At 39.2% G+C, this 144,179-nt stretch overlaps 5 protein-coding genes across 14 annotated transcripts; 2 read left to right on the forward strand and 3 right to left on the reverse strand.

Annotated features, from left to right (window-relative positions):
* Positions 1-1,256: 1,256 nt before the first annotated feature.
* NAGA (alpha-N-acetylgalactosaminidase) lies at positions 1,257-14,835 on the reverse strand. Of its 2 annotated transcripts, none has more exons than XM_081957403.1 (9): positions 14,749-14,835; positions 8,480-8,652; positions 7,153-7,327; positions 5,916-6,093; positions 5,616-5,710; positions 4,542-4,703; positions 3,153-3,350; positions 2,587-2,730; positions 1,257-2,127 (listed from the first exon to the last, which is right to left on the reverse strand). In XM_081957403.1, exons 1-9 carry the CDS (start codon positions 14,791-14,793, stop codon positions 1,945-1,947), a joined length of 1,353 nt encoding a protein of 450 aa, XP_081813529.1. In that variant the 5' UTR covers positions 14,794-14,835; the 3' UTR covers positions 1,257-1,944. The 2 variants fall into 2 exon arrangements, with proteins under 2 accessions (XP_081813529.1, XP_081813530.1); XM_081957404.1 differs by lacking the exon at positions 14,749-14,835 and adding an exon at positions 11,819-12,247.
* Positions 14,836-14,952: 117 nt separating this feature from the next.
* PHETA2 (PH domain containing endocytic trafficking adaptor 2) lies at positions 14,953-19,119 on the forward strand. Of its 4 annotated transcripts, none has more exons than XM_081957414.1 (3): positions 14,953-15,081; positions 16,246-16,564; positions 17,491-19,119. In XM_081957414.1, exon 3 carries the CDS (start codon positions 17,506-17,508, stop codon positions 18,313-18,315), a length of 810 nt encoding a protein of 269 aa, XP_081813540.1. In that variant the 5' UTR covers positions 14,953-15,081; positions 16,246-16,564; positions 17,491-17,505; the 3' UTR covers positions 18,316-19,119. The 4 variants fall into 4 exon arrangements, with proteins under 4 accessions (XP_081813540.1, XP_081813541.1, XP_081813539.1 ...); XM_081957415.1 differs by having other exon boundaries at positions 17,495-19,119; XM_081957413.1 differs by lacking the exon at positions 16,246-16,564.
* A 3,755-nt stretch (positions 19,120-22,874) lies between these two features.
* Positions 22,875-26,092, forward strand: SMDT1 (single-pass membrane protein with aspartate rich tail 1). 3 transcript variants are annotated; one of them, XM_081958261.1, is made up of 4 exons: positions 22,875-23,203; positions 24,638-24,778; positions 25,248-25,265; positions 25,787-26,092. In XM_081958261.1, the coding sequence occupies exons 1-2, from the start codon at positions 23,060-23,062 to the stop codon at positions 24,773-24,775; spliced, it is 282 nt and encodes a 93-aa protein (XP_081814387.1). In that variant the 5' UTR covers positions 22,875-23,059; the 3' UTR covers positions 24,776-24,778; positions 25,248-25,265; positions 25,787-26,092. The 3 variants fall into 3 exon arrangements, 2 of the variants coding, with proteins under 2 accessions (XP_081814387.1, XP_081814386.1); XR_014175775.1 differs by having other exon boundaries at positions 22,883-23,203; positions 25,186-25,265; XM_081958260.1 differs by lacking the exon at positions 25,248-25,265 and having other exon boundaries at positions 22,899-23,203.
* An 896-nt stretch (positions 26,093-26,988) lies between these two features.
* NDUFA6 (NADH:ubiquinone oxidoreductase subunit A6) lies at positions 26,989-31,976 on the reverse strand. Its single transcript, XM_081958259.1, has 3 exons — positions 31,801-31,976; positions 30,403-30,518; positions 26,989-27,200 (listed from the first exon to the last, which is right to left on the reverse strand). Exons 1-3 carry the CDS (start codon positions 31,940-31,942, stop codon positions 27,069-27,071), a joined length of 390 nt encoding a protein of 129 aa, XP_081814385.1. The 5' UTR covers positions 31,943-31,976; the 3' UTR covers positions 26,989-27,068.
* A 9,871-nt stretch (positions 31,977-41,847) lies between these two features.
* On the reverse strand, positions 41,848-104,216 carry TCF20 (transcription factor 20). 4 transcript variants are annotated; one of them, XM_081957306.1, is made up of 6 exons: positions 104,074-104,216; positions 78,467-84,094; positions 64,295-64,388; positions 61,588-61,637; positions 52,101-52,228; positions 41,848-43,149 (listed from the first exon to the last, which is right to left on the reverse strand). In XM_081957306.1, exons 2-5 carry the CDS (start codon positions 84,056-84,058, stop codon positions 52,145-52,147), a joined length of 5,820 nt encoding a protein of 1,939 aa, XP_081813432.1. In that variant the 5' UTR covers positions 84,059-84,094; positions 104,074-104,216; the 3' UTR covers positions 41,848-43,149; positions 52,101-52,144. The 4 variants fall into 4 exon arrangements, with proteins under 4 accessions (XP_081813432.1, XP_081813431.1, XP_081813433.1 ...); XM_081957305.1 differs by lacking the exon at positions 104,074-104,216 and adding an exon at positions 92,316-92,571; XM_081957307.1 differs by lacking the exons at positions 52,101-52,228; positions 104,074-104,216 and adding an exon at positions 92,316-92,571.
* Between the last annotated feature and the right edge of the window lie 39,963 nt (positions 104,217-144,179).

Raw genomic sequence — 144,179 nt, forward strand, 5'->3', positions numbered from 1 at the left:
CAAGGCTTCGTCTTCCTGAACACCGTCTCTGTGGGACGGTTTAGGTCCAAATGGACCGTCCAGTGGCAAAAGTGTCAACGGCGGTCTCGGAGTGTCAAGACCGTACATTGTAACATCGCGACGTTGGCTCCTCCTTCTTCCAAGATACAGAAGAAAAAAAAAGGGTAATGATGATGGATTTAAAAAGAGAAATTTTTTCAGAAGCACAATTGACAACCAAAGACAAGCTAATTTTAATAACAGCTGGAAGGCAACAAGATTACCTGAGAGATCCTTCAAGCAACAAAGTGCAGAGAGAAGTCTATAAAAACCATATAAATAAAAAGAAGACTGACACCACAATTGGCAAGAGAGATAAGACTGCTTTGTTACTGGAAAGATACAGGTTGACAAAGTTGATAATAAATAATTAGTTAATTTTGGTGATCAATAAGTAGGAATTTAGTAATTCTTAGATTGTTTTAGATTGTTATTAAATGTTTGTCAACAAATAATTATCTATAATAACAATAATGAAATGATAATGGATACAGCTTAATGATGTATACATGTACTGGCAAAATAGTAAAAGAAATTTGGATATAAATTGCAAATTGCGATCTGGGAAAAAGATCTATAAATTTTATTAACAAACTTTTATTTAGATGTTGTCATAAAGGTATAATTTTTTTTGGGTTTGACGAGAGGAGATGGGATATAAATAATAAATGATTTTTAGCCAATTATAATAACAACAAGGAAATGTCAATGGACATTGTTTAATAATATATACATGCTCTGGTATACAAACTCTAAACAACGAGTTGAGGGGGAAAAAAGTGGGGGAAAGGTTTAGAAATTTTATTAATTGACTTTTACTTAGAATATGTCATAAAGATGTAATGTTATTGGAGGATTTTTGAAACAGCTAATGAATGCCATTATGTGGTTGTGTCTTTAAGTATGAATGATTTGAGGTAAAAGCACGTTCAAATAATTGTAGTCAAATGAGAATTGTGGTACATTGGTAGATACACAAAGATTTTTTATTTAAAGTGTATAATTTAATATGAACTATAAGTAATGACTGTGGAAGAAATGCACGAAAGTTATCTGTGACCAATCGATACGCTTTCTACAAGATGTAATGAAGGATGATTCTTTTTTTGTGTTTTTGTTTAATTAAAATTTAAAAAAATTCAAAAAAAAGGTACAGTATGTGACTAGGAAAAAAGTACAAGAAAAAATAAATCACAGAATTAGCAGACACTTTGGAATTGTATTCATTTTTAATCAAATCATTTCTGAAACAATAATCTTTATTCAAAACCTGATTTAAAAATATAAACATCTGAGCATATGGCGAAAAAACCGTCCCTAAAGAGTTATTTATAACAAAAGAATAAAAATTACAAAAAACCTGGAAAATTAAGTAAGCCAGCCAGAGAAGCTACTATAAAAAAAATGCTAGAACCCTAACAAAAAGGACTTTTGCAATTATTTCAATTACTGACATAATTTATACCATTACAAGCAAACACCTATAGTGCAATAGTTTGAAATTCTGTACATTAAAGGACAATTCCAGTTCAATTTTGGAATCCTAGAATTTATATAATTCAGTGACCTATAGGAATTTCCTTATACAAAACATAAAGTTTTTTTCTTATGCTTATACTTATAAATGGGCAATCGGCTTCTGGATGGTTATCTCAATGCATGTGACCACCATTAGTAATCTAATTTGTATATTCTTATTTATGTCTACTTAGAAGTATTAGATTGCATACTAGTGAACTAATAGCATCTCCGTTGTGTGCAGAGGTAGATCTCAATTTGTATATTGTGTAAAACTGCCATCCTACACAAACCATCCCCCCCCCCTCTATTGAGGTACCATATGCATACCAATAGGGAATGGTGAATCCTTAACAGCTTTCCAAGAAGTTATTCAACTACTGACTATCACAGATTAAAGGGACTGAATTTCTTTGCTTTAATCTGCTGCTTTATGAAGTTGAAAGGCTGCTCCGGGTTCATTGTTGGGTATAGATACCACATGACTACTCCAGAAGGATTAATCACCACTGTGAAGTTGGTAGCAATCTTCAGGTCACTGATTATTTCACTGGTGTAGACATCCTGTGCCTAGCAAAAACAAAAGCAAGTAAATGGATAAATGATCATATGTGCATCTACTATGGAACTACTCTCATATTCTAGTAGCTGTTCCATAGCAATGTTTTATCCCAATGAAAAATACTAAAACTTAAATTGCTGTACAACGTGAATTCTAAAGTCTTAAAATAGTAAATAATCCTGTTACTCCTCCATCACAAATGAATGGTAGTGTTGGGGGAGGGGTGGAGTTTTGGCTTTATGATTTGTTTTGCTATGTTTAGTTTTATCACTCCAGGAAATAACCTGATTATTAAAGGCTTTTTTTAAAACCAAGGTACGGCCATATTAAATTCAATAACATGGGGGGAAATATATATAAGCAGCACTGTGTAGTGTTTGAGATTGTCAGCTTATCATCCCCCCTCCCATAAAAATTTTTCAGCAATGGAGAGGAAGACCACGTACAGGTGGTGTTTTTTTACTTACTTCGTAGACAGCATTCGCTGTAAAATTGAGCTGTGCAAGGGAAGTTGTATAGCGATATGGCATATCTGTCCTCCGACTAAAGAAAACCAGAGCACTGGCTGCGTGGGAAAGGGGCCGCAGAAATACTTCAATTTGAGATTTCTCCTATAAAATCAGATTGAAAAGCACGTTCTTCTAAAGGAAATCTTTCCCAGGACATAAACAGGAAATGGTGATGTCGTCATATAGGAAAAGACAATTCTTCAACTGCAATCATACTCAATCTAAACCAATTCATAGTGCTGTAATTTGGGCCAAAAAACATCACGGAGAACACCATACACACACAGGCTTCCTACCCTTCTTCCTTCCAGATAAATTAAGAAAACAAGAGTGACAATGGATCTGAAGTATGCCAGATTGCTGAACGATAATATCAGCTCCTTAGAAGAGAGGAGCATGAACAATAATAAATATCCTTGGCTAATCTAGTGATCTTCCCAAATAAGAGGAGCAAAAAGAAGGAATATACACTCTTGAGTTCCAGGGATTCACGTAGGGAGCTCCAGACGCTTGGTCTTCATTACCTGAAGGATTCTACGCCCTTGAATTCCCAGGGGATCTTGGTTAATTGTAATCATCAATTTGTTTTGTAGAATCTCCTTGGCACTTTCAGAAATGACACGGAGGTCTGTGGACATGAAAAGAGGAGCAGCCATAATTGTCCATAAGGCCATCTGGGATTTGGACTCTTCAAGGCTCAGACCAAAGTTTCCAATGATTAGCTGCAGGGCAAAGAAGAGGTTAACCCAGAGGTGGGTAATAAAGTCAAGAATGAAAGCAAAAGAAAACGAACTGCCTATGGACTGATTCCAAGATAACTCTTGTTGAATAAAGGTAACTTTTTATTTATTATTAGTATTATTTTTTATTAATTTATTTACCCATATGCTAAATAAATAACTAGGTAGGTTCCTAATTCCTCTATTTTCTTCCCCAATTTTCTTCTACAAGAAAGCTTAGGAAATAATATCAAGGCTGAGTGAATTGCAATATCCCACTGGACAAACAGACATAACTACAGGTAGTCCTTGATTTACAACAGTTCATTTAGTGACCGTTCAAAGTTATAACGTCACTGAAAAAAGTGAGTTATGACCATTTTTCACACTTACAACCATTGTGGTGTCTCCATGGTCACACAATCAAAATTCAAATGCTTGGGAACTAACTCCTATTTATGACAGTTGCAGTGTCCTGGGGTCATATGATCACTTTTTGAGACCTTCTGACAAGCAAAGTCAATGAGAAAGACTGTTACTAACTTAACAACTGCAATGATTCACTTAACAACTGTGGCAAGAAAGGTTGTAAAACAGAGCAAAATTCACTTAACAAACATCTCATTTAGCAACAGAAATTTTGGCTCAATAGTGGTCATAAGTCGAAGATTACCTATATTAAGTCCGGCATCCTAGGGATGACAGTTTTCTAATATAAACATTAAATGAAAAAATATTAAATTAATGAGGGTAGCAGGGGATAACGAAGCTTTAAAAACTAAAAAAAATCCATACATAAGCAAAACAAGCTATATTTTCAAAGGACCGCAGGGTATCTGAATCAATATGATATATAGCTACTTATGCTTTCAATGTAACATGTTTTTGCAAAAATTAGCCATATATGCCCATTTGTATGCATTACTTTACTAATAGAATTCAGGTTTTCTGTGATATTTCTAGTGTAGGTTATACTCACTGAGATTAAAATAATGGGTATGTGCAGCAAATTTAAGAATATAACACAAATGGCTTGTCTGCTTAAATTACCTGCAAGAGTTGAAAGCAAGGTGAAAGAACATATAAATTCCTGCCAGCAGTCAACTTCATTAGCTTTTTTCTAGCTTTAGCATTCCAAAGACAGCCTCTCTCATCCACTTAGCTTTCATATTATCCTCTTCAGCTCAACATTACCATGTCAGGGTCATTCCAATGGCCAGGGCCAGCTGCTGGCTGAAGTACATCCTGATTCGTTGAGAACCAATCCACAATGGAGAGGACACTTTCCCAAGAGTCTTGTATGTCACCAAAGTTTCTCCAGAGGTTGCATATATTTGCTAAAAGGGTATAGTTAACCTAAAACAAAACAAATGCATGAAACAGAATAATTAGTCAGCTTGGCATGATTTAATCTTGGAAATGAGCATCAATTTACATCATTTTGGCTACTCTGGATGTATTTAATATATGGGGGAAACACTGTATATATTGGAAAGAAGAAAACCCAAGTTAAACAATTAGTTTTAATTACTTTGCTATCCAACTAAAACAGGAGTGTCAAACTCAAGGCCCATGGGCCAGATCGGACAAACAATATGGTGAGATCTGGCCCGCGGGGCCATCCTGGTCTACCCAATGTGAAGAGGAAAGAGCTGGCCAGCATGGCTTTAGCCTGGTCTGCCCAATATGAAGAGGAAACATGCCAGCAGTTTAGGGAATGGCATCAAGCTGGCCATGCCCACCCGATAGGCCATGTCCACCCAGTCGCCCACACCTAGCGGGCCCCCGAGGTTAACCACAGCCCTGATGCAGCCCTCAATAAAATTGAGTTTTGACACCCTGAACTAAAGCAACAGAGCTGTGTCACCATAGCAAAGAAAAGTAGATAGAACTGCTCAAAGGATGTCTTAAGAGAATAACTATCACTCATAATTACAGTATCACTGTATCATTAATGATTAACAAAATATGTAACATCCAATAGCACTACATTATTATGTAGTACTACATGTAGTAATAAGCTTGTTAATAAATAATTACTGCTTCAGCCAATTAAAACATTGTGCCAACAGATCTAGGTGGATTGATGCTAAACCTCAATACAAGATTAAAGAAGTGCGTCTCTTGTAAATTAAATGAGTGCTTTTACGGATCCCAGGTCAGACCAAATTGTTAAAATGTGATGCAAAACCTTTATTTAAAATTCTGAAGAAGTTCAAGGGACAGAAGCTTTAAGATCAGCCCCATCCTTCCTGAAATACAACTCACTGCAGGTGGGAGTCCCCCTCGATAGGCTGGCCAACTGCAGGAATAGGCAATGGGATGACCTGTTGCATTCAGGGCCTTGGACATTCTAGGATAACCTTTAGAAAACAAGAACAATTATCCGTTTGAGTTAAAGTCAGAATTTATTTATACCAAATTATGTTAGCTGGTTAATGCTTAATATAATTAATATCTCAAGTCTATATTTGACATCTTAAACAAAGCCAATTAAAATATTTTAGCAACTGTTGGTGCACTGACAAAAGAAGCAGACTAGAGGCATGCTAAAGCTATGAACTTTACCTTGGGCCTGTTCATCTGATGATGAGTAGCAACCATCTAGTTTCAGCATGTCCACTCCCCATTGTGCAAACGTTAAAGCATCTTGTTCAGTACAATTTAATGTAGTGCCCGGGTAACCTGCACAAGTATGGGTGCCTAGATCGCCATAAATGCCAAGTTTCAGACCCCGTGAATGAACCTGCCAAAATATGTCATGACTTGTGAGATCAAGACAGAAGAACCATGAAAATTCTAATCTATACAGTGAAGGAAACAGTAGAAATATTGTTATTGTTGATATTGGTGAGCGTCTTTTTTTAAATAACTTCCTCAAAGGTTCAGCTTCTCCTCTTTCTCATCATTTGCAGATTATCTCAACAATTGTGGTTTAAATTGAAATTGGTTACTGGAAGAGTAGTTACCTAATGAGTAAGATGTTAAAACTATGAATAACTAGTTATCCAAACAAACTCCCCAAGGATGAACTCTTCTTTTGCGGCATGTAAATTTGTAAAAGTTTCCACCAATGGAAAGATACAAACGTGAACTAGATAGAACATTGATACAGCAATATTTATTGTGTGACAGCATTTTCCCCATTTTATAAGGATACAAACATTTCTGCTGACTGATTGGCCAGTTCAAATTACGCTTCTACTAGTCATTGCATAAGATGATAGACAGAAAAAATTTAAAAGGTATGTTTCATTATTGCTTCTTACTCAACGGCCAACCCTTCCTTTTCCAATCTAATCCTTTTCAGATATGTTGGCTTTAAATCCTCTCATCCTTATTCAGCACAGCCATTCACTATGCTGGAAATGTGTTAGGAGTACTGAAGGTCCGAATATCTGAAGGGTACCAAGTTGGATGACACAATAGAAAACTGATGAGCTTTCCAAAAATATCCATTGCCAAGGACTATGTTTGAAAACATAGAGTTTGAATTGGCAGAATAATCTGGTGGTTTAGATGCAGAGTTTCTTGCCCAGCAACATGGCCCTCTGGATGTTCCTCACTAGATAACTTTGAGCAAAAGTTATCAGCTCAACTTACTGTACAAGTCCAGGTCTATGGCTGTAAATTGGCCAGGCCTGAAAAACCTTCTACAGCAATTAAGAATCAAGCCCTTGATCTTTTGGAGAATTCACAACGTTCCCCTGGAATTTCTCTGGAATGTTGTCTAAGCGTTTGATTTTTTTAAAAAATCACAGCTGGATCACTTGATCTCACTCTCACCTTAGAAATATTCACTTACATAATCTGCCAAGGCTTTGATCCCTCTGGGAAACCTCTCGGGATCCGGAATCAGATGTCCCATCATATTCCGCTTCTTTGCCATCCAGCAATCATCAATATTGACGTACTCATAGCCCAGCTCCCTCCAACCATCCATTGCCAGACGGTCCGCCATTTCCATGAAGAGAGTCTCACTGTCCCACAAATGGAAAAGCAGTTTATAAGGAAACAAGAACAACAAGCCAAGTGGACAATGAGGAATAACCGTTGGGAACTATCAGCCATAAAAATTACTATTCGGACAATGTTTGGCTTCACACTCCACTGACATAGTCTGCCACAGTCATGCAGTAGTTTACTCTCCACAATAGATAAAAAAAGGTTATTTCTCTGTCAGATCCCCACTACCACTCTTTCATGCTTAATATTTCGCTGCAATAATCTGGAAGTAAAATTAAAATAGAGATTCCTACAGTATTATGTTTTCATCAATGCTCTTCCTTATGGACAGGATCCTCCTGTTTTCTTAAAAATGTGCCTCATTCAACCAATGTCACTATGAGAATAAACTAAAAGCTTTTAGGCTGGTCTCTTTTATTGGTCCTTGTCAAACAACTACGTGTTTGTATTCTGTGGTACAAGGTAATTAATTAGTGATTTCCTTATATGTTTTAATTTTCATTAATATTTTTATATAGCAAAATGATTTAGCACTCTTTTCCCAACTGCACAATGAGAAAATTAGCATATTTATTGGAGTAAAAGACACACTGGAGTATAAGACGCACCAAGATTTTGAAGAGGAAAATTAAAACAAAGTTTTTGCACTTTGCAAACCTCCCAAAAACGGCCCATTTTTGGCAAAAAACAGGCCCATTTATTGTCAAAAAATGACATGAATAGCCTTTAGGAGGCTTGTAGAGTGCTCCTGGGGTTTGGGGGGGGGGGGACAAGCAAAAAATGGCCCATCTTTTGCTCATTTCTGCCCTCCCCAGCCCCCAGGAGCACTCTGGAAGCCTCCTAAAGGCTATGCATGGCCATTTTCGTGAAGGGGCGAGGTTTTGTGAGGCCAAAAATGCTGTATTCAGTAAGACACATCCAGATTTTCAGCCTCTTTTTTGATGGGAAAAAGGTGCGTCTTACACCCCGAAAAATAAGGTAAAATACAGTTTGGCAACAAAATTCAGAGAAGCATGAGGACTTTTAGGGGAGGTACATGCCTCCCTGGAGCTTCAGATGTTCTACATTTCATGCCATCCCTCATCTTGAATCCCAGGATTTGAAACCAAGGAACATATCTGGAAAAAGATTGGATTTTGAACCGTTTCCAAGGTTCTTCCACTCACCTGATACAATTATGGGGATCTGCCTTGCAATCAATATTACAACGAAAGCGCTCCCAAGCAAGCCACCCCATTGGGGGCGTTCTCATAAGTCCATTCTCCAAAGCCAGGGAGAAGGCATGGAGTAGAAGAAGGAAGACAACACATTTCATGACCGTGGATGTGAGGGATGACCACTGCAAAAGAGATGGGCAGACTGGGGCAAAAACATAATGAAATATCACTTTCTACTGTTTCCATTCTGCTCCAATGGCTTCTTCACCTACAGGTGAAACTCGAAAAATTAGAATATTGTGCAAAAGTTTATTTATTTCAGTAATGCAACTTAAAGGGTGAAACTAATATATGAGATAGACTCATTACATGCAAAGCAAGATAGTTCAAGCCGTGATATCTCATAATTGTGATGATTATGGCGTATAGAGCACTTCATGCTTCCTTCCGCAGACAAGCTTTATGGGGATGCTGACTTCATTTTCCAGCTGCCCACCCTGCCAAAAGCACCAAAACCTGGTTCAATGACTGTGGGATTACTGTGCTTGATTGGCCAGCAAACTCGCCTGACCTGAACCCCATAGAGAATCTATGGGGCATTGCCAAGAGAAAGATGAGAGACATGAGACCGAACAATGCAGAAGAGCTGGAGGCCGCTATTGAAGCATCCTGGTCTTCCATAACCCCTCAGCAGTGCCACAGGCTGATAGCTTCCATGCCATGCTGCATTGAGGCAGTAATTGCTCAAAAGGGGCCCAAACCAAGTACTGAGTACATATGCACACTTATACTTTTCAGAGGTCCGATATTGTTCTATGTACAATCCTTGTTTTATTGATTGCATGTAATATTCTAATTTTCTGAGATTGTGAATTTGGGGTTTTCATGAGCTATATGCCATAATCATCACAATTATAACAAATCACGGCTTGAACTATCTTGCTTTGCATGTAATGAGTCTTATCTCATACATTAGTTTCACCTTTTAAGTTGCATTACTGACATAAATGAACTTTTGCACAATATTCTAATTTTTCGAGTTTCACCTGTATATCTAATGAGGTTAAATATTTATAAGCTTTCAGCTCCACCTGCACCCTTTTTTCTTTCTTTCACAATATACAGCAGTGAAATGTTGAAATCTTCAATTACATAGTTACCTTTTTTGCCTTGAACCTGGAATCTATTGTTATCATCTTCCGAACAACGGAACCAGTGGTGGGATTCAAATAATTTAACAACTGGTTCTCTGCCCTAATGAATTCTTCCAACAACCAGTTCCCCAAATTGCTCAGAAAGTTAACAACCAATTCTCCCGAAGTGGTGCGAACTGGCTGAATCCCACCACTGAACGGAATACCTTACACAATCAAAACATTCATCTCACCAAACTAACATTTTATAAGTTGTCATTAAGTCCTTGCTCTTTTTTCTTTCCTTTGAGTGAATTTTGATTTTGGTAACTGCCTGGACTAGTGCCTGCAATTTTCTTGCAGGCAAGATTTTTGGAAATATGTTGCCATTGCCATTCTAGGGTCTTTTCTAAGAGACAATAACTGGCCCAAAGTCATCCAATTGGTTTCATGCCTAAGGTAGGATTAGAACTTAGAACCTCTGGTTTCTAGCCTGGCGCTTTAACCACTACACCAAATTGACTCTCTCTTGCATATTATTTTAAATTTTATCACTGATTTTAAGAGCACTGTCGGTATACATTTAGTTGTTAAAGAAATTTATATAGCTGCTTCTCCAAAATAAGTCTGGGCAGCAAACCAAATGCAAACACAATATAATAAAACAACCTTTTCAAACAATAAACTACAGCCCTGGTAAAAGCTCACATCCATCTACCAACCACCCTATGCCAGCTCTGCCTCAATTTACTTTGTAAAACAGTGCTTCAACCGGTACTGTTCCATACTATAATGCCATTAGTTGCCATCAGTGGAAAGCTCCATTCTTTGGAGATCTTATCTATAATCCACGTGGTCTTTTATCACTCTTATTTGGGACTTAAGTATCTGAGAATGACCCACCTAATTTGCAGGAGGAATTCAGCAAACTTGTATGACAACAATTGAAAATGAAACTGACTCTGGATTCCACTTACCCTTCCCTGTTTCACACCACACCACAACACCCACACAGACATACACAAGTTCCCAGTGTTGCATTCTGGGACTCATGCTGCTGTTAGAGCAGGATCCTGAAGCACACACAATGATGGAAGCAAAATTACAGACACAGCATTCCTAACTAGCATCTATGATACTACACTTTCATAAAGAAGATGCTGAATCCACAGGCTCACTAAATTAAGTGCTCTACATCTCTGTGGACTTCATGAAATGACACAGCCCAGCACTTTCAAGTAAGGAAAGTTGGCTTGTGGCAGCGTAATTAGCCTATAGCAATTCCCAGGTTCACTATCTGACATCTGCTATGAAAGAATCTCAGACACCACAGCCAGAGGAAGTCTTTTGCAAGGCCTCCGGAGAGGTTCTTTCAATCATGTGATACCATTTTCACTAAGATAAACCTTATGCGCTCAGCGTTAAGTAGCTTCATATGAATAATTGAAACCTTTCTGGGATGTGCAGATAAGATGCATTACACACAATGTTCTTGTTTTGGATGAAACAGACTTACAGCACCTGGCCCAGCTGGACCTGGTTAGTATCTGAATGGGAAACCATTAGGATGGGCTAACCCAAGGGTGAAATTCAGCAGGTTCTGGAGAACCTGTAGCGGAAATTTTGAGTAGTTCGGAGAACCGGCAAATACACTTCTGACTGGCCCCAGAGTGGGATGGGAATGGAGATTTTGTAGTATCCTTCCCCTGCCACGCCCACAGAACCAGTAGTAAAAAAAATTGAATTTCACCACTGGGCTAACCTGAAAGTTTAAAAAATCATGAAGGAAGGCAATAGATTTTTTATTTTTGCAAACTGTTGTCAAATCTATCGCTGTGGCCACGAATTCCCCAGGAAACCATCCTCCCTTCTTCCCACCACCCTTCCTTCTTCCCGTGGCTGCTGCAAGCCACCTTCCGCGTTTACAAGAAGCCTTCTTCCGGATGCATCAAGACAGTGGGGGAAATGTGTACATTCGGTATTTATCATTTAATGAAAATGTATTTCATTGATGGCACAAACGGCCTAAGTGAATTCAAATCTATAACTGTAATCGTAATCAGTAGGCACTCCGGAACAATGATTCGGTTTTTTCTGTTCGTTTTCATATAATGCAATTTCTGATCAGACAAAAGAGAGAGAAAAAGACTATTCTCCATCCCGACCGTTCACGTATATCAGCCATCCAAACTTCAAGACACATCGGGACACTTACGCTATCAGACAACCAGCGCTGCATCAGCCGCAACCGAAAGCCTGCAAGTCGCTCGCTTCCCTGGCACAAGGGCAGCTAATCACGTGCTCGCTTCCGGCCTTCCACCGATCAGCTGATCCCTTGTATCGCTCCCTAGTTGCAGCCGATAAGTTGCTGATCTCAGCGCCCCGTCAACTCCACCACCGCCCTCGCTTTTGTCCCGAGGAAAAGAGGAAGCAGCAGGCGCTCCCTGCTGTGGCCCATATATGCGAGCGTCGCTTGAGCTCAGCCCTTTTCACTCGGTGCTGGCGGAAAGTAACTGAAGTTCATGCACCATTTCTCCAAGAGAGGGGTTTGTTTGTTTTTTGGATCGCCCATGGTTCAGAGTAGCGCCGTCCCGTTCACGTCCCTTAGCAGAGATACATCCCCTGTTTATTATTCTAACGCAGAGCCTCTTCAAACTTGGCAACTTTAAGACTTGCGGACTTCAACTCCCAGAATAGCTGGCTGGAGAATTCTGGGAGTTGAAGTCCGCAAGTCTTTAAAGTTGCCAAGTTTGGGGACCCCTGTTCCAATGGATAAAAAGAGAGACGTTAGGAGAGTGCCTTCCCTCAAAAGTTGTAGGTGGAATAATTTGCTTGGATGTCTCCTCACAATACAGGGCATTCTTCTGGTGGCACATTTATGAGGTGAAGTGGTCCAAGGTTTTTACACAACAAACTAGTAAAAGTGGTTTCAGGTTGATTTTATGCCTATGCCTGAGGAATTCACATAGCATGAAACCAGAAATGCAAGGGTGAATATCCAGTGGAGACAAGTTAGCTACAGAACGCAGGGAAGCCTCTCTTCAGATCTCTTTTGTCCCTTTACTGCATTGTTTTAAACTCACCCATCCTCTCCCCACCCCCTTTCTAATAAATATCAGCAATGACAGGTGAGAATATAGAATGAAAAGATGAACTATGTCTGTATAATTAGGCTGGCCTTACCACTGACTACTAGGCACCCTGAAATTTGTGTTTCAGGCAAGTGCAGGTTTCCTACCACCACCAATTGTCTCTTCACTCTCAAATTGCTCCCAAGTGATATTCCAGTTCCAAAAATGCTGGCTTTTTTTTTAACAGCATGGCAAAATCAACAGTGGTGGGAAAAGCTCCAGCTTAAATAAAGCGACTGATAGCTTAAATGGTCTTTCCTGTGTGTCCATGGGTGGTTGGTGCTCTGTGATAGAATAGAATAGAATAGAATAGAATAGAATAGAATTCTTTATTGGCCAAGTGTGATTGGGCACACAAGGAATTTGTCTTTGGTGCATATGCTCTCAGTGTACAAAAAAAGACAAGATATAATTCAACTGCAGACTGTTTGAGCAGCAAGCAGACAGTAGGCAGAGCCTCGAGAGATCCAAAATATGTCTTAAATCAGGACAGAATATGTCACACAGCTTATGTTGTATCCATGTTACTGTGAAAGTCCGAAATCTGGTGAATGTCGACATTCACCGGTGAATGTCGACATTCACATAGTCGCTTGGTGTATGTTCGAAATATTTGCTAAATACCCTTATCCTCTCGACACCCTTACCCTAATACCCTTATCCTCTCGACACCCTTACCCTAATACCCTTATCCTCTCAACACCTCGGCTCCTCGCTTCCTTTTAAGCATCTTCTATTTGCGGACTTTTAAAAAAAAAACCTGCGATCCTGCGCGGTTAGAACGAGTTGTTTCCAGGACCGCGAATTGAAAAGCAAAAGTAAAGCATTACGCTGACTCGTTATATATATGTCACCGTGAAAGACCGAAATTGGTATGTGTCGACATTCACCGGTGAATGTCGACATTCACCAACATTCACCGGTGAATGTCGACATTCACCAATTTCGGTCTTTCACGGTGACATCCACAAACTAGTCTGCACCCATCAGTGGAAAGAAATCCTGTGTTAAGGCACTGCCACTTCTCTGTGGAATATGGGGGTAGTGGGGAGCTAGGAGGTATCTCATCTTGTGTTGCATCAATTCTTGGGCCAGTACAGGTTGTCTTCTCCGTTTCTACTGAGTTAATTTCAGAGATTGGAAAGGGAGGTAGAGAAGAAACAAAAAGAGCAGCGCCTAATTTCAGTCCACTTTTTTTTCCGTCTTCCTTTTCAAATCCTCCTGCAGCAACTGTACTTCTCCCTTCTGAACTGGTACGCAATACCTTTCGTTTATTAACTGCAATTCTCGGGCTCAGAAAGTCGCCTTCATTAACAGCTTAGAAAAGGCTGTAAAAAGCACCATGAAGCGGTATATAAATCTAAGTGCTATTGATATTTTAAACATGTACTCTCCAGGGCCAGCGTTCTTCAACGACGCCCAGCTAAAGCAATCCGCCCAGCTAAAGCAATCCGCCTCCTTAGCAATTGCTTGCGGATCCTGTTTGTTTCCCGACTTCCGGCTGGTTCGGATGTACTCGTGGCCTCGTGATGCCCCCTCGTGGCCGAAAATAAAACGAATGCGCTTAAAAGAACGCTTGGGTTCTGCTCGGGTAATACGCTAGTACACCAGTAACCACCACGGAGAGTTACCCCGCTCGCCTCTTTCAGGTGATGCGTTGTGGTAGACAAGGAGTTACACTGGGGGCGGGGGGGGGGAGGTTGGGCGAGGACTGGGGAAGACGAAATTCAAATGCCAGTCAGTGACCAATCTTCGCAGGTGACTTGAAACCGCCTCCCCACCGATCTCCTCCGTATTGTCGGAAAAACAAAGGGGGGAGAGGGAGGGACTATATATCATTGACCATGTGTTTTTGGAGGAAAAGTGGGAGCGCATAGAAAAATCAAAATATCACTTATGTCTCAAATACAGGTTCTCCAAATAAAAGCAACATTCCTCGGGCTGCGAAGAGAACACTTCGGCTGACTTGGAGATTTCCCCACCCAAGTTAGGTTAAATGGAAGACGATATTAACCGCCCAGGACAGAGAAACGATGGAGCAGCCTTTACTTGTTGACATACGGCCTGCTGCTTTCCTACTTGGCTTTCAGGACCCCACGAGAAAGGGGGGGGGTCTAAAAAGAGGGAAACCTCCCCTCGGGAAGCGATTGGAAAATCTGGATTGCGAAAGAAAACTCTGCCCGGATAGTGGCAAGATTTGCTTCTGCTCTGATGATCCTTTTGCCCGAGGATCAGGGCACCGAAACAGGGGAGTCCAGCGGAAGGAGGAGGACACGCGACTGCTTAAGAAAAGCAGGGAGCGGATAAAGCCGAAGCTAACGTCGTTCTCGGTAGTTGTGTGAACAAGGTACGATTATGGATAAGCGTCGCTTCAGCTTTTTAGGATAGGCCTGACCCCGAATTTAAAAAGGATTCCGATTCCGTTAGTGCGGAGAGCCCTCCACACTCCACTTCCACACATTCCTGGACTAACCAGCCTGCCTTTTCCTCTGTGTCACTAAAAACTTGTGAAAAGGATTTTCTATTTGAGAGAAAAAAGTAATTCCGAGGATAACTTTTAGTCTCGGAATATTCCGGGTCTGTATGAGATGAGGAAGTGCACTCCGTGACTGCTTGGAGAAACCATCTATTTGGCCTTCCTAAAGCACTTACTATCTAAAATGCAGGCTCCACTTATCTGGACAGTCAGCCCAAGTTGGAGAGGGCTGTTCTAGAGCCAGCCAGGGGTTGGCTTCGTCTTCCTACCTTTTACCTGGAGATGCCAGGAATTAAACTTGCAGCCTTCTTGCTTACAACGCTGTGACACTTATACTTGGAGCTTGTGCCATATATAAAAAAACTGCAACAACCTCTTCTGTATCCTCAGAACGGGGACTTCATCTGATTCACAGTTCATAGCTCAGGCTGCCTTAAGGGATCCTTAGTGTTTTCACTTTTTCCTGGCACAGATAGGTAGAACCCCACATACTTCACCAGTTGTTCCTTTGTGGTGTGGTCGGGAGCCAGATCAGCCTGGCACTTACTGGCCACTTTAGACTGGTGCTGGCATACCTCTCCTGGCTATTACTTTTTGTGGGTTTTGTGTTCCATAGTCATTCTGATTTGGGCAATAGGTGAGTCCAATTTTTTCAAACTGCTTTCTGTTAAATATTAGATATAAAATAGTGATCAAGCCCAATACTGTTATACAAAGCAACCAAAAGGGGCTGCTGCTGGATCCAAATATCTAAGGGTAAAGACAGGTCTTGGTAGCCTAAGAAGAGCAGAGTTGGGGCCTGCCATATATTGAGAGGGGGAGCATAGGGGGAACCACCAAAAAGGGCATCTTCCCTGCTTTCTACAAGATGGTAAAGTTTGAAAGAGGAGTATGAGGAGTAACGTGTATTTGGAGTATGTCTTCAGGGCCAAGCAAATGTTTGTGGGAGCAAGCGGCCCCACATTTAACCTGGTATTATGCCATGTAGGACTTTAAAAGTGATAACCCAGTGTTCCCCAATCTTTTTGGCACCAGGGACCAATTTCATGCAAGAGAACTTTTCCATGAACCTGGAAGAGAGATCATTTGCCTGCTGCTCACCTCCAGCTGCAGTCTGGTTCCTAACAGGTCATGGACTAGTACCAGGGGTTGGGGACCCCCATAATAACCAGTACCTTGAATCCCACCTAGAAGAAGCCTATTGGGTGCCTGTGCAGTTCATGAAGTAGCAATTTTAAATGGGGGCAACAAGCTGTGCCCCAATGCCTGCTGCTGCATTCTCAACTAAGCTTCTAGATGTTCTTCAAAGCACCCCATGTAAAATGTGTTACAGTCTCATCATGAGGTTATTAAGGTATGAATGACCATGAAAAGGTCCTCACAGTCCAGGAATAGACACAACTCATATTTTCAGAATCTGTTAGTCCAGAAAAACCCTGAGATGTAATCTAGTCTGAATGTGGCAATGCCAACCCATCCCAGGACCAAAGATGGAAACACTCCAACTTTTGGAGCTGGGGGATTCAAAACTCTTAATGAAAATCCATGGTCATTTACACTGCAGGGTAGCAATTTGTTTGCAAATAAATGTAGTCTATAACCAACTTACAAAGATCAAGAATTGTTCATGTTATTAAACAATGAAGCAATGAGAGAATCTCTTTTTATTGTTTTAGCATCAGAGGTTATATGGTCTAGCTTCATAGAGTTTGTTACTTTATAAATATCCACAATATCCTTAGAAAGGAAGGTTAAACAGCAGGTGGGAGCATCCACTGGAAAGAGGGTGTCAAAAGTGATGTGCATGGTGACATGATTGAAACCCTGCCTCTTTTTAATAGATCATGTTTGGAGTACACATAAAAAGAGCCATGCCTTTGCCTGCACAGTTGTGATGGCCATCTCCATATAATCACCCTAAATGGCAATCAGTATTTTATAGCAATGTATGTATGTATGTATGTATGTATGTATGTATGTATGCATGCATGCATGCATGTATATATGTATATCTTAAAGCAGTAAATAACTTGTGTGGACCCCACTAGAGTCTTAAAGAGGCGATACATGTATTGCTGAATCATCCTCATTGCATCAGATTACAGTTTACAACTTACAACCTTACATCAGCTGGCAGCTATTAAATCCTCATTACCTGACAAGTATTTCATAGCAGTAGTGCATATGTGTATACATAGTTCTATATTCAGTTTTATCTAGATTATAATAATATGCATCATGTGATAATTCAGTACATTTCTTCTCATTCTGTTTTGGAAGGCAGATATTACTACAATGAAACTCAATGAACGTAGTGTGGTACATTATGCCACATGTGACTCTCCAGCCGATCATACTGGTTTTCTGTGCAAGCGAATGGAGCGCCATCACCACAACCATCAAGTCCCCTCTTACCAGCGCCGCTGGTTCATTCTCAAGGGCAACTTGCTGTTCTACTTTGAAGAGCGGGAGAGCAGGGACCCTTTGGGTCTCATTGTGTTAGAGGGCTGCACGGTGGAACTATGCGAAGCTGCTGAGGAATTTGCTTTTGCCATCCGCTTTGACAGCAGTGGTGGCAAATCTTACGTGTTGGTTGCCGACTGCCAAGTTGCCATGGAGGCTTGGGTGAAGGCACTGTCACGGGCCAGCTTTGACTATATGAGGCTAGTAGTCAAGGAACTAGAGAAACAGCTGGAAGAGGCTCAGAGGAGCTTAGCTGCTAGCCATAAATCACCAAAGAAACTCTCTTCTGGCCGCAAAAGGCATTTATCAAATCCCATGATGATATCCCTTCAAGAGCATCCTGTCATCTTGGAGAATGGTTACTCTACATGGGACAATAGTTGCACTCTTGCAGAAATGGCATGTTCTGATCTCAGTGGAGGATTTCTGAAGCCCCCACCTTTACCCCCTCGTCGAAAACTGACAGGCAGTGCTGCAGGTGGAACATTTTTGGCTGGGTCTGCCTCTGCCACACAGGAAAGTCCAGTATCTCCAGAGACTGCCTGCTTCTCAAAGTTGCATAATTGGTACGGTCAGGAAATTGCACAGGTGAGAAGAGAGTGGATGGAAAGAAAGAAGACAGTAGAAATAGGAACACACTGAAGAAAATACATTTTGCAGGAGTGAGAGAAATGGACATTAAGGTAGGTTTCTGCAGGCCTCTTGACCCACTTATAGAATCATGACTGGAAAGGACCTTCGGGGGGGGGGTGTCTTATAGCCCAACACCCTGCCCAAGGCAGGAGTCCTTACTTTACTTGCAGGTTTTACTCCTAGTTTATAAAATCTAAGGAACACCATTATTGCATCTTCCAGACTGGATGATTAATTAAAATCTGCTTTCTATTATTTATTGCTACTACACGTTATTGCCAGGAATTTTAAAACACCATATTTGTAATTATGCACCATTCAGAATTCAAGAAGACATTTCTAAGAAATTGCTGTAGCAGCTCAAAAGAGAGTTCCAGACCTTTATTTCAGAAAGTCGACTTGATGCAAGAGTAGAATCCACGTGTCATTTCTTCCTTTTTGCTCCATGTAATACTACTAATTGTATTTCATCTGTATATTGTAGCTATTTTGACAGATGCTGGAACAGTATAGTAGTGTAGAAAAAATAGATCATACAATTTACACATTATATTTTAATTATAGGCATTTCATATACTTTAGATTTTCATGCAGATGAGGACAAAGCTGTGAAAAGTTGCTTCCCTAAGAGCATCTCAAGAATTTATAGTCAATGTTCAGGAACTTCCATCTCGTGAAGTCAAATGCAACACTGGGTATGCCTTCAGCTGACCTTACCTGTGTTTTTTTAATCTTTTGGAACTGAATCTTCATATACAGACATTGAATTTAAACAGTTTGTTGGCACTGAAAAAAATTGACATATAGCAGTGATAGCGAACCTATGGCACATGTGCCACAGGTGGCACACGGAGCCATTTGTCAGGGCACGCGAGGGCTGCCCTGTCAGCTGGCCAGCGCGCATGTGCGTGCTGGCCAGCTGAGTTCACCTTTTTAAAAGCCATTTTTCACCGTCCCCAGGCTCCAGAGGCTTTATAGGAGCCTGGGGAGGGCGAAAAAAGCCTCCAACGCCCCCCCCCCGTAGGCCCTCCAGAGGCTTCAGGAACCGTCCAGAGGCTTCCCTGAAGCTTTCGGAACGCTTAAAACAACCCTCCGAATAAACAGGAAGTGACTTCGGAGGGTTGTTTTAAGCGTTCCGAAGGCTTCAGGGACCGTCCGGAGGCTTCGCTGATGCCTTCGGAGCGCTTAAAACGACCCTCCGAGCAAACCGGAAGTGACTTCCGGTTTGCTCGGAGGGTCGTTTTAAGCACTACAAAGGCTTCAGGGAAGCCTCCGGACGTCCCTGAAGCCTCCGGAGGGCCTCTGAGGGGTCGGGGGAGGCTCTTTTCGCCCTCCCCAGGCTCCTATAAAGCCTCTGGAGCCTGGGGAGGGCGAAAAAAGCATGTAAAAATGGGGGGGGGTCACACGTTGTGCGCGCATGCGCACTGGGGGGGTCGCGCATTGCATTATGGGTGCGGCATGCCCGCACACGACCCCCCTGCGCTCCCCCCACTTGTGGCACGCGAGCCAAAAAAGGTTCGTCATCGCTGACATATAGTATGACTGTTTTTCACACCAACCCCATTGCAGTATCCCCATGGCTACATTATCAAAATTCAGACACTTGGCAACTGACTCATATTTATGATGGTTCCAGGATCCTGGGGTCACATGTTCACCTTTTGTGATAAGCAAAGTCAATAGGGAAGCAAGATTCGCTTAACAAATACATTACTAACGTAACAACTGCAATGATTCACTTAACTGTGGCAAGCAAGGTTGTAGAATAGGGCAAAACTCATTTAAGAATTGTCTTGCTTAACAACAGAAATTTTGGGGTCAATTGTGGTCATAAGTCAAGGACTACGTATACTAACACAAAAGGCAGAAAAAGCACAAGTAAGATTACCCAAGCAACAATAACAGCAGCTGCTCTCAAATTGTTAATGTAATGTATGATCATTTAATCATCCTCAGTATCACTTTTATACAATAGTTTCCTAAGACTGGACTAAAGCTGTATTTGTTGCTTTTGATACCTTGTTTTAGTTCTATCCATAATATTGCTACAGATGAATGGCAAAAATTCATCCAAAGCAATCTTAAATAATTTCATGTGAATAGGAGTTTAATTTCGTGTTCAGCATTCATAATCTACAGTATCTATTATTCTACTGCTTTCTGATTGTGGGGCCCCACTCACAATTTAATGGCCTACATTTATGACCTTGAACATAACTGAACATAATTGAATTAAAACAATTATTTATTACCTTGCAGATTAATACAGCATTAGTAATAGCCCGCAGTTATATACTTACCAGTAGTTTATTGGTCATTTGCAATAATCTAATTAAGATTATTATTTCAGAAAGAAAAAGAATTAACTTGACAGCTCAGTAAGATAAAACTAAATTGCTATGACACATGCTAGTAAAATTAAGTTTGGGGAATTGTATGAATTATGTTGTGATTGACCTATACCTGGTTCCATATTTTTCCGCCAGTAGTTTTGATCACAACCAATAACACTATTATTAGTAGTTTTAAAAAATCATGCTAAATTGTATGATAAAGCTAATAACCTCCTATAACATTCCGGTAATGTTATATTACATATACATTGTATGTTATTTTAAATAAAATGTGTTTTATAAATTGCATTTTACCTAAATAGTACAATATTATTTCATAATTATTCGTGGCTCAAACAATGATTATTTTTTAAAGCAGTGTACACTTACTTTATACTTTCCATAAGGGAGTCTACCTTAAACCAAAGAAAATTATGTTACATTGGAAACAAATCTACGAATTGCACAGATTTTCATGAATCATGTATTACTTTATTTACACAAAAATATGAAATAATAAATGTGTTGGTTTTTAAAGTATTGAGAAAATAGTTTTTACTTTAGAGTAGGCTTATCAAAATTATAAACTTGTAAAAGAATAAAGAGACCAACAGTCTGTGGCCCATAAGAAAAAGAGAGGTCACCAATGCCTCTCTGCTATTGTTCCCAAGCAACTGGCATTTAGAAATAGCATATAGATGGCAATCCCTGACAATTTATCTTTGCAAAGTCTTATCTTGGAAGGCCATCACATTTTGTAGTGATTCCCAAAATTGCAGTTTTATTCTTTATTGATATATATTTTTGGTGAAGTTATCAGTTTGTTTTTATCTTGTTGCTTGGAATGGGAGGGTGCTTCTGCATGCTGTTTGTGTTGCTCTTATCAGTTCAGCTTCTGTACATCCCTATGCCATTATCTAAACTTGATGATTGAATTGACTTTTCTCCAGCTCAGCTACAGTATAAGAAGAATTGCTTTAATGGATTTTTTTTATAGTAGGGATGCTGGAGCTCTTGAGAAGGAACTCTCCACTGAGAAGTCAATTCAGTCATCAAGTTTAGAGAAGGAACTTCTGCTTGCCTTTTTTCTAAATACTCCCTCCACCACCACCACCCCTATCACTGGGAGGTTCAGGAGCTATCTAACAGCTAGAATTTCACAAATTCTTTATGCAGAGAAAAAGGGCCTTGCTGGCTTCAACCTCCCATCACAGTGGGAGTACAGCAGAAGTCTCCAACCTCCAGTCCATGGACTGGCACCAGTCCATGGCATACCAGGAACTGGGCTGCGCAAACAAGTGAAGGCCCATCTGTGGGATGCAGACAGTGCGCGAAACCACGACCCCTCCAGTGCACAGAAAAACCTCTCTCCGTGGAACCAGTCCCTGGGACCCAAAAGGTTGGGGGCCGCTGTAGTATGGAACATGAAGCACATGAAGTGAGCTTTGGTTGAATGTCCAATCATGGAACCATCTATTTATTGGACAAATACAGAATGCTTGCAGCAAAGTTGGCAGCAAGGTAGGCTTTGAAATTTTCAAAGGGGATTTGGGGGGACAAAACAGGGTGAAAGTGCATCTTGAAGAATTAGAAGGGTTGGCTGACTTTAAAGTGGAAAGTGGGTCTTTTCTTTGTACTAAGGGGGTTAATTTGGACTGGATCTGGCCAGAGGTTGCAAAGAAAATACCTGGAGTCAGAACTTTGCTGAGGTCTCTGTTCTTACCCCACCTCCATCTACCTTCCCTTCACTATTATCAGAAATCCAGAAGCCACACACTTGTTTTTTTCTATCCTGTTTAAAGTTTATAAAGGATGGCCTTGGAAGGCAGAGGTAAGATCATTTACAAAGGCAACAATCAGATAAAGATGACTTGAATGCAGACCAGAAGTCTTCAAACTTGGCAACTTTAAGACTTGTGGACTTCAACTCCCAGAATTCTCCAGCCAGCATAGCTGGCTGGAGAATTCTGAGAGTAGAAGTCCATAAGTCTTAAAGTTGCCAAGTTTGGGGACCCCTGATTCAGACCAAGACCTTGGCCATTCTGCCCCCATCCCCAGCCCAATTCACGTGAAGATACTGAGAAATAAGCCTGGAAAACCCAGGTTACAAGACTCCAACAAACCACAAGAGGCAAGCAGAGATACAAAGAAGACACAACTCCGTTACTCAACTATTACATTCTATTTTTATTGGCAACTTTCAATGCCGCTCCAGAAGGATGTAAAAATCGCATTTAAACGGAAACACACACACACACACAAAAGATCTAATTCAAACTTTTCAGACACCCGCGGTTTAAAGATTCTCCCCTTCCGCCTATTGATATCTCGCGAGGTTTGCAAAAGCACGGCCCACTCTTTGGCGAGTTCCGGTTATCGAGAAAGCGTCCGACTCCTAGGGGAGGAGCTGCCTAGAGGAGATGGCTTCGCGGTTGTGGTCAACGGCTGGCTCTTGGGCAAGGTCGCGACCCGTCGAGAACCAGAAGGCGCCCTTAGCAACGGTTTTATCCTCCCGAAATATGACCGTCACTCGGACTGGCGCCATCTTGCCTAAGCCCGTCAAAGTGAGTTGAGCGTGAAAAGATAGTGGTGGCTCCTAAAGGAAGAAACGGGTAGGAAACCAAACCGAGCAATCGCTTAGCAAGGATGCGGTAAATTGGCAGGCTGTCTCAGCCAATCGCGTGTAGCTTATTTTGGAAGGGCGGGTTTTGTTGGTGTTCGACCGTTGCCTAGCGATAAAACAATCGTTCTGGGCAGACGCGGAAATAACAGGGCGAGGACGCTTTTTGTTAATCCGGCGGGGCAATTATGCAGCAGGCCGGCTTATCTTTAGGGATGCCATTATCCCGTTGCAAGGGGTCTCCTATTCGGTCATCCCCGAAAACCACGCCGCGTTTTTTTTAGAAACTCGGCGGCAGCTCCGCCTGACAAGCGGTTGGGATTCCAGGAGAACCGATAGAGAAGGGACACAAAATCCCCGCGTCAGTTGAGAACCAAAGAGCTGCTAGTCGGCCCCAAAGACTGGGATGTGGACGTTGAGTTCATCCAAACGCGGATACCGTTGTGCTCTATGATCTCTGTGGTTGTAATTTGAAACAAGCAGGTTTCCTTTGTAGATTATTGTGGTATGTACACCGAGATCTTGGCAAGGTTGGCACCCTGACATCAGCCTGCCAATAAAAGTGCCTATAGTCAAGGCTATGGTTTCCCCAGTTGCAGTGTATGGCTGTGAAAGTTGGACCATAAGAAAGGCTGAGCGCCATAGAATTGAGGCCTTCGAACTATGGTGCTGGAGAAGATTTTAGACTGCAGGGCGCGGTCAGTCCTAGAGGAGATCAACCCTGACTGCTCTTTAGAAGGCCAGATGCTGAAGATGAAACTCAACTACTTTGGCCAACTAATGAGAAGGAAGGAGTCACTGGAGAAGAGCTTAAAGCTGGAGAAGATCGAGGGCAAAAGAAGGGGAAGACAGAGAATGAGGTGGTTGGATGGAGTCACCGAAGCAGTAGGCGTGAGCTTAAATGGACTCCAGGAGATGGTAGAGGACAGGAAAGCTTGGAAGAACGTTGTCCATGGGGTTGCAATGGGTAGGATACAACTTTGCAACTAACAATAACAACATCACTGAAAGCTTATGCAATGGAGACAAATTCCGTGTGGCTAATCACACTTGGCCAATAAAGAATTCTATTCTGTTCATGCCCAGCATAGGAAACATCCTGAAGATATATTTTATTAACGATCTTTATTATTCTAAGGGTGCTAAGTACTTATTCAGTCAGATGCTTCATTATTTCTTTATTTGAAGGTAATTTTTTTAAATCCTCCTGAAAATAAGTACAGTAAGATCATCGTTAAATTTACTGAGGCAGCTGTGTGATTCTTTTTGTTCTTTCCACCAGTTTTAGTTTTACTCTGCCAGCTATAAATGTGTTCATGTGTTCATTTGTATATGTGCCAAGAAATATTAACCAGCTTTTCATTATTAATCCCTGTAGATGCCATTTGGACTTGTTCGTGTGTTTGCCATTGTAATTCCCTTTCTCTACGTTGGGACACAAATCAGCAAAAGTTTTGCAGCCTTGCTTGAAGAACATGATATCTTTGTACCAGAGGATGATGATGATGATGACTAACAGGTAGAGTTATAGCTGCCCAGCCCTTTTCAGTGTTAACAGCCGCACGTAGCCTACGACTGCCATGCTGGGAGGTTTGAGGAAATGATTAAATGAATAGTTGGTCTAGGACAAAAAAAACCCTGGTAGCTCCAAGTAAAAATTAAATTTGAATGAATTGAAAGAACTGAACAAAATCTATTTTTGTTCTTCCCTCATGTATTTTTGACCACATAATTTGCATACTTAGGATGAAGATTATTGTTTATGGTTACACAATTGAGAATTAAAAATCCCTTGCTGCCAACTTCAAACAACTTTATAATTAATTGTGCCTTCATAATCTAAAGAAAACTTGCAGATTTAAACGGGGGACAGAAACCCATTCACTTGTATCTTTTCCATATCTTAACATCTTTTCATTATCATAGCATGAATGGTCCCTGTTCTTCTGATGCCTTCCTTTATTTTTCCTGTTACCTTCTACATCCAGTTCTGCAGTAAAGCTAAAGTAAGCAAATGCAAGTTATGCTTTACCTATTTTTAATTATATATGTCAGTAGTATTCTACATATAATTATAACACAATGGGGATTGATATTCCAAGACTGTAGGTACTTGATACTCTATTCTGTAATAGTCTAGTAGAAGTATGTTATGTTAAATACTTGCCAAAGACAAATTAAATTTGATTTAATAGCACATGTGATCATGCAACAGTATTGTGTTTGTGATGTGCATATTGATATGCATGTGAATCTTTTTCCATTTGAGCTGATGCATTGCTTTGTTTCCTGATCAGGAAACAGGTGTACACTATTTCTTTTCAGGCTGAAGTAGCACTCCAAAAATTAAATAATAGCAGGACAATAATTACTCCCTCATGCCATTTTAGAACAAGCTGCATATTTTTAAAGTGTTATCAAATTGTGCTCAAGTCTCTTATCCTAAGCTTTATTAGTTCTGGATAGTGCAGAACTCGTACTCTGCAAAATAGTTCCAGAGTGTGAAATATTTCCTGTTTTTTTACAGGTCTACAATGTGGCAGTAAGAGGAACAAAGCTATAATAAAATGTTCTGATATCAATGTTTAATCTCCGCTCCTCTCAGATGGCTAATGAACATTTTGGGAACAGCTGGATTTCCCATTGTACCACGGATTGTTCTGTGCATGTATAAACAAGAATGTTTAAATCCTATATCTATTTAAGAATACATAGATATGTCTTGATTCAACAATTGTTGCATGCTTAGAGTGTACCTTATTTCTGAATACACTGGATCCCTAATTAATACAAAGAATTCTTCTGGATAGTAAATTAAGAATTAAGAGATCAAGGCTCGTGTGTTTCTTTTATATACTAAGCTGCCGTCTTCATCCTTTTGGGAATGTATATTTTACTGAATAGAGATGTCCTTCTGAATGAACATAATTTGGACTGTGCTATCTATCTTTGATACTATATGAAATAGAATGTCAGCTTTCTTTCTGAAAGGAATAAAATCACAAGCCTATAGGAAAGTACATAAAGCAACTTCTCAATATGATTTGATTCAATTGAATCAGCTATATAATATTTAACAGTTGCCAGTGTAAATACACATTTTTATAGAACTTTGAGAAAGTTTTAATTATAATTTTGGTGAAAGCAAACAGTTTAGACATCTATTGTATAAGATTTTTCTTGTTACCTAGCTTTTTATTTGTATTCCATGCAGCTGAAATATATTAGAGAATTTATAGGATTAGGATGTATAATGGAAGTATTACATAGATTGCTAAATTTCTTAAAATTGTAATAAGTAACCTCCATCTCTGCTGCCAACATTTAAGGAGTTTGAGATTTTTATTCTAGAATTTGGGGATATTGCTACCATTTTGAAACAATAGACACATGAAAACTGTAGTTTATCCCCTAAAATAAATATTTAAAAATTCATTAGACTACCAAGAATGCAATACTTTGAATTGCATTTGGTTCCTTTTCTCCCAAATAAAATCTTTTCTCCATATATATATATATATATACAACATAATCTCATCATATATTAAAGTGAAATTTAGTAGTACTTTTTAGATTGCAGTGTTATATATTATTTAAGACATTATTTGCAGTGGAAGTGCTACAGCATACTTAACTATGGTGAAGTAGATTTTGCAAAATGAATTCAGGATGAAATATTAGCATCAAATACTCAGAATAAATATAAATAATGCATGCCTCCTTGAATACTTTCTTGTTGAAGAGTGTTAACATGCAGGCATTTATTTGGAACAGAAAACAGAGTCATTATTCTCTATTGATGATTTAGTTCAAGGATCGTGGCCTATGTAGAACTTGGATAGGAAATCCGTGGGTTGCGGTGTTTCTGTCTCATGAAAATATCTCATTACATGGGTCTTTTGTTTCCACACATTGATTGTTTCTTGGAATTCCATTTTTCCCTATACCAAGAATAAGAGAACAGTTATTACTTAAATTACCAATATGCCAAGTGATAATTCCTGTCAAATCAGTTTTAAGAACAAAATTATCAAAAATTGGTGATAGCTGATTTTTTAAAAAACAACAGCAGGTTTATATTCAGGAGAAGATCAGAATGGGTAAGTAATCCATGGCCCATCTAATTTCAAAGCCCTCTTTAAGAAATAAGACATGTGCTGTAGAATCTGAAATGGAGAAGGTATGAAGATGCATTTTTGCCTCTGGCAAAACCTCTTTCCTTCTTCAATGCTACCACCCTGTAGTGCCTGTTGTAAATCTTGGGGGGAAAGCTGTCCTTTTTTTCATAGAAAAAAAGACAGTCCATGCCTTCTGCCTTGCAAGAGACCCCTTAACTTAGTGTGAGTCTTAGTATTCTGTAGGTAGGCTCTGCACATGGTATCACCTAAAAGTTTCTGGATTCTATCTATGATCCCCTTATGAAGGATGCTTGGAGGGAGAAGGGATATATCTTACAAAAACTTGGAAGAAAATGTTTGGTAGAAACCTCACAGGTCACATCAAAAATGGAGAGAGAGAGGCAAAAGCCCAGAGCCAAATATACAATCAAGGACTCGGACCAAGGAAATAAGACAAAGTGGGAAGCAGGACATCAAGAGGAGATGCAGAGTTTTGCAGAACTACAAAGGAGATTGCAATAGATTCGCTAATAAAAATGTTTCTATACTAAATGTAGAATATGGGAAATAAAACTGGGAGAACAAGGGATCTGACCTTGACTAATAGGCAGTCATAGACAACATCAAAACATGGCAAAGTGTTGCTTATAAGTGGCCCACAGCAAGTTATTCAAGGGGAATTGATGCAGTAGAAATAGTAGGGATGTTGTACTGTCCCAAATATATACAGAAAATTCAGGAATACATGTGGAAATATTGTTAAAAACATTTGGATAAGAGTAGAAGGAAAGAATAAATGATACTGTTGTAGAGCCACCTGGTTAAAAGATAGAGGGCTTTTAAATTTAGATGACCCCTCTTTCAAAGAGTCATGCAATACAGGTAGTTCTCACTTAACAACCATTCATTCTCAACTATGTAGTTATGACAGCACTGGATGAATACCCCCCGTCCTCAACATTACATCCATTACATCTTCCATGCTCCATGATCCAATTTTGGGCACTTGGCAGCCCACTCACATTTACAACTAGAGGGTTGCTTCAACTCCTCCCACCTGCCTATATCCCCCCCAGTATTGCCTTTTTGGCTGCCCTGCCCCGTCGTCCTATGCTCTGCCCTATATTCCTGATGTCCTGTGTTCCACAACTATTGCCCATAGCTGATCTTTGCTTTCTTCCTTCCACTGCTGGAATAACTCTTTCACTTAGCAACATAAATTTTGGGCTCAACTGTGGGTGTAAAGTTGAACACTACTTGTAATAGATACATCTATTAAAGACTATAGTCTTTAAAACTCGGGTAACAAATTTAAGCTTTCACATTTAGCACTTGGGGGGGGGGGGAGCCAGGTGTTCAGCTAAGGGAGTTTGCATGGGGAAAGATGTTCCATGAGGCAGGGTAGCCATAAAAAAAAACATGCTTCCCATATCCCACAAGATGACAAAATTTAAGGGAAGGGATTAGGAGCGTGCCCATCCTATCTGATTGGTACAATGGGTAGATGTTATAGGGGAATGCAATCCCACTGATAACCTGGCCCTCTGCGATATAGATTTCAGCTATGAATGAGGGATTTCAATGATCCTGATATGCAATGGGACTCTAACTGCCAAGTCAGAACTCCAATAAATTCTTTTCATCTCTCTTGACAACTTCATTTGTCAGAAGGTGGAAGAAAGTACAAAGGGAGGTGGGAGAAACATCCTGGACCCAATCCTTGCTAACAAGGAGAAATTGTTGAAGAAATAAAAGTGATTGGCACAGTGAAGAAAAGTGATCATATTATCCAGAAGGAGACTGAATGCTGCCTGTCAGAAGATTGGATTTTTTAAATAAATTTTGAAGGAAAATAGCTTGGACTCAATGGCAACAAATCTTTATAAAGTATTTAGGAAAGCTGGTAAATTCAATGAAACCGTACACTGAAAGTGGAATTATAAAAATCCCTACAAGGAGAAATGAGATAAATCTAAACAGGTCACCACTGATGTGAGTCGAGTTTATAAAATGCTGAAGATAAAAAGGAACACATAAGAAATGGGAGGAGAAAATACAAAGGTGAATAGAAGGTAATCAAAGGCACCATCAAGAAAACTCTTAACTCACAGGTAGCAAACTCGATCGCATCACGTGACCTATTGTGACATTTTTGCCTTGTGGAGCTGGGGTGGGCATGGTCAGTGCATGATGGATCCCCCCTGTGGGCCGCCAGTTTGACACCCACGCTCTAACTTAACAAAAACTAAAGCTTCTGATAGATTACAGAAAATGTTTCTATAGGTATATTAGAAATAAAAGGAAGCTGATGAGAATGTGCGCCCATTGTGAAGAGCAAATTATGAATTGTTAATGAGTGAAGAAATCTGTCTTCTCTCATAAAGGAAGGGTAGGCATAGCTGATCATAATTATAATGGCGGGGAAGGAGGGAGCATATACAAAAAGACTTAAAAGAAAAAATTTGGCTAATTTAATTGAATGGCTCCAAGATATATTACATCCAGAATACTGAAGAAAATAATGGAGGAGATGGCAGAACCTTTTCTTTCAATACTTTCAATACTCAATACTTTTTGAGAACTTCTGATGAGGTTCTAAAAGATTGGAGGAGAGCAGATGTCATCCCTATCTCTAAAAGGGGAAAGACCTAGGAAACTTCAACACTCGCATCTTGACATCTACAGTGGCTAGCTGGTCTGTGACAAGCAACATGTTTCTAAGCACTTGTATAGACAAGCTACAATTAATAGAAGCCAGCATGGGACTGTAATAAATCAATTGTGCTAGAATCTTAACTGCCTCTTTGAAACAGTTACTTGCTTAGTAGAACATATTACCAAATATGTTTAGCATTCAAGGAAGAAAACTCAGATAAAAAGAACTGATACAAATAAGTATTTAATGTATGTTACAATTTCCCACTCTCTTTTCACACAGAATTGACAAAAAGATGAGATAATTATCATCATAACTTCCCTAATACTACATCTGCTATGAATTTAGAATAAATGTTATTTGTCCTACCTTAATAACAAGCAAATCAATGACTTTGGGGTCTGTGACATGGGCATTTTTCATGAAGAGCTCTCGCACCTTGTCACGCCCCTGTTTCACTGTGATCTCCAGTTGGTATGTATGCACTAGACCAGAAGCAAAATAATGATCATGAGTGAAAAATAATCCCATGTACATCAGTTGTCAACATTATCACCACCTCTGATGAAATTAACTTACAGGCTGTTTTACTGAAGATTATGGGACATACAGTATGTGAAAAAAATAATTAGTAGAAAATTCTTTTAAGCTGCAGGAAAATCAGAAACCACTATAAAATACAAGATTATTCTGATCTTACCATGTATCACTAGATTTTCAAGCTATTAGTGCACAAGTGATTTTCCACAGACAAAATTAAATACTATACTAGATAACACCTTGTGGTAATACAGTCTACAGGTATTTAAAAAACACATTTTTGTTATATGTATATAGAGTTACTTTCATTTACCAAGCAGAAGCAAAATTTATGTATTATTTGAGGTAAAGTAATACAATACAAAATCTTAAACTACGAGGCAGTTTTTTATAATTGGGATTCTCAAGTAAATTATGTAGAGGATCGGTTTGATCAAAACTTGGAATTACAATTTACAAGCATACATTTGAAACCCTTGTGGCCTTCTAAATCCAAGTTAAATTTTTAAAGTTTTTCTTTCCACTCTGTGGCTATTTATGAAACTATAACACCAAGTATTTCACATGTGTTTTTTCTGCAAACAAATGTCCTGTACTATATCCTAGCATGCAGTTAATATTTACACGTTTATTTCTGGATCATGATATAGTTTCACTGAGTTTCAGGCTACATTCAGAATACACTGAATATTCAACAATGACAATGAATATAAAGATGAATGAATAAGGATGAATTCTAGCAATCAAAGAAGATGGGGCAAGATAATAGAAAAACAAGATATTAATCAATAGCAGAGTTTGAATTATACTTATGTCATGAATCCTTCTCTCAAATGCATACAATCATATATGCATATATATCATTAATTAATCTTGGCTGAATAATTATCTATCAGGGATGGTGTTGTGTAGTGAATGCTGCAGAATGGAAGGGGTTGTACTAGATGACCTCTTAGGTCCTTCCAACTTTATGAACCTAATCCCAAGTTACTATCTCTCCTACTTATTTATACGTCTAGTCATCAAGGCGATTTAAAGTGCCCATTCCATTTAAGGAATTTCCGTGAAAATGTGAAAGTATCTCTTTGTGATATTCAGATCGGAGAAGTCGTGAAGGAAATATAAAGACAACTCCGGTCTGCGAGGCTTCTTTTCAAACCAAGTTAAACGTTTCCTGTCCCTACGACCTTGACGGCAGAGATCGCGAGCGTAATCACGGCCCCTCACCAGTATTTGGGATTTCGCGGTACCAAGTTCTATATAATTCCCTCACGTGCCGTTTGGCTTCAGCCAAATCCCGACTGAAGATTGGTTTTACTACGGCTCCGACAGCGGTGCCCGCCACCTTCCCAGCCCCGGCAGCCGCCATGTTTCCTATTGAGCTAAACAAACCCCGCCCCCATCCTTTCCTCCGGCGAGTAGGAGAGCGGCTAATATTTTCATTGGCTAAATATTATGACATTCACCTAAAGATGACTGACGATTGGCTAGTTTTATGTCTGGAAGAGTCGGCTATCCACTTACGGATGCTGACCAACAGCGTTGAGGGAATTTAAACTGAACGTTGCCTTAGTAAACTCAGACATGGCTCTGCTACCGCCCATACCGGAAGTTCAGTGTCCCGATGCAGGAGTCCCCAAACGTGGCAACTTTAAGACTTGGGGACTTCAACTCCCAGAACTCTCCAGCCAGCACACCTATGTTGGCTGGAGAATTCTGGGAGTTGAAGTCCACAAGTCTTAAAGTTGCCGTGTTTGAAGACCTCTGCGATGTGGGAATATCAACACAGTTGACATGCGCCAGACTGATTTTACGATTCGAGGGGAGGAGGGGGGAGTAGAGATTTATGTGTGGTGGAAGCGCTGTGACATTAACATTGAAACATTTCTTTAAAATTTGCTTTTTGACCCAAGCAAACACAAAGCACACAAAAAGACAAAACTACTAGGACTGTGACCACTATGAAAACGAGTTAGATGTGTCTGGTCCATATGGTTGAATTTTCAGGCACCTTGTATCAGCCTGGTGAGGTAAACCAGACTGCCAGAGTTTATATTAGAATCTTGCAAATCTTTCTTCCCCATTCCCTTTACAGCTCAAGGAACCAGGAGGGCCTCTTCTTAGGAACCCTTTGCCTGCCCTTAATCCGGCTGTGGGTTAAGTTGCCTTTTATCAGACTTTTCCTTGGCTGCCACTCTTTACCATGTCTCCCAAGGTCATTCACACATCTAGTCACATCTTTGTCTATCTTTGTGTCTTTGCTAGACACAAGGATAGACAGTTTTCTGGCAATTTTCCACTTTTTTGTATGGTGGCAAAAACTCATTGAATAAGCCAAAGCAATTGGAAAGATACAACTTGTTTCTTCATTAGGCTAGTACTGTAAATTACAGTGATTAATAATTTCGGGTCCCGGGTAGAACAGACAGAAAACATGACCAGTAGAACTAATTTTACTTTATTGTAGGGCTAGATTACCATTACCTTCATGTTAGATACTTGTTTCAACTACAGTGGTTTCCACCAAGGTCCTCTGTTCCGGCGGGAACAGAGGTTTAATCCTATTGGTCGAAGGGTCTGACAGCTCCCTATAAAAGGGCTGCTGTCAGACTCAACCTTCGCTGGATTGTTCTCACTTGTTGTACTTAATAAAGAGCTGTTGTTACAGTTAAGCCTGTGTGTGCCTATCCATTACCTGATCTAACATTTCATGTGTATAAATCTCCTGGCATCTCCTTTACAGACTGAAAAACTAGCTGGGGAAGGTTCTTCTGAGTCTTTTTGTCAGCCCACTATGCAGTTGCAGGCTATGCCTTGTTTGCCAATCTGATCTTTCTCTAGGCAATTTAGCTTTACCCCATCTCTCAAGGTCTTTCTCATAGATCTTCCAGCCAGCAAGGGTTAAGAGCAAAAAGACTCTCAGCGCAGTTCTTATGCAGATGTACAAAGAATTGGAGAGGAATATGAGGAAGAGAAACTGTAATGATATTATCTATGTCCTTGGGGTTACAGCGGGATATGCTTCTCTGCTTAGACTTAAAATAGAAATAGAAATGGCTAGACACTGTTCTGCAAGAACTGAGGAGGCGAACTCCAAAATACATGGAAATTTGGTGGCCAACTGTTTCAGATGAATTCTGCAAGACATTGATAGGTTTTCTGTTTACGTTGAATAAATCAGCTCATTAATCATGCTCATGACAAAGAATTCCATCCAAAATGAATTGGGCCACCAATAGATGTTTTGTTTATGTCCTTTTAGATAATTTTAGTGTAGGCTATCTATCTAGTTTTATGTTTGATCTCTTTTTGTGTTTTTTTTTGCTTTGTACACCACCCAGAGTCCATTGGAATTGGGCAGCTATAGTAAATATGCATGAATAAAATAAAATACTTCCTTTGTTTGCTTTGTGTGACAATTGTTTGAAACTGTTACTATAATATTGTTTTTCATATTCTTAACTTTCCTGAAGATTATCCAAAATTGTAGGATTACAGAATTTTGAGAAGCAGTATGGAAAGATACATAATTAGACAATCCTATATTACTATTAAAACAAAATAACTTCCTTTTATCAAATGTGCAATACTAAAAATTGCACCTTAATAAGGATCAGCCTGAGAACTGCAGAAAAAGATGAACACATGAATGAAACCATAAAAATATAACACACAGTTTCCTAGATTCCAATGAGATAGTATGTCAAGCAAGCACCTTTCCTGCCTTTCTCAGCAGGAATACACAAAAAGGAGAAGCATGGAGAACAACTTCATAGTTGTTCATAGTTTCTTAAAGAGAAAAATCATTACCATTTTTTGAACTGAAGATTCTTACTTATGATAAGCCATATTCTAATCAAATGGATAGGATGAATCAAAATGAGCATGGTTAGAAGGCTATAATGGCTGGTCAAGAATTGGAAGACCTTGAAAACTCTATTAGATCAATGATCTAATCTATCTAACCAGAAATGGTTGGTCAGATATCTGCAGGCAATGTAAAATAAGATATACAAGCTTCATACTTCATGCAATATATATTAGGGTAGTAGGCAATTGCAAGGGAGGGAGGGAAATGGGGGGAGTGATGAAATGTAAATATGATGCAAGATTCCCCAAGCATATGATGTTGCAATGTAAATGTAAAAGGGTGACCCTTTCATTGGTGACATCATCATACATTATTATTTTGGTACCATGATCGTAGTAAGGAAAGACATGTTAGTGCTCTTCACTGCTTTGGAAATGTAATTTAGAAAGTGTGTATCAGTCAATAAATATTTAACACATATTTAATAAAAGTTTAATTTTATTAAATGTAGTTATTAAAATTAGTTTAATTTTAATAAATTTGGTTATTAAAAAATAAAGGAGCAAGAAAGATTTACAAACATTGTGAGATGAGATAAAATATTTTCAGATAACAAGGATTCAGCTATACATATTAGAAAACCTTACTTCAACTTTAAAACTTTAAATCAATATTAAAATTATTATATAATAAAGATAGTATCGAGTAGATGAATTTCAAATTATAAACCAAGAAAAGATATTGCATTAATTTCCATATTAACTGAAAATTTTTGCTTTAATTAATCATTATAATTAACTTACGTTTTAAAACTTTATATGAAGAGAACCCCAAACTTCAGATGCAGTACATTATCAATTTGTAGTCCGGAAAGGGTTTGTTTAATGAATTAAATTCTATATCTGATGTATTTTTCAAGTTTGAAGTTAAATTTGACTTTGGAACAGGTTCCCACAACATGCCATTATTTTATAGACAAGATTATATATGACATGAAATGAGAAACACAGAGCATCCTAGCATCCGTTAGCATATTGTAATGGTATGTGGGGAAAATCTTGGGAGACTAGACAAAGAGATGTTGCAAAGGGAACAGTGGGATATTTTAAAAAAAAAAAAGGGGGGGGGGGCTGAATCACTCTTGCAAGTCTTAAGAGTATAATTTCCTATCCCCACGTCCCATTTACAGCCCAATAAATTATCATCATTGATTGCACTATGTTTTCCACTGCTTCTACTAATAAGTGGGTCCCTGTGGATGTGTTTTTAAATTTTGATTATCTCTGAGAACTTATGCAAAAGTATTACATTATCACCCGAATAGGCTGCAGTTTCCATGTGTGGTTATGAAGCACACACAGTTAGTACTTAGTATTTACTATATATTAGTCAGGCAACTTAATAGGCAGCTAAATCCATCATTCGATGCCCACTCCACCCCACTTACCTTTTGTTAGGGAGAAAGAAACTGGTGGAGGTTTTCCAGTGTTTGGTGAGATGGAAAACAAACTCCTCCACTTAGCCTCTTTAAATAAGGACAATACCATCTACTAATATTTTATTGTGACAGAATATAGATCAATAATGGAGACCACACATTTTTTTTGCCTGTTCAAAGGTTGCCAGAATTTAATCTAAATGGAACCTATATATGGCTCGTATGCCATTTAGTATGTCTGTCATTATGCCATTGGGGGATATTGTCTTTTAACAACACTTATTTACCATATCCATGGATTTGCTAATACAAGATGATTTTAAAAAGCTAGTTTACAGTGACATTCCACAGAGTATCTCTGAGAAATCCATTGCCCATATGAGTCTGTTCTTTGCGGTATAGCCACATCCCAGAATTTGAAGTACTAATGTAACTTCATTTCCTAGTACTAATTTTTTTAAATAAACATCTTCTTAGGTATGTTGAATGTTGACATGTCTATTGTACAGAATTTCATTATGCATTTCCATCTTTGTTTGTTGTCTATGGAGCTTCTCAGTCATCCAGGTCATGGTTGTCTCCAAGGTGCTTTTTCAAGAGGCAAATGGATTTTCGGGTTTTTCTTTGAAGATGTTTCACTTCTCAGCCAAGAAGCTTCTTCAGCTTCAGAGTTAAAGAAGCTTTTTGGATGAGAAGTGAAGGTTATTCTTAGCTGTGCCTTCTCGACAAATTCTACTGTTGGTTGTGGCATTTAGTTAGTTTTATTCTGGTTTTATTATTTGGCAATCTTTTTCACATTCATCCAGTTTATATTGTTCTACAGGCACTTCCTGGCCTGACTGCTGTTGCTTTTATAACTGAGCTCTTCCACCTCCTTGTACCAATAATATAATTTGATTTCTGTATCTCCATCTGGTAGGATGTGTATATGTATCATTTTTTTTATTGTTTGAAGACTATGTTAACAATGCAGAAATCAATGGACTAGCAGATATTGATGAACAATTTCCTGCTGCAGTCCTGTTTTTTGGCCATATAGTCTAATTATGTTCTTCTCCTTATGATTCCCAACTTTAATATTCTATCCTCCAAACCCAGTCAACACTTCTTGCTTGCATGTTCCGTCAATTTAATTGATCCTAAAATTAATCAACTTTCTCTACTTCTGCATCAACAATTGAAACTGTAACTTGAATAATCATAATGGTCACTCATGAAATCTAATCAGTTAGACACTGGCTCCATATAGCAACACCCCCCACCCCTTGCTTTGTAACTCTGAAAGCAATGCCATTCCTCCTGTTTTCCATTGTCTTGAATAATAGTGTCAAATTCCCATCCATTTAAAGTTTTGGAAGAACTACTTAGCCCTTTCCTTTGATATATATTAAATTAATAATAGATGGAATAAGATAGGACAGGGTAGTACTCAGGAGACGGGGAGAGCAGGCCCCGTCAATAAAGCAATCTTATTGAAAACAAGTTTTCATTGAACATGGCATCAGCAAAAGTCTTTTAATTTAAAACATTGTGCTATTTTCTAAGTACGAATAATGGAAGCTATACTTATTCTGCTCTCTGTTCACTACCAAAACCACAAAGGCACTTTTTGAGCAAAATATTTTCTGAGAAAACACAGGACCATAGTCTCGATGATTATCCAGCAAGAACATTTCTGCAAGAGAATTTGCATTTCCTAATCAAACCGTTTACAAGAAACAACAAATCTTGATTACCTCCAGAATTCTTACCTAGAAAGCTGGAAATCTTTAGTTTTCAATGGGAAAAGGGTGTGTGATTATCAAATGTTGGTGTGTTCTTATGAAAGAGACACTCTAGCCTGAAGGCTTACTTCTCTTCAAAAGGAGCACAAAATAAGGCTTTTCTTCTTTTCTTTGGGATTTTTTTTGGGGGGAGCCCTGTTCATGTAGTTATAGAAAAAAATCTAGATACATTTTCATTCTAAATTAGCTTTATATATATATGGGAATTTGCCTACTCTTGAGCTTTACTGTGTGTGTTTTACCCCCCTTCCTGTTTTTAATTCTAATTTTAAAAGTGACTTCAATGCACTTTTTGGATGGAAAGTTTGCAGGACTTCCTTGAGCTGGTCTTTACATCCCATTTCATAAACATTAAGTAACACTGGCATGTTTCAACAGGTGGCAGTAGTTAGCTGATCTTATCTCAGAAGCTGGTCCAAGTCAGACCTGGTATTAGAACATGGATGAAGGACTGTCTGGGAATCCCAGGACTTTAAACTAGTTTTTTCAACTGGGAAGTTGAAAACAACATTGTGGAAGAAAGCCAGAAGGAATAACACTGCCAAGAAAACTGCATTTATGCAGTCATTATTCTACCTTTCACTGATTATAATCATAAAGTGTTTCCTCTAATCTTTTTATCTTTACATGTGTTAATCAATTAATAAGCACAAGATTATCTATTTCAAGTCCAGCAACCTTTTATTGACAGTGACTACTAATAAATGTGTCATTAGAACAGCAACTGGCTATCTAGTTCAAAACATCCTATTTCTAATATTTAATATTTAAATATACTTTCCTTTTACCCTTCCCTGCTTTTATTCTGTACAAGCACAAGCTTTTCTATAGCAGCTTGATTGTGGCAACAGTGTCTGTATAATGGAAGTTGACATATAAAATGAAATATAATTCAATATAAAATAAGAACAGCAGGGGAATAATGGTTGAACAATGGTTGAACAATTTATCTTGATTTCCATTTGGTCCTGTTATTTTGGCACTAACCTCAGCGATCTCTTAATGCAAGGCAGGACTAACTCTGAAGGTAGACCTCATGACAATGTCACAGGTAACTTTGAACAATAAACAAACAATAGCTAAGAAATGATAAGATAATAAATAAAAGGCAAATGGGAAAAAAATGATATAGCTTGCAGCAACATAACGGATAGTGTCTCTCCTTGTTGATAATATTCCATGAGCATAGGTAGTTTTCAACTTACAATTTTTTGTAATTTACATTTATTTAGTGACTATTCAAAATTACAATGAAAAAAGTGATTTTTGACCATTTTTCACATTTATGATTTTTGCAGCATCCCCATGGTTACATGATCAAAATTCAGACATTTGATAATTGGCATGTATTTATGGTTGCGGTATCCCAAGGTCATGTAATCACCTTTTGCAACCTTCTGATAAGCAAAGTCAATGGGGAAGTAAAATTCACTTAACAACTGTGTTACTATGTTAAAACTGCAGCAATTCACTTAATAACTGTTGCACAAAATGGGGTGAAACTCACTTAACAACTGTCTCACTTAGCAACAGAAATGTTCAGCTCTATTGTGGTTATAAGGACTACCTATATCTGTTAACGGTTTTATGTCAACTTGGAAGGAGATCTTCAGATTGAGTCCTGCAGGGCTTTTTTTCCTGTGTTGCACACCTTTTCAATAATTTTATTACATTTAGAAATCATATCAACAGAAGATCAAGAACAATAGAATAAAAGGGGACAGCAACTCTCTAGAGTCTGGCACTACAGAACTATTTTACCACCCTTTGAAAGCAAAGTAAGCAGGCAATCCTTCTTCCTTACAAAGTTCCATAATTGGAGTATTATTACTGAAAAGAATATGCTTATCAAACCGTTTTAGTACTACGCGTATAATAGAACTGCTGCTCTTTATAGTAATTTAATGTGAAAAAGGCACTTTCAGATTTCTTAATTTCAAATTGTTCAGGGTTTGTCAGATTTGATTTGTGCTCAGAAACAAATAGGAAGCTAGTAAAATTGTTTTCAATTCCAGGGCAATGTATCTCCAAAGTGTATGGACGCTACTGTATTTTGAATTACCTTTGATTTTCAAACATCTTTCAAGGCAACAACCCACATTTGTCTTATTGAAGATTAGGGAGAAGGTTCATTCACAGTAATATTATCCATGTGCTTATCACGGTCTATCTGATATGTACTAGGTGCAATATTTTAAGAGTATTAAACACAGCCTATCCAGAGATAGGCAACCAGAATAAGTGATCTGGAAGCCATGTTGAATGCTGTATATATTTTCTGCTTGGAGAAGAGTAAGCAGATAAGCTATTCAAACAGACAAGTAAGAAAAATCAAAGATGAAGCTTTTGCTGTTGGTTCAGAGGGCAGTGCATTGATGAGGTTGATTTCATCAGATGATACAATGCATTAACATTAATTGATATAGTCAATGAATGCCAGTTCCCTGTCCAGTTTACAATCTAAATATTGAAGTGGTGTCTTGAAGATACACTCTTGAATATTTTTCTTCCAAACTTTGAAACGTCAGAATGAGTACTTAACTGATAGCTAATTCAACAATGTTTCTTCCAAATTTGTGCATTCCGTCCCAAAATCAGCACAGCTCTTGATCTAATTGTTCAGATTCTAAACAAACTAAAATTTTTTGGGACTGCTCCACTTTAAATATGCTTTGCCTAAACCTTTTGGCACCAAACCTACCAACATGATTGGGAAGTGTTACTAAATATAATATTTATATATAAATATAATAAATATATAAATAGGCTTTGGTATTTGAGACCAACATATGGGATACAAATAGGAATAAAATCCTTTTTTGCTGAATTGTCAATTTTACTTCAAACATTTTAAAATACAAATGTTTCTTAAATCAATTTTTAAGAAAAATACATTAATTTTTTTTCTTCTGCAAGGAGACAAAATGTTTGAATTTTTATATTTTGGAGTCAAAACTGTTACATATTAAGCTTTATGAACTTGCTACTTGTTGCAAAACATGTTATTCTTTCAAAGTCTCCAGAGGGTTTATGAAATTTTGTTTTTTGTGAATATATTGTATTTGAAACTGGTTCAAAATCTACTCATTTGCAGTGACTCCACTAGGATCCTAATGCAATGTATCCAAAATTGCTTGTTGACTTAATTAGTGGCTCTTGTCTTTTCACTGAGTCGTCTTCTTATTGCCTTTAGTGGAACTTTGGCAAAATGCAATTACTTGCAACTAAAAGATAGAATGACCGGTATGTCAAGGAAGTAAAGGAATAACATGGTTAAAGTTTATAACATAGTGCATGGATAAAAGTAGAGGAAAGAAACCCATTTCTTGGCTCCTGAAAACCTCAGGTAAATAACTCTACGGTTATCTTAAGTTTCTTTCGTTCTATCTTTTTGAAAACTGTAAATGTTAATTACAGTTAAAAATATGAACATTATTAAATACATGCTTGGAGAAACCTGTATTAACTATATCTAATGTTCATTAAATGAACCAAAATTTAATTCAGTTTTAGTTTGGTTCCATACACTGCTTTATTTAGTAGTGCCACTGAAAAGCCAAGTGTGATGCTTGACCTACTTTCTGTAGAAGAAAACAAATAACAGAATCTGGGGCATCAAATAGCTTTTAAAAACAAGAAAAAAGTTAAATTATGAATTTCAGGCAGAGATTACAGCATATGCAGAGGGTTAATACTTTTCTCTCCAGCTGTAGTTGCCTCTTGGAATCATGCACCCTTGGAACACTGACAATAGCTATCAGTGGACACTTTTTTAAAAAGTTGTATATAGGACACATTTATATTTTGCAGTCTCCCAGTACTCGAGGCAATATCCTTAGCTTCCCCTCACTAATCCTGTGAGGTAGATTAGACAGAGAGATAAAGACAGCCCTAAATCATCTAATGAGCTTCATGACCGAACAGGGATTAGAACACTCATCTGCCCAATCTTAGTCCAACACTCTTAACCATTATGACACATTGGTTTGCACTTTAGTTGGGACTAAGAAAAGGACACTTGAAAATCAGACAGGAATGTGTTCCCCAGCTGTATTTTAAATAAAAGAAATCAGAAGTTTATTGGCATCAATGTAGAGTCTGCTTTCAATCCGTCCCCAAAGAAATATGGGGACTCATTTTAAATCTGAGAAGTAAAACTAGTAATTCAAATTATAAACAGCAACTGTGGAAAAATGGCTTGTTCACAAAGAAGTGAAATACATTAAATTTCACAGATAAAATTAGATTAAAATGAAGTTTATTAGGTTTTTTGTGGGTTTTTCCTTTTAGTTTTTTTAATATATATATATATATATATATATAAAACTGTTTGTGAAACAGCTATTTTATTCCCATGGCAGAGTGATCCGTGAAAGATGCACTAACCCCTTCTTAAGGCCTTAACAAGAGAAAAAAGTTTTGTTTTCTAAAACTCAAATGTTTAAAATTACACAATGTACAAACGAAGAAAAAAATAACCATGTGGTGTAGGCTGCTAAATTGACATTCCCCCTTCCTCCTTTTGGGTAACAAAAGAAGAGAAGGGCTAACTGAATTTTCCTGGACAGCTTAACACACACTGATTATATCAACATTCAAACATCTTTTGAATGCCCCTTTCTAGTAGGCAAGCCTCATATAGACTGCCTTCAAAAAAGGCAGCAATTCCTTGGAATGATTTGGGAATATTTGTCAGCGGCCAACAATGGCCCCAATCTCCCACCTTTTGGTACAAAGTTATGTATATAAGGTTAAAGTATCTGAATATGAAGCAAGTAGAAGACACTCTTTATTTCACAAACCACATGACATAGTAGTCTTCTGCTTCTTCTCAGGCTTCTTTGCTTAATAAAAATAAATAGTGTTTTTCTTTTTCTTTTTTTTTTAAGAAAAAAATGCTATTCACACATACACAAATACAAGCACCCAGCAACCATTCATCCCCACTCTCATCCCTGCAGACAATTTTGCCAGCAACAAAAAACTTGTATTCTTTAAAACCTGGATCTTCTATTGTGGAAAATGGAGCAGAGAAACAAGTTTGATTAAGAAAGCTCATTAACTCCGACACTCCTTCGGAAAGAAAAAGTGATTACATTGTAAAGGCCTTTTCTGATTTCTAGTTAATACACGTTTATGAGCAAGTTCATACCTATGTGGGTCCTAAAAATGGAATTTAATGCATAAAAAGGGATAGCGCACCTTTCATTTAAAACAAGTCTATCAAGACTAAAAATAGATTTTTAATATATATATATATATTTATCTATATATATATTTTATCCCTCCCTCTTTAATTCTCCCACTTTCTCTTCTCTTCTTTTCCCTCCCCTACCCATAGTCACTATGAAGAGTGTGTCCATGAAAATAGCTGGTTCAGATTCCTAGATCATATTCTGTGATGTTGTCAATCAAACATGATGAAAGAATTGATGGAGGAAGTGCTGGCATTGGTAGGCTTGTCAAAAGAGAGACATGACTGCACAGTGGGAAACAAACGATCTAATCTTGAATGTCCATCGCTTTTATCTCAACAGCCTAACCTGTGAGAGAGAAAAAAACAGTATTACTAACATTTACAGGTATTATATATCCCATTAATTACAGTATTTCTTCCTTTAGTTTAAATATGTTTGCATTTCGGAAGATTGCAAGTAGCTCACAAATAACATATTTTTCTTTTAAAAAATCACCTATTAGGATGCGTATATGTGTAACCCTTTTATTAAGTATAATTTCAGAAAACATGGGTGAAAAATACCATAGTTTGTTAAAATATGTGTCAATAGCTGCAAAAATAAGTTTGGCATAAGAGAAAAAAGAAATTCTGGGTACAATACAAAACTCAAAGAGTAAAATGGCAAAATGGTCAGTGTATAATCTTAATAAAAAGTATAACAATTCAAGCAGGAATGGGTCTCTTAAATACTGTACTTCTCATAGAAAGACAAATTCAGATATTTGGAATTGGGTTTTAGGAAAAGAGTCATGAGACCAATTAAAAGTAAAAGAGTCCTTGACTTACAACCAGAATTGGGACCAGAATTCCATTGCTAAGCAAAGTGGTTGTTAAATGAGTTGTGCCTCATTTACAACTGAACAGGTGTCATAATTGTTAAACAAGTCACTGCAACTATTAAATAAATCATGAAGTCTTTAAGCAAATCCAGTTTCCCCCACTGACTTTGTTGGAAGTTATCTTGGAAGGTAATAAATAGTGATTTCATGACTCCAGGACATTGCAACCATCAGAAATACATACCAGTTGGAAAAAGTAGCCAGATTTTGATCATATGACCTTGGAGATGCTATGACAGTGTGAGAACTGGTTGTAAGTCACTTTTATCAGTGCTGTTGTAACTTTGAATCGTCACTAAACAAACGGTTGTAAGTCAAGGACTACTGGTAGCTTTTAAACAAACAATAGCAGAAATATTCAATTATTCAATGTATAAAGTACAAATATTTAAGTTGGGATGAGTGGTTAGGGAAATAAATGAAAAAGGGGGGGGGGATACATCATTATATTTTTCCACAATAGTTTTTTTAACTCAAGTTTTATTATTGGGTTTTCTCTTTCTTTTCCACATTGTTTCCTTCTATATTTATTCTTGGTTTTTTTTAAAAAAATGTTGTAAAATATAATATTGAATTAAAAACTAATAGCCCTAATATGTTACCATATAGGGAAAAGAACCTTCAAACATCCACAAGTGTTTTTCTGAAGAGCCAAGCATTAGGGAAGGGAGTTATCTCCTTTCATCCTTCTGCCTCTCATAAGGAGTTAGCAAAAAATTAAAACTCAACTGAATTAGCATAATCATTCAGTTACTGGATCCTGTGTTGATTCATTATGCATACTTCCTAGTTTGTAGGAGGCAGGTTAACATAATATTTTTGATGATTTGAGAGTTGGATTTGGCAAAGACTATGAAAGAAATGTGGATAAATTATTAGAGAAAGGGTCTCCAGTCCCCTAATCATCTTTGTTGCTCTTCTCTGCACTCTTTCTAGAGTCTCCACATCTTTTCTACATCAGGGTGACCAAAACTGAATGTAGTATTCCAAGTGTGGCCTTACCAAGGCATTATAAAGTGATATTAACACTTCACGTGATCTTGATTCTATCCCTCTGTTTATGTAGCCTAGAACTGTGTTGGCTTTTTTGGCAGCTGCTGCACACTGCTGGCTCATATTTAAATGGTTGTCCACTAGGACTCCAAGATCTCTTTCACAGTTACTACTATTGAGCAAGGTACCACCTATACTATACCTGTGCATTTCATTTTTCTAAATGTAGAACCCTACTCTTTCACCATTGAATTTCATTTTATTAGATAGTGCCCAATATTCAAGTTTGTCCAGATCCTTCTGTATCTTAAGCCTGTCTTCTGGAGTGTTGGCTATTCCTGCCAGCTTGGTGTCATCTGCAAATTTGATGAGTTCCCCATTTATTCCCTCATCCATATCATTGATGAAGATGTTGAAGAGTACTGGGCCTAGAACAGAGCCTTAGGGTACTCCACTGAATACTTCCTTCCATGACGATGCAGTTCCATTGAGGACTACACGTTGAGTGCAGTTGGTGAGCCAGTTATGAATCCATCTGGTGGTGATACTGTCCAACCCACATTCTTCTACTTTATCTAGCAGTAGGTTATTGTCTACCTTATCAAATGCCTTACTGATGACCAAGTAAACTATATCGACGGCATTCCTCTGGTCCACTAATTTTGTCATTTGTCAAAGAATGCAATAAGATTAGTCTGGCATGATGTTTTTGACAAACCCATGTTGGCTTTTGGCTATTACATTGTTTACTTCTAGGTGCTCACTAATTCGTTGCTTGATTATCTTTTCCAGAATCTTTCCTGGTATTGAGGTCATGCTGCTAGGTCTATAGTTTCCTGGATCTATTTTTTTTTCCTTTTTTGAAGATGGGAACCACATCAGCTCTTTTCCAGTCCTCTGGCAGTTCCCCGGTGCTGCAGGATCTCTGAAAGATATAGTTCAGTGGTTCTGAGATCTCGTCTGCCAGTTCCTTCAGAACCCTGTGGTGTAATCCGTCCGGTCCTGGTGGTTTGTACTCGTCTAGGATAGACAGGGGCTTACTTACTTTTCCTGCATATATTTGTTTTGCAATTCAATAATCATTCCTTCTCTCTGACCAAATCAATTCATCATACTTCTTTTATGCTTATTTATTCAGTACTTATTCTTGACTCTCTTTCTCAGTAATGTCCAGACCTTTTACATATCAAAAACTTACTCCCAGAACAAATATATTTCTCCAGTTGAAAAAGCTGATTATTGAAGCCAAGCAGAGTTTAATAATTTCAAACAAAGTAAAAGAAGAAAATGACTGGCATTCATAATTAGTTATTGATTTTTCTCTTTTTTTCTGATATAATTCAGAATATAAAAACAGAAGTATAATAACCAATTAAAGTACAAGAGACGTGAAATACACAACATTTTTCCTGTTCTCTTTTTCCATTCTTGAATTTAGTTCAGAGCTGTATCCCCATTGACGTTTCATTTTCATTTTATTCCATCAGGATTCCACTCCTAGAAGTTCTTAAGTACTGCTTTTATAAGACACACACACACAGCTAAATAGGTATGTACTAAATCAAATACAAATAATTACAGGGAATCCTCACTTCAATGACCATTTGTTCAGCAAACATTTGAAATTATGGCAGTGCTAAACAAATAGTAAAATTGGTTTTGCAAGTTCTAGCTACTGCAGCACCTCCTCAGTCACCTACCTATCTCCCTCTCCATTTCTGCCCACTTGGCCACCCTGCATTCTGACAAATACCATTCCTCACCCACCCACCCCCCGGGTCCCTTGCTGCCATTTTCTTCCTCCTGTTGCTAATCTGGGATTCCGGCATTGGGCAAGAATGTAGTCTTAGGATGCATGTCGCAAGCATAACAGACTGGCAGAGGGGCTTACCAGGCCCAGTTGGGGAGGAAGCGGCAAAATGGGATGGTGAGGGAAGGTACTCTCGACCACCAGATGAGTCAGGAGAGGTGGCACCAGCTCCCAGCAAAGGTGAAGGCTGTTCGGGAGGGCAGAAGAACTGAAGGAAGTGGAGTGATGAGGACGTGGCACACTGTAGTTGTGTTGGAAGTGTTTCTGGAGTCTTGGCCTGTGGTCTTCAGCGGTGAACCCAGCACTAACAGAACTGACCTACAGGCCATCTGTTCACTCTTGGCCGATCCTTCTTGCAAAGCCTCATGAAGGACCAGCATTTCCAATGTGAGGGGGCATCAGAAATAAGCAACAGAGTACAAGGCGGCCAAACTAGGGGGAGGAGGAGATATGCAGGTGGAGGGGGATTTGAAGTGCTAGTGAGAGTTCATAAGTGAGAGTTCCTTGCCTAACAATGATCCTGGACTAATGACCATAACTGAGACTACTGGAACTGTAGTATAGTCAGGTGTTATTTTTGCCTACTGACTGTTTCACTTAGTGATGGAAATTCTAGTCCCAATAACTATAGGACTACCAAGGACTAGCCGTAGTTATATCTGTAGCCTTCTCTTTATATGTACAAATTCCAGTTTCTCAAGTGTGTTTGCTGTTTATGGTTATTTCATTTTAACTTTTTGAGTTACCATTTATTATTGATCTCACAATATGATTCACTTGTTTAGTTCTACTGCCTTGAATGTAAAGTACTACTCCAATTGATCTATATAAATACTAAATGCCTCCATCTATTGAAAACTGACCTGCTTCCTCCCTAAGAAAGATCCCATAAACAAGGTATAGTACCTTCAGCATGTAAGACAAAACTATAACAGATGATTTTGCAATCATATGAAGACCAGAACAAATATATCACATTATAGTTAAGCAGTATGCATTTGCTTATGCATACTACTTAGCTACATTGTATGCATACACTACGTTAATGCCCATAATTCACCAAATATCTTTATACCTAAAATAAATAGTTTTGTATCAAAACTCAGAGAAAGTATGTAACAGCCAAAGTATCCCTCTTTGCAGGGGCTGAACTATATGCAAGTAAACCATACAATTAGTTAATGTTTGTTTAATTCAATCCTATGTAACCTTCCAGATATTTTGATTACAATGCCTATCGTTCCCTAGTTAGCTATACTACATATCCTGAAGGCACCAGCTTTAAAAAAGCTGATCCAAGATCCCTTGCAAACTAATATACAAATATGAAGTTATCCAATTTAACTTCAAGCATCAACTACCAATAAATCAATCTTCCCTACTTAATATCCTCTCAATTTTCTGCTAAGGGAGATGAATGTGAATTAAAAATCAAACCACGTGGAGGATACCAAGTTAAAATAAAGTTTTAACAAACATTTTAATATATTTATTAATGTAATCATATTGCATAGCCAGGAAACTATTGTATTTTAAAATGAATTCTTCTGTGTGCTAAACTTGAATCAATGTACTTGGGGCTGCTTTAAAACCCCAAATATGAACATAGAATCACAACTAGAAAATATTTAGACACAAAGAATTGGAAATATAATATTTCCATTTTTTTCAGATTTGTGCACATAGCAATTTTTTAGCAGTTTAGTACCGTGTTTCCCTGAAAATAGGACATTAATATTAAGCCTAATCGAGCTTTTCAGGGCATGGGCTAATATAAGCCCTCCCCAATTAGTTCCCCCCCCCAAAACTACTAAAATGCATGTGCAGCTGGTCCGTCATTTCCTCTAGGAAGGGGGAAAATGCCCCACACACCCTACACGCCATTACCCTTTCACGGTGGAAATAGTGGTGGTGACGAACCAGCAGCCTAAATGCCCTGGGTGAGCCCTCTTCGACCCTACTGGCCATGAACCTGATTTTGTCTGGGGAAGGCTACGGTGGTTTCCATGCCCCCCGCTGTGGCCCTCCGGAGTTGGGCCAGGCCCAGCCGATCCATGGATTCTTTGGCAGCCTGCCGCCAGCCCCGGGCACACACAACCAGACCCAACCATCAGTCTCCTACTTTGGTGGTAGCTTTGGGCCCGAACCCAGCGCCTCCTGCCTGCACGGCGGGTGCCTACTCGGCTATTTGGGAGGCCAGCCACCATCCCCAGTTCTCCTGGCCAGGCAGAATTTCTGCCCTGTGGCCACAGCAGTGTCCAGAGAGAAGCACCGCCAAGTCCAATCTGCAGGATGGTAGCGGGCTGATTTTGCAGGCACAGCATGGCCACTTCAAGTATCCCATCCAACGGCTAGAAAACCAGGGCCTGCAGCACCCCCCCAACTCCCCCAGCATTCCTACAGCCTGGAAGAGCCAGTTTTCAATGTGCCCCAGCAGCCACCCAACCAGCGATTGCAGCACTTCGACGTGTGTCCCCCCCTACGTGAACCTCACCAAGAGGCCCCGTTTTGACTTGTGGAGTGGCGGCAGCAGGGGCAGCACAGGCATGCACGGTGTGGCCGCCTTGGAGAGCCACCTGTCACCCTCCCATATCCTGGCATGCCGGGTGACTTCATGTCGCTGGTGCCTGAGCATTTTCTGCCGCTGGGCTCAGATCTCCAGGCAGCTCTGCAGCACCAGAACGCGGCACTGATGATCAAGCAGATGGCGGCCACCCACGGCCAATCCCAGCACCTTTGTCCTCCCGGCCTGCAGCGAGTCTGGCACCACCAACACCCTCATGCTGTCGGTGGCCACAGTCATCACCAGTCCCTGCACCAGTACCCGGGCAAAGCTGCTTTCGAGGCACAGGAACGTGCTTCATTCCCGCCGTCTCATTCTCCAGCGGGTAACGGAGATTTGCTGTTCTGACAGGGAATGGGTAGGTTGCAGGAGCCTCTGCACTGACCCATCCCCTCTCCCACCTGCCAACCCAAAAATTGCACCCCAGCGCGAGACTCATGTCTTACCTTTCCAGCTCTGTCATGTTCCTCGCCATTGTGTCCAGGGAAAGATGTTGTAAAAAAATCTTCTTGTGAGTTTGAGAAGTTTGAACTCGCAAGGTTTTTTTTACGTGTTTCCTTGGACACAATGGCGAGGAATGCAACAGAGCTGGAAAGAGGCGCTTCTCTCCCGCCCCACCTGCCAGAAAATAATGAGCCCCTCCCTCCTCAAAAGGCCAAGCCCTTATTATGGGGGGTCCAAAAAAAAATCCTGTCTTATTTTCGGGGAAACACAGTAGTTTCCTATTCCTATTGTTTCAACTGGAAAAAAATTGTGAGGATTTTTTTGGAATTCAGAAATTTAATCCAAAATGGGAAGAGGGGAGAAACAATAAATAACTGCACAAATGTCCTTATTAGACTTGAGTCATTATATCTACATAAATTTGCAAAAATGCTACTCTTATTTCTCTGCTGCTGCTAAAAAAACCAATGAATGTCTGCAATGTAAGGTTTTAACAACATTTTAGACTTTAATTACCAGAGTTTCTAAAGAATGAAACATACCAATTTGCATTAGAAATGACGTCAAAATGAAGATACCCACCTACTGTAAGTATGTATCGTGAATCAAAACCCACTTCTTGTACTAGTTTTCCAATTTAGCTGTCTACTGACTGGAGGGGGGTACATTAATCCTGATATAAAACTACAATTTTCCTCAAAGCATCCAATTAATTATTCCCATGCCAAGACACTTGAATAGATGGAATTCAGCTTCTGCTTCCCCACTCTCTCCCATTTATACAAAGGCAAAACTGGTAAAAACTGGACTGTACCTTTGTAATTCTCAGGAGGGCAGATTTAAGCTAGATAATTTCTAATTTGATGATCAGAGCAAGACACATAAGAGTGCTATTATTAACTGGACAATGCAAGTCACTTCAAAATCCACATATTTGTAAAGTGCTCATAGAAAGAGGAGGAGGAGGAGGAAGAGGAGGAGGAGACAAGCTACTTACAAAGGCATAAGCAGAAGATTCAGATGCTCTCTTCCCAACTATCTTTTTTTACAATGCAATGAACATGTGCTAAGTACAAGCAATAATAAATAAATACATGACCTAGGCTGGGTTATTCTGATTTCGTTAATGTATGTGTGGGTGTGTGAGAGAGATGGTTGCCTTTTCATGCTTTCCTTATATTCTCAATTAACTCCTTTTACTTGGCTAACAATTTGTCTGAAGTGGTGTTATGTTTTCTACCTGAGCAGGGGGTTGGACTAGAAAACCTCCAAGGTCCTTTCTAACTCTGTTATTCTATTCTATTCTATTCTATTCTATTCTATTCTATTCTATTCTATTCTATTCCATTCCATTCCATTCCATTCCATTCCATTCCATTCCATGCATGTCTATATCTAATCTTGTATCTAGACTTGGCATTAGCCATTTTAGAAGGAAATATTTAATTAAAATATTTTTGCACATGCAATATTGCGAAGTCACATAGCCAACCCTTGTGTTTCAGGATTGATGCAGCTTTTGCATTTCTGGGCTCTGCCCAGGTAAAACACTTTCCTTTTCAGTTTTTCTATAGCTGGGCTAAGGAAAGAAATCACAGGTAAGAAGACTAAGAACTTTCCAGCTGGATAGACTATCAGTAGTTGCAGATGGCAGCCTATTGTAATGATTCTTTTACTGAAGAAAGAAGGGGCTTGCCAAGAAGACTTTAAATTATCTTCAGTGATGATTTAACTGGGAGGAAGCTACATTTATACTATTGCATGGACAAAAAAAAGAGTAAGAAGTCAGTACTAAACTATCCATAAAAAAATACAGCTTCTGGGTTAACTAAGCTAAATCAAATGTCATTGTGAAAGATGATTGTATGTCTTTATTCCCAGTCTTTTCTAAATACAGACAAACTCTTGGGACAGATATATTTGTTGCAATTATATAGTCCCAATTGTTATTATTCAAATTCCAATCATGTGACATTAATATTTATTAAAATAAAATTTTAAGTAAAAGTATTATCAGGAGCCCTGTCCACCCTTCTCTTTTCAGGAATAGTTTCTACAGAGCTGTTAATAGTAGTAGATCACTTTGAAGGGGGCAGAAAAATTCAGCAAAAACTCAGATTCTGGGTGGTTTTCACCAGCCTTTTTCTTCCACTTGACAAGGATTCAAGCCCAGAACCTAAAACTGTGACTTAAGATTGACCTATTGCAAAGGCTGCTTCCTAAATATCCAGTTATCAACAGTTAGCTGAGTTACCTTTCTATTACTCAAGTATGAACAACCTTGTTGAACTGCTTTGTTTTCTGTTAATTAAAAAAGCAGATGACTCGATGTTTTCTCAAATCTACAATTTATTTTTCAAATAGCTATATGACAAACAATTATTTGTGTTAACCGACAAAAATAAATAAGGCAAATAGTTTAGGATACTGAAGCAAAGTCGCTTCACTTTTGTCCCGCACTAATAAATATGACTATTAGTTATGAAATGATTCCATGAGACCAGCACTCTAAAGAAATAAACTGAAAGTTAAGATAAATACCTATTTCTCCCTTAAACTGGAGAGAAAGTAGGAGGGGGCAACTTAGTGACTTTTCCTCCACTCACCTGTGCTTGCCTTTATTTTCATTCCCACGAATATACTTCCCCCCTCACCCCCGCTCCGACTGCTCTGTGCTGAAGCTGCCTTTCACCATCTTGTTCTGCAATGGGGGAAGAGAGCAAGGGAGGGGAGGCTGTTGTCCAATAGACCAAGGTAAGATGTAAGAGAAAGAGAAAAAGAATATATAGAGCATGAAAGAGATAAAGCAGCATCAGTACCACTATCAGTTTTAGAAATAAATACAGATTTTTCAGGTAAGATCTCTGCAAGTCAGCATTTGGTATTTTTGAGAATCAAGCAATATTTATTTTTATTTAGCTAGTATTTTTATTTTGCTAAGTGCGGGATTTTCATACCATCAAATAATGGAATTAGAACATACCATAAAATCATGGATCATTTATGGATAATTCATTTAAGACACAAACCTTAACGTTTTTAAATAAGAATCTTCTTCCTCTCAGTTACTTTGAATTTGCATTTTAAAGCAGCAAGCCTTTTTTTGCAGTAGGACATTCTTATAAAAAGCACAAACACTTTAGCATTCCACTGGAACAAAATGGGTTCCATGAGTATTTCAGTCATGAGCAAAACCAGAAAAAAGTTATTGATATTGGGCAAAAAAAACACAGTAACCGAGAGATAATATCTTATTTTTTCAAACAAATTAGTGAAAATGAATGCAAATCTTAAACTCTGATCAGAACTTTAGCATAAACAAAGACATAAATTTGCAAGCTACTGTATTAAGAGATAAGGCATTGTGTATTCTGTATAACTTAGAAAAACACTGCAAAATTAGAAAATGCAAAGGCAACAAATAATTCAAATATGGAATTATGTTATCAATTTGATTTTCAAAGTCCAAAGTAAAATTTTTGGAACTGCTCAGTGAAATGAAATGTATTTGCGAATGGAAAGTGTTTTTTCAACAACATCATCAATAACTGCTCAAGCTAAATGATAATTTTGTCCCAAAAGTTTCAAAAAAAACGCTATTTCATAGCATGTTACAGTATATTTTAATTTATCCTGAAATATACTAATGTTGCTTTAAAAATTCCATGCTTATTGGAAAATTATCGATTTTGTGTAAATGGTACCGTGTTTCCCCGAAAATAAGACAGGGTCTTATTTTCTTTTGCCCCACGAAATATGGCCTTGGGCTTATTATAGAGGGAGGGCTTATTGTTTTGGGGTTGCCGGGCAGCTTCTCGGCAACCCCAAAACAATAAGCCCCCTGGACATACACACTCCTCCGGCCAGGCAGAGCACCACTCACTGACCTAGGTCAGCGCATGGAGCTCTGCCCGGCTGGAGAAAGGGGTTGCGCAAGCAGCCAGCCCACAACCATAGAGCACACACCTAGAGCGGCCTGGAAGACTGGACAGCTGAGTTTTGGAGTTTGGAAGCCAGAGGAGAAGTTCTGCTCAGAGTGCGGCGGGTGTGGAACAAGCGTTCACGCAACCCCTTCTCCAGCCGGGCAGAGCTCCATGCACTGACCTAGGGGATTATCCCGAATGTGCCAAGCTGCGGGAGCTGGGGGGCGGGCAGAACGCCACGTGCCTTGGTGCCTTAGGGATACCCCCTAGGTCAGTGAATGGCACTCTGCCCGGCTGGAGAGGGGGTTTGCCGTGTGGCTGCTCGTGAGAGTGGTCACCTCATTGCTGCTTCGCCCCTGAGGCTGTGCCCGGCTCTTCGGGAGTCAGTTTGCAAGGGAGCAGCCGCCCGGCAACTCCCCCCTCCGACCAGGCAGAACGCCATTCCACAACCTAGCGGTATCCCGAAAGCACCAAGCAACGTGAGCACCTTCCCCCCCTCAGCTCCCGTGGCTTGGTGCCTTCGGGATACCGCTAGGTCAGTGAGCGGTGCTCTGCCTGGCCGGAGGAGTGTGTATGTCCAGGGGGCTTATTTTCAGGGGATGGGCTTATATTTTTGCCCATGCAAAAAGTGGTAAGGCGTTAGTTTCAGGACAGGTCGTATTTTCGGGGAAACACGGTAGTTTTATAAGAGTTAATATTATGTAAGTCAAATGGTTTTTAAATCATATACATAAGCTCTCAACTTGACCAATTAAGCTTATTCTCTTATAATATTATAGATTTCATTCACCATGACAGAAAGCTGGCCCTCAACAAATCTATTTTCTGAAATAAGGAAAAGAAATTCTAAGTATATATTTTATATTACAAAACTTTATTAAACAAGCTTAGTGTTTTGTTAAAAAAACTAAAATAAAAGAAAGTAATTCCATTAAAATTCCATTTTCAAATTCTTATTGTTTAGAAAACACTGTATATGGAGACCGAAATGACCATTGGCTTACCTGAAGGGTAGTTTTTAGGGCGCTGCGAAGGAGAGTTCAAGCAAGGGTTAAATACAGCCAATCTGCCCAGAACTGAATTGAAACTTTAAGCCATGCCTCTGGTGCTGACTATCTTCAGATTTTTTCAATGAAGGTGTGGAACTGTTGCGCGCTGAGAAGTTCAACAATAAGTCAATGAACCATATCCAACTTAAGAACAAATTCAATTGGAACTGCAGAAGTCTGCACGGAAAACAACGGAACTAGACCCCAGGGTGGGGTTGGACTCTCCTTCGCAGCGCCCTGAAAACGCCCCTTCAGATAAGACAATGGTCATTTTCCAGGGCGCTGCTCTGGAGAGTCCAAGCAAGGGATATACCCAAGTTAAATGTCACTAGGGCGGGAAGCAGTCGTATTCAGGATCTCTCCGCTGGTATGAATGCCCTGAAGAACTCACCTCCCAAAAGCCCCTTCCACCGAGGCAAACTTGTCCAACTTGTAATTCCGAACAGAGATAATGAAGTCCAAGTAGCAGCCCTGCAAATCTCCTCAATCGGCGCCTGCATCGCCCAGGCCGCCGTGGTGGCGGCACTCCTAGTAGAATGTGCTGTGATGTGGCTGGGCACAGGTTTGGCTGTAGAACGTGAGCGAGGGTAATGCAGGCTCATCCGATCGTAGAGGAAGAAACCTGGGAGGCCGGTTGGAAAGAAACGAAGAGCAATTCGGAACGATGAAACACAGCCGTGCGCTTGACATATTTGCAGAGCGTCCTACGGACATCGAGCATGTGCCAACACTTCTCCCTCCGGTGCCTTGGATGCGGACAAAAATCCGGGAGAATGACCTCCTGGGCCCGGTGAAACCAGGAATTGATCTTAGGGATGAACGTTGGGTCCAGCCTGAGGACCACCCTGTCCTGCTATATCAAACACAAGTCTGCCCGAACCGATAGGGCTGTCAGCTCTGAGATACGCCATGCAGAAGTGATGGCGATCAAAAAGGCGGTCTTAAAGGTCAAATGTTTAAGGCTGGCCAACCGAAGTGGTTCAAACGGAGGACCGATCAAGGCGCGGAGGACAACGTTGAGGTCCCATGAGGGTTATCTGTGGACCACCAGGGGCCTCAGATTGGTTGCACCCCTCAGAAAGCTACGGATAGTAGGATGACGCCCAAGGGAGGAGTGTTCCTCAGGAGCAAGTATCATGGAAATTGTGGTCACCTGACATTGTAGAGAGTTGGGCGCCAGGCCTTTGTCAAGCCCATCTTGCAAGAAGTCCAAGATGATGGCAATCGTGGCCGAAGTTGCTTACACATCATGCAAGGTGCAACAAGCGTCGAACGACCTCCAAGTGGCGTCATAGATCCGAGTCGTGCAAGGCCGCCTGGAACCCTGGATGGTGTGGATGACTTTGGTAGAGAGACTGCCCCTGCTCAGGAGATCCCTCTCAAGTGCCAGACGGCCAGCTGCAGCCACTGGGGCTCTGGATGCTGAAGGCCCCCCTGGCTGCGAGGAATCTCGTGCGGAGAGATCTGCCAAGGAGGGTCAACGGACTCACCAGATCAGCAAACCAGGTTCTCCTGGGCCAGAATGGTGCAACAAGCAAGACCTCCGTTTCCTCCAACAGGATCTTCCGGATGGCTCTGGGAAGGAGAGGCAATGGTGGGAACACATACAACAGTCCCCACGGCCATGGGCAGTGCAAGGCGTTGACTCCCTCGGCTTGCAGATAGTGAAACCTCGTGAAGAACCTGGGAAGGTGCGTGTTAGGCGGGGTGGCGAACAGGTCGACCAGCGGACAGCCAAACCTCTGGGACAGGCGTTGGAATAGTTGCAGATATAGTTGCCACTCCAAGTGGTCGACCGTGGCCCTGCTCAGCCAGTCTGCCTGGATGTTGCTTATTCCGGAGATGTGCTCCACCTGTATCGAATTGAGATGTTTCTCCGCCCACCGACCCAGGGCATCGGATTCTGGCATTAGGGATCTGGAGCGAGTGCCCCCTTGGCAGTTGATGTGCGCCTTTGTCGCTACATTGTCTGTTAGCACTCTCATGTGATGTCCCTGTATGTTGAGGCGGAAATGGATGAGGGCCAATCTGACTGCTCTCAGCTCCAGCCAATTGATGCTGTGAGAGGCTTCGGCTGAAGACCACCTGCCCTGCGCGAGTTGATTGCGGAGGTGGGCTCCCCAGCCGTAAAGGCTGGCATCCGTCATGATGGTGAGATGGGCCGTGCCACTCGCCAGGGCTGGAGACAGCCACCACTTGAGGGATCGAAGTACCTTCAGGGAGACCAGCACCAACCTCGTCGAGCTGCTCTCGTTGGCCCTCTGGTAGGGCAGCAGGAGCCACTGCAAGGGACGAGAATGGAATCTTGCCCACGGAACGATGGACAGGCATGATATCATCTTCCCTAGGAGTTGCGACAACTGCACAACCTTGGCGTGAGGGGACCACTGCATCTGTAGGACCCTTTCTTTGAGGCTCGCTACCCGCTCCGGGGACAGGAAGACCTGGCAGGTGACAGTGTCAATGATGGCGCCCAGGTGTTGCAACCTGGTCGTTGGTTGAAGATGACTTTTCTCCAAATTGATGGAGAAGCTGTGGTCCTGAAGGACCTTTATGGTGTAACTCAGGTCTTGAATTGCCTGCTGTGGCGATGACGACGGGATGAGGACATCGTCTAGGTAACAATGGAGCTGTACTGGACGAGATCTGAGGAAGGCTGCTACTGCTGTAAGGATCTTTGTAAATGTCCTGGGGGCTGATTACAGACCGAACGGCAAGGCCCAGTACTGGTAGTGGCGGCCGGCATAAACAAATCTCAGGAACCTACGGTGAGCTTTGCGAATGGGGACATGGAGGTAGGCCTCTTTGAGATCTATGGAGGTTAAGATATCTCCTGGCTGATCTGCATCTTGAATCTTCGGTAAGTTATGTGATAATTTAATCTTTTTAGATATAGGATTCCCCTCCATGCCCCGGAGCTTTTGGGGACCAGGAACAGAATGGAGTAAAACCCTGTTCCTTCCTGACCTGGTGGAACCTGTTCTATGGCTCTGATGTCCCTGAGATGCCGGATCTCCTGTTCCATGAGAATCCTTTTGATGGGCCACGAGGGAGTGGGACAGCGGATGAAGTGTTGGGGGGAGGGGAGAGAAATTCTAAGGTCAGACCCAAGCAGACTGTCTGTAAGACGCACTGGTCCGACGTGATCTGCTCCCATTGGGCATGGAACAACTGAAGATGCCCTCCTATGGGAGCTGTCCGGTGGTGGTCATTTATATCTTTTGAAAGGTCGGGAACCAGACCCCCCTCGAAAGGGACGCCTGGAGAAATTCTGTTGGTGACCTCTGTCATGAAATGGTTGATGGTCCTGGGACCTGTCAGCCTGCTGCGAATATGGCCAGTGGAAAGAAACGGAGCTGGTGGAAGGCTCCGCGTTCCAAAAGGGCTGCCTCCTGTAGGATTTGGAGCCCTTCCAGTCAGATTTTTTGGTGACCGATGGCATTACCTTCTTTTTGTCCTTATTTTCCACAAGGACCGGGTCCAGGACCTCCCTGAAAAGCTTGTCCCCTTTAAAGGGGGCAGAAACAAGCTTCCACTTGGAACGCATATCGACGTTCCAGTGCCTGAGCCACAAGAGGCGACGGGTAGTGACATTGGACGCCAAGGCCCTAGATGCAAACTTGGCAGTGCTCAGGGTGGCGTTGGCGGTATACTCCGTAGCCGCCATAACCTTATTGACATCCTGCCTTAGTTTGGTATCTCTGGCTGGAAGTTTGGTGAACAACTGTCTCAACCAGAGAAGGGCGACCCTAGAAAGGAAGGATACAGAGGTGGACGTTTTAATCACCCAAGCAGCTGCCTGGTGCGTTTTATGGCAGGCATTCTCTGTTTTCTTGTCCTCTGCCTTGAGTCCCTCCAGTAAATCAGGGGGGAGTACAGAGGATGAGGTAAGAGCTACCACAGGAGGATCAATGGGAGGGAATTTAAGCAAGTCTTCCAGACTGGCATCTACCGTGTACAACTTCTTATCGTTGTTACTGGGAGTAGCAAGGGTGGCTGTTTGTGCCCATTGCTTTTGAACCACATTCAGAAAAAGCTTGGGAACTGGCACTATCTCTTCGGCCGACACAGGCTCCTCAAAGATATCCCCAGATAGGTCATCTGGATCATTAGTCGCCTGATCTGGGGGGGGTAGACCCCAAGCGGGTCGAGACCTTTGCTTATTCAAGATGGTTTTGAAGTTGGCAAGCTTAAATAAACCCGAAAAGACAGGCTTCTCAGAGGCAACACCTTCGTCCCCTGAAAACTCAGGCTCTGGCCTAGGTAGGATGTCCTCCTCCTCCCAGTCGGAATCCTCGCTGGCCAGAGAGGAATGTGGAGACTGAGAAGGATGGATCAAGGATGCCTCCCTAGGGGTATCTTGGGGCTGGAGATGTCGGGTCTTGCGCGGGTGCTTGCCCCGCTGCAGCATGCCCACATCTATGCCCTGGGATATAGCCCTGTTAATGACCTCTTGCATCTCTGCTGAAAGGTTAGGGCCTTGGTCCTCGACGGATTGAACTGATGGAATGGGTCGGGCGGCAGGTTGCTGGGGCACCAAGGGGCCCACGGGAACTGGCCCTTCCTCCAGGTCTGAAGGACAGGCAAAGAGATCGGCCTGATCAGCTAATGATGGACCTGGAGAAGCTGCCATGGCAAGGGAAGCAGTGGGAGAGAACTCCTGGATCTCCTCATCACTATCGGAGATGGGCTGTCCCCGATCTGGTTGAACCCCCATAGAGGGCTCCACTGGAGACACATACCGGGAGGTTTGGGCCTGCTGCTGGGCCTTGGAAAAGTGCTTCTCTAAGGCCTTCTGGCGACGGATGGCATCCCTATCCGGGCCTGATCCCTGTTTGGGTCCCGGCCTAGAATAGGGTTTGCTGCCTTTGATGGCTTCCTGGGCAGCCTTGCTAGCTTGCCTGGAGAAAACTCTGGAAGAGGGTCCAAGCTGCTCTGAATTCTCAGGGATCTGATCTGCCATGGCTGAAAAGTTGGGGTCTAACTGAAACAGGCAGGACTACCTCCACTCATCACCTTCTGAGTTCCAGACCATGGACCCAAGCGCTCAGAAGAGACACACAGAAGGCCACTGAGATCAGATCCAGCCAAGCAGTAATCCAGTGCGAGAGTTAGCAGTTCCCAGCACCTTGCACTGTCAGGTAAGGAAGGCGACCTTCAATGCATATGTGAAGCCGCTGGGGGAGATCATCCGTGGTTTTGGGGTGGAGTATCATCTGTACGCTGATGATACGCAGCTGTACATTTCCACCCCAGACCACCCCAACGAGGCTGTCGAGGTGATGACCCGGTGTTTGGAAGCCGTCGGGGTCTGGATGGGGGACAACAGACTCAAGCTCAACCCCTCCAAGACCGAGTGGCTGTGGCTACCGGCACCCCTGTTCAGTCAGTTGATTCCATCACTGACCATAGGGGGCGAGCAATTGCCCCCTGTGGAGCGGGCGCGCAATTTGCCCGTCCTCCTAGATGCCTGGCTGTCAATGGATGACCATGTGGCAGCCGTGGCAAGGGGGGCGTTCCACCAGGTCCGCCTGGTGCGCCAATTGCGCCCCCTACTGGACCGGGATGCCCTACGCACGGTCACTCATGCACTGGTGACGTCTCGGCTGGACTACTGCAATGCCCTCTACATGGGGCTTCCCTTGGGACGCGCACGAAGACTGCAGCTAGTCCAGAACGCAGCCGCGCGGGCTATTATGGGGAGTACTAGGTACTCCCATGTAACACCGCTCCTGCGCGAGCTGCACTGGCTGCCTGTGGTCTTTCGAGTGCGTTTCAAGGTGTTAATTACCATCTTTAAAGCACTCCATGGCTCAGGACCTAGGTACTTGCGGGATCGCATCCTACCACACACTTCCCTGCGACCGATTCGCTCTCACAGGGAAGGACTCCTCCGGGTGCCGTCCACTAAGCAATGCCAACGGGCGGCACCTAGGAGTAGAGCCTTCTCTGTGATGGGCCCAACCCTCTGGAATGACCTCCCCCCCGATATCAGAACCACCACCGACTTCCGCTCCTTTCGACAAAAACTGAAGACTCACCTGTTCCGTTTAGCTGGCTTGGCCCATTTATAGTTTTATTCTACCTCCTGGCAGATATTTTAATTGGGTATTTTTAGGGTATTTAAATATTGCTTTTAACTACTTTACTGCAGATATGTACAGTTTCTTATTGCCTCCTCTTTGTGTTTGTATTTTCTATTTATTGATGTGTTTTTATTTGACTGTACACCGCCCCGAGTCCCTTTGGGGAGAGGGGGCGGTATAAAAATCTAAATAAAAGTAAAAGTAAAAAGTAAAGTAAAGACCTAGATAAGCCAAGATCCATTGCCGCACCAATCTGATGGTTTTACAAGGGTAGGAGCCAAATTGCCAGTGAAAACCAGACAAAGAGCCTCCACACGGCGACCTGCAACAAGTCAGGCGACCAGGCAGCTGCGGCAATGTGCTCAGAAGCGAAACTGGCTAAACAAAATGGCAGGCGGAACTTCGTGTTTCCCAAAATGGCCACCGTATCAGTCATGCAGCCCCAAATGGCCACCGGAACTACATAGGAGCCCTGAAGAACCACGCCAAACACCAGCTCCTGCAAAGCGCGGACGGCGGCAACGGAACCTTCAGCGGGGGTCCCTACCGCAGCAGAGGTGCTGCGACAGCACTGGCGTCGGCACTCCGACCCATGCGCCTCCCACGACAGCTGGCTGTAGCCTTACGGTGCTCGAGCGAGCCCAGGACCAAGAGATGAGCAAATAGCCAATTAAAAGGAAAGGAATTTTCTCTCACCAAGCCTGCTCATAATGGACACAATTAAGGAATTTTTTCCCTACTTTTAACTCTAGGAGAGTCCAAGCAATCTGTAGAATTGAAGAGAAACTCGAAAGTGCGTCCACTGGGCTAGCTGAATTGAAAAAAACTGAAGATAGTCAGCACCAGAGGCATGGCTTAAAGTTTCAATTCAGTTTTGCGCAGATTGGATGTATTTAACCCTTGCTTGGACTCTCCAGAGCAGCGCCCTGGAAAATGTAAGTAACATTATGGAAGTATATTTTTAGCAAGCATTATGAGGCAATACTGTTTAATTCTGAATCCAAGAAAAGGCAACACCAAGTACAATTTAGTTACCTTGTGCTTGGGGCACCTCACTGAGAAATTATCTTCATTTAGTAAACAATCTAGAAGAGAAGATAACAACAAAATATCAGAATATATCTAAGATCACATGGAACCAAACCATCTCAGAACCTGCATTAAGAAATTGTAAAGGAATACTTAACAATGGCATTGAATGTTTTTCCTCAGCTATAAAATGAATTGATTTGCATTCATTCAAGCTAATTGTGTTAACCAGTGTGTAACTGACTAGACTGGTTCATACACAATTCTGAATCACAGTTTGATTTTATTTTTGGCTTGGTATATAGTACTTGAACCAACCTATAACTTAGCTTTTAATGTGCAAACCAACCATTATGGCCTATTTAAACTGAAAAAAACTTGGCTAAGCATTATGTGTGAAATCAGACAGTAATTCACCTCTCCCCTTTAAATACTTCATTAGATCAAACAGGACTTTACAAATAGATCTTTTTTCCTCTTAATGCTGTGACAGAGGTTTTTTTTTTTTTTTTAGATTCAGATTTCCAGCTGAAACATGCAACAATAAAAATGAATATCCTAGGCATTCTTTTCTCAAAATACACTTTCAGTTTAAGCTTTAAAAAGATTTGTGTATAATTTTTCCCCCAGTTGTGCTTTGGGCTGAGGTGAATCTAATACTAGTAATCTATTGGACAGCAATGGACACAGTCTTTGGAAAACCTTACAACCACCAGGCAATTTTCAAGGTGATTTTAAAAAACCCGCATGTGATATATCACATATAATTATGTGATTTAATTATATTTTACTGCTGTTGGAATCTTAGTTATAAGTCAGCATGAACCTGGCAAAGAAATAAAACTGTAGTCTCTAATCCTGGCTCAGTTTTTCTTCAATATTATAAAATATATATTATATATTTGCTTTAAGCTGTATAAAGAAAGATTGCAAAAGAAAAAAATGTAGTTTATTAAGATAAAATTTCTTTCAGTTGGTAGTTAACTTCAAAATGTAATTTTAGAGCTACTAAATGATTCTACAGTTTGCAGTATGGTATTATACACATAAAGACAGTTTTTACTGAACTGGAATCTTCAAAAATATTTACTAGATTCCCCAGAATCTATTATTTTTTAAATTTTTATAATTTAAAAAGTGATGGAAACTGAAGTATCTTCAAAAATGGGCAGTTATAAAATAAATCTGATCAGTCCAACAGTGTTTCTCGTTCATACATCATTTTTAAGATGCCTGCGAACAGGTCATTATTGGAACCTTTTTTCCTACCCTGATTGTTTTTGATTTCAGTACACTTTTCTTTTATATAAATACTTTTCCTTTAAAAATTTTAACTTTTCTAGGAAACCCTTTTTTCCTAGAACTATCATGACTTTTCAATTAGCAGCAATTACTTGCTTGAATTAATTTTTAACTCAATTTTTAATAAATGACTAATAAATAATAGTTGGTAGAAAAAGTTTAAATTAATGATGAATCAAGGTAAAAAAAAACCTGCTACAGGCTAGTATGAAATATTTAAAAATACTTATTTTCAAAAACAGCATTTCCTAATTTTTTACAAAGCAAAAGATATCTAAATTCAACGTGCCTGTTTAGGACTGTAGAAAAAACAATTATTGTTAAATATCATTCCTTCCTATACTAGCTTTCCAAACAAAATTTCTAAAACAATTAAACCCTTTAATTCCTCTTCACTGTAACATTCCAAACACAAATATCCTACTAAATCTTCTCTGCAAATGAAATAATTTGGGTATCACTAATTCCAGATTTCAGTGTGCTGATTATGATGTGGAAAAAGTAGGGTTGGTGAGTTTCATGCTTAAGTCAACTTCAGTCATGGAAAGAGTGATCTTGGGCCGATTTCTGTCTCTCAGTCTAGCCCAGAGGGTTCTTATGGGAATAAAACTGGGAGAGATATGTAAACCGCAGGCCCTTAGAGGAAAAGCAGTATATACATCTAATAAATATATGGTAGTTAATGTAGCTAGCAATTCAAAATAGATTTCATCACTTATTTCCATGATGGCGAACCTATGGCATGTGTGTCCAAAGTGGCACGTGAAGCCATGTTGTCTGGTGTGCATATGTGCGCAACGATCAGCTGTCCTTGACACATGCAGCAGTGCCGAAAACCAGCGTGCGCATGTGTACCGGCCAGCTGATTGTTGGGTGTGCATGCAGGCCAAACCCGGAGGTTTGGCTTTTCCGGAGCGGGGCCCCAACAAGCACGCACACATGATGTTTCCGTGCAACCTTTTTGGTACTCAGTGCCGAAAAGGTTTGCCATCACTGAACTAAAGTTCCAATCATCTATACAAGTTGGTTAAGAATGCCATATATAATTGGGTATGCAGTTTTATCTCTGGGAGGACAAATGTCCTTATGATTAAAATATTAATATAAAAATATAATTTAGCTTACTTTTTCATATGAAGAAGGGGGAAGGTACATGAGATTCTTAAAGTTCTGCCTTTAAAAGTATCTGGAAGAAGCCCTATTTATGTATAAAATACTGTCGTGCTTTAATCTTCGCTGTTGTATTTTAAATAATACTTTAAAATAAAGTTTTTCATAAACATTTGTAATTTCTTATATAACATTATGTTCTTAATTTTTGTCCTTGTAAGTCATTCTGTGTCACTTTAGCAGCAAACAACTTTTAGTCTCAGTCTCTCTATCTTCATATCAGTAACTTCATTTTTTTTACCTGCATCAATGGCACATGGATAATGAAACCGGAAGGAGCAGCCTTTGTTGTAGCAGCCTAAGGTGGCTCCTGGTTCCTGGCAATGAGAACATTTCTGGAAAAAAAATGGAAATATAGATACTAGCTTATATAAAAATCTTTTTACTTAAGCCATTATATGTAAATTTTCATCTGTTGAGTCACTAAGTTCATCATACTTTTTTCTTTAAAACATCATATCACCTCTATTTCCTTGTGGATACATCTTTGGATGAGGTAACAAAATCTTTTAAATTATGGTGTCCCATTGTTACTTTTCCCCAGGACACTCACCTAGTATATGGATTTAAAGGTAACCATTATATGGTTTTCCTTAAACAAAAGTTCAGGAGATATTGTAATTATTACTAAATAATTGTCACAAAAAGTGTAACAATGCAAATGTTTGAATTATTCATATTCCTTTATTATTGTTCAAGGAATGCTGTCTGGAGATCCATCACAATTCCTCAACTAGAAGCTTCAAGATGTCAAGGGGCCTTCACAACATGGAAATTGCCTTGATTGTGGTCTTGGATGACCCATAGAGAGAGTAAAAAGGTTGGAACCCTCTTGGTCCTCTTTGTTTTCCTAGGAACATTCAATATCATTGACCATGGTATCATTCTAGACCATCTCTGAGGGACTGGAGTGAGGGACAATGTCTTACAGTGGTTCTTCTTCTTTCTGAAGAGATAATTCCAACAGACTCTTGGAAACCTTACTTCTAAGATGATAATATTTCTGCCCTCAAGAATTTATCCCATTTGCTTATGATAAATAATTGCTAACTTTGAACTTATTTTGATCATTAGTGGGAAAGAGGCTTGTGTTTGGAGACAGAGCCTGTTCATTATGTTTTTTGTAAAGTAGTAGAGCTATTAATTGGGACCCTTTCATCATTACATATGAAAAACATTGATGACCCAACCTTGATAAGATGGAAATAACAGATACATTTTCTATCCCTTTCCCCCCCCTCCCAATTTCTGTCATTCATTCAATGAAACAAAATCGTTCAAAACTATGGACCATGGTATCCTTCTAGAATCTAGACTATTTCTAAGGATAATCCACAAAACCAATTACCTGAACTCCATACAACTCAATGACACTCTGCACACAATGCTTTGGGGCTCCTGTTCCTGTGCCTTACTATCATCAGCGAATACTAAATAAATAGTCATTTCTGCTAGGTGGCTCACAAAATCACAGGAAAACTTTCTCCCTCATACAACCTCATGCCGTCCTTCTATAGTTTTGGATGACAAATATAAAAGGTAGCATTGGCTGAAAGGCTCTGTCCTTGTGATTCTGGAGAGATGGGAACCACAGAATATGTACTGGTTCATTGTTCCATTGATAGAGACATTCAAATAAGATTTATCACTTCTCTGATCAGCAGTTATCCTGATTGCTTAGATCTGACCCATGCCCAGATGCTACTTATAGATCAATTGCTATTTATTACAGGGCATATGGCTAGATTTTGTGTATGTTACATCTCACAGACCTTGACAGTTCTCATTTCTGCTACATAGATATATTTTATGTAACTTGAATATTAACACAATTTATATAATTTTAGGCAGTAACTTGTTTATAACCTTGACAAGATTGTTTCTTTTGAATTTATTAACATCAGGTGCAAGTAACCAGCAAGTAATAAGCTAAGTGTTGAGTTCAAAGCACTAAATTTTTATTATTTGCTACCTATACACATAATAAATAATTCAGGAGAACAAGTTCCTGGTCTCAGTTTATTAACAAATTATTAGAAGACATTTCTAGTGCATAGCCAATAAATTTTCAATTCCCTAGCTTTCATTTTGGAAATATTTCAAACATACCAATAACATAACTTTCTTCAACCTTCTCTAAAGGCTGTCAAAATTGCAGAGATGTTATTTGTGTTTCCTAATTTAAAAAACATTTTTAAAAAACTACCTAGACTTGATTTAAAAATTACAGAGATTTTTATTTTCTTTGAATGGTCTGCTCAAGCTGCTACATTATTAAAATTACTCTCATTTAAAAGTAATTCCTACTGAACTGCAATTCCACCTACTGTACCAAGGACAGCTCATCTGTTGCTTCTGCCAGCTTCCCTTCCCTCAAATAAGTCTGCAATTTGACAGCTGTTGCTGTTTTCCATGGTTTGCTCACAAAATAATAGCTACAATCTCTCCAGTTCTGGAACCAGAGACAGAACGTTGGTCCTTACCTGAACGTTTCTTTTCTGTAGGTTCGGCGGGAGGGGCTACAGCTGGGTTTAGTCACAGCCTCATTGGTCCAGAGACTGAGGGAATTTTCTTAAGTATCCTTCCTTCCCTATAGGCTCCCAGTTTCACGAGGTTGAATGGAAAAAGTTGCGAAACATTATGTAAGGTAAAGGCAGTGCACACACACAGGCCCGCATCTGCCCCGAACCCAACTAACTAGAATGCTATGGGTGGGACGTAGCCCCTCCCGCCTCACTACAGAAAAGAAACGTTCAGGTAAGGACCAACGTTCTTTTTCCTGTAGGTTCGGCGGGGGGGGGGGAGGCTAAAGCTGGGACATACCCAAGCTAAGTCCCAGGGCGGGATGTAGACCCAGGGAAGGGGAGGTCGCCACCTGTTGGAGAACCCGACGGCCGAAGGACGTGTCCACCGAAGCAAAACGATCTAAACAATAGTGTTGGAGAAAGGGTGTCGGAGAGACCCAAGTGGCCGCCCTACAGATGTCCTCTAGAGGGGCCCTAGTGGCCCACGTGGCCATGATAGCTGCCCTCCGAGTGGAGTGGGCTGTAATTCCTTGTGGTGGAACTTGATCTAAGGCTTCGTAAGCCGCCCTGATGGCCTGCTGTAGCCATCTGCCTATGGTGGCCGAAGAGACTCTAGCCCCCAGGGTACTGGGCTTGAAGGATAGGAAGAGAACCTCTGAACGCCGAAAGGGGGATGTGCGCCTAAGATAAATGCGCAAGGCGCGGTGGACATCAAGCCTGTGCCAAAGGATTTCCCTCTCATGGGAGGGAGAGGGACAGAAATTAGGGAAGATGATCTCCTGCGATCTATGGAAAAGGGAGTTGACCTTTGGGAGAAATGTCGGATCTAGTCGCAGGACGACCCTGTCTTGGTGGAATTGGCATAAGTCACCTTTGGATGACAAGGCGCCTAACTCGGATATACGCCGAGCTGAAGTAACGGTGACGAGGAAGGTCACCATTAGAGTTAAGTACCTGAGGTGTACTGTCCTTAATGGTTCAAAGTGGGGTTATGGTTGGCTATGCCCGAGATGTGTTCTGATGTTATTGACACCAGGTTCCTCTCCGCCCAGAACCCGAGTTTCTGGGCTTCCAGCCATAGACTCTTGGAATGGGTCCCCCCCTGACGATTTATGTGGGCCTTTGCGGCGACATTGTCTGTCAAGAGGAGCACTATCCATATGCACGACACCATCTTGCCCAGCAAGCGGGACAAGGTCAGGATGGAAACTGACCGACTTGCACAGACGTGCTGTGCCAAGGATTGAAGGCTTGTCAAGCGTACCGGGGAAAGACAAAGGAGTCCCGCTACAGAATCTATCACTGTGTCCACATTCTCGTCGAGGGAGAGACATGGCTCTTAGAAAAGTTGATGGGAAATCCCAGAGATTGCAATGGTTAGATTCAGTTTGTGAATTGCCTGTGCTCGGGATTGGGCCAGGACAAGCACATCATCGAGGTAGCAATGGAGTCTCACCGTGAGGGATCGCAGATGAGTCGCCAATGCCACCAGGACCTTCGTGAATGTGCGGGGGGCAGAGGCCAGACCGCATGGGAGGGGCCTGTATTGAAAGTGGCACCCTTCGTGGGAGAAGTGGAGGAATCTGCAATGGGCTGGCAGTATTGGGATATGCAGATACGCTTCCGTCAAGTCTATTGAGGCCATAAAGTTGTCCTGTCGGATCCCCAGGAGGATGGACCTGAGAGAAAACATTTTGAAGCGCCGGTAGACTAGGTAAGAGTTTAGTCGCTTCAGATCCAGAATTGCCCTCCATCCCCTGGAGCTCTTTGGGACGACAAATAGGTTGGAGTATAGGCCCAACCCGTGCTCTTCCAGTGGGACGGCTCGAAATGTCCATCAGGTGTTGGCTGGCTAGACGCATTAGTCGCCGCCATTCCAGATTCCTGGAAGGAGGCAAGGTCCTGAAGAGCGTCAGGGGAAGAGAAAGAAACTTCAGACGGAGGCCGTCCCTGACTGTTGACCTGACCCAGGCATCCGATGGTATCTGATCACACTGATCCGCGAAGGATGCAAGGCAGCCACCTATGGGCTGACCTGGGTTGGAGTCATTTCCCTCTGCGGAAGAGGAAGCCGCCCCCTCCGTGAAAGGGCCGTTTGGACTGACCCCGATATCTACCCCTATCTTGGTAAAAGGGGCGCTGACCTTGCCTGTCATATCTGTAGGGGGCATACCACTGCTGTCGATAGTGATGGTCAGGAGGCCTGAAAGAAGGTGGTCTTCGGTAAGAAGCCGGATGAGACTGTCTTCTTAGTGTTAGAGGGAAGGACCTTCTTCTTGTCCTTGTTTTCCACAAGGATTGGGTCAAGCAAAGCCCCGACGAGATAGGGGCCGGTGAAGGGGACCGCTGCCAGATTCCATTTGGACTTGTTGTCCATTTGCCAATTGCAGAGCGCCTCGATGTTACAGAGGTAGACAACGCCCTTGAAGCAAATTTGATGGAATCTAAGGTGGCGTCTGCGGAAAACTGGGTTGCCGAGATGATCTTGGTGAGGTCTTGATGAAGACTGTCATCCTGGAGTGTAATTGGCGCAGCCACATAACCACCGTGCGATTAAAATAAGAAGCTGCTGCAGCCGACTTAATGGCCCAGGCCCAAGCGTTGAAATTCTTACGGAGTATAAGTTCCGCACGCTTGTCCTCGGGCTTTAGTTTGTTGGCCACGTCACCTGAGACTACGGTGGATGCATTAGCGAGAAGAGTGACAGGGGCATCTACCGTTGGTAATTGTAGGGCCTGGGAGAAGGCCTGCTCCATGTTGTAGAAGCACCTTTCATTACTCCCAGGGTTAGGCAAGGAAGAAGGTCAAGACCACTGGTTCTTGACCACTTCCAGGAAGAGAGAGGGGGCTGGAACTTCCTCCTTATCTGTATTGGGATTTATAAACATGGCTAGGTTGGGATCCCTGTGTTGGGAAACTGGAGGGGCCCTCATACCAATCTGAGTAGTCTTCTTAGTTTTATGGAGAAGAGGCCTGGAAATGCCGGAGGGTCAGGAGGAACTGAGTCCTCATCTTCCAAGAACCCCAGGTTTGGATGAGTTACCTCCCCTAGGACAGAGCCCTCACTAACCACCAAAGGGGAAGGAGGTCTAGGTGGATCCTGCCCCTAGAGGAGGATAGAGATCTGGGATGTCTGGAGACAGAGTGAGGCCTTGCCACCCCTTGGGAGGGGCGTTTCCGTTGGGAAAGGCCCGAGGCAATGCCCTTAGCTAGAGTGGTGGAAATGAGCCTCCTGATGCTGTCAGGCAGAAGCTCAAGATCCTCTAAATCCTCTTCAGAAGGGCCCCAGGATGAGGCCCCCTGGGGGGCAAGTTGTGCGGCCGGGAGGTAGTCCCGAGATCCCCCCTCTCCTGGATCCCCTTCCCTATACAATCTTGGTGAGATGGGAGGTGAAGGAGAAGCCACCTGTCTGCGAGGCCATGCAGGTGAGATAGAAGGAGAAGAAGGACTGAAACCCCTGGGGGGGGCGAACCGGAATGGACAGAGCTGGGCCCTATTGGAGATCTAGATCTACAAGGGGCTTCAGGCCTAACAGCTTGTGCTAGCCTCTGACCTGGTCACCTGTTTTTCCAAGGCCTTCTGTCTCCTTGACTCATCTCTAGCAGTCGCTCTGGAAGGGTGCTGGTCAGCTGCCCTGGTTCTGAGTTTGCTTTGGCCTTCCTCTGCCATTTCTCCCTGGGCGTGCATTGATTCAGGGGCTGTGGAGGCCATGCCTCACTCACGTGGCCTGTGCCTGGATTGACTGCGGCAAGCCTGCCAGCCTTGATGTATGGCCGCGTTACAGGTAGCTGGTCAGAGGAGAAGGAGTCTATCGGCCTCAATGAATGGTCACGATATCGCCAGTAGGCCAGAGGAGAATATGTCTGTGGGCCTTGGTCAATGGCCCCGATGCAAGCTGCTGTCTTACAAAATGGTCACCGCCTACGAGGTCACACCAAAATGGCCACCGCGCATCGTGGACCGAGAGAGAAGTGCCCGGTATCAATGGCTCTGATGTTGTGGCTTCGGGCCAGCCGAGTCCCCTTGGAACTCTTGCAGCGGATTGATCTTTCTGTTCATGCTCTGCGCTCCTTTACGAGCCACGTCGCACGAGGTAACTTAACAACTGAGCTGCGCCTCTCAAAGCATAATTAAAGCCGCGGCAAATTCTTAAAGTCGTGGTGAGGTTCTGGCGGCAGCGAGACCTTGCAGCAGCGGTGGGTTGTTAAAGCCGCGGCAAGGCTCGCGACCTTACATTGAAAATGGTCTGACAATCAAAGCAGCCCGCAGAGCCTGCAATTTGCTCGACAGCAATAGGAGCCTGCCACCCCTGCACACCCAGGGATCGGACAAGCCCCCCTTCAGGCCCAGGGTAGGAGGCCAAGGCTCTCCTTATCCTGATGAGCCTGAGGGGCAGTCTCTATGGCCAGCAGTCGAAGTTTTTGCAGAAATTTTAGAATATCCAATCAACCAACTTAGGAAAAATATAAACTTCAATAAGTACCTCACTGGAGCCACAGCTAGTGCTTGGACCAAACACTGAGGGAAACTGGGAGCCTCTAGGGAAGGACGGATACTTAAGAAAATTTCCTCAGTCTCTGGACCAATCAGGCTGTGACTAAACCCAGCTGTAGCCCCTCCCGCCGAACCTACAGGAAAACATCTGCTTCTTTCAATAAACTATGGGGCACAAATTTCCATACAAAGTACTTTCTGACTTTGACTGAATGGATCATTTATTAAAATAAAGCATCCTCACCTTTGTCCCATATCAAATATTCTTAATGCATCAAACAGTTCTACTTCAGAAATACTATTTATTTTAATCAGGGACAAGAATCCACTGCCTACTATATTAGAGGAGTTGCATGATTTTCTTCATCAATTCCACATTCTGAGATAATCTGTCAGTGTAGACATTTGCTAGTGCTAGTATCAGTATGGAAGCAGCACCACTATTTTATTTATCTGCAAATGAAGAACACTTGTGTTTATCATGGTGTCACAGAATTTGTTCCCACTACTGACAAGGTATGTTGGGCCTGGCTGCTGGGCTTTGGAAAAAGAAGAAGCCAAAATAAGCTACAGAGCCATGATGCACAAAAAAGTCCCTTTGTGTTGCACTCTTGGGTGAGGCTGGGTTAGGCTTTCGCTGCAAGAAAAAAAAATTGCAAGCAGCAGCCTCTGAACTACTGTACAGCTTCTCTTGCAAAGACTTGCCTCTGGAAGTGCCTCCTGCAAAGCGTCTGTTTGTGAGGCTTCGCCAGAGGCACTTTCAAGGCAAGGCTTCTCAGGAGTGCTTCCAACATGAGCTGCAGAATGTCTTCTGTGCCTTCAGAAGCCTGCATCCCTCTAACTGCCTCCAGTTGTGCCATCATCCAGAACAGCACTTCCCAGACTCCAGACTTCAACTTTGCCTGGGGATCTGCTAGCAGCTCTCAAGCTTCGCCCACCAACGGGGATCCCACTGTTTGTCCCACTGCTTCTTCCATGGCCGGGCCTGGCGGATTCCCTCTGCAGACGAGGCTATGCTGCCCTGTCATGCTCGCTGTGCACATCCCAGGCTACACCCTTGCCAAGCATCTGGATTCTGGGCCAGCAGGAGGAGGAGGAGGAAAAAGATGGGAAAGTTAGGTGTCGGTAGTGGGGAGGAGGGCTATAACTAACTGTAACCCCATTCTCTTTAAAAAGGTTAAAGCTGCTATGTCTTTTTTTTTTTAAGAATCACACAATAACCGCAGAGGACAGACATACAATCCCAGGAAATAAATATTACCTAAATATGATATTCCAATTCAGCTGACCCATGATCCATTTTGGAAATCCTTATGGTTCCTCAAGTCCAGAAAGCAACATGAATGCATAACATAATATTTTCATCCTAGCAGTTTCATTAAAAGTTGCATAACTAAGAGGTTATGCTGGCATTTGCTTTATTTATATATTAATTTATTTGTAAGAGTTATATTATTTCATGAGTTCAAAGTCACATAGGTAACTCCCTATTTTTTCCAACAGCCATTGGCAAAGTAGACTGAGCTGACAAACAGCAATTGGCCCAAGGTCATCCAATAAGTTGTCTTATTTAAGGATAGTCTTCAACCAGGGTTTCTCTAACATCTTAATGATTTCCTAACTACTTTTTTGTCTTTAGGGAAAAAAATCAGCATGGATTTTTTATGCTACCCGAGGAACCTTTTGGCCAAACAACAAATTAATAGTGTATTCAATAAATTTATTTATTTAACAAATTTTAAAGCCACCCATCTCCATCATAGGGGGACTCCGGATGGTGCACAAATAAATTGTTAAAAACAAAACAATACAATATAATACAATACACACAGACAACTTTAAAAAGGCAAGCACTATTAAAAATTAAAAGGCATGGGGAGGGCTTTCATGGTGCTAACCAGCTCCACAAATGTAATTATTTACTTTTAAGTGTTAGGCATGTATTAAATAGAATTTCTGTCAGTACAAGCCTGTTGATCTTTTTTTTACTAAACTGGATTTTATTGCCTACCATGCGTAGAAGTTAAAAGATTAGCATCCACAATCACCAAATATGAAGTCAACAGGAAACAAAGTGAACTTTACCTTATCTAGCTAGAAGATAAAACTCAAAATTATTTGTTTTACTTATTAATTTTTTATGCTGTCCATTTCACGTTGCAACTCTCTCAACTCTGGCCTGGCATAAATCTGAGAAATCATAACAAATACAAAGCCCAAGTAGAGTAGCTGCTAGACATAATTACAAAACATACAAATCGACTGCAACTTTAACTATGTTTAAACTAGGCTATGGGGGCCTGAATGGGACACAATAGCTTTCAATAGAATTCTGGTAAGTTGGAGTGGATATGGGTTGATGGTTGCTCTGTATTTGGGACTTTCTCATCTTTGGTCTTAGATGGGATAGCACTGCCCCAGACAGACCTAGTGCATAATCAACCAGTCCTCCTGAACTCATGATTCCTGCTCAGTGAGAAGGTGGCAGTCATGGCTAGGAAGGCCTTTCCTTAACTTTGTGTTGAGTGCCAGTTACACGCCTTCCTGGATCAAGGAGCTCTCCTTTCATCACACATACCCTGGTCATTTCCTAGATGGACTACTGCAAAATGGTCTATTTGGAACTATCCTTGAAGAGAATGGGAGTTGAAACTGGTAGGCAGAATGCAGCAGCACAAGCTGTTTTCTGTACCCCCAGGGTGCTTGCATGTAAGACTGCTCCCACACGAGCTGCACTGGGCGACAGTTTACTTCTGGGTCCAATTTAAGGTGTTGGCTATTACCTTGAAAGCTCTTCATCGACCTGTCCACCTGGCTAGAGAGGTAGGTATGCTACGTATCAGTCAAGAAATTTCAACTGATGGTATGTAGGAAATGGGCTGCTACCCCTGCTCTCTGGAACACCTTAGCCCCAGAGATGAGACAAGCCCCCATTATTTTGCCTTTTCAGAAGAGTGTTAAGACCTGGCTTTGCCAATGAGCATAAAGGGTCTAAGAGTAGGATGCAATCTGGGCAATGATTGGTGGCTTGAGGACACTCATACTGCCTTGTTAACCTTTTTAGCCTTTTGAATTTTTTACTCTTCTCAGACTTTAATCTCTGTCTAGGGAGAGACAGTGGCTTTTCCAAGAATTAGAAATTAGAATAATAATGAGGGGGGGGGGAAGGGAGGGAGGAGAAAAAAAAAGCAAAGAAAGAAAGAAAGAAAGAAAGAAAGAAAGAAAGAAAGAAAGAAAGAAAGAAAGAGCTAAACCTGAGGTGAAAGAGGCAACACATACCATAATGTGGGTGTTAAGAGTGTCTGCACTTCAATTAAGAGTGATTCCAGTAATAGGAAACTTGATAGATCAGCCTATCAAAGATGTAATTCAGCATAAGGACAGATGTAGGCTCAGGATCAGAAACCAAAGCATCAGAGCCAAAACCATCACTAAGTCTTATGAATTGGGCTGATGAAGGAGCCAGAGGGTCCCCAGAGATAGTAAAGAAAGCAGAGGCAAGCAATGAACTAAGAACTAGAAAGCATCAACTGCAGCAACTAGGGGGTGGCAACTGTTCAACAGATAAGATCCTCACACAGCAAGACCCAAGGCTTCCAGGCCACATTAATGATACCTCAGTTGAATCTTTTATCTCTCTATGGAATATTGGAATGGATGATATGTTGGGGAAGTATAAACCTTGACAGTCCAGAGGAGGAGGAAGGTAGTCTTGCTAGGCTTCGGGAAAGGTAGGAAACCTACCAGAAGTTCATCAAACATGCTACTATATATTCATAATCCTTTTCAAGCACACACACAAAAAGAATGAGTGAAAATACCATGTGACATAGAAATGGCACTCAACCTGGCAAGAACAGAAAGAAGGGAGGAAAGAGCCAATCACGCTTAGGATCCTCAGCCTTCAACACACTATGTGATGAGGAGGAATCCCCATATTTTGTAAGCAACTGAAGGAGAGAGTTATGTAAGGCATCCAAGGCTTATACTTTGTGGAATTCTGAAGAAAAGGAAATCATCTTCAAAGGACTCCCCAAGCCACATTCACATCACATTCACATCAGAAAAAGTCCAATGCTGACTCTTTTCTAATGATACTTAATGGATCAAATGCTACCAATACCTAGCACTACTGAACCAGTAGCAGTATTGATTCCTAAATCAGTTGCCTCAAAGAGAGAAGTAGAGTCATTGCAAATCCAATGCAGCATACAACAGAAAGAGCTCTAAAAGCAGTACTCAAAGAAGTAGCCCAGAGAATTGGAGACAGAATTGTAAGTATCTCATATATTATTGCCTGAGCTACAATAGTTGGACACATACCCTTTCATAAATTCAAACAGAAGACAAAAGCCTAAGAAAAGACATCAGTAGAGCTCATGAAACACATCTCTACAGAGTGCTTACAATCTGCAGTCAGATTCATGGCTTCTGGCATGCTAGCTACATAGATTTGTGACTCAAGCATTGGGAGGTAGACCATCGGTAATGATCCTATTAAGTCCTTTTTTTGAGAGAGAGAGAAACAGTATTTTGGAATATTATTGACAGAGTCCTAGTAGAAAACAAGGACAAAAAGAAATCCTGGCCTCATTTTTTGAAGAAGTAGAAGAGCAGGTACAAAAGATGATTAGCTCTATCCTTTTAATCTAAAGCACGGATGTCAAACTTGCAGCACCATGTTACTATAACGTGATGTTTCGCAACATTTTTTCCCTTTGCAGAGCTGGGGTGGGCGTGGCCTACACATGACGCATCCAGTTCATGAGCCGCCAGTTTGACACACCTGGTCTAGAGAACATCAAACTTTTTTTTTGACAGAAAGTATAGAAACAACCACTGGAGCTTCCAGGCCTGCTAAAACAGACATAACATCAAAAGAGAAGACAAGAATCAAGGAAAACATTGCCCAAATTGATGCCATTACTTCTACAAATTTTGGGCAAACCTAAGAACACATGTGCAATGAAAGATGGGTGTCTGAAATAGTCCAGGAATAGTCCAGAAAATAGTCCAGTCTCCAGTGTTTTAATTTTTAAAATGTGCATTACTTAACAAATAATGCAAAAAATGTAACTTTAATCTTTTTCTTTTGCTAGTTGATTAAAGCCATATTATTACATGCCTCAGAGTTGGTTTGGTGTAATAATTAAGATATCAGGAGACCATGAGTTCTAGTCCCACTTTAGGCACAAAGCCTGTTGGGTGACCACGGGCCAGTCACCTTCTCTCAGATTTAGAAAAAGGACAATAACAAATCACTTCGGAAAGACCTTCCCAAGAAAACTGTAGGGACCTATCCAAATAGTCTTCAAGAATTTGATATGACAAAGAAGAAGAAAAAATATGCTTATATGAATGTCTAAGTGAATGCTTAAACAATCAAATAATTCCCATGGACTAAAAAACACCTTCAATAATATATGAGAAAACATGACAACTGTTTTCATTTGACTATTAACATACAAGTGTATCAGTGTAAAAGTTTTTTACACAAAATTTACCAGGTTTTGTGCAAAGTAAATATGTAAAAAATTAAATATCAACATTTTTAGAAATTTGTTTATATGGAGAATGCATAAATACATAAGGAACAGGTGCTGTCTTCCTTCTGTGGTATTCTCCAACTTTTATAGTTTGACTAATTTGTGGGAATTCAAAGTTTCCTGATAATGCAAATATAAATGTAGTTGCAGCTACTTTTTAAATTTAATTATTTATCTTTATCAGTAACTTCTGACTTTGAACTACTTACATCATTTTTCATAGCATTCTGTTTTTTTCTTTAACTTTGTCCCGTACTAACAGTGAAAATACTGAAAATACTAATCACCTAAATTCCACTGAACTAATCCATTTCTAGAACTATTAGTGTTCAGACACATGTCTTTGTATTGGTAGTTGTATTAGTTTCTCAACCTTTGTATTGTCCTGGGAGAAATAGCAAGAACAATTCAATTTTCCAATATGAATTTAACACTACATTTCTACTAGTAAGTATGAATCTTACCACAATTAAAGATAGTAAGCATTGTTATTAGCATCTGATCTTTGTCTAATATTTCTCTTATAACCTTGTCCATCCATTAACTGCAAAAGGCAGCTTTACTTGAAACAGCTTACATCCTGCAATGATATCTTTAACATCGTCAAAAAACATCTGTCTATCCAGGTCCTTGGAAAGGACTCAATAGGTGGCTAAAAATGCCAAATCCAATCTAAACAGCCAGCTGACTGTGCAATGAACCATAATAATTATAATTTTGCATATATAGTTTTTAGCCATGTTATACATCACCTGACGTCACTTGTTTTGTGAGAATGGTTGATGAATAAATAAATTTAAGATAACAAAAATGTATAATTAAGTTATAGGTGCCACACTCAAAAGCAAACCAGCAAATACACAGTAATTCTAATTTTTCCAGCCAAAGAAAGAAAAAAATGTCTCAGTATGAATGGAAGAAACTACTTACAGTCCAGAATAGCAATCTTTTAAGATGTCTTAAAATGTGCAATGAAAATCTTTACTTCTAAAGCAAACTAAACTATTAGACAGGTTAAGAAACAGCTACAGCACAATAACCTCCCATTCACCTTCTATAGCAAACAGCATCCTGAGAACCTAAGAGTTCAGAAATCCTTGCAAGTTTGCTTTTATTATGCCAAGATGTCAGAACTCATTTGTGTTATCTGATTTTTAAATATATTCTCTCTTCTCTTTTCCACCCTGGCTATTATTTGGATAGATCTAGAATCTGAAAAAAAGTGTTTGTACAAGAAAGAAAGCTAACAAAATATATCTTTTGCAGATCAATGAATGTTTGGAATTTTAAAAACCCAACCCTCTGGAGTGTGTATACAGCATGTGGCTGTATACACACAGACTCACAAAGTCACCCAAACTTAGTTTCAAGTAATGAAAAATGCAAAATTACCCTCAAATGACAACATTCTATAGAAACTAGTTGAACTAAGTCCTTTGGCAATCTAAAGGTAACTTCATTGAGCAACAGAAATGTTGGGCTCAATCGGGGTTGTAAGATAAGGATTACCTGTACAGTATCACATGGTCATATCATCATATCACATGAACAAAAATTCAATGTGACCAAAAGGAAATGTTATCTTTTACAAGCATTAAACCCAGCAATATCATTTGTTTAAGGAAATGTATAGCCTAATAAGAATACAATAATCACAGCATAAAATAATTCAATGAATTTCAATCCAAAATAATTCTGAATAATGTAAAATTATGAGATTGGCTCATACAAACAATCCATAAAATTACAGTGGTACCAATACGTTTAAGACATAGCAAAAGAAGCCAATTAGAATGCAATGAATATGACAGTTTAAGACACATGTGATTGTTTATATATAGTACTCACCATCTCTTTAGCTATTTCGACAGCTTCTTGCAGCCCATAAAGCCTGCCACAGACTAGGTAAATCCCATTGGCCCAGAGAATACAGCCCTCGTGGACCCAAAATTCATTGCTATCAAGAGGTAGTTCAGGAATTTGTAGCTCCAACTCAGGACCACCTTCAGAAGTGGGTATGGGGGGTTTAGAGTCTGAAGAAGTATTTTCACCAACACTGCCACCCTCAGTGGTTGCTTTTTTACAAGCAGGGCCTCTTGAAAGTGACCGAGAAGCCCCAGCACAGTCCTCAGAGCGATGTCGTCTTTTAAAACGTGGGTGCGCAGCCAGGCTTCTCTGTTCTTTTTGCTCTTGCTCCTCTTCTTCTTCCTCTGTGTCAGTCTTGGAACCATTAGACAGACTTTTATGTCGGACTTTGATCTTGTTTTGCATCTCTGTGGACTTCTTAGGAGGGGGGTTCTTAGGCAGTGTGGCTGCATAATCTTGCGGGTAGAAAGGCCCAAAGAGATCACCCATGTTGCGGTAGCTGGCCCATTTGCCACAAAGGCAACAGACAAGGTGGCCCATAACAGCTGACTCTGTTACAACAGGACCTTGTAGCATAAAAGAGGAAATAGGCAGTACTTTACTCTCCGCATTGCTAGGAGGTGGCGTTGATGACCTCGGTCCTTTTCGACCCCTCATCAATTTATTCTGCTCTTCTTCTTCTGCATTAATTATTGTGCATACAGCACCTAGCTCACATTTGTTTACCACATGAATGTAAGGGAAAAAAGATTTATTCCTAGTATCAGTTTTATCAAGAGATTGAATAGCATATTTTAGTTTGATTTCTGGTTCTTGAGGCTCTACAATGGGAGCAGCTCGTCTTGGTTTCCGCTTTCGTGGTTGTGCTGTAGTTTTCCTCCTCTCCCTTCGCTGTCTCTTAGGTTTTGGTTCACTGTCTACTGTCTCCGCTGATAGCTGCACTGCTTCTGGCACTAATGGAAGCGGTAATTGTTGCTGCTTCTTTTGTTTGTTTACACTACCGATAGGTCTTCCCTTCTTCTTACCAGAAGGGAAATATCCCTTTGGAGGAAAGGGATCTGACTTGGGTGTCATAATGATACCTCCATCTTTTTCTTCTGGCTTTACACTTGCTTCAGGAGCCAAAATATTGGTTGGCGGAATTGATTTTGATTCAGAAAAATTCCCAGATCCATCTATTCTTACTTGCCCAACAGATTTCTGGGAAGATGCTGGAATCAAGATAGGCACTGAACCGTCCTTGCCAACAGTGACATGTTCAGAAACCTCTTTTTTCACAATCTCCTCTCCATCATCATGCCAATCTTCAGAAGATATTGTCCGAGAAATTTCATTGGTCAGTACTTGATTTTCTCGATCTAACACTTCTACTTTTATATTTTCTTCTCCTATTTCATGATTGGCCACATTCCCACTGTCTGGGCGGCCACTCTTCAGAGACAGAATGTCATCAAGAGTGACTGTATCTGCACCAGCCTCAGCACAATTTGAAGATGCACTCCTTCTTACATTGGGAGAGGTGATTTTTTGAACAATCGCTTCCAACTTTAATCCACGACCCTTTCGTGGGGGAAGAATTTTTGTTTTAGCTGGGCTTGTGATGGAAACACCAGAACAGTTTCTATTATCAGGACTTGGAAGATTCTTAGATGATTCTCCTTTTGAGAATGATCTGCCAACATCTTGGTTTTGAGAGGAATGGGCATAAGAATTGAGTGTTTTATCAACTCCATCCTTTGATGAAGGGAGTATGCGGGCTTTCTCATCAATCCCACTGGTTTTCATTTCCTGCAACTGCCTCTTGCTTGGAATAGGAGAAATGAATGAGCGGACTCGCCTTCTCATTATTAAAGGATTTTGAGGGGATTGATCTTCTTGGCCAGGAATTCTTATCATGGCATTGGCAGATTTAAGTACATCACCAACATCATCACGCCTATGTGTATCACTATTTTGTGAAATAAATCTCTTCTGACTTGTTGTCCCTAGAGAGCCACTGTTCTTTCCAGGGGTTAACTGACGGGAAAGATCCCAGCCCGATTCATGTTGCTGAATCTTTTGATTCATGTGTTTAATTTCCACGCATTTATTCTGGTGTGTGCTTTCACCTCCCAACAAACAACGGCTGGTTTCTTGGCACCCCACGTCATGGTAAGAACTAGAATGGAGATATATCATTCCATCCTTGTCATTTTTTAAAGGATTCCTTACTCTGTCTAAGAATTGTTGCTGTCTTGGGCTCTTTCTAGCTGTTTCCTGCCTATGCTGAGCTGCAGCAATCACACCCTGAGCAGAGCTGCTACTCCAATCTTTATAATCCTCTTGTTGTTGATGGTATAGCTGTCTTTTATAGTGATACTGGGAATTCAGTCCTTGATTAGGATCACCATAAACGTGGGATCGGGAATTACCATGATATGCTGAAGCCAAAGATGAACTTTCAGAATTTGAAGAGAAAGAAGTATGTAAGGAACTCCGGTTGACCCTGTCAGAAAGCACCATATGTGGATTCATCTGGTGAAGATCTGTCCCTGGACCTCTGTTTCTTCCAGGTGACATCTTTAACTTATCTGCCAGATCATGAAATTGAGAGGGAGATTTACCTCTCATTCCTTCCCGGCTGCTTCCTATTCTGTTAGGTCCTCGTCTCATCTGTGTTGTTCGGCTATCCTGTTGTAGCAGGTAGTCGGATGCAGAATCAAGTGTTGCAGCCCCAGGGCTAGCATTCCCTCGGTAAGTTTCATGTTTAAAACTGGCATGGTGGCAATGATCTCCCGATTTTTTGTTGTTGATGTTGGCAGAGGTCTTAGGTTCAAAATCCTCCTCTTTAATCTGCCCACTGTGAGACTTTAGCTTGGCTTCTATGGCTACGAGGCCACCAGGGAGGATGACTGACTGATTTAAACCAGAAGTCAAACGGTCACTTCTTCCACTCCTGCCATCAGTACTCATATGTCCTCCAGAATGTGGCCCAGAATCTCTAGCAATCTGCCTCAAAGGTGATATATCACAAATAACTGATCTTCTCTCAGAAACTCCTCCAGCTTCATGAGCTGTAGGCTCCAAGTCAAACTTTCTAGGTATAGGATAATCTACCAAATTTATCTGTTTCATCTCAGCTGTACTGCCACTTAATTTTCTATCCCAGTGTCCCCAGTGTGAACCTTCCACAAGAGATCCAATACTTTTATTTAAAAGGCCTCTGTTACTTAGTTCATTTGTTTGATTAACCAGAACATTGGGTCTCATGCTACTTTCTAAACTTCCACTGACTCCATGCTGATCTTGGGCATTTCTAGAATATCTCCTGTCAGGATGATGGTGATAGCCTTGCAGAACTTCCTGCAAGAGACTGGGAAATTTTTCATTCCTGCCCTTTCGCTCACTATGCACTGAAAACTCCCCTTTATCCTGACCTGAAGGATACTGTGAAAAGGTACCAGAAGTTCTTTGCATATTAACCCCAATACTATCTTTAAAGCTGTACCTCAAACTGCCAGGGGATTTAGAAGGCTCTGTTCTGCTTGTAAAACTAGAGCCAATAGCAGCATGACCAGGTGGGTTGTTTCCATCTTCATTATGATTAGTGTTGCTGTCCCCAGTTCTGCTTCCTTTATTTCCGCCTTGTGACTCTTGCTGAGCTCCTACAAGACTAGTCTCTTTCACTGCAGAGACAGAAGGCAATGCTTGAGCACTTGTAGAACCATCATCTTGTTGGGAATTATCTTGTCCACTTGATTTTTCCACTCTTCCTGACATAGCTTCTCTGGAGACTATCACGCCAACTGTCTTTTCTTTGATCTTTGGGGGGACCTCCACAGAAATCAAGGCTTCTTTTCCATCAGGAGGGGAGGCCGCTTCTTCCTCAACTGCAGAGCTGGTAGTGATTTTTGCAGGTTCATTTTGAGATGGCGGTGCTGGTGATGACTGAGATTTCTCTAAATTACCCCCCTTGTAAGTGGTGTCAGAACTGGTGCTCTGACCACTCAACTGTCTCACCCTTTCTCCTTGATCTTCTGAACTACTGGAACAGCCACCATCAATGGACTCTGCTAGTGGAGACTTAAGCTGTTCTTCTGCTTGAGAGGAACCTTCTGAGTTTGTGCAGCTCTCTGGTTTTTTTGATGATTTTTTTGAGCTTTTCTTCTGAGGCACCAAAGCATCTGAGAGTAACATGTGCTGAACTGTATTGGGAAGATTAGCTACTTGACTACTCAGGGCACTTAAACTGCTTAGTCCTGGATCTGTAAGTCTTTTTTCTTGCAAGCCTTCAAGCCCAAATCCTTTGAATCCTGCACCCTGAGCACTGGGGCTTGGCATCATGGATGGTGTTGGACTAAGTTGAGGCATCATTTGTAAAATGCGGTTTCTAGATGCTACTGGAATGTTGCTTTGTCCACATTGAAGATTCTCACTACTTGGCATGAGAGGAGATGGTGTGGAACTGCAGCTTGGAGACTGAACCACAGAGGCAGCTGGTGACGGGTTAGATATAGGACTAAAATTCTGATGGAACTGCATGGGTGATCTTACAGGGACCTCAGCTTGATTGTACTGCCCCACTTGACTTTGAAGAGACAGTTTCGAAGCAGTATTTGAATACTGCATTACATGTTGTGGAGGAGTCTGTTGTTGTTGTTGTTGTTGTTGTGACTGTTGTCCCTGTCCTTGTGCCTGTTGACTCCCTTGGGTCAACTTTGACTGCTCAAAGTTTTTCATTGACTGTGTCTGAAAGCTGTAATTTGACTGAGTCCCGTAAGCTTGTGCACTTGAACCAACAGCATGTCCTTCATACTGTGAACCAGCATTCACAGTATAATTACCATCATAGTTCTGTCCAGATTGAGCAAACCGTTGAGGAGAGGGAAATGAAGAAGAGGAAGAAACTGGAGGCTGATAGTGCTGACTATACTGACCTATTCTTAATGGATAGGTAGAAGTAGATGAAGGCAGATTTGAAGGGCGTTGAATTGACTGCAAATGAGGTGTGTTAGAGGCAGATTGGTTAGAGGCCTGTGGTAAAGGCTGATGAGATTGATAGAGCTGCTGCCTCATTTGCTGCACTTGTTGCTGTTGTTGGCTAGATGTCGGCTGCTGGTACTGAGCAGTGCCAGGGGAGAAAGGACCAGTATAGTCCTGCTGATAATGTGTTACTCCACTAAGTGACGAATGTTGTGTTTGAAACTGGTTCACGTGACTTTCACTTCCATACTGACTCCCAAAGCTGCTGCCTTGGGGTGGTCCATAACTCTGTACTGGTCCAGAAGGCCTACGTTGAGGAAGCTGTTGTCCTCCTCCTGCTGCAGGATCCTTGCTGGAAGCCATGTAATAGAATTCTCCTGCTTCTTTTCTGAAACCTTGATAACTCTGATGTCCAGAGCTTTCACTACCCATAGATGCAGAGTTTCCTGTTGCTTCGCGCCGTCCACTAGTGCTGCCACCTCCTCCAAAGCTCTGAAACATCTGAGCTTGCTGGCGAGTGCTAAATTCCTCCAGCCGAGATGCACCATGTACTTCCTGTGGGTAGTTCTGTTGGTTTCCGTGGTAACTGCTCTGCTCCCGAAAGGACTGCATGCTGTTCAGCTGCGTATTGACAGCTTAACAGCCTTCCTGAAAGAGAGAAAAGATAAATAAATAAGCAAAACAATTCACGTCCCCCAAGTCATAGAAATATACGTATTATCAACTAACTGACCTAGTATTGTTTTCCCCTCAGGAAACTAAGAGCATGAATTTCTGCTATGGAAACAGAATAGGATGACAATGACTATATTTTATAAGAACATTTTAGAAGATTATTTTTATTACTTATTTTCCACCTATTCCATATTAGAGCTGCTGTGACAGATATCAAAATGACTCCAGTCCCAACATCAATTCTATACCACTTACAATAATGTCACAGCAGAGGATATTTGAACTGGAGAAACTCTGAAATAGTTTTAAAATATTTATAAGGTTTGAAAACACATTTGTGGTGTGAAAAATACAGAATGTACATCAATATTAATCAAGAAGCAACTACCATCTTTTATGAAGTGAATTACAGCTCCAGAAAAATAATCACCAGATTGAGCATAATTTAAAATTACAGGGTTTTGGGAGGCAAAAAATGCTGTATTCAGTGTATAAGACGCACCCAGATTTTCAGCCTCTTTTTTGAGGGAAAAAGGTGCGTCTTATACTCCGAAAAATACAGTATACTTTTGTTTCTGTTCAGACTTATGAGCCACGGTGGCGCAGTGGTTAGAGTGCAGTACTGCAGGCTATTTCTACTCACTGCCGGCTGACTGCAATTTGGCAGTTCAAATCTCACCAGGCAAGGTTGACTCAGTCTTCCATCCTTCCGAGGTGGGTAAAATGAGAACCCAAATTGTTGGGGGCACTATGCTAACTTTGCAAACCATTTAGAGAGGGCTATAAAGCTCTGTAAAATGGTATATAAGTCTAAGTGCTATTGCTATTTAAGAAGCCACATAAAATATGCCACATGTATTTTATACAGTTCAACAGTTCTGGTCCAAGTCCAGCTTCTAAACAAATTAAAGTTAAAAATAATTTAAATTATATTATGAGAAATAGAAGGACCCAACAATCAACCTTACCTTCTATCCACAATAACATTCTACCTTTTTTTCCCCTTATACGTTCAAAATGAATATTCAAGATGGCTTTCAATTTAAATGTTATATATAAAAAGCACAATAAAAATAAGTTACATCATAATAAAGTCATTTATCAAATTCATTTATAGATGGTCCTCATTTAACAACCAATCATTCAGCAACTGTTCAAATTTATGACAGTGATGAAGAAGTGGTATTTATGATTGGTCCTTGTACTTACATTGCAATGTAATCATGTGATCACGTTCTGGGAACCTGGCTCGCAATTATGTTGCAGGATCCTGTGGTCACATGATCAGAAGTTTGCTGACTTCCTGAAAGCAAGGTCAATAGGGAAGTTGGCAAGAAGTCATGATTATATGACATCTTTGTTTAACTATCTGCAGTGATTCACAACTTGAAGTGACAGAATTTCCATTAGTAAATGGTGAGATCATTGATGTTGCATTTTATGATCGCATTGCTTACCAATGGAAATTCCAGTGCCAATTATGGTATCTTCATTAAGTGTTTCATTGTTGGAATAATATATTTGAATTGTTATAACCAGCTAAGGCTAGAGTTAAAACACTAGAGGGATAATATAGACTTGAAGAAATAAATAATACTTCCTAAAGTTACAACAGACTGCATAATTTTATTTAAAAAATTTAGCACTGAGAAGATAAAAGCAACAAGATTGCTTGAGTTTTTAATAATTGTAATCGGGCACTACACAGATCATATTTTTCACAAGTAAAAAATATGAACCCTAATCATCACTACTACTCCCCCTCACACATACATACACACCAGAGGTGGTATTCAGCAGGTTCTGACCAGTTATGGAGAACCGATAGCGAACATTTTGAGTAGTTTGGAGAACCGGTAAACATCACATCTGACTGGCCCTGCCCCCATCTATTCTCTGCCTCCTGAGTCCCAGCTGATTGGAAGGAAATTGAGATTTTGCAGTAACCTTCCTCTGGAGTGGGGAGGGAATGGAGATTTTACAGTATCCTTCCCCTGCCACGCCCACCAAGCCATGCCCACAGAACCGGTAGTAAAAAAAAAATTGAATCCACCACTGACACACACTGATGTACTCCGTCCAAAACAAGTAGCTGCTATTGACTTTTTCTGCTACTGATTTAAATGGTGATATTCTTGCAGTTACTACTGTTTATTGAAATGTCAATTTAATATGGCTGATTTATCATTGTTGCCACTGGTTGGAAAACACTTTTTATCATTCTGCCAATAGTCTATTATCAGTGACACTGTTTCCCTGAAGGAATAAAAAGGTGGAAAAGAAGATGCAGGAAGGAGAGCAATAATAAAGTTGAGATTAAAAAAAACTTGAGAAAGCAAAAGAGAGAAAGCAAAAGAAGGAAAGGTGAAGACTGGGACTAGAAAAAACTGATTATAATTGATGAAGAGAAATCAGAAAAGTACACTTTAGCTTTTAGGGAAATCTCACTAACTTACTTCACATGCTATGACAAATCAGAATATAAGGTTAGTGCAATGTGTAAATTGCAACACTGAAAGGGACAACAAAAACAAATTAGAGATAACACATGTGGATAAATGATTAATTCCACATAAATACACTGGCCAATTTTGATTTTAAAAATGCTTCATCCCCTAAACTAGGTTTATCCACTGCAATATTTCTTTATGCAACCAATGTTGCAAATACCTCAGTAATCTTTGCTATATAGAGGAATAACTATAAATGATCAAAAACCAAAGGCTATTTCCTTTATCAAGAGACCTGTCAGTCACACATGGCTAATTAATAGATACACATAGAAGATATTATATTTTTAAAAACATGCAAGACCTCTTTAATTATTATTCAAATTCATGGAATGCACAACTAAACCTGCTCTAGAGTCCAAATATCTGACTACTCAAGAATAAGTTTTAACATTATCTATCTTTGTCATGTTTGCTAAACTAACAGTTTCCAAGAGCTTAGTTGTTATTCATCAACTTTAGGAATTAAATTTCTTAATTTGTAAGTATATACCATATTTTTCAGATTATAAAATGCACCAGAGTATAACACACACCAAGATTTCTAAGAGGAAAGCAAGAAAAGTTTTTGCCATTCCTGGCTCCCAGGATCACTCTGCAGGCCTCCCAAACCCTCTGCATGCCCTGTTTTTGCCCTCCTCAGCCCCCAGGACCACTCTGCAGGCCTCCCAAATTTGCATGCCCTGTTTTTGCGAGAAATGGGGGGCCGTTTTCACAAAAAATGGGCCTGTTTTTGGCCTCCTAAACCCCCACACATCCCAGTTTTGCCCTCCCCAGAACCCAGGAGTACTTTGCATGCCTCCTAAACCCTCTGCATGCCCCATTTTTGCCCTTTCCAACCCCCAGGAGCACTCTGCAGGCCTCCCAAATTTGCACACACCGTTTTTGTGAAAACGGTCTCGTTTTCACAAAAAATGGAGCCATTTTTGGCCTCCCAAACCCCACACACATCCCAATTTTACTCTCCTCAGCCGCAGGATCACTCTGCAGGCATTCCAAACCCTCTGCATGCCCTGTTTTTGCAAAAAACAGGCCCATTGGGGGGGGGGGGGAATAGGACATGTGGGGGGGTGTCAGGATGCAATGACATTTCCACCCTCTTTTAGGGGGGGAAATGTGTCTTACACTCCAAAAAGTATGGTAGTATATTTTTAAGAATCCCAAAATATTCCTGGAATAATTTTCTTCCGCAAAATTATCTATCTGCAACTGGATATAAGACCTAGGAACCAAATAAAATCTAACAAGTAAAAATTTGCTCCCCCCCACCCCCGATCCTTCCTCTTCCTCAATTTTAAATGATATAGAAAATGGGGGGAAATCAAAATACACCAAACCAAGAAATAAACTTGCATACTAAATGGTAAAGATCCTAGTTCCCATAGAAGCTTCAATTTCAAACCTCCAGCAAAAAAGGTAAAAATGAATATGTAAAAGTAGAAAATATTGTGTTATTAGTGTACTACAATTTCAAGTTACCAGTGTACTACAATTTTCATTTTTAAACAAGTTATTGAAATATTATAATTTAATGCAGTTTAATAAAAATTAGATAACACTTTTACCAGTACTTGCATCCTATAATATTAAACGAGTAGTCTGTAATATTGACCACACTGATTCTATTGTTTGTTTGGGATGATCCGTTCTCAAAAAAAAAGCTTATGTCATCTCATTCTCATACCATTTCATATCTCTCTGATAGCACTGTTTTGGATATATAATGTCAGCAAACAGATCTAGCACATCATCTATACATGAAAAAGAAACAAACCCTCCATAGTACAAAAATAAATAATTGTAACTGGTAAAAAAAACTGAACAAAAATAAAAATTAAGGTATTTATTTTACAATAAGATTCATCTTAAGATAAATTACTTATTAAAATCTCCATCATGTTGCTGCCCATACACCTACACAAACATGTGTATATGTGTGAATATGGAATAATTCAACACATTAATATCTTTAACATTAAAAGATTTCTCTACAAATCTAGTTACATACATTAATATGTTATTTCAAAAAGCTGTCAATGACTAATAAGACCAAATCATATGAGTCAATGACTCATATTTTTTACACTGACAATCAAGAAAATCACATGGCAATTCTTTGGGGTGTAGACTTGAAATAAAAACCTTTGATGAATCAATTTTAAACTTAAATCCACTGAAACCAATTTAATTATTTTTAAGGCCAGCAATCACTCTATAATGTTTAATTCTTTAAAACAGAAACTGTAAATGCTGTTATATCAACTCTGGAATTATTCTTTAGTTTTTGATAGAAATATAATATGGATTATGTTTTAGACATCAACTCCATTAAAAACACTTCAGGTTTCTTGGAAGCAACTAAAACATTTGGGCCATAGTGAGCATACAAAACATGCCTGAGTTGATTATGTGCCACTGTGAAATAGGTAGGCCAAATTTTACTGGAAATGTTGCAAATATGAAACCCAAGATTCCCAGTCCTTCATATACAGGTAGTCCTCAACTGTCCAAAGTTAAGAACCTCAGAAAGAGTGTTTTACCACCTGACTGACATAAAACATCACACATCCGTTATATGACTGCAGGTCAGATGCTTGGTAATTGGCTTACATTTACAACTGGTTGCTAAGTGACCTGTGATCATCAGAAAGTCAATGGGGAAGCCAGCAGGGAAGGTTGCAAACAGAGCGGATGAAGGTGAGCTGAAATCCCCTGGTGAATTCCAGGAGCCAAAATCATGAAGATTTCAGCTTCCCTTCCGTGAATGGAAGAAATCCTTTGATGGGCTGCAGGAATGTTGAGAGTGAAAGGACTGTCTGCCAGAAGGATTTCAGATTCACATGAAACTGAAATCCTCCCAGCAAGCAGCCTTTCACTCTATTCACTTAACAATCTGAGAGATTGCTTAATAACTGCAACTAGGAGTTCTGCAATTATGGTCATTGCGTGAAGCACTTACATGGGTATCTAATTAATGACCCCTTCCCTCAATAATTGAGATTCCAGTCCCAACTGTGGTCAGAAGTCAAATACTACCTATAACAATAAAAATAATTTACGGACTACACAGTTATGTAGTAACTAAAACATCAGAGATAATATCTTAAAAGTACTGCGATGAACAAAAGTGATCTGATAAACAAGAGTTCACTCTACACGGGTAAAATCCAGAAAACAGAGAAACATATATTATTATATAGATGAAAAATTACAAATATAAAATATTCAGCAACATATATTTTCTAGGAAAATTTAAGAGGTGGCTATGAACTAATTTCAGAGACCCAGTCTGGCAGAATGATTAGGGCTGCAGGATAAAAATCAGGAGACCAGGAATTTTAGTCCTGCCTTAGGCACAAAGCCAGCTGAGACTGACCTTTACCCAGTCATTCTCTCTCAGCCCTAGGAAGCAAGCAATGGCAAACTATTTCTGAAACCTTGCCAAGAAAATTGCAGGGATTTGTCCAAGCAGTCACCAGGATTCAACAAGTCAAAGCACACCTATGCACAAAAGCAGAATCAACCTCACATGTTAAAATAAAGACCGTCTCCAGCTAACTGCAACAAATATGAATTTTATCATTTTCTACATATACTTAGAATAGCAACAGTCTCACTACAATTACTTCTCAGCCTCCTCTGTTTTGAAGTCTCTAGTTTTAAGCTAGGTACTTAGCCTCTCAGTGATGATAGCAACAATATTTCTAATAGGAACAGACTTTCTATAACAGTGGGGTCGAAATGCATAACTAACACTGCCACTCGGAATCAAGGTGGTTTATAGCTACTGTATGAACTGATTCCTAGTCCTGCTCCCTCTGCTAATTCTTTATCTAGAACAAAGACAAACCTTAATACGTTTCAGTCTATCTGAAACCTATTAAGTAAACTAGAGATAGGCAACATGGAAGTAATGGATACCTCGCAATGTGGAAAAAGAGTGAACTACTGATAATGATAGTGATACAGTCCCCACCCCTCAGGAGGCCACCCCCCCCCCAAAAGTCACCAAGAGTTCTGTAATGTCTGTCTCCTTTACAAATTGCTTCTGGACCTTATTGGATTCATTGACTTTCTTACTTAGATGGAAAACGTGAATCATATTTTATTGCTTTAAGTTACTCAAAATCCAAAAAGGAAAGAAAAAGTAATTTTTGGAAAATACTATGTGCTACAGGAGAGATCAGGAATTTGGCAGGTGATCTGACTAAGTGAAAAAGTGCCAAGTAAACTGCTGAAGACATCATCATGCAAGATCAAGTAGTCAGTTCCACAAAAAGTGCAGCATTATATATAAAATATATAGCATGTAGGTTGTATACTAATATTCTGCTTTTGGTTAAGAAATTCAAATTCAATTATAATTACCAACTATAATCACTGCAAGATAATTATGGCAAACTTACCACTAACAGAGCTTAATGGCTGAACAGAAACTGAAGCCACACTTTGCTTATGATAGCTTGCCATTGTGAATTATGTTCTCAATTATATAACTACAGTACCTACAACTGAAGTGTCATATTACTTCACCAAAGGGAGTATATATTTTAATAATTGTATAAAGTGGAATAATAATAATAATAATGATAATAATAATGATAATAAAAAATAAAAAATAAAAAAGCAGCAGCAGCCATGATTGTGCAGTGGTTAGAATGCAGTATTGCAGGCTAATTCTACTGACTGCCAGCAGTTCAATCCTCCTCAACTCAGCCTTCCATTCTTCCAAGGTTGGTAAAATGAGGACCCAGATTGTTGGGGGAAATGCTGGCTCTGTAAACCACTTAGAGAGGCTGTAAAGCACTCTGAAATGGTATATAAGTCTTAAGTGGTATTGCTATTAAATCTGATTAAAAACTGCTTACACATATATCTACCACCTAAAAGCTATTTTACCATTCATGAAAACTCATCTATTCATATCTCTATATTTTCTGCTGTATCAACACTAAATCATTAAATCGTTGACATGACTCCACTCATCTTGTGCAGATTGATGGTAGTGTCAAAAATCATGAGATATATTATTAGTTAAAACAATGCAGATGAACACCCCCCCCCCTCAGATCTGTGGTTTGTAATGGTTCATCTAGGCAACTAAATGTGAGGGGTAAACTATTTTTGAAGTTAGTATTTTTAAATAACCACCAGTAAATACCATTATAAAAACATCCACAAATATTTTTGTAGAAGTACATGCAAGTGCTTAACTTACAACTGGTGCATAAGACTAGGGCTACTACCTTAAGAGAAAAAAATATTAGGAAAAGTAATGAGACTCAACTACTGAAAGAAACGCTATTTTACTATTCTTCCTCCCAGAACAAACCTTTGAATCCCTTCATTATACTTTCCCCTCAGACCCCTTTCTTCTCCTCGAGGTGTACATAACGAAAGGAACCAAGCACGGAAGTATGACAGGGAACTAAAAGGTCTGTGAAGGAACTCCCGAGGGGCGGATTTCGCCGAAATAAAGGACTTTCTGCCGTCTCCCCACTTCCGATCCACTCTAAGTGCCCCCTCTCTTAGTAGCCCGCGTTCCTGGCCCAGGCACCTACATAGGTTGGGGGAAGGAGACCCCGATGCTGCGGCCCAGAAACTGCCTGGCACCGTCTCCTTCTCCCACCCCGCCCCTTCCATCAAGGCCCGCAGGACGGCTTTAAACGTATGGAAGTCATTACCCAAGCCTCGTTCTCCCCCCCGCTCCCCCCCACAGAGGGGAGCGCGGAGTGGAGAAGTTTTTTTTTCAGTGGCGCGTGGGGCAGCAGGGATCTGCTTCTGTCCGGAAGCGGCTCCGCAGTAACAGACCGAAGATTTGTCTCTCCATTCTCCCCTCACAGAGAGACACACGCAGGAAATAACACAGGGTCAGCTGACCAAGTCGGGCCAATGGCGAAGGGGCAAGAGAGCGCGCGCAAAAGGGAGGAGTACGAGACAGCGGGCGATGCGGGCGGAGCGTGCGTGCGTGCGTGCTTCCCTCCCTCAAAAGCGCATAAAAAAATGAGCAGCGGGCACCACCCTCTAGTTCAAGTATTTAAAGAGGTAGCGCCGGTTAAGCGTCCCTCGGTCGGTAATGAGAAAGCAGGTTTACTAGTGGTTGATTGTGAGGAAACGCTGCGAAAACGGCATTTTGTCGCCTCTATGGACACATTAACGGTGTAATGCGTTTCATTTTCCATTCAGCGCAGAATTACTTTAAAGCAAAACTTTGAACTAGGGCTTTGGAGAATGAAACTGCAAGTATGGGTTGCAATTATATGACTGAAACTGCTACTCCCTACTCAATAACTTCACCCCACCAAGAAGTTGTGAATAGAACACTAAAATGTGTGCTTCTTCCAACCTATATTTGGAACCCCAGGAAGGTGAACTTTGGGGATCTGTTGGATGTCCTCTGAAGTAAGTGGCCAAATAAGGTATTACAGTAATCTTTTGCTAAGTCCAACATATATATATCAATATGAAAGGTAACACTAGTCGGTTACACTGAAAAAGGCTGGTGCAGAAATGGGACATGTTCCTGGAGGCCACTCATATTTCCAAGTTTCTATTATGCAAACATTTATTGTGAACATTAGTTATTCTTGATAAGTGTACTGTCTTCTCTCAGATCTAAAGTTCGAACTTTGTCATAATGGTAGCTTTTCAATTGGAAAGTTGATGTACAAGTTGTAGAGGACCAGTGTTAAGAATATATGATACAGTAGCTAAACATGAAAAGAAATCAGGTAACATCTTTTTGGCAGATAAGAGTATATAGAGTTAGTCCTTGACTGAGGACCATAGTATAAGGATAATCTTAAAGCCATTGTACTTAAATACAATGAAATTGGTTAGACTGGACTTTCCATTGTAAGTCATGATGGTTATAAGTTGAGGCACCCACGTGACCTGATTTTACAATCTGTTTTGTAGTAGTGGTAAACGCCACAGTGGTCAAGAGAATGTGCCAATCATTAAATGAACACCATGGTTATTAAGTCAGTCAGTGCATTCCTATGAGTATTTTTTGCTGGAAATGTAAATTGTCAGATGACCATGAAATGCGTCAATTGGCTGTAAAAGAGCCAGTTGCTAAGCATCCAAAGTGCAGTCATGTGACTGTATATGGGGTTGTGTCTCTCTGTTGGCACTCCAGAACTGGGTCATAAATACCTTCTGAGGGTCTGCTATAATCTCAAACCATAGTTAAGTGATTGGTCATTAAGTGAGGACTATCTGTATTACAGTACCCAACATAAAAATACATTTTGCTGAAGTTCTATTTTGAGAAGATAAAGGAATTTTACTGAGACAAAGCCAGCCTTTCATTCTCTCCACTGTTTAAGCAAGTATTGCAGAAAACATTCTACCGTCAGAATCTTTATTCCATTTTTTTTATATTTGTATCCTTATCCTAGAATTATTCAGAGTACACTGCATATGTTATAGAGCAGGGGTGTCAAACTTGCGATGACATGTCACATTATCATGACTTTCCCCCCCTTCGCTAAATCGGGGGTGGGGGTGGCCAGTGTGTGACGAATCCGGCCCACGGGCTGAAAATTTCAAACCCCTGTTATAGATGCTTTTGTTTAAACAGCACAAATGGAAAAACAGGCCTCATACACCAACATCTTAAATTCTTGAGATATTTGGTTTGCTAATAACTTAGTTCATATAATACATTCCCCAAAACATGTACTAAGACCATGATAAATATGATTATACAGAATAATGATTGTTAGTATAATGGATCCAAATATCTCCAAAAGAAGAATGAAATCAGAATTTCCTTAAGAACAGGAGATCTAGTAATATCTGTGTAGGCCCTGTTCATGAATTTGGATTGCTCAATAACAATAATATGGCGAATCAACTCTTAAAGACTAATCACAACCTAGTACATGTATGTGGAGTAAATTATAATCAATATGCTGCTGAAGGTTTTGTTTTTTGCAAGTTTTAGTTCTTTAAGCTTTGTTTTAGGAATTTGTTTCTGGAAAAAAATTATGTTTCCAGGAATGTGTTTATTATGAGTAAGTTTAGCTTGAAGAAAAACTGCAAGTCATTTGTAACTTGTCAGAATGTGAGGGTTATAAAACAATAGAATATTACTTTATCCAGTAGTGTCTTAGTAATTTCACATAGAGGAGAGGTGTATTACAACACACTATACTTTACACTTTGTAACTGTGGGATAATGTGCAGAAGAGACGATGTTACATTTTTCCCCCCATCCTAATTTCCTCTCTTCTTAAATCACATGATTTGTATTGGGGTAACAAATACAACTAGATACTGAACACAACTATCCTTGAACAATGACAACAGAAGCATCACAAGTTGAAATGAGAATCTTTCTCTTCTCCAACCAGTGCCAGAACAGCAATATTTTTTCACCCAAGATTTATAGTTAGCTGGCAAAAACTGTCCCCAGCATGGCAGAAGAGGGCAGTAACTCAATAAATCTCCATTATCTAAATCATTAGAAGCATCCCTAGTTGGCAATATAGAAAAATGCTACTATTGGGATTACCTCTTTTTATATTTCCTCTTTTAAAAGTGTGCTCAATTACAGTATGTTTTATGGAAATATTTTTATGCAAACATTGTTTTGGAGATTTAAACTTTTTTTAAAAAAAAGAAGCATAAATAATCAAGTCATGGTTACTTTAAATATAATTTTAGAGCAGAGTAACTCCATCAGGGAGATTGGGGAAAAGGTTTTGTCAATCCGTGACAAGAAAATAAACACAAACTGAGAAGTAGTTCACACTAGCTTATGACTTAACAAACTTGGTTAGTCTTAAAGGTGCTACCAGACTTCATGTTTATTTCGTTCAGTGAGGAACAGGGAAAATAATAAATTATCTCTTGTGAGAAATTTTTAGCAGCTGAACAATCAGCTTTCTCCTGAAATCATACCAGAACTGAATAGCAACCTGCGAAGACTGGTAGTATTTTAATTTCTAAAAAATCAAATGATGTAAATAGTACATTAGAACTACTTAAAGCAAAAAAAAATTTGTAAGAATATTTCCATTCACACCTACAATAAATTATTCTACTTATTTTAAAAAGCTATATGCCAATCATTTTTATTAATGACCCGGGCAACCTACAAATATAAATTATTAAAAACTCTAAAGGTATGAATAAAATGAATACAGGTTGTCCTAAGTCCTTGACTTACAACAGTTCATTCAGTGACTGTTCAAAATTACAACGGCACTGAAAAAAGTGACTTATGACCATTTTTCACACTTAAAACCATTGCAGCATCCTCATGGTCACATAATCAAAATTGAGATACTTGTCAGCTGGTTCATATTTATGATGGTCGCAGTGTCCTGAGTTCATGGGATCAGCTTTTGCGATCTTCTGACAAGCAAAGTCAACAGGGAAGCCAGATTCACTTAATAGCCATGTTCCTTACTTAACAATTGCAATGATTCACTTAACAACAGTGGCAAGAAAAGTTGTAAAATGGGCAAAAGGCACTTAACAAATGTTTCATTGAGGAACATAAATTTTGGGCTCAACTGTGGAAGTAAGTTAGGACTACCTGCACTGTTAGGCCTCTGCTAAACTGTAACAGGTAGGTACTGCCTTGTTCCATAATCAGGGCCTGTAACAAAAGTGAAGTTATTGATGTTAAGTGTATCTCTCTTTTTCTCTCTCTCTATTTATCTCTCTCTATCTCTTTATAGATTTACTCATTTAGTTTATAGAGTGAAGGTAAGTCCATCTCAAATGCCAGACTCTGAGAAGCTAACAATGATTTAAAATGAAACATTGTATTTTACAATAAAACAGTAAATAACATATATGGCAGTCCAGATTTTTTTAAAAAAACCTAATACATAATTAACACATGATAAGCACTTAACCACACATTTGGGACTCCAGGCCTTATGAAAGGGCAGAAGGATCAGAGCAAGTATAAACTCTGGGGGAACAGATGTTTCAGATGGAAGGTGCCATGTAAAAAAAAAAGGCTCTCTTCCTATACATCCTATACTTAAACGTAACACTTCCCCCCACCAAGTTAATTTGATAATTGAAATGTGAATTATATACATTGGGCAAGAAGTGAACCATTCATGTGCGATTTAAGCCGGTGGTTCAGATACAACTAACATTGTCAACCAATTATGGGAGAAAACACAACTAGTTTTTTTAAAAAGCAATTTGAGCTGTTGATTCATGAACTGAAGTGTTTTACAGCATGAAAATATGGATTATCAGGTATATCAGATAAAATAATAATAGCAGGATCCTCTAATGGAGCTCTTTCCATTATTTAAAGCCAATCTATTATTAGATTTTAAAAGCTTTTGTTAGTCTGCCTTATAAGATACACTGTTTGACAATACAGTAGTAGTATCTCATAATTTGCTATTTGGAAATAGCTGTATAATTATATTCTGAAGGATTAGCTGATCACTTGGATGTATTTGAATACATAATAAAGGAAGTGTTCATATTACTGATCTTTAAAGTTCTGCTTAAAGGGTGGACATTTTACAGGCAATATTTGAAGGGCACAAACTAAAAATAACTATGGGTATATATGTTTTCCAGTAATAAAAGCCTACTGTAGTCATTTAGTTGCCTTTTAGCATGAATCTGAATTTCAGTTAGTATAAGATCAAATATAGTATCCACATGGGGCAATTCTGTTTATAAACTAGGATTATAATTTAAAATTCTTATCTAGGTGTCATACCAAAAGTAAGAACATAAATTTTGCCCAACTTCTGAATCTGAGTAGCTCACAACACACCAAATATTAAAAAAATAGAGAAACAACAGCCAACAAACCAGACTCAAGACAAAAGAAAAGAAGAGACTCCAAAAATTTGAAACTCAAAAACATCTTACCAACAGCTAACATCCATCAAAGGAGCACCAACCATCCTAGATAAGGTTTGGGACAACAGTTAGGGTAAGAAAGGACCCTGCCTTATTTTTGGGATAGTAAAAGTGAAGGATTGGGGGGGGGGAGGTATCTTCAGACTTGTAAGATTCTTTTAATGTAACCTTACAATAAAGATAGAGCTAGTATTCCCGGTTATGCTCTTTGTCTGGAGTACCTTGTAAGGCTAAAATCAGCTCTGAGAGCAGAGTACAAAGCATGCCCATAACTCCCTGCCTGGACCAGTTGAAGCTTCCAAGTGGTCTCCAAGGTCAACCTCATGTAGTATGCATTACATTAGCTGAGCTGTTGATTTCACCCATTAGTTTAATGTAGATGTTGAATAGAAGGAGGCAGAGTTGAATTCTATGGCACCACACAGAAGGGGGCTAAGGAATGACCTCTCCCCAAACCAATACAACTGGAACTGGTCCTGAAAGAAGTCAACCACTGTAAAACAGTGCCTCCCATTCCCAACTCCAGAAGCTGGTCCAGATGGATACCATGGTTGATGGTATGAAAAGCAAAAGCCATTGAGATCAAGATGCATCACCTCCATCCTGACTCCACCATAGTTTATCTACAAGCAAAACCAGGACTTATTTGTACTAAATACCTGCCTGAAATGGGCCCAGATAATCTGCTACCTCCAACATTCAGAGCCTACATAACAATTTCTGAAAGTTCCTCTCCTTAAAAATAATATCAACATGTAGATTTTTCAGCCACAATCGTGGGGGAGGGGGAGCCTTCAAAAGGGGTTTTAGAAATGAAGCTCAATTTTTTTTATTTTTGTTAACTGGAATATCAAAATCTCAGGAAATCAATAGATCTGTCAATCAAGAAGTTTGTTATTTGTGCATGTGTACATTATAAGGTGTGTGTGTGCACACGCACGCAGCTGCACACGCATACAGATGTGAATATTGGTAAGGAGAATGTAAATTGGAAAAATATGTGGGGCGTACATGCATATATGTATGTATAATGAAGGAAAGAAAGAGAAGGGACTCTAACAAACAGGGTTTTAGGGGAAGCATGTTTTAAGAAGAAGCAGAGAAAGAAACATAAAACAGAATAGCATTCTGATTCAGTCTTTTCTGCTTTGTATTTCAAATACCAGACTATGGGGGCAGCACAGTTTTTGTGGCTCTCTTTCTGACTTGGCGGTTGGAAGAAAAATACATTAGCATGGCTATAAAGAAGAACGCCATCCCTTAAAAAAAGTAACTGAACTTTAAGATTTAAAATCTCCTAATAAAATAATCAGGTAACTCCATGAGTTTTTTCAACTTTCTCATCTCCATTGACTCAAATCTACATCTATCATGTAGAACAGTTTTAGTCATAGAATTTATATTAACTGAAACATTTTGCTTCCTAACAAAGCTTCCTAACCTTGTGGAAAAGGCCTAGCTGTTTTCAACATGCACTGTTGAATACTCTGTTCTGAAACTGTATTACAATAGCTAGGAACTCAAAATGCTACTGTTTAATTGGGCTTGCAAGAGCAAAGCATTTTTTCTACAGTTAAAATGTTTATTACTGGGAAGAGAACTCCAAACTTCTTTCTACTTTCCCATATGATTAATTAAAGGGAAGATGAGTTCATATATTGTGCCATTAAGCTTGTTTGATTTTGGCTTGGTCGGTTGGAGAAATTCAACCACTAGTTTGAAAGCGATGTAATTCCTTAGTGCAAGCCAATTGTGGAAATGCTCTGGGTAGAAACATCAAGTCAGAAAAACAGGCTAATCGTACACTCAAGAGTGTATAATTGTCCCCTAACCAAGATGCTCAATAAGATCTGGATCTCAGAGAGGAATCCCCAAAAGCACGACTTGTAATTTTGGAAATTTCACTTACCCACACATTGACTGGGTGAATGTGCATTAAAACCATGACAAGTAAAATTCTAAATATACTATAAATGACTGCACTGGACCATTTGGTTATAGTATATTTATAAGTGTCCAACTGGGAACAGTAACCATGATGCAATAAAATTAATATACAAAGAAGCAATATACACAAGTTCCACATAATTATTATTTGACTTCACAAAGGGAACTTCTCAACATCAGGACTAGTGAAAAAGAAAATCAAAGGAAAGGTTGAAAGGGCAAGCTCATTTCATAATAACTTTTGTTGTGGTTTAAAACCAACAATAATAGAGGCTTTAAAATCTTTTTTAGAAAAATGACCCCAAAGTCCAAGAAGAGGACATGGTTTACCAGCATTGTAGAAGAAGCTGTTAGGGCCAAGAAAGCATTAAGCAAATGTGGCAAAGGTGCTTTTTAAAAGGCAAATGAACTTTCTTGGTTTTTTTCCCTTGAAAATGTTTCACTTCTCATCCAAGAAGCTGAGAACTAAAGAAGCTTCTTGTATGAGAAATCAAATGTTTTCAAGGAAAGACACCAAGAAAGTCCAGTTACCTTTTGAAAAGCACCTTTGGGACAATCGTGACTTGGATGATTGACCATATACAGTAAGAAAGTAGAAAGCCTGGTCTAATGAACGCAAAAGGAAACAAACTCTGGCCAAATAAATGCAAAGAGTCAGCAAGGGAGGCAAATAAATAAATAAATCCAAGGAGCATATTACCCAGATTGTGAAGATGGATAATAAAAGATTCTTCAAATACATTAGAAGCAGGAAACTAGCCAGGGAGATCATTGGTCTTCTGGAAGAAGGAATCAAGGGTATGTTAAGAGGAGAAAAGGAAACTGTAGAGAAACTGAACAATTTCCTTGTTTCTGTCTTCACAGGAGAAAAATTGGGGCAGATCCCCAAGCCATATAATGGTGACAAGAGAAGTAGTACTAGATTTTATTGAGAAACTGGACCTCAACCAATCACCAGGTCCTGATGGCATCCAGCCACCAGACTGTGTATCTCCTAACTAGAATAGGTAATTACTGTATTTTTCGGTCTATAAGATACAGCTTTTTTCCTCAAAAAAAGAGACTGAAAATCTGGGTGCATCTTATACACTGAATACAGCATTTTTTGCCTCCCAAAACTCCATCCCTTCACCAAAATGGCCATGCATAGCTTGTAGGCGGCTTTCAGAGAGCTCCTGGGGGCTGGAGAGGGCAGAAATGAGCAACAGGCTCATTTTTTGCCCCCCCCCCCAGCTCCCAGCAGCACTCTATAAGCGTCCATAAGGCTATGCATGCAATTTGTTTGACAAAAATGGACCTGTTTTCTCAAAAAGGGGCCATTTTTTGCTCATTTTGGCCCCCCCACTCCCCAAGTGTGTCTTATACTTCAGTGAATCTTATACTCCGAAAAATATGGTAGGTAGTCTGCCTCTATTCAGCCTTTGAAACTGAAGACTGGTAGATGACAGGCATAACTCCCATTTAGGAATGGCTCACAGGAAGATCCAGGAAATTGCAGGGCTGTCAGTTAAAGATTTGTCATGGGAAATAAAGTGAAAACTGTTATAAAAAGATTTGGAGACCCAGGCCTTGCTCTGACATACTCAATATGGCTGCGTTATGGGAAGGTTCTATCTAATCTACTAGAACTTTTTAATAGTAATTTTATTACCATTACATTACCATTACAACAATACAAATACAAAATAGAAGACTAAAAAGAAAACATACAAAGTACAGAAAAAAAAGGAAGTAAAAAATAATAATATGCTAAATAAAAACAAAAGACATAAAGTACTTCCCTCTTCATCACAAGTATAAACATTTTTAGTAACATTACTTCCTCTTAAAATGCAACAAATTATGGGCTCTTCCCATATCCCATCCCTTATCTATACACAAATCATTAAAGCTTTGTCATTTCAGTCCTGATGTCAGCAAATTCCATTAAAGCTACATCTATTTTAACCATGATCAAATAAACCAATCTTATATTCCTTCCTTCTACCTATAACAATATTGAACTTTAGTCTTTCAAATAATATCCTAGAACTTAATTTCTTTTCACTTTTTCTTTGCCCTCCAGACAAAATTCTTAAAACTTTTAACCATTTCTTTTGTAAATCCAATATAGAAAATTAATACATTTTCTTTGTTGGATATATTTTAGATACATTATTTAATGCATATGCTTGGGTGTGGCAGAATGGGGGGGGGGGAGGAGAAAGCCAGGCTTCATGGGAATGAGAAATCCTTGGTACTCTGGGATCTTTTTTTTTCTTGCAGACCTTCAATTACCCAAAGTAGGTAACATCATCAATGCTAGTAAGCAGTGGTGTTTGATCTCAGTTTATATTCCCTGTGCATTTTATATTACCTAGTAACTGAAATTGGGTGGGCATTATACAATCAATCAAAATATGAAGTGCAAAACTATAAAAATATAATAGAAAGGAAAACTAATACAAACAGCATATGGTAAAAGTAAAATCCAGAAATTAAAATAAAATACAATAAAAATAAAATAAAAGTGGAAAACTCTAAAAGCATTAAACTCACCTAAAATGTTTTAAAATGGAACAATTTTAAAGTCTTTATTAGCACCTAAACCAGATTACAACATAGGCACAATGCAAGCTATTGTGGGACAAATATATTTTGTAAGCAAGTAATCCTGGTTAGAATTCTCCAATTCATTATCTAGGGTCCATACTTAGCACAGTGCACATGTGTGAGAAGAACCAGGTTTTTTAAGGGTTTCTAGTGGAGATGTTTAAAGTCTGAAAGGATAAATAATATTTAAGTTACAATATACACTATCATAGAAAACTTGCATCTCCGTCTTTCTGCTGTAATGATGCAGAAAGATTCAGACAACAATGCACTGACTTATGATAGCATCAAGTACTCTATTATGATGGCTCCATTTTTGGATTAAAATAGTCAGACGACCCATAATTCAGAATCACTGTTTTCATTACCCTACAATGCCTCTTGCTTGTCATTCATACATTTGGAACTAAAATTAGACTCAGTTTGGAAGCAACTTTCAGGCAAGTCTGGGATTCACATAGGATCTCTTGTTTGTGATCCACTATCATTAATACTATTATCTGGAGTTAAGGTTTTGCAATGAATATTATTTGCCCTTAAAAACCAGGTCAATGGTGGCAAAGCTGCCTTTCTGCATCAATCTTCAATACATTAGTAAAATTGCAGAAAATATTAAAGGAAGAATAAGTGGAAGAGTAAAAGGACAGCGAAAAATCAATTATCCTGGGGGATCTCACTTCAATCTAGTTAAGATTGAAAGTCATCCCAGCTGCTGCTACCCTATTTTTTATTTTATTTTTTACATTGTTGGCCTGTTACCAGGAAGCAAACAAAAGGACATTCTGGATATTATGATGGTAAAGCACAAAATATTCAATCAATACCCAATAATCAATGAGAATTAATGTTTTGGAAAGGAAGCAAGAGGACTATTTTTTATCAGTAAACGCCTTCCTAGATGGGAAGAGAAGGACAGGGTCCTCTTCAGGAGAGCACCCTTCACTTAAAATACTACCCTTTAAATCCTCCCTCCTCCGGAGCCATGCATTTAACAAATGCGGAGAGATAAAAAGAACGTTGCGCATCCTTCCGCCTTGTGCTTCGTCTTTCTGAAGCAAAGCACAAAATGGAAATAGAAAATGACGGTTCTGGGCAGCCCAAAAAGAAACACCCCCCCCCCCCTTTGCTGTGTCGCTTAAATGCCTCTAGTTTGATTCTCTTATACGAGCCAGATTATACCGGAATGCTCAGGAGAAGCCACCCATTTGCTACCCCTGCAAAACCAAACACCTTGTTACAAATGACAAAAAAAAACGGAGCTAAAAAGAGGAAAAAGGAGGGGCGGCGAAAGCTTAGGCAAACGCACCCGCCGGCAGGGGAGGGAAACCGAATGTTGCTTTGGCGGCGGCGGTTACTGCTGCTAATGCATCCGCATTGCTATTATGATGTCGTCAGTCAAAAGATGGAGAACGAGATGTGGGTGGTTTTTTTTTTTTCTTTCTCGCCAAAGAATCAACACCGCCCCCCCCCCCCAAATCGTCAACCCCTTCCCCCAAAACCGAAGGCTTGAAGAATACGACCCCTCTCTTTCCCTGTGCTCTCTTTGCTCTGGGCAAATTGCTACCACCCCGGCCCTAAGTAGCCTGCAAAGCAAAAGTAAAACAGAAAATACGACATCCACCTAAGAGGCGCCCAAGCGCAATAACCCATTTGTGTCACATGCGCAAAGCCGCAAGACAGACTGCAGCGAGCAGCTGCGGCCTTTTGAAACGGACAAGGAGGAGGCTCGTCGCGGCCAGCCCAATAGGACGCCAGCTGCCTGCTTCTGAGAAATGGACTAAAGCGGCTCGCTCGCCTGCCATCGCTCACTGCTTCCTTCCCCCTGCGCGCACTCCCTCTCTCTCTCTCACACACACACACAAACACACTACAGCCGATGGCACAGTGCAGCCAGAGCGTCACTGGGTGATACGCGCGCACACACACATTACCCCCAGCAGCACCACCCCCTCCCCCACGTGCGCATGGTCTGCAAAATCTGGCCTCTGCGGGGCAACTGGAACTTCCAACCAGAAGCCGAACGTAAAGCCAGTTCTACTGTACCTGTTTTCAGACATCATTCTCGGCTGTTTTTCCTGCTGCTTCTCCCCACCCGATGTATCTCAGCTACTGGATTTACAACGAAGAGAGTGAGGGCAAGGGAAGAGGTCCTTTTTTTTTCTTCTCCCCTCTCTTCTAAACCGTCTTGCACCTTCTGTTTGAGACTGCAAGTGAAGTCACAAGACTGATTCTGTGACATCACATGAAGTCTACAAACACTGGATTGTGACTTCACTGCAGGATGGAGCAGGGAGGATTTTTTAAAAAAGGAAAGGGGAGGGGGAAAAGGCTCTTATTCAAACACATATCTGCAAGAGTAACAAAGGATCACAAGAAGAAATGCTAGCAAAATATGTCAATATAAATAAAACACACAAAACATGTTTGCACATACACACTAGAAACAAATTTAATTATGAAAAAAACTAATTTAAAATGGATTAAGAAAAAATAGTCATCATAATTAAGGAAAACATTTTTCTGTGTCTGTTTGTCTCCTCCCATCTTCAAGAGTAAACCCAGATTAGCAGTCAACATCAGTAAACGTTAAGGGGTAGGAAGAATTGGACAAAGGGAGAGAATTGGAGAAGGTATTAAAATCAGCAGAACATATTAGAATAGTTGCTGTAAACAATTGCTGTTACTGTGCACCGAGCATATAAATGACAATAAAAGGGGCTGCTTTATTTTGAAGGTCAAAGATACATGAAAACCAATCATCTGCTACCAGGAGGGCTAAAAGTCATATACATACCAGGGTTCTGAATTCCAAGGCTCAGATCTATCTGTGGAATGTGTGTTACCATTAAAAAAGGCTGCAAAGAGATTTGTCCTCAACAGAAGAGGTAGAAGAACTGAGCCAAGGAAAATAAAAAAGCAAACAGCTTCAACTTGCTATTTACTAAGTGACATTCTTGTATTGGCTAGTAAGCAAGGGGCATTGATGCTAAAAGGAAAATATAGACAACAGCATTTCCCACAAATATTTAATAGCTTTATAGAACATGGGTGTACAAATTATTTCAGGCTAAGGGCAGCACTTAATCCTTGAGTGGTGTATACTTTTTCAAGTACACGTGGTACAAGCAAGAAGAAAAGCTAAATTAAGGTAATTATTTCTTGTTAATTTGAGACATGTTGCCTTCTGTCGCACTAAATGTAAAGCAGCAGCTTTGGGGGAAGTGCAGAAGCCAGCACTATAGAACAGAAGGTCATACTCACTTAGTATAAACTTTCAGTGCAAGGTAAGAGAAAATGTGCACATATTAAGAGGGGAGGACAGAGAAAGGAAGGCAGTATGTGGGAGAGGGGCTGGAGGGGTTGCAAGGTTTTTCCAAATACACATATATAGAATTTTGAAAAGAGGACTATTAAACAGTAATTTAAAGACTTCCTCTCTCATTTTCTGTCAGTTTAAAAAAGCTCAGCAGAATGCCTGGATTGTCATCAATCCTTCAATTAGCTTTTTCATTTTAGCATATTTTTAAATATCACCTGTTTTCTTACAAATGCTCTTCAATTAACTTCTATTCAGTGAATAGAAGCCATCGGATTAAGGTGAAGTATCAATTAGTGTAGTCTCACAACATGCAAAACCACTTGGTCTGTCTTAACATATCATTTGAACCCGGTTCTCCACTCGGACTATGATCAAAGTAGACTTCTTTAATTACAGTCCATATTATTTACTTTAAATTATCTCACCTTAATCACAATCTGACATGCAATCCAATTTAGATAGGAAATGGTTGACTCTCCTTTCTGGCCTTCCAGCATAGACATAATAACAGGAGAGGCCTTGAAGAATGGTCTCCCTGCTACTCTGGCTTTCTTTTCATTCCCTATGGGAAGATATTTAATCAGACAAAACTGTGCCACATGTCAGCAAAGTCTCCATCCCCAATTTGGCTGCTATGTTTCTTACTTTTTTCATTCACCCAAATACCCAGTCAAAACTTTATGAAGGCATTAGGACAAGCAAATCTAAAATGAAAACATTATAATGCTGTTTGTTACATTATTTGATAGGCTTTCTTTAAGGAAATTGTTTATGACTAATGCCAAGCCATGCTCAGCACATGCAATTTGTCATGTGTATGTGTGTGCATAAGCAACTTAGAACTGAGGAGAAATTTCCTGACAGTTAGAACAATTAATCAGTGGAATAGCTTGCCTCCAGAAGTTGTGAATGCCCCAACACTGGAAGTCTTTAAGAAGATGTTGGATAGCTATTTGTCTGAAACGGTATAGGGTTTCCTGCCTAGGCAGGGGGTTGGACTAGAAGACCTCCAAGGTCCCTTCCAACTCTTGTATTGTATTGTATTAAGTTCTCAAGACCTAACCAGGCAAACTACAGCACACAAAGGCCTTCTTGCAAATTACTATTTTTTATTTTATTTGTAATACTGACCTACAGTACAGAAAATACTGGTTTCTTTCAGGCGTCAAGGCTAATCGCATAAGCTGCATTTAGCTTAAGCAAACAAATCCCCATCTTCTTTACTAGCCCACAAAGACATTAGAAGAGAGGCAGGAATAGAGCAATTTGATTTTATAGCGGTATTCTTTAAAATTCTTTAGGCTAGAAAAACACTGTAAATTGTGGATTACAACCACACTTGAGCCCAAAATTTATGTTGTTAAGTGAAAAATTTGTTAAGTGAGTTTTGCCCCGTTTTAGGACTTTTCTTGCCACATTTGTTAAGTGGATCATTGTAGTTGTTAAATTAGTAACACAGCTACGGTAAGTGAATCTGGTTTCCCCACTGACTTTGCTTATCAGAAGGTTGCAAAAGGTGGTCACATGACTCCGGGACACTGAAACCGTCATAAATGTGAGACAGTTGTCAAGCATCCAAATGTAAATCACACGATCATGGGGATACTGCAACGGTCATAAGTGTGAAAAATGGTCATAAGTCACGTTTTTCAGTGCCATTGTAACTTCCAATGGTGACTAAACGAACTGTTGTAAGTCGAGGACTACCTGTAATCAAGAGATAAAAAACATGGATGACAATCCAAGTCGAGTTTTTCTCTGCCTTCAAGAAGCATATATTTGCTACTATATCACATAGTACCTATTAAAGTATAGCTATGTGTGCAATTATAACTAAAGTCACCTTCTTAGAGTCAATCAAAGGCTTTAATTATGCTTATCTGGGAATCTTTCATGGCTAAGCAGAGATCCTCTCCCCCACCCTCAAAACTGTGGGCAGTGAGCCACTTCCTTTAACATCATGCTGATCTTTTTGTCATCCAAGAACTTTTTTAGCATACCCAGGAAAGTGCAAATCTTCAGTAGCAAAATTACTAGTTTGCTGACTATCATCATCTTTTCTAACTTGCTTTCATGCTAGCTCAACAGGTCATTCATTTTTGTTTTCCACCACGCATGATAACTGTACATTTGGAAGATCCTAATCTGCTTCAGGTCAGTGCTTTTCCAGATGAGTTTATCACCCTCCAAATGCAAGCTTGTGTGCCTGAAAGATTGTGTAACAGAATGGTAGATGGTGCTTAGCTGCTTCTTATGTTACCAAATCCATATGTTGAATGTGTGTTGTGGATAATAAAATAGTCTGGCTACTCACTTTGGGAGTGTTCTCCTTAACATTTTGCATAAAGCCTGGTACATCCCTCAAGCCAGAGGAAGTTGCATACAGCTGAGATATACTATATTATATGTTATTTAGGAATATTGCTGCAATGTCAAAGATGGGAGCCTCATTTGTTTGTTTAATTCAATTTGTATGGCCACCCATCTCATACTGATGACTCTGAGCAGTGAACAATAATAAAAAACAATAAACACAAAACACAATGCAAAAAAGAAATTAAATACAAATAGCAGCCAAGAAGCATTATAATCTGTTTTGGTGGATATAACCAAGAAATGCTAGCCTTCTCACACTCAGGCCCAGGCACATAGCCAGGTCTTCAAAGTCTTCTGAAAGTTCAACAGGGTTGAGAGCATCCTAATTTCTGGAGCGAAAATTTTCCAGAGGGCAGGGACTACAGCAAAGAAAATACATCTCCTGGTCCTGCCAGACAACATTATTTAGCTGATGGGACCCAGTGCACAGCCATTCTGCTGGACCGGATTGGCCAGGTAGAAGCAACAGGAAGAAGATGTCCCTCAGGTAACATTTGCTATCCTAGTTCTCTCAGGTATAGAATTGTTGTTGCCATCTCTTATTGAGTGATACTGATACTGGCTCTGCTCTTCTGCTTATTTAAATGCTAAGCCTTTGAGTCCTTCCAAGACTCAAACAGTCTTTTCCCCCTGTGCACATTTTTACAATAACATTAAAAAAGTAAAGATTCCCCTTTTAAAGAGTAAAGATTGTGGTTTGGGATGTAACAATGTTGTTCAGGAGAAATCTATTATATTTGAAAATTGTTGTGAGAAATATAACTGTTTTAAAATTAGGCCAATTTAAAATTAAAAGATAGGACATATTTCTAAAACATTCTTAAGTACAAGAAAGTTTTAGAAATATGTCCTATCTTTTATTTTTGCATTTACCAGTTGTAACATTGATGCTTATGGTTGGACCAACTCTAAGAGATTTACAACTGGGAAAATAACCAACAACAAAACTGTGCAGTAAAATATATATATATATATATATATATATATATATATATATATATATATATATATATATATATATATATATATATATATATATATATATATATATATATATATATATATATATATATATATATATATATATATATATATATATATATATATATATATATATATATATATATATATATATATATATATATATATATATATATATATATATATATATATATATATATATATATATATATATATATATATATATATACCCCTCAAACCTATTAATACCCCCTATTCTCAGAATTTTCTTACATCGATGTACTCTTACACTGAACTCAAGCAAGATGGAATTGCTGTTTATTTTCTGGGGCTTTAGGTAAGTTTCCATATTGTCTTTCAAAGAAGTACTACCGTTAAGGAAGTTGATCCATAATTTGGTCCTCTTGGACTCACAACTACTGTAGGTATACAGTATAATATTCCAGGTAGTCCTAGTACATTATTTAAAGTGGGAGGATCTTGCCGTGTTAGCTCAGGCTCTCCTCAAGCCAAATGGAATACAGAAATTCATCTAAATGGAATTGCCTCAGAAAATCACTCAAAAACTGTAGGTGGTACAAAATATAGTAGTCCAATTATTCACTGAATATAGTTGCTAGGAACATATTACTGTGGGCCCTGCACTGCTTGGCAGTAGGTTTCTGGGTATAACTGTAAGTGCTTAACTTTTAAAAGTTCTATATAGTTGGCACCAAAATACTTTGGGACTGCCTTCTCCAGACAAAGTTGACCTATCCTGTTCCCATCCTTGGAAAAACTCTTGATAATTGCCTACTTTTTTGAGGTAATAGACATCTAGACTGGCAACAATTGTTTTTCTGCTATAGCTTACTGTTGTGGATGTTTCCTTGGAACGTATACATTTTCCATTGTTGACTGTCTTCCAGAATCTGTATACCGAGGAGCCCCTGGGATTAACAAACAAGGGAAAATTGTCTGGGAATAATCATATCAAGTACGTTCATGTCTTTTGTATTCCAGATTTTGACTAGGGGCCTAACAGCTATCTAGCAAAATATTGTGAAATTTACCAAGTGCTCTTTGAGAGCTCATAATGTACACCAGACATATGAGGCATCTTAACTGGTCCATTCCTCCAGCCTCGGAGATTGATAGCACCAGCACTTCAGTTATAAAAAAATAACCTGCCCGTGATAAGAGCCATTAGGAATGCCTTCCACCAACGGATTGCAATTCACCTATTCCAATATATTATTGTATCTATTATGTAGCTTCCTGTTTGAGGGAGTCCCGTAATAATCCCAAGCAGGACCATGCTTGCAATAGTGGTCATGAATTCCCAAGATCCAACTTCAGCAACAATACTTTGCAAATTGTCATTCTGCCAATGCAGTCAAGACGTTTAGAGAGGGATGCCACTGTATGGCTGGCATACAATATACACTGTAGCATTTTTAATTTATCCCTTAATCTAACCACACAAATAGGAATTTGTATTTTAGATGATGTAAAATTCTATCCATTCATGGCTGATTTGCCTTCTTGTGTGATCAGAACACACATATTTATTTATTTCTTGATTCTTCTCCCTTTCTTCATTCATTGTGTTCTTACTGCTTTTTTATGCGATTTCTTCTCCTCTAGCCTCCTAGATGAAAATTAACAAGAGCTGCTAATTTCCCCATCACTATATCTGCTCTTCTTCATGCTGGTCTCTGCCTTTCTCATTCTGGCTACTGACTAGCGTCCAAGTGTGGCACTTCCTTAGGCACAGCAGTCATAGCCACTAAAACTACCATCTCTGGTGCTATTTAAACTTTTTAAACTCACATTCTTTGACCCAGCATAATTTCTACAGTATTTGCCTACTTTTTCCTCTTGGCCAGTCACACAAGGCCAGTCACACTTAGCCAGAGTTCCTGCTTTTCTCTTATTTGTTCTTAAAAGTCTCCATTTCATATATCTCCTTCCATTTTCCTATCTAGTCTTTTTCCATTCATACAATTTCTCAATCATTCCAGATTCTGCAGTAAGTAATATAAACTGGTATTGTTTCATCCTGAGCTGAAATACAGTCATAGCAGTAGATAGGAAGTCTGTCTGTGATAATATGCTTATTAGTCTTCCTCCAGATTGTAACCATTGTTATGTACTTGAAACAAAATCCCTTTCACTTTTAGTCCTTTATCGCTAAATTCCCCATTTTCAAAGCAAGATATAAAGAGAGAGAGGAGGGGGAGAGAGGGAAAGAGAGAGAGAGGGAGAGAAAGAGGGAGAGAGAGAATGAGCACGCACAATGAAAGGCATTTCTATGCAGTGGTGCTATAGAGAAACATAGAGCACAAGTTGCTTTTGCAGAAGAACACAATTTTTCTAGGAGATAGAATCCCAACCATTTATGACATTCCTTCTTTCCTCCTGATTTTAAAATGGCACAAAATAATAAAGTCAATGCTAAAATGCTAAAATGTAGTTTATGAGATGAAAATTGCTATCTTCCAGTTGGCTCCTTGGGACTCAACAAGTACTGTCATAAATACACGTAATCCTCTTTTAGTAACAACTGTGACCAGCAATTGGCTTGTTAAGCAAAGCGGTTGTTAAGCGAAACTGTACCTGTACTTATGATCAGCTTTCCTTTGTTTTATAGACCTGCAAATCATAAATGTGAGGACTAGTCACAAAGTTACTTTTTCATCATTATCATAGTTAGGGTTGCTAAATGAGTCAGTCACTAAATGAGGACTACTTGTATCTATTATGTAAATATTAAAAACATATCTGATTTTGTAGCAATCATAAAGATGAAAACCTTCCCTCCCCCCCAAATTTATATAGATGCAGTAAATATGAGCCCTTTCTGGTCAGTACTAATAGATAAAAAGGAATTTTTAGTACCAATGATGTATAGTTCTTCAATTACAGTGTTGAACAAGGGTTTTATGATGCAATTTCCCTTTTTATTTTATATTTTATATAAGGTCATGTATATCTATCTAAAATTGTATACCCCCTATGTATCATATGCATTTACGTATACATATACATATAACATTTTATACAGTCTCCTCTTCCTCCACTTGTAATTTTCTATTTTCCTATTGTTTCTTCTGTCCTTATTCTCTCTCCTCCTTTCCAACACCCCACCCATCCAAATATAATCCAATTCAGGATATACCTATGTACCTGTCTGACTGTCTGTCTGCCTGCCTGCTTACTGACCTACCTACCTACCTACCTACCTACCTACCTACCTACCTACCTACATACATACATACATACATACATAGAAACTACCTACTGATAGCACTACTAAGTAACAAACAACTGATACTGCTTATTTATTATAATAGTGGCTGTGGTTAAGCCATTTGTGTTGATTTGCATAAATAGTAAATAACTGGCTGTGTTTAGTTTAGTTTACTTTATTGTCATTAAACCTTGTACAACTAAATTAAATGCCATCTTCAGTGTACATTATAACTATAAAAATAAAATGCAAACACACATCCGACACATTCTATGCAATTGAACTGAAAACCCGATATCACATTAATATTACACTATACAGAACATATACATTAGTTACTGCCCTGCGGTAGAAGCTGTTTTTCAGCCTATCTGTCCTTCTTTCTATTATCCTGTACCATCTGTCAGATGATAATAGTTCAAAAAAAGGATGCCCAGGATGAGATGGGTCTTTAAGAATGTTTTGAACTTTCTTAAGGCAACGGGAGCTATAAAGCTCTTCCAAAGTGGGGAGAGGGCAACCAATGATCCTCTGGGCAATGACATTAACCCTCTGGAGCGCTGTCCTGTCTTCCACTGTTCAATTGGCAATCCATACACAGGTGCAGCAAATTAAAATACTCTCTATGATGCAGCGGTAGAAGGTCACCAGCAGTTTTTTATTTAGTTGCCGTTTCCTGAGAAGTCTCAGGTAGTATAATCTCTGCTGAGCCCTTTTGACCAGTGCTGCAATGTGAGTGCCCCAGGTCTGGTACTTTTTTAATGATAACTTTATATAGCGATAGCATCAAGAATTTCTTAAATTTATTTATTGAAATATGCCCTTCTATACTCACCATTGAAAACTGTGCATATTAAAATTGTTAGCAATCAATACATCACAGGAAATGAAAATGTAAGCTTCTATGCCCTCAAATATGTTAATTTTTAAAAGTTAGAGCTTTGTTTGGTATTTGAATATTTATTCCAATCTAGCATATAATGTAGTATAAAATGCACTTGCTTCTTTTTCTTTTTTTCTTTCCTTTTTTCTCTTTCTCTTTTTTTTGTTTCTTTCTCCAGATAAAAACAATAAAAATAATCAAAAAATAAAAAAAACTAACAAGCAATAAAAGTTAAAAGTTACCATAAAATGAAATTACACAGAAAACATTAATATATGGAAATCTCACTCCCACAGTGGGTATATTACTATTGGATTCTTGCAGTTGTTTTTATTTGGAACCAGGAAATATAATTCACATATGGTCTATCAGTTTAAGTAACTTAGATGACAAAAGGGGATAATGGGCAAAAGAGATGAAGTTAACAAGTACCACAACATATTAGCACCAGTGTGAGAACATATTAAGATGTAGAACAATTGGATATGAAAGTAGATCATGAAAATACACAAGAAGCACAACGACCGATGAAAACATAAGGATGCAATATTATTATTTGAAAGGGATATAGGTTATCCTTTTATTTAACCAAAGTTACTAATGAATAGGTAGCTGGAAATGAAAGAGCCACTGAGAAATTAATGTCAGAGTTTAATTCCACGTTTAGACTTTCAGGATGTAATGTGAGCACTGAACCACAATGATTGCCTGCTCTCTCTTTTGCCTTTATCATTAGTTCTTTCTTTTAGTAGTAATCCAGTAAAATACCTGAATCTGTCATATAGGTTAGCCCTCTATTGATACACCATACATATTTCCATGATTGAATTATCTGATATATTTCCTTTCTAGGCAATGAATATTGCTGAATAAAAATGTATTCTTGCCTCTCATTTCAAAAATCTAATGAAAATCTAATGAGCACTGCAGGAATTTAAGAATCTACCTCTATATCAATAGATGCAGTGTATAGGTAATTATATATTTATAGATGTAGGAACATTCACAGACACATATATTAACATTTCTAGATTGTGTATTTCTAAAAATACAGTGGGCATTAAAGTTGGGCAGCAACTCTTATTACAGAATTATGCTTGGAAAATTTTCCAAACAGCTGTTTGATTGAGGGGTGTAAATTTCGTTTAGATCATATATCAATACTTTAGGAGCTCATCATTCCTTTCCTTTTACTGTCACACTATTCACCCCCTTTTGCAATTAACACACTGCTATACGTAAAGCAAGTTTAATATAAACCCACTGCAGCAGTGTTTGTTAAACCTACTATATATCAATTCAACAATGGCTGAAGAGGTAAGTTTCAGGGTACCTCTTAGGCAAATGTTCTATTGGTATCTGCCCCACATAAGTTCTTAGTTAACATAGAAGGAAAATGTATTTATGCACAGAAGACAAAATAAACTCACTTATAATAAAAGAAGAAATATAGAAATCATAAATTCAGGAACATAGTGCTCACTTTTCTCTAATACAATGCTGGATACATACCTGATGCTTATCTATGGATCCACTCAACTACATTAGAGGCAGTAATATTCTTTTGGCATCCTTTTACTCATTCATAGGACCCTCTGTTAGTTTAACTGCTATTAAAGAAAGAACAGAATTTCTCTAAACAGGAACCTTTGGCTTATAGTTACTTTTCTATGTACCAGTAATCTGACTCTTCACAGGATTGAAATCCAGAATTAGTCACTCAAATCAGATACTCAAGGTTTACACATTGCCATTCACCATTTGCTGAAAGATGGCATTCTCTGACTCCCAAACTCACAACCAGAAATCACAGGAAATAGCCTGCATTTAAAAAGAGAGTGAAATAGATCTAATGCTATAGGCTACTCTGCTGTTTTCATCTTTGAGCTCCTTATTACCTGGTGATTTGACTTGCATAAGATGCTTTTCCATTTACCTTTCTAAAAATGTGCTTATTTGGTTTACCAGAAGGTTATTGAAATTGGCTGTCATAACGACAAGCTATTCCAAATATTTCAATAAAATGCACAAAATCTTCTCAGAACAAATACTGAACCTCTGTTGGAAGGATTCTGAATAATGCCAAATCAGTACTAGCTGGAATTTATTACTATCTGCATCCTTTCCTCTCATAGGTAAAAACAAATATGAGAGATTTCCATTTCTTCAGCCACTTTTCCCAGGAGAAAATCGACTGTAAGGCAATATTTTACTTACTATTAGGATGGGTGGCTTATGAAGAAAACAGGTTTCCCTGGCCATGAGAGAGTAGCTGCTCCACTCTATCTGGTGCCTTTCTCACATGAAGTAGATGATTGCCTGAAGGCCTAGCTAATATTGCAGGAGATTTAAAGACGTTCTGTGCCAAGGGTAGGGTTCTTTGAAGGGGAAAGCAGCGAATAGAATTTTGTGCTTTAAGTAGAATTAAAAAGAAAAGAACAGAACTGTGACCTATTGATGCCAAATGCTCTTCCCATTCAAAAAGAAAAAAGAAAAAATAGTGCAGTGGAATGGAATGGAATAGAATAATAGATATGGAAGGGACCTTGGAAGTCTTCTAGTCCAACCTCCAGCTCAAGCAGGAGATCCTATACCATGTCAGACAAATGGCTGTCCAAACTCTTCTTAGAAACCTCCAGTGATGCCACAAGGCAGGCTGTTCCTTTAATTGACTATTCTATTAGGAAATTTCTCATTTCTAGCTTGGTTTTCTCCTTGATTGATTTCCTTTCATTGCTTCTGCTTTGGAAAATAGGTTGACCCATCTTCTTTGTGGCAGTCCCTTAGATACAAGAATACTGCTATCATGTCATTCCTATCCTTCTTTTCATTAAACTGGACCCGGGATGGCGAACCTATGACACGCGTGCCACCGGTGGCACGTGGAGCCATTTGTCAGGGCATGCGAGGCGTTGCCCTGTCAGCTGGCCAGCGCGCATGCAAGCTAGCCAGCTGAGTTCAGCCTTTTTTAAAGCCATTTTTCGCCCTCCCCAGGCTCCAGAAGCTTTATAGGAGCCTGGGGAGGGCGAAAGAGCCCCCCCAGAGACTCTCCGGAAGCTTCAGGAGCTTCCCTGAAGCCTCCGAAGCACAAAAAACTGGTCCTACGGGCAAACAGGAAGTTTGGGCTTCTGGTTTGCTCAGAGGGTCAGTTTAAGCCAGTGGGTCTTAACCTTCCTAATGTCTAATACAGTTCCTCATGTTGTGGTGACCCCCAACCATAAAATTATTTTATGTTTTCCGTATTTTTTAAAAAATATGTGTTTTCCGACGATCTCTGTGAAAGGGTTGTTCGACCCCCAAAGGAGTCCCAACCCACAGGTTGAGAAGCACTGGTTTAAGCCCTCCAGAGGCTTCAGGGACCTTCAGGAGGCTTCCCTGAAGCCTCCGGAGGACTAAAAAGGACCCTCCGAGCAAACCAGAAGTCACTTCTGGTTTGCTCGTTGGGTCCTTTTTAGTCCTCCGGAGGCTCCAGGGAAGCCTCCTGAAGGTCCCTGAAGCCTCCAGAGGGGCTCTGGGGGGAAGGAGGCTGTTTTCGCCCTCCCCAGGCTCCTATAAAGCCTCTGGAGCCTAGGGAGGGCAAAAAAAGCATGGAAAAATGGGGGGAGCGCCTCTCATGCTTGCATGCATACTGGGGGGGGGTCATATATAGGTGCAACATGCGCACGCACAGCCCTCCTGCATTCCCCCCCATGGCACGCGAACCAAAAAAGGTTTACAATCGCTGAACTAGACATATCCAATTCTTCATATGTTTTAGCCTCCAGTCCCCTAATTGTCTTTGTTGCTGTTCTCTTTCTAGAGTAGGGGTGTCAAACTCAAAGCCTGGGGTCTGGATCCGGCCCATGGGGTGCTTAGATCTGGCCCGCAGGGCCACCCTGGAAACAGTGAAAGACCGGCCCACAGTGCCTCTGCCAGCAAAAACAGAGGTTGGGAGGACCATGGCCTCCTGAGCTCTGTTTTCACTGTCAGAGTGTTGCAGGAGGCTGTCACAGCCGAAAACAGAGCTCGTGAGGGTGGAGAAGGTCTTCCCAAATTCCGTTTTTGCTGGCAGAAGGTTGCAGGAGGTCGTCACAGTCAAAAGCAGAGCTCAGGGGCCTGTTTTCACTTGCACAGTGCTCAGCCACCGCAGGCACCCCTGACACGAGTGACATTGAGCTGGCCATGCCCACCCTAGCCCCCTGAGGTCAAACACACTGCTGATGTGGCCCTCAATGAAAATGAGTTAAACACCCCTATTCTAGAGTCTCAACATCTTTTTTATATTAGGGCGACCAAAACTGGATTCAATATTTCAAGTATAGTCTTACTAAGGCACTAAAAGTGGTACTATCACTCTTTGTGATCTTGTTTTTATCTTTCTGTTAATGCAGCCTAGGACTACATTAGTTTTTTTGGCAGCTGCAGTATACTGCTGGCTCATATTTAAGTGATTGTCCATTAGGACTTCAAGATTCTTTTCACAATTACCATCACTGAGCCAGGTACCAGCTATTCTATATTTGTGCAGTTGACTTTTCTTGCCTAAATGTAGAGGCTTACTTTTCTCACCTCTGAATTGAATTTTATTTTGTTAGATAGGAGTCAATGTTCAAGTCTGTTGACCCTTTCTTGTGGAGTGTTGACTATTCCTGCCAGCTTGTTGTCGTTTGCAATGATGAATTCTCCTTCTATCCCATCATCTAAAATGTTTGTGAAGATATTGGTTTTAATTCCCAATCCAAAAGATCTTTCTTTGGGGTATGGAATACCCCTGCTGCAAAAAATAAATATTTAATGTTAGAAGTGACAATTAGGTGGTTTAAGAATATGCTGCTCTCCGGTTTTTTACAGGGTAGTGAAAGATGTGTATGCAAGGATAAATATAGTAGTTTAATGCAATACAGGTAGTTCTCGACTTATGACTACAATTGGAACCAGAATTTCCTTTGTTAGACAACAGTTGTACCCAAATTTATCACCTTTCTGCCACAGATGTTGAATGAATCACTGCAGTTGTTAGGCGAATCATGTCATTAAGTGAATCCAGCTTCCCCCATTGACTTTTTTTTGCCAGAATGTGGCTGAGAAAGTCACAAATGGCAATTACATGACACTGGGACACTTCAATTATTGTAAATACAGGTACATGCTGATTGCCAAGTCCCCAGATTTTAACTGTGACTGTGGGAATGCTGTGAAGGTTGTAAGTATGAGTACTAGTTTTAAGTCATCATTTTCAGTGCTGTTGTAACTTCAAACAATTGCTAAACAAATGGCTGTAGGTGGAGGACTACCCATAGAAATCTGGTACAGTAATTAAGAAATATACATAGTAAAAGCAGGAAGTGTTAGAGTAAAGAATAAACATGTGAAATGAGTGACCAATATGAAAAAAGTATATTAAGGTGGTATGCATACATACAGAATGAAAGAACATTAAATTGGAAAATAAAGACAGTATATAAAAAGGAACTATGATTGGTTTCAGAACAGGAGGAAGGCGAACAAAGTTTGGATGGACCTAACACAATGAGAACTTGAAAATAGGAGAGACGTGTTTAATCCTCCTTCTCTCCATTTCAAAACATGAATCAGTAGCAACTGTGCTGGACTAAGAATTCATATTAGTTCTATAAATTCCTTTCTTTGCTGCACATAACAGATGGGGAGGGGGGAGGAGGACAGACACAGCAATATTTTTAATGACTGCCACTAAAAAACAGAAAACATTGCAAGATACCATTTATAACAATAGCTATGTTTTCAATTCAGAAATGTTAGAACTGATATAAAAGGGGATGTGAAGAATCTTCTCATATGTCTCTTAAAATACAGCAGGAATCTAGCCAAAAACAATTCTGTCTCAACCAGAAGATTAGAAATATTTCTTCAGCAATATACAGTATCTACTACTGAATGCATTTATTTCCAGGTAAACAGGGTATGCTTTCATCCTTAACCAACAGCTGAAGTATAATTTACCATTTTGGAAGACTGTAAGAAATGCTAGTTTAATGTCCTGTTTGTTTATTATATAAATGCAAAGTCATGAGACAAACTGCATCTATGATATGAAAAGTATTACAATATATTTCAAGAGCATGCAATAATCATATCTGTATATTGCCACATTATTGTACTACTTTTGGTATGTTATTTCCATGCACCACTTTAAAAAATGCAGTATACAATTTAGCATCTGAAATGCAGTATACAGTTAGGATTGGAAAAACTGTTGTCACCAGCCAATTTTGATTTTTCTCCACCAGTGTCTACCCTCTTTCTATTTGAAACAGGAAATTCTTAAGCTTTCTGAAAGGAGTTTAATTATATGATGCCGATAAACATGCATGGAGAAGAAAGAGACAGAAATGATTAGGAGTTGTGGGATATTTAAAGAGTGATATTGATAACTTATTTTATATGAAACCTACTGCAACTTCTTTGCTGATTCTTCACATTTGATTTTTGGCATAGAGTAAATTTATATAGTTATGTTATTTTAAGATAAAGATTTTGCATACACTCTGCATGATAGAAATAACCTTACATTCACTATCCAGAAGAGACAACACTCATAAACCAAATCTAAAAACAAAGAATATTTACTTGCTATCAATTAAAATTTAGTAGAAAATATTGTAGCTTTTTCTGGTCCCCCCCCCCCCCTGTGTAACCATTGAAACAATCAATGCTTGATCTAAGCTAAGCAAGAAAAAAACCCTCAAGATAACTGGATCAGTTATTTTTTCAACTCTAGTAGCCTGTGCAGCTAGAAGAACCTACTACAGACTGTGTCTGTGTGAATATCTGAGAAGGGTAAAGTACATTTTTCAGCCAATTAACTAAAACTGTTTTCAGCAGGATGAAAGGATCTGCTTTGAAGGATGGGCTGGTAGGTGAACAGATCATTAGCAATGCTCTAAAGGGAGCGCATATGAAAGCTGTGCTTCAGGCATTCAACTCTATTGGGTTTGATACCAATTCAGAACCAGGAATGGGATTTAGAAGACAACATCTGGCAAATTGATTTGTCTACCTACCTTTCTCTTATATGCTGATGATGCCACTATCATTTCACAAACCCCTGTAGGACTGAAGAGAGCAATTAGGGCAACACTCGGCTATTGCAGGCAAAAAAAGCTGGTCCTTAACTTTGATAAATCAAAAATTTTAGTTTTTGCTAAAAGACCAAGCCAATACTCCTGGAAAATAGAAGGACATAGTTTGGAACAGGTTAGAACATTTAGATACCTGGGGTGGTTTTCCACTCGCAAGGGACATGGAAGGCACACCTGGATCACACATTGCAAGTAGCCAATAGGTCCTCAAATGCAATTAAACATTTCTTTTATACAGATGGAGATCAGTTAGTACCTGCTGCCTTAAAACTTTTTGAGGCCAAATCATTAGCACAAATTCTATATGGGGCACAAACAGGAATCCTTGCAAAGAAAGACTTGCTAGAAACCATACAAACCAAATTCCTGCGAGCCATCTTAGCTGCACCCAATGGAACTCCAAATGCCCAGTTAAGAATTGAGACAGGCATGCCTCAAATTCAGGTAAGATCCTGGAAGATGATGATCATTCATTGGCTTAAAATGCATTTCTTTCCAGAGGGACTGTCTCCACTAATGTTGACTGACAATTTCCCCTCCCCCTGGAAACAGGCAATTGATCACAAACTGGGCTCTTATGGGCTCTCACCGTTATTATTAATGTCCCTAGGCTTTGATCAAACAAAGCAAGTAGTAATCAATAGAATGAAGGACATGGAGTTCCAAGAAGAACTAAATAGGTTGCCTCTCCACAGTAGGGACAGAATCAGACAGGATGTGTGGGAATCAGCAAGATATCTAAATGACCTGATCTTCCCAAAACAACGAATAGCTTTCTTCAGAGCCAGATTTAACATTCTTCCTTCAGCACTCCTCCAGGGCAGGTATAAGAGAACACCTATAACAGAACGGGTTTGTATATGTGGTAAAGGAGAAGTGGAAGATAATTCACATGTTCTATTACACTGCAAGCTATACAGAGCTTGTAGGTCTGCACATATTCTCCCCTTATTAGAGAGATTGCCAGAGAGGGCAGACAATTTTTATCTAGGCTTTCTCCTCCAGGACACTAACCCGGTTACCACGTATGCAGTGGCAAAGTTCTGTGCTGCTGCAATGTCCATAAGAAAAAAATTGGCTACAGAAGTATAGTTATCATCTTGTACCAATTATCTGGACATATCTCTAACAACCTTTGGACCATTGTATTTACTCCTATACTTAACAACGTTGCACCCAGGTAAACCAGGGAATGACCCGAACGATCTGAGAACGTATATGTTATTTTCCATTTTTAACATCAATATTTTTTAATTATATCTTAATGTTAGTACTTTTTAACTTATTGTAAAAACTAATGGTCTTTGACCATAATAAAGATTTACTTACTTACTTACTACCTCCCACTGTTTTCTTTTTGATGTGGGAAGAAAGGAAGTCCTGAGAAACTTACATTTCTCTATGGCAGCAATTACCTAAAGCCATAAGGGCCTATTCAAGAACCAAAGAGCATGCTCACAAACAGAAGGGAATAAAATTACATGGAAAAAGTATTTCATTTTATAAAACTTTATGAAAGGGAACTTTTAAAAATGTATTAATAGATCAGTGAAAGCTGCAAATACCAAATAATGCAACTCTTTTTACAACTACATTAAGACACACAAAATGTGAACATCTATTGGAAGTGTGAATGACAACACGTGTGATAGTATCACACAAATGCTATGATTTTTGTACTTGTGTCAGGTACAATGCAAATAGGTAACTGCAGCATTTGTTTGACATCATCACAAACTTGCCATTTTGATGTCATTGTAATTTATTACAGATACTATCATGTACCAACAGATACAGTATTTTGAGAATTTTTATGACAGTTTTTAGACTTGTTTATTCCTGCTTATTTCCAATTCTTGCCACATTTTGGCTCAGACATTACACTCTGCTGCAATAAACCTTTTTTCCTTCCTCTCCCTCAAGAAAGGTTTAGTGTTCTATTAATGGAGCTTCTCTTTTCAGATATCCTTTGTTTATCTTTCTTCACTCTTCCCCTCCCTTCCCAAATCTTTAGCAATATACAATCATGGTCACAACTGCTGGGAAATATGAAACTATTTATTCTACTTATAAATTCAAAGGTAGACTATTTAATATATATATTAAATACATGATAGAGTTGTAATTGTGATGTGCTTTTTAACATTTTTGCCATATAATGAATGAATGAATGAATAAATAAATAAATAAATACTCATGAGAAGGGCTCTGGTTAGATAAAAGCATTTCACACTCTCCTACTGAGCTAAAGTATTGATTGGCTCATGATGTTGCCTGCCAAATATTGTATTAGATTCATAAATGCAGACCAGTAATTAAATGTCAGCAGCAGAAATTACAAACAATGAAAAAGATTGTGGGAGATTGTAAATACTGTAAGATCAAGGGTCCATTGTGCACAAGCTTAGAGCAGGTAAATATTCTTATAGAAGATGAGACCTACAATACAAATTAAAACAGTTAATGGAGTAACTAATGCAGACCCAATGACCTAAACATTTGTAATAAATAATGTAGAGAATGTAGTATGACGAATCAAGGATCTGTATGTTTACTCCAGATGCAAATGTAACAAAGATTTATATAAGGGCATTAATGATGAAAATGGAATGATTTGTCGTAAGCATCCATCATAACGTATGGTAGTTTTCTTAATGCAGGATTAAGCTGGCATGGCTCCTTGCTATCATCCAATAACCAAGGCAAGTATTCTACTTAGGAGCTAGAGTAGGGCTGTCAAACGTGCGGCCCGTGGGCTGGATGCGTCATGTGCTGACCACGCCCACTCCCGGTTTAGCGAAGGGGTAAAAATTCCCAATACTGTGACACCACTGTGATGACGCAAGTTTGACACCCCTAAACTAAAGAGATTAAAGGGAGACTGGTACCTATTAGAACCTATTGTGTTATCACTAGTCGAACGCTTTATATTACATTGCCGCTCAAAAGAATCCCAACACAAACCAAAGCAAACAATTCTTAGGAGGACAACACATGTGAAAAGGATGTACTATCTGCTCTGCCTTTAGTGTCCTGCTGCCCCTAAAGATGTTTTAACAATTTTCAGCCCTTTAGTGCTTTGCATTATAAAAAGAATTGGATGCTGCCTATATTGTAATGAATTCCTCCTCCCAAAATAAAAGGAAGTGAAAATTTCAAAGTCTATTAGGTGCTCATGACACTTTTTTCACAGCCCATTCTCTCCTTGAGGCGTTTTTCCTTAGGTATAGCTTTACCCTCTTCTTGTTTTATAAACTGGACTTAAAATTCGGAATAGGTGTGGTGCTCCATTTTCTTTTCTATAGCATGAAATCTTGTACATGTATTATGCCTTTTTGTTATATAAAAACAATCCTGCTGGATCAGACATGGAAGTAACTTAGTACCTGAAAGATCAATACTATTTGATACACCTATCCTCCACAAGTTTATAAAATCTCCTTTTGAAGTCATTCAAGCTAGTGGCTATCACTACATTTTGTGGTGGCATGTTAAAATTATGCACTGGGTGAGGAAGTGGTTCTTTTTCTATTTTAAATTTGCTTTTAAAGAGGTTAATTGGATGATCCCAGTCCTAATGATATGGAATAGAAAAAAACTTTTTCCCTGTCTACTTTCTCCATGCTATGCATTATTGTTATGTCCTTCAATCATTCTCTGTTATACTCCCAAACATTCTAGCCCTTTCTCATAATGAAGATATTCAAATCACCTCTAATCATTTTGCTTGTCCTATTCTGCATTTTCCAATTCTACTTCATGCCAGTGTGGTTACCAGAACTGTATAGCCGTTCAATAAGTGATTGTTTGAAGTTGCAATAGCACTGAAAAAGTGACATTTTAAGTGCCACAGTTAAATGAATTGCTGCAGTTGTTAAGTTGGTACGCGGTTGTTAAGTGAACCTTGTTTCCCCATTGACTTTGCTTGTCAGAAGGTCACAAAACCTGAACACATAACCACAGGACACTGCAACCATCGTAAATATGAGCCAAGTGTCTGAATTTTGATCACATGACCATGGGGATCCTGCAATGGTGGTAAATGTGAAAAACAGTCATAAATCAGTTTTTTCAGTGCCATTGTAACTTCAAACGGTCACTAAACAAATGGTTCTAATGGTTAAGGACTATCTGTATTAGCAATTCTTAATTGAGGAGAAAGAGAAATCTTTTATGATAATGTGCTTTTGAGTTTTTGAGAAAAATAGCATAAATAAGATTAAATGGGATAAGAAGAGGAATGAGTATGGATTAAGGATGTGTGGCAGTTTTGCTTTATGGCAAATGTGTTAATGCCACTTATATTTTTAGCTTTCCTATTGTTGGCTTAACTATGCTATTTTTATTGAACTTGCATTTTGTTTAATATATGCTTTTACCAATGATTTAAGCTACTTTTTAAATTTTATGGTAAACCAATTCAAGATGTTTATGGGAATATCAATATGATAGAAAGAGAGAGATGATGGATGGATGGATATTTTTCCCCCTTTCTGACAAGTCCTTGGATCACCTTTGTGAGATCCCGTGTCTTGAAATTCCAGCAAATGAGCTGAAAATCCTGCAGGATTCTAAATGCTTGAAGTCTTGAAGGAGAGCACCTAAGAACATGTTGCATCAAGATCTTCATTCTGAATAGTGATTTGAACTGTTAATTCACCAAACACAGACAAAATGTCTGTGAGAATGAACAAGAATAGAGAAATTGGAAATCAAAATTTATTTACTACAGACTTAGAATGTGAATAAATAGTTAGCATTCTTTAAAGGATATTGAACATAAAATCTATCTATATGACCTGAAAATTTGGAAATAATTGGATGGTAAAGTGTATCTTCATATAAGGGACATTGTAAGAACACTTAGCCAAGTGTTTCTACCTATTTACAGCCACAAGGGCAAGTTTCTAAAAATAAGGAGCTTATGAAATATACCTCCCCCAAAACAAGCAGAAGGGAAATCATTAACAGAAAAACAGATTAACAGAGTTGGAAGGGACCTTAGAGGTCTTCTAGTCCAACTCCCTGCTCAGGAAACTTGCTGTCACACTGCTCAGGAAACCCTATACCATTTCAGACAAATGGTTAACATGGGCTCTAGAGAAAGTCCATCTATATTTACTCAGTGTCAGACAATATAAATACCCCATGACAGAGGACTTGCAGTAATCTAACATTTGATGATGAAATTCAGGAACAATGGTGAGGTTATTTTGATGATCAATGTTCTAATTTCTTGCTTTTCCCATAAGGGTTGATTGACCTATATTTTGTGAAGAAAGACTGAGACTGCATAATTTGTTCATACAAGTTTGATACCAACAAGATTGTTCACTTTTTGTAAACAGCTGAGGTAACAGCCCATTAGGATCAAACAGGATTCAGAGCCATAAAGATAAAATCTTGGAACAAGCCTCAAAATTGCATTAGGAACACTTTTTGAAGAAACAAAAGATGTCCTAAGGAAGCTCAATTAAACAATTTCATAAGCTCATAGATTTGTGAAAGGGCCAAGTTATATAACATAAAATAGTTGAGCAACTTTATTTTAGCCATAAACAATTTAATTGTCACTGGGATGCGACAGAATTATTCAAAGATGTTAGTTTTCTAGAAGCCTGAAAGACTATTCCCAAATATTTAAAACATTGAACTTGTTCTAATTTATGACTTGATGGACCACTGTTTTTTTTCTGCTTTTTTTTTGAAGTTGCTATATTAAAAATCAATGAAGCTAAAAGACTCCTTATTTGCCCTATTTGAATTTCTAGATGAAATCAGACAAACCCTACCCAGTTGCTTTTTTCATAAAACTTATGAATTAGAACAAGAGTCATTGATCCACTCAAAATGTCCCAGAGTCTAATCTCAGAAATATTACTGACTCCTGCTTTAAAAAACAACAAAGGCTGTAAATAAAATCAGATCAGAATGATTTCTGTTTATCAGCTAAATGATGTAATATTATGCATGGTCCTGATTGGAAACCCACTTACTTGGTGTTGCTTATTCCTTCATCTGTAACCCAGGTATTGAGTTTGGTGAATTGCCTATTAAGTAATTTGTTAATGATGTACAATAGGCTAATTGGCCTATAATTAACTGTGTCATTCCTCTTGCCCTTTTTATATAGGCAAACAATTGTTTTTACCTTCCACTACTCTGGGATCTTATCTGTGAGATTAATATATAAAAAGGGAGAGGTCAATACTGGTATCCACTGATTAGAGTTAGACTTAATTAGTCGAGGGAGGGGTACATTTGCTAGAGGAATTTACCATACTTACATTGGTTGATAACATTTTTTCTTTCTTGTATATGATTAGGATAGTGAGGATAAAGACACAACCATCACTGAGGTATCATCATGAGAATTGTACTGTCCACTTTTACAGACAGCATAACAAAATTTAGTTATGTTAAAGGAGACTGAGTCATGCTGATCTGATAATAATAAATGTGCATATAAAAGATCAGAATTTCTGATAGTTGAATATAAATACACATACATACATGCACCCACACACCAGAGGTGGTATTCTGCCAGTTTGCCCCAGTTTGAGTGAACTGGTAATCGCAGTAGTGAAAGGCTCTGCCCACCTGCCCAGATGTCATCACGGATGCTCTGTGCATGAACAGAAGCGCCACATGCCAGTGAAGGGCGCATACGCACCCAGTCCCAAACCAGTAGCGAAGATATGAGGATTTCATGCATGACACACACTTATGTGTGTATACATAATGTTTGTATTAATTATATTTATTTATTTATCTAATTTATTTAGGTGCCCATCTCACAAGCAAATGACTCTGGATAGCATACAAGATTTAAAAAATTAGAATATTTTCTGTATGAAGTACAGTATATAGATTTGGAACTCTTTACTGTTGTAACGACATATATTCTATATTTTATTTTTCTGTTACATTTTTTTCATTTGTTTTTAAGCACTTGTTATGTATTTTTGATAATATATGTATCTTTGTCCTTTGTCAGGTTTTTTTCTTTTCTGATATTATTTTACAAGCAATAAAAATGTTATTAAAAAATACAGCACTGTGTCCTGGCTATCAACTGTTCTCAAAAGATAAGTTAAAGGGACTATGTGACATTGAGCTGACCTTGGCTGATTTTAAAAACCTAAGCAGACTTTGGAACTGCTTAATATTGGATCGCTAAATCATCAGTAAATCCTGGGGTTGTAAGCTAAACTGGGATGTTGAAAGAAGAAGGCAATACAAAACAACATCCATGTTATTGTTATAAGAAGTAAATGAAGACACTGGTTAATTTTGATTTGAAATATTTATTATTTATTTATAAGTAGCTATTAAACTAATATCAGACCTCAACACCCCCCCTCTACGAATCCTCCTCCCTTCCCCACCCATCTTTTAATTCAGTTTGCTGAATTTTCATTATTTATTTTTAATTTTTCATTGTTTTACTATTGTTATATTTACATTTTTATAATTTTACATTCTACCGTTGCATGCTGCCCAGAGTAGCCCCAAAGCAAGATGGGTAACAAATAAATTTAATAATAAAATAAAATTATGCAATGTGGTGCCCAAAACATCTTCTACCAAACTCTGACATACTCAAAACATATTGTGTATTTTAATTTATATATATGTGTTTATATATATATATATATATATATATATATATATATATATATATATATATATATATATATATATATATGGGTCTTTTCCCGTGTAAGGTTGAGATCTCAACCTTACACGGGAAGGTTGAAATGTCAACCAATCTCAACCTTACACAAGAAAAGACCCGAATACAACAAAACCAGCATATATATATATATATATATATATATATATATATATATATATATATATATATATATATATATATATATATATATATATATATATATATATATATATATATATATATATACTTTTATCTTTGTGCTCCATAATTCATTCAGCTGAGTTTATAAACCATATTTCTGATATCTAATCTCAGTAAAACCTTATCCTTTATTTGAAATGGCAGTATTACTCCCTTTATGAAAATATAAGGGTGTGAATAACGAATATACTGTTCTGACTTACACTGAACTCACTTTCATATAGGGTTTTTGTTTTATTAAGAGTCAACTCTAGATCCCCATATTTGGTAGCTGACCTCATTTATTTCTGTTTCAGTTTCAGTATACTGTACCCACATTTTCAGTACAGTCCTCGCTTACAACAGTTCATTTAGTGACCATTCAAAGTTACAATGGCACTTTAAAATGTGACTTATGACCATTTTTCAGAGTTACAACCTTTGCAACATCCCCCTGGTCACATGATCAAAATTCAGCCGCTTGGCAATTGGTTCATATTTATGTCTGTTGATATATCCCAAGGTAATGTGATCAGCTTTTGCAACCTTCTGAAAAGCAAAGTCAATGTGGAAGCCAGATTCACTTAACAACTGGGTTACTAACTTATCAACTGTAGTGATTCACTTAATAACTGTAGCAAAAATGTCGTAAAATGGGGCAAAACTCACTTAACAAATGTCCCACTTAATAACAAATTTTGGGCTCAATGGTGGTCGTAAGTTGAGGACTCCCTTTACTAGAGTATAGTTTTCACAGCAGCTATTTATGAGGTTATTTCTATTTAATGCCACAGGAAGCTACAATATTGCATGGAGTGGGAATTGGGAGAGGGGGTTGCTCTCCCTCCTCCTCTCTCCAGACATTACTCAAGCTATCTTTCTTCTCCTTTACTCAATCCACTGCAGCAATTGCTACTTGGATCCAGCACCAATTTAGAAAATTGTCCTTTTACATGCATAGCTAGCAGAAACCTTTTAAATACAACAAAGGAATGGTAGTTCACAGCAATCCCTTTATAGCAATCACTGGGGGACAAAAAGAGATTTGCCAATAACCAGACAAACATACATCATGTGTTCTGGAAAGACATTGCAAGCAGGGGTGGGTTGCTGCCGGTTTTACTACCGGTTTGCAACCCGCTCTCGTGTGTGTGTGCTGTTCAATGTAAACTGTTCTTCATGCATGCGCAGAACAATTTACAGTGAACTGCGCACACGCAGCCACTAAAAATCAAAATGGCAGCAACCCAATGGCAGCAAGGGAACTAGTTTGGGGGCGTGGTAGGCCTGGGTCGCTGCTGGTTCTGTGACCCAGGCCGGAATTCCACTACTGGTTCGGCCGAACTGGGAGCAACCCACCTCTGATTGGGAGCATACAGGTAAAGGCACTAGCAATTTACATTAATTAGCACTAGCTGTACACTGGGCTCCCCTTGAAGATCACCCAAAAGTTATAACCGGTCCAGAATGGTACATGCAATGTTGGGCAGTGTGCCCCATTACAATGCTATGCAAGCTGCACTCATTCCTAGTCTCTTTGTAGATATAATTCAAGGTGCTGAGTCTGACTATCACTTTTAAACGCCTACATGACATGGAGCCAAATTATTTATCTCTCCCTAAATAGCACTATTTGAAGGAGCAGAGAAATCCCCAAAGATTTTTAATCCAGATTTACTGATTACTTTCAGATAGAGTAATCTGATATCTCTGCACATCATCACTTTTCTTTCACACACATCCAAGCATGCACTAATTCATTTTGGTTCAAATTAAATCCCCACATTTACATGCAATTTTCTCATCTTATTTACATGTATTGCTTTTGTATTGGAGTACTGTCATTCTGTGGAAAATCTACTAAGCATAAACAGAAGATACAGTCTGCATAGAACATATTCAGAAGGCTAGTATAGTGTATTATACAAGAATGAGAAAAAAACCTGTTCTTTGACTAATTTGATATTCCAAGTTTACCTTTTATTTCTCTTGTTCCTTTCACTTCATCCCTTTAAATACTCAGTAATAATAACAGAGTTGGAAATAATTTTGGAGATCTTCTAGCCCAACCCGCTCAGGAAGGAAATCCTATACCATTTCAGACAAATGGTCATCCATTCTCTTCTTAAAACCTTCAGTGTTGGACCACACAAAACTTCTGGAGGCAAATCGTTCCACTGATTAATTGTTCTAACTGTTGGTTCCCTTTTTGATTAATTTCCACCCATTACTTCTTGTCCTGCTTTCTGGTGCTTTGTAGATTAGATTGACTGGTCTTCTTTGTGGCAGCCCCTTAGATATTGGAACGTAGCTATCATGTTACCCTACTCCATCTTTTTATTAAACTAGACATCCTCAATTCCTATAACCGTTCTTGTATGTTTTAGCCTCCAGTTCCCTAATCATTTTTGTTTCTCAACAAAACAAAAATTTTATTTGACAAGGAAATTTGAATGCAAGTGTGGAATTATAAGTGGCATTAATACTTCATGTGGTCTTGATTCTATTCCTCTGTTAATGCAGCCTAGGACTGTTGGCTTTTTTGGCAGCTGCAGCACACTGCTACCTCATATTTAAGTGACTGTCCACTAGGACTCCCAGATCCTTCTTGCAGCTATTACTATTGAACCAGGTACCAGCTATTCTATAGCTGTGCATTTGGTTTTTCTTGCCTAAATGTAGAACCTTACTTTTCTCACCCCTGAATTTCATTTTTTTAAAAATAGAGTCCAGTGTTCAAGTCTATAGAGATCCTTCTCTATCTTATGAAGTGTTATGTATTCCTGCCAGCTTGGTATTGTCTGCAAATTTGATGAGTTCCCCTTCTGTTCCTTTGTTTAAGCCATTGATGAAGATATTGAAGAGTGCTGGGCCTAAGATAATGATACCCTGGGGTTCCCCACTACATACTTCCCTCCATGTAGATGCAGTTCTATTAAGGACTATATGTTGAGTTCAGTTGGCCAGACAGTTTCGAATCCATCTGATGGTGATGCTATCACCAATATTTTTCTATCTTATCAAGTAGAAGATTATGGTCTACTTTATCAAATGCCTTACTGAAGTTCGAGTAAATTATACAGCATTTCTCTGGTCCACTAACTTGCTCACATTGTCAAAGAATGCAATAGGTTTTGTCTAGCATGAACTATTTTTGGCAAACCTGCTTTGGCTTCTGGTTATAATTTTGTTTAGTCTCTAGATGTTCACAGATTATCTTTTCCAGAATCTTCCCAGATATGGATGTCAGACTGATTGATCTGTAGTTCCCTGGATCCATTTTCCCCCTCTTTTTGAAGATGGAACTATATCAGCCCCTTTCCAGTCTCTAGTACTTTCCAAGTGCGCCAGGATTTTTGAAAGATGTGAAAATACACTTGCCAATTGCTTCAGAACCTTGGGGTATAATTCATCTGGTCTTGATGATTTCAACTTGTCTTGGATGGATAGGTGTTCTCATACCATTTTCTTGCTTATTTGACTTGCATTCCTACTCAGCATTTTACAGTGTTTTTTCTGAACAGTTGAACTGATTTGTGTGTGCAAAGGCAGATGCCAAAAATGAGTTACCGTATTTTTCAGAGTATCAGATGCACCTTTTTCCCTCAAAAAAGAGGCTGAAAATCTGGGTGCGTCTTATACACTGAATACAGCATTTTTGCCTCCTGAAACCCCACCCCCTTCACCAAAATGGCCATGCAGAGCCTTAGGAGGCTTATACAGTGTACCTAGGGGCTGAGGAGGGCAGAAATGAGCAAAAAACGGGCCGTTTTTGCTCAATTTTGCCCCCCCCCCAGCCCCCAGGAGCACTCTATAAGCCTCCTAAAGGCTATTCATGCCATTTTTTTGGAAAAAAATGAACCAGTTTTAATGAAAAACGGGCCATTTTTGGGAGGTCTGCAGAGTGCAAAAACTTTTTTTTTAATTTGCCTCTTCAAAATCTTGGTGCGTCTTATACACCAGTGTGTCTTATACTCCAAAAAATACAGTAAGCAGTTCTGCTTTTTCCTTGCTGCTTGTCACGTTCTTGCCATTTTCTCCCTTTCATGGACCAATCATTTCCTTGACTTTTTGCTTTTCTTTTTTATATTTGAAAAAAGCATTCTTTTTGTTATTTTTGACTTTTGTTGCAAGACTTATTTCATTTTGAGATTAGGTTTCCTGACTTCATCTTTGTAGGTTCAGACTATTTGCTGATATTCTGCTTAGATATGTGCTCTACAAAATCCTAGATAAATAGTTTAAATGATTTGAGTAATGGGAGCTGGAAAATATTAGTACTTCCAAGAATAAGTCAGTGATATGCATGAAGCCAGGCCACGCATAAGGTAAATGGCCCATTTAGTTTCTAATTGTAGCCAACCAAACCTTTTTGGTCAAAAGCAGAAGATCCACTGTATATATAAGGCTGCCCACTTTAACTGTAATCTCCTTCAATTTAATATAAACAGATATGTTGAGATTGCAGCTTCTTGAAATCCCAGCAATTGGCCATGATATTAATCCAACATATCTGGGACACCAGGATGGAAGTAGCTGCTTTAAAATAAAGGTCCAAGGAAGGCAGTGGGCTATAGTATATCAACAGTGTTCAGTCATACTATTTAAACTGGTCTGCTGAATTCTGTATAGCTGTTAAAATTAATACCTAATAGTTTGATTCTGAGATTTTTTTAAAAAATTAAACAATTTTTAAAAATTAAAAATTGCAATTGAGGTGTAAAAATGATCATATTAATGCAATATTTTATCTTATAACAATCAACTCATTGGTTCTTTTGTCACTTCCATCACAAAATACTTTGAAAAACCTTGACAAAGAAAGTCAAGCTGTATGCATATGAAATAATGGCAATCTTCTTTATATATACAACAGAGAAGGGGTTCACTCACCCCTCTTTTTCTATCAGCTTCCATTTGCATTGTATTATCTGAAAAGATATTGAAAAGATATTGGAAAGGGATACACTTCTAGAATCTTATCAAAAATTGTTTTTAATTAACTAGAGATTAAAAAACATAACCACCTTTGGTTGTCTAACATTTAAATATGTTAAGTGCAAATGTCAATGTATTACTAACTTGCTAATACATGTCTTATATTTTGTACCAATTCTGCTCTTTTGAGGGGGAGGGGGAGGCTAGATCTCACTCTACCTGTACCATTCTGATGTCACATGGAGCTATTTCCAGCCCAGTTACCATGGAAACCACAAGGCCTTCACACCAGTTAGCAGTTCAATATATAATTTACTCAGTTTTTTCCACTCAAGTGATTGAAGCTCATATATAGCAACTGCATGCCTACATGTATGCATAACTTCCTACCAATTTTATTTTACAACAAATATATAACTGCATGACTGTAGAAACAGTTAAACAATAAATGTGTTCCTTTAAAAAAATTGCATGGGCTCAAAAAAAAAGGAACATTAAAATTGGGGCTCTGATGTCAGTTTTTCCCAAACTGAAAACCTCCCATGTGTAATTAGAGACCCCCACTGTGATGGCTACATAGGAGCGAAATGGTAGAAGTTTGGTCAATAGACCTGTACATAGCATCTTTAGGAAGCTTCACTATATTGTATGGTCAGCACTTTAACAATCAAACAAATGGTACTGAGGAGAAATTATATACAACAGTGCCAGTGAACTAAATTAGGCTCCCATAAAATCTAGATATGTAATATGTTAGAAGAAGGGCAATAATGGTCTGAGGTATTCTAGAAAAAAGCAAACCCTTTCATAGGAAAGTTGATGCCCTCTCTCATTGCTAAGGGGTGGGGGGACTAGCGGAGGGGGAAATAAACTTTTATTATTTTAAGGTATGCAAGAAGATGTTACTATTGTGAAATCTGTGGCCCGGGTTAAAAGCAATATTTCATTTTTCTCGGTGGTGAGAATTGTCATGTAGAAACCATGAAGCATAACAGCTATAACCACATGCTAGAGAGAAATTAGGAAGAAAGGAAGTAATTATTTTGCTACTATAGTTCCAGTCCAACTGGAATTGGGGAGTGGAAGGGAGGCGTGTTTTAAAAATATAAATTAATGTCAGATTAAGCATTTCTCACAATTACAACATATTGGGGGAAATGGACCCATTTACAGTAGTTGTAAATGCAGGCGACCCAACCCAGGGAGTTAGTAGAAAATTTCCTGTACAGAGAAGAGAATTCATGGATTTTTCCCGTCTTAATGTTATACTGACAAAACATCCAGACAAAAATTTCTCTTTGGTGTAACACATCCTTTCAAAATTTGAACTGATCATTTTCATTATAAAATATACATTTATTTTTAGTCTCAGCCACAGAATGTTGGATGTGAATGTTGTTACTGAAATAGTTTTCCAGTTCTTGAGGCAGTCCCATCTCACTCACCATGAAGAGATAAAATTTAGTGTACAGACGTGCAACTGCACATCTGTACTCAGACTTTGACTCATGTATTTCCTTACACGTATCAGAATTAAAGTAGCAATCAAACATTAAAAAAATTAAAAGATCTTCAAGCTGCAACTTTTCAAGCAGAAGTTTTCAGATATTGGTTATCCCTGTATTAAAAAATAATAATTCAAGAGGTACCATATTTTTACTGCTTTCATTAAGAATTATTCTTATTATTTACTCATGAGCCTCTGCACAAACGCAGTGAAACATATATAAATCCAAGGGGGGATAGTAATAGACATTTAATTAAGTTATGTCTTCTGATAACAAAATCCTTGTGGAATTTTTTCTTGTTTGAAATGTTTTAAATAATCTGTAAACTGGCCAGTTACTGGGAGTCAGGCAGAATATAAATTTAATGAAAGCAAAACCTAAGGGAAAATCTGAGGGCCTGTAAAGCTATAGAGAGATCATGCTTTCAATATGTAAATATTAAAAATACTTAATGCAGACTTTTCTTAGAAATATTTTTATTTTGATATATCAGTTGTTTCTTTATTCATATTTCTAAGGCCATAAAGTGTATAATCTGATTATATTCATGTTTAGTCTGATGTTTAATGTTCTATTTTGAATGGAGAATCTATGAGACTGTAGGCTAAGGCCCCAATGTAGTATATACCTTTTTATATCACTATCAGCTGCCTTATAGTATTCTTGCATGCAAAAAAATGGACAGGAAATACTACGGAATATACATTATTTTGAGCTTCCGAAAAAGGCAAGATATACATTTAATGAATAAGTAAACAAACAAGCCCTACTGAATCCAGCTTGCTCTGAATTACTCATTTATTTGTCTATTTATTTATACAGCAAGTACATAAGTAACTGCTTGGATTCTCTATTGTCCCGAAATGATTATACTGGCAAATTTACAAATAAGATAGTTAAAATATAATGATTAACAAATATATTTTAGGGAAGAGAATTCAATCAATTTTCCTCCTTTTCATGATCATTTCTTCAAGTTTGAATCTCCAAGCCTCTGTGGGAAGCAGAGGAAAAGGTTTTAATAATTCATACCACTGATCAGGTTTTTTTTTAAAAAAAGCCACCCCTAACCTAGTGTTGTCTGATGTGTTGACTAGCATTTTAACCATCCCAGTGATCAAAATTGTACCCATGGAAAATATCCAGGTTGGGAAAGACTGCTTTAAGAACTGAAGGAACAGCTCTCTCTATAGTTCTAAACATTGATATATGAGATTGGAAACCATACTGTTCCAATACTGTACTACATTTGCTATTTAGAATTGTCCACATTTCTGGGCTTTGTGTATAAAAGAGCTCTTGTTTCCAGACATTGCATACTTCCAGGCATTGTATGACTACGGATCCTGAGATAGATAATCCCATAAAGCAGGGGTAGTCAACCTTTTTATACCTACCACCCACTTTTGTATCTCTGTTAGTAGTAAAATTTTCTAACTGCCCACCGGTTCCACAGTAATGGTGATTTATAAAGTAGGGAAGTAACTTTACTTTATAAAATTTATAAAGCAGAGTTACAGCAAAGCCCTACCGCCCACCATGAAAGCTGGAATGCCCACTAGTGGGCGGTAGGGACCAGGTTGACTACCACCGCCATAAAGTATGGTTGTACATTACAACCTTTTGGCTTGCTTGAGCTGCATTGAGTGAAGAAGAATTGTTTTGGGTCACACATAAAATTTATAATATAGTTAATGTATGTAGATAACAAACTTCCTTTATTTTTTAAAATATTTTTTATTATCTTGTGAGTCTGGCATTACTAGCTGTCTGGGGCCGCATGTGGCTTGTGGGCCATGGGTTGGGCACACCTGCCACAAAGGTTCCCTAAATTCTACATATTTCAAAAAGCAAACTAAGATCCAAGAAGAAAACACTGTCCAATGCACTTTGTTCCTTATCACACACACATTCAGCAATCAACACATAGATAAGAAAAAACTAATTACATGTGCAGAATATTTTATGTTTTATAAGCTAAAATGAAAAACTAAAGCCAGTGAAGCTAGGTAGAATGATTACATACTACAATAACTCTGATCAAGACAGGTAGAATCAGCTATCACATGTAACAAGCCACTAAACCTCATTCCCTTTTATCAAAGCACTGATGATATTACTTAGTTTGGTAATGAAACATATGCATCAAGAAAACTATTACTGAGTAATTTTATCTAATTCTAGAAAATTTTGTCCTTTTATTTTTCAAGTACATTTCTAGCCTTGAATAACAGAAAATTAGAACAGAATGTACAGGTAATCTATTTTAATAAAATGTTCTCCTTGCTCCCTAGCATTACTGTTCTGGTTCAACAGAATAGAAAAAGAGAGAAAAAGGAAAAAAAAAACAATTAGCCTGATTGACAAGGTAAGGAAAACTAAGGAGCTCCTTATCCCTGCACACTCACTTCTTCCCTGTTCATTACACCATAAGTTTTCCACTCCTTGCTAATATTTCAACCACTAGCATGGCAATATTCTCTCTCTCTCTCTCTCTCTCTCTCTCTCTCTCTCTCTCTCTCAGTCTCTCTCTCTCTCTCTCTCTCTCTGAGTCTCTCTCTCTCTCTCTCTCTCTCTCTCTCTCCCTCCCTCCCTCCCTCCCTCCCTCCCTCCCCCCAATGGTTATTCAACAAAGCTGACTGGAATGCTAGAATAGATAAAAGAAAGTACTATTCTATACAGTGAGTAATTAATTTGTGATATATTCAGGTCTATCAATACTAATGGCTTTGAAGCCTCAGTGTTTTACCCTGAGGTTGTGGGAAGTATACTGTATCTCCAAATACCAGTTGAAACTGTATAAAAGGGGTAAGTCTCCATCTCCTGTTAGCATGTACCTGAGAGATCTGGCTGAGCATTGTGAGAAAATGCTGAGCTAATGTAAGTCTTGGTATGATCCAACAGGACCGTTCTTATGTTCTCTTGAAATCGGAAGTTTAAGGACGCAGAACATTAAAGAGTGAAAAATAAATTGTTTGAGATTATAAAATGACAGAGGCAAAGCTTAATTTGAACTAAGCTATGAAATTTATTGTAATTTCAGGATACATCACAGCCACATTTCTAAAGAAGGAAAATATCTTAGAATATGCAAGTACTTCCTCCTCCCATCATTCCTTTCCATCTGTCACTAAGACAATTGCTCAAAGCTGTACTGTTACAGGTAATTAACCAGTTCTATTTAATTGTGAACTTGGTAATTAATACATATGGTTGAGCAATTCTAACATATATGGTTATCCGGAAACCTGTCATGACAATATCAAGGATTGAACAGTGGTTTTAAGATGAAATAGGACAAGCTTTCTTTACTTTAGCATAGAATGATACATTCTTCTAAGATATGGCATGTCTGTCTCTTGTACTTACAATACAATACAATACAATACAATAGCAGAGTTGCAAGGGACCTTGGAGGTCTTCTAGTCCAACCCCCTGCCTAGGCAGGAAACCCTATACCGTTTCAGACAAATGGCTATCCAACATCTTCTTAAAGACTTCCAGTGTTGGGGCATTCACAACTTCTGGAGGCAAGCTGTTCCACTGATTAATTGTTCTAACTGTCAGGAAATTATTTATAGTATAATACATGAAATGGCCTTTAAAGATGTGGAATTCATTTCAACATATTGACCCTAAATAAGTAGATAGGATACTCCACCACTTGGGGCTTACACACATCCCCTTTATGGCTCTTTGAGATATTTGGGAGAGGGACTGGGAGTAGCTTTTTAAGAGATTAGGTTATTTTGGAAGCTCTGGAGGAAGAATATCAGACAGGCCTTCCACGCTTCCATTAGACAATTACCAGACTATCTCCAACCTTCCCTTTTAGGGAGGGTTATTAAAAAGAAAGTAGAGCTTCAGGTGCTGAGTGACCTAGAACTAGCAGGTTAGCCTGACCTTTCAGGTGAGGTTTATGTCTGAATAAGGAATGGAAATGTCATTGGTTGCTCTAATAGATGTCAGTAAGGACTTAGGTAAGGGAAAGTTTTGTTTGACCTCGCAGCATCATTCAATACCACTAATTATGATATTTTTCTGGACTGTCTATGAAGATTAAGGGCAGGCATAATCATTTTGCAGTGATTCTTCTTCCCTGGTAGAATGATCCAGGGTAGTGATGGGAATGACAGATCAGTCTGATGGGCTCTCTTTTGTCAGGTGATATACAGCAATAGCAACAGCACTTAGACTTATATACCATTTCATAATGCTTACTAGCACTTTCTAAGCTGTTTACAGAGTCAGCATATTGCCTCCAACAACCTGGGTCCTCATTTTACCAACCTTGGAAAGATGGAAGGTTGAGCCAGTAAGGATCAAACTCTTGGCAGTGAGCTGAATTAGCCTGTAATACCTCATTCTAACTCTGCCCCACAACAGCTTCTATATCAGTGTTGGCGAACCTTTTCGGCACCAAGTGCCAAAACAGGAGCACACAGGGGTGCGGAAGTACCAGAAACCGGAAGAGCAGCTCCCTGGCACGGGAACGTGGTAGCGCCAGAAACTGGAAGAACAGTTCCCTGGTGCATGCATCCGAGCTTTGGTTTCCGGTGTGCGCATGCACAAAGACCAGCTGGCCGGTGCGCATGCACGTGCCAGAAACTGGAAGCTTAGCTTTCTGGTGCACGTGCACGTGTGTGCTGGAACCCGGAAGAGCAATGGGCGATGGCTGGCATGCCCTGAGAAATGGCTCTGTATGTCATTTCCGGCACGGTTCGCCATCGCAGTTCTATTTGATTCAATCCTATCATTATTTTACAACATGAAACTTCTGGGAGGGGCGTTCATAGACCATCATCACCACCAAATACACAATTTGAGTCAGTAGATGTCTGGAACAATCTTTGTCTATAGTAACTCCCACTTTATGGAACAGTCAGCAATCAGAAGAGGCAAAGCAATTCCCTGGTATCTTTTTGAAAAGGTGTAAGAGTTTTTTTTATAGGCACTTGAGGATTGTCACTACTACTGAGGTTAATTAGCAACTGTGTTTATTAGTAGTTCTTTTTGCTTTGGGATTTTATTGTTTGTTTTGTAGTTTTTAGTTTATTGAAAATCCTTAGAAGTAGATTCTTGTTTATGGAAGATGTAATGTAATGTAAATGTAATGCAATTTCAGATATTACCAGATAGACCTGTAAAGTCATAAAACCAATTTATCTCTGAAAGATCAAAAACTGGTTAGAGATATGTACTGTATATAAAGTTTTGACCTACAGGTATGAATGTATATAATATATGACCCCTAACTGATTCTGATGCCCTAAAAGTCTAAGGTCAGTACAATTTACAGCAGCAATTGAAGGGCTGAAAAGGCAGCACAATGGCCAAATAGTCTACTAGAAAGCACAACTTTGGGACGTGCTCCAATGTGGTACTCATATTTTCACTTAAAAAGTCATTGTGATAAAACAAGTCATCAACATGATCCGTAGGCTCCAGTGTAAAATCAGTGGAACAGAAACATAATAACAATGAAGGTTGATGCACCCAGCCACTATTTTTGCTGCATTCTTAAAGAATGTGTAGCTACTGTTTGGCTGACTCAATGTGGAAGATTTTAATAATGTTGTATCTACTGTCAGGTGTTAAAAGGAAAAGGACAAAGCTTTCTTCCAAAGAAAATGCTTATATTAAGCAAAGTATGCCTGATAATAAAACTTAGAAATACAACAGAAGAATAAAATTTGCAGGCTGTTTCTTTTCCTCTTTATATTTATATTTTCAATCCTGCAGCACAAGTCAATTTTGGACATCTAGAAATAGGATTGGGCAGCACTTCAAATTAAATTCTTAAAAGGTGTTCTGGTATACATAGGAATGCAATGCTCTTTAAAGCAGTTATGTCTTTTACTGAAATTCCATGGCTGCCTTCTGAAACTGCCATGCGAGTACAGAAAAAAACATGGTTATTTTAAAATTGCAGAGCAGTACATCATTTGTGCTCCTGCATGCTCCAAAACACATTTTTGGAATGCAATGTGAAGCAGGTACACAGCCATAATTGAATTTTAGTTTCTTCAGGAATTAAATGTTCAGAGTACTTCGCTTCTAATCCAGGAAATCAGGTGCGTTTTTAAAGTATCCATTCTTCCAGTAAAAAGCTATCCTCTTCAACAATCTGTATATGTGACAAGGAGCAAAGTTATGTTCATACTCCCAAGTATGTTTTTTTTTATAGTTATACTTGGTTTTTTTCCATTTTTAAAATTTATTTGTACGGTCAAAATTCTGCTGAAGAGCTAAAGAACAATTTAAGATTTAAAAAATATATATAGTCCACTTTCTTCAGAAATAAAAACAATTGGTAAACCAACAATTACTGCAACCAAGGAAACCATGCCTGCATAACAATCGAAATCCAATGTAATTTTGAATCATATTTCCATAATCTTTAACGCAAACCAACAAATTCAGATAACAGTTCTAAGAGAGCAAGAAACAAGATCAAAGCAGTTGTAAATATATTCTAAGAGCAGACAAAATAGTTGATTCATAAAAGCAGTCACTGAAGATTAAGACAATAGTCTTACATCTGCTGAAATGTGCATTCACTTCTATCCCCAAATTTGGTTTTGGGTCACTATTGTGTTACTTAAACTAAAAATGAGGAAAAACCACAAACAATTAAGTTATTCTTTCACAGCAGTTTCCTCTTTTCTATAGTACAAAGATTTCATACCATGCTGTTGGCTTAAATGCAACAGAGCTAGCAGAGAGATACAGGGAGAAAGTTGCCATCTTGAAAATTACTATGACATCAGTCCTCACCTGGTTTCTGAAACTGTAAAAACAGTGGAAGCTGCTGGAAATATTCTTATCCACTGTTGTCAGGAAAGTAAGTATGATGTTTGGCACTATAAACAGATCACTCAAAATTGACAGACACATACTGCATATTTTCAGAAATGGAGTCTCCCTCTTTCTCCTATTACCAAGCTGATGATTTTGCCTGTACTTCTCTCTCAAGTATAATTTGCTTTAAAATGATAATATTTCTGTTTCTTTCCTTTACTTTGCACATGGGTATCTGAAATTACAATGAACAAAGAATGAAGAGAGATGGGAGGAATGGAAGTATTTAACATGTAGAGAATGTTTGTGATTAAGGAGATGAAGTAAAAATGAAAAAGACAGCAAGAATATATCTAGAATTTTAAAAAATAATAATAGGCAAATGAGGCACAGCAAAAATGTTTGTTATTGACAACAGTCCAGAAGTTAGGGAGAGGGTTTATTCCATGCTCACTTGGGAGAACAGCAAAAAATGGAGCTAATGACTATAAAAAAAGCAAAGTAGAATTTTTTCTTTCAGTCTTTCTAGTTTCTAGATTTCACATCCCCAGTTGTTGTATTTCCAAGTTTTATCTATTAATCACATGCAGTTCATATATGTTTATTTAGAAATATTTCCCACTGAGTTAAATGGATAAACTACAATACTCATACTTACCTGAAATAAAGCTCATATGATTCAATGTGATTTACTTCTAAATACAGAAGCATAGGAATGCATTGAAACTAGAAATGAAGAAAAGGTATTCAGTGAAACTTATAGCCTTTAAGGGTTGGTCCCCAGGAAAGTTTAACCTCCAAGCCCTTGCAAAAGAACTTACTTTTTTGAAATATAAAATGAATTTGAAAGTTAGAATATAAGGGTAATGGCTCTTTGTAATCCTCAAACAATAACTTTTCCTTTCCAATCCAGAATTACCAACATCATGGTACAATTCTTCCCAGCAATCTGATAATGACTAAAATCCTGTAATATAGTCTATTGAACATTGCTGTTGCCATGAGGTTACATCTATGCATTACTTTGGAGTTCCACACATCTCAGCAGAATGCATTTCTTTAAAAAGCAGCTAAATCATACATGCCTATATACAATTTTGAAGACTTATATAAAGAATTTCCCAATGAGTCTTCAAAATTTTATATCGGTGTGCAGAATAACTAAATTCTAACAGTACTAACCCAGGATGTAAACCTTTCAGAGCTGTTTTTTCTTTTCCATTTAAAAATTATACTTCTTGTTTCACTAGCTTTGTTATTAAGATTGTTCACCATATAGATGTAATGGATGTATACTATTACTATGTGCATAGGCAACCATAGTGGATGTTAGTATACGTCAAGCTTAATACTGTGCCATCATGACTAAAGCTCTTCCATGTCATGACATCTTACAAAATGTCACAACAATAGAACATTACTTTAATTTTTATAAAAGGATTGGACATTATGATTTCCCAGTTTTTTTCTTTTTGTGGGATAATTCGATTTTTTTTCAAGTTCTATAGCACTTGTCCAATGGCTATTTTATGTAACAAAACATATTCTTTAACTTGTGACATGGGCAGAATTAAGAAACTGCTTTCTGGAAGCAATGTTAATAGTTACAATAAAAATATATAAAACTAATACTGTAGCTATGAACTGTTTTGATTGCTGTATTTCAACCAGACCCATCTATGCAGACATTAATATTCACCCACCTTATAAGCATCTTGTATAGATTTATAAATATATGTGAAGCAGCTTAAGCAAACAGGATTGTATAAACACTGAATATTGTTACTGTAATAATACATAAATATTACATGTGTCTTAGTAAGTAATGTAAATGCATTGTTTAAAGGCCATAGTGCTTACAAGTATAAAACAGCAAGAACTATTCCTACAACATCACAACATCAATGTCTGACTAACCATTATTATTATTATTATAATTAAAACATAATTTCTGCATATTCATCTTCCTGGCATGAGGTACTGAAGCAATTTCAGTTTCAATGTACACTACAAGAGATAGCAAGGTTTTAAGTCATTTTAGAAATATAGGATACTTATAAAAGCAACAATGTTAGTGATATAAAAGCCCTATGAAATAAATGAACTATCTTATCTCTCTTGGAAGACACATAAGAAGACAACAAAGGTCTTGTTTACCCACATAAATTCTAGCAAAATTTCAGAACCACTCTTCCATTCTGAACATAAATCTCCGACTATGTCTAAGAGGAAAAGAAGGCAAATAACTGGATCTTGTTTAAGCATCCAATGCTCATTTTGACTCCAATTACATACAGAGAAACAGGAATGAAAAAGAACTGGAATGGGAGGAATGTCTGATCAGTTGTCTGGACAGGAATCACTTAGGCCTCATTTCACAGAGAAAAGGCGGATGTTTAAAGCAAGAGTTTCAATTTTCCTGGCTGTCTAGATAGTAATTTCAGCCAAGGAAGCAACAGCACCTGTTTCAAGTGCCTAGTTACAAACAGTGCCAGGCAGTTGTGAAAGAAATATTCAGAATTCGGCCCAGATTCTGTAGTCTCTCTGTAATGTACAATTCAGTCTATTTATGGACTGTATTTAGCCTTGAACCAGACTGAAGCAGACAATACAAAGCCCCAGTATATCACGCTTTTGTTTATATCTTAAACAGTTCTGTGTCCCATTGCTATAAAATGCATTTACATTAAAACACTCAATTCATCCCACTGGGGCCGACTATAAGCATGTATGGACTAAAAAAAGGGCAAGAAACAACAAACTTCCCTCTCTGTGATCCCCTGAAATCAGAGTTCAGACAGGCAGTGAGTGTCATACCTGTATTTATGGATAAAGAACTCCAAGATCGAGAGCTGTCATATCTGCATCCTTCCACTGCATGTAGAAAGAGGGGAGGAGGAAAAGGGAGGGGAGGAGCTACTAGCTTTAACTGGATCGTACCGGTAGCAGCTCCATCACAATTCAATCTGTCAAGGGCTGTACAAGAAATATGTTTCTTCAAGATTTAGACAAAAGGGGGAGGGGAGCATTCTCTCTCAAAAATGCAATCATTTCCATACCGAGCAGCTTGGGCTAAAGCAAACTTGCATGCATACAAAATCAGGCACTTATATGCATTAAAAAAAGGGGGGGGTTAAGGAAGACAAAGATTTA

Source organism: Natrix helvetica, assembly GCF_964273705.1.
Source record: "Natrix helvetica genome assembly, chromosome: 6".
Lineage (NCBI taxonomy): Eukaryota > Metazoa > Chordata > Lepidosauria > Squamata > Natricidae > Natrix > Natrix helvetica.

What these genes read in the sequence shown, in the direction of transcription:
- NAGA (XM_081957403.1), bottom strand. Translation starts at nt 14,793, where the DNA reads ATGTCAACAAGTAAAGGCTGCTCCATCGTTTCTCTGTCCTGGGCG. An exon ending in TCGTTTCTCTGTCCTGGGCG is followed by an intron (nt 8,653 to 14,748) that starts GTTAATATCGTC and finishes TCTCTTTTGCAG; the next exon opens with TGGTCATCCCTCACATCCAC. An exon ending in GATCCCCATAATTGTATCAG is followed by an intron (nt 7,328 to 8,479) that starts GTGAGTGGAAGA and finishes TTTGTGGGACAG; the next exon opens with TGAGACTCTCTTCATGGAAA.
- PHETA2 (XM_081957414.1), top strand. Translation starts at nt 17,506, where the DNA reads ATGAAACTCAATGAACGTAGTGTGGTACATTATGCCACATGTGACTCT.
- SMDT1 (XM_081958261.1), top strand. Translation starts at nt 23,060, where the DNA reads ATGGCTTCGCGGTTGTGGTCAACGGCTGGCTCTTGGGCAAGGTCGCGA. An exon ending in TCTTGCCTAAGCCCGTCAAA is followed by an intron (nt 23,204 to 24,637) that starts GTGAGTTGAGCG and finishes TAATCCCTGTAG; the next exon opens with ATGCCATTTGGACTTGTTCG.
- NDUFA6 (XM_081958259.1), bottom strand. Translation starts at nt 31,942, where the DNA reads ATGGCGGCTGCCGGGGCTGGGAAGGTGGCGGGCACCGCTGTCGGAGCC. An exon ending in CCGCGAAATCCCAAATACTG is followed by an intron (nt 30,519 to 31,800) that starts GTGAGGGGCCGT and finishes CTTCTGGTCTAG; the next exon opens with TGCATACATACCAACTGGAG. An exon ending in TTGATTTGCTTGTTATTAAG is followed by an intron (nt 27,201 to 30,402) that starts GTAGGACAAATA and finishes TTCTTGGTATAG; the next exon opens with GGAAAAATGGAATTCCAAGA.
- TCF20 (XM_081957306.1), bottom strand. Translation starts at nt 84,058, where the DNA reads ATGCAGTCCTTTCGGGAGCAGAGCAGTTACCACGGAAACCAACAGAAC. An exon ending in TCGAAATAGCTAAAGAGATG is followed by an intron (nt 64,389 to 78,466) that starts GTGAGTACTATA and finishes TTTTTTTTCCAG; the next exon opens with AAATGTTCTCATTGCCAGGA. An exon ending in TGAGGTGCCCCAAGCACAAG is followed by an intron (nt 52,229 to 61,587) that starts GTAACTAAATTG and finishes ATTGGACAACAG; the next exon opens with CCTCCCCTCCCTTGCTCTCT.